Below are 144,179 nucleotides of genomic sequence, written 5' to 3'. Positions count from 1 at the left end.
AATAAACTCAAAATGGATAAAAGACCTAAATGTAAGACAGGAAGCCATCAAAATCCTCGAGGAGAAAGATGGCAAAAACCTCTTTGATCTTGGCCGCAGCAACTTCTTACTCCACACGTCTCCAGAGGCAAGGGAAACAAAAGCAAAAATGAATTATGGGGACCTCATCAAACAAAAAGCTTCTGCACAGTGAAGGAAACAATCAGCAAAACTAAAAGGCAACCTATGGAATAGGAGAAGATATTTGCAAATGACATATCAGATAAAGGGTTAGTATTCAAAATCTATAAAGAACTTATCAAACTCAACACCCAAAAAACAAACAATCTGATGAAGAAATGGGCAAAAGACATGAATAGACACTTCTCCAAAGAAGACATCCAGATGGCCAACCGACACGTGAAAAAATGCTCAACATCACTCATCATCAGGGAAAGACAAATCAAAACCACAATGAGATACCTATGAGGTATGGCTAACATTAACGACTCAGGCAACAACGGATGTTGGCGAGGATGTGGAGAAAGAGGATCTCTTTTGCATTGTTGGGAATGCAAGCTGGTGCAGCCACTCTGGAAAACAGTATTAAGGTTCCTCAAAAAATGAAAAACAGAACTACCCTATGACCCAGCAATTGCACTACTAAGCATTTATCCAAGGGATACAGGTGTTTCAAAGGGACACATGCACCACAATGTTTATAGCAGCACTATCAACAATAGCCAAAGTATGGAAAGAGCCCAAATGTCCATCAATGGATGAATGGATAAAGAAGATGTGGTATATATATACAATGGGATATTATTCAGCAATCAAAAATGAAATCTTGCCATATGCAACTATATGGGTGGAACTAGAGGGTATTATGCTAAGTGATATTAGTCAATAAAAAAATATATATATATGCCTACTATATATATACTTACCATATATATATGTACGTATATTTACATATATATATATATATATATATATATATATATATATACTCATTCAATCCTTATAACCACCATAAAACGTTGGTACAGTTGTCAGCAGCTCCACTTTACAGATGAGGAAACTGAGGGGCAGAGAGGTTAGGAAACTTGCCCAAAGTCATAAGCTAGCAAGTAATTGGTCTAGGATCTAAACCTGAGCTGGATCCCCGCATTGTCCAGCCAGTGGGTGGGCGTGGCCTGGCCACAGACAGCATTCAGTGGCCGTAACCTGGCCTGCGGGGATCTGCTCCCCTGCCTTCACACTGATCAGACAGCCTTTCCATCAGGCCCTTTCTGCAGAAATTAACCAGCCCCTTCTGAGGTCCAGGGCCTCTGAAGAGCTCTGAGTGCTTGAGATCCCATATTAAGGGAAAATTGGAAAACAATAAAAAATAACCTTCAAATTACTCTGTTTCATGGCCAACCCAAACATCTCTTGATAATTTGCATATTTTTCCTTTTTTTCTATGAAAAAACTTTTACATAGTTGTGCTCACACTGTCATACAATTTTGAATTCTGCTTTTTTCTTTCAAAATTTCAGCCTAAACATTCCTATATTCCAAACACCTCATGAATATCGTTATAATTTTTATTTCAGAATAATCTTAGATTTGAACAAGAATTACAAAAATAGGGGGTGCCTGGGTGGCTCAGTTAGTTGAGCGTCCGACTTCAACTCAGGTCATAATCTCATGGTTCATGGGTTCAAGCCCCACGTCGGGCTCTGTGCTGACAGCTCAGAGCCTGGAGCCTGCTTCGGATTCTGTGTCTCCCTCTCTCTCTGCCCCTCCCATTTGCGGTCTGTCTCCCTCTCCCAAAAATAAACAAACATTAAAAAAAATTTTTTTTAAAGAATTACAAAAATAGTACATCAAGTCCCCAGAAACCCTTCACCTGGCTTCCCCTAATGTTAACACTCTTTTATCAAAATGAAGAAATTAACATTAACGCTATTAATTAAACTCTGGATCTTATTTGGGTTTTACCAGTTTTTCACTACTCTTTTCTTTCTAAAATTTTATTATTTCTTTTCCTGTCTTCATTTTATTTATTTATTTACTTACTTATTTGATTTTTTAAATTTACATCCAAATTAGCATACAGTGCAACAATGATTTCAGGAGTAGATTCCTTAATGCCCCTTACCCGTTTAGCCCATCCCCCCCCCCCCACAACCCCTCCAGTAACCCTCTGTTCTCCATATTTAAGGGTCTCTTCTGTTTTGTCCCTCTCCCTGTTTTTATATTATTTTTGCTTCCCTTCCCTTGTGTTCATCTGTTCTGTGTCTTAAAGTCCTCATATGAGTGAAGTCATATGATATTTGTCTTTCTCTGACTAATTTCACTTAGCATAATACCCTCCAGTTCCATCCATGTAGTTGCAAATGGCAAGATTTCATTCTTTCTGATTGCTGAGTGATACTCCATTGTATATGTATCCCACATCTTCTTTATCCATTCATCCATCAATGGACATTTGGGCTCTTTCCATACTTTGGGCATTGTCGATAGTGCTGCTATAAACATTGGGGTGCATGTGTCCCTTTGAAACAGCACACCTGTATCCCTTGTAGTGCAATTGCTGGGTCGTAGGGTAGTTCTATTTTTAATTTTTTGAGGAACCTCCATACTGTTTTCCAGAGTGGCTGCACCAGCTTTCATTCCCATGAAAATTTTTTAATGTTTATTTATTTTTGAGAGAGGGAGAGAGAGACAAGTGGGGGAGGGGCAAAGAAAGAGGGAGAGAGAGGATCCGAAGCAGGCTCTGCGTTGACAGCAGAGAGTCCGATGCGGGGCTCGAACTCATGAACTGAAAGATCATGACCTGAGCCCAAGCCAGATGCTCAACCTGGGTCACCCCGGCACCCCACTAATGTCTCTTTTCTGTTCCAAGATCCAATCCAGGATAGCATGGCACAGTTAGGTGAATATCATTTTTAGCGCCTGCATGGTATTTCTCTAGTAAATATTGTAACAACAAGGTTTTTTGTTTTAAATACCTATTGGCTGTTGTACATGTATTTGCACTGTTTCTAGTTTTACAAGTAAGAAAACTGATTTCATAAGAAATGAAAATAAGAAAGCTTCTTCAAAAACAAACGCCGGTTCACACCTAGATTTTGGCACCAAATGAAAGAAACAAAGTGATATTTAATAGTAGCACTGATGATCAGTAGTGCGTGTTAACTGCCCCGGGGGCCCCCCACCTCCTCCACACACACCCTGGTGTTCAGATAAGGAAAAAGTTGACGGGACTTGGTCCCCTGTGCTGGCTGGAGGCGGGCTCAGGTCTTCCTGCCCCTAAATCCTGACTGGAGTGGCTGGCGGTTCTCCAACTGAAACTCTCTATGTAAGTGCTAGTGTGGCTCTTACTCAGAATTGTTGAAGGGAGTCCAGTAAACTAGAGAAGAAAGCTTTCAGAGAGGGAAAAACTCTGGCTTTGTCCATGACACTTCTGGTTTCAGATGCATTGATATATTATTATCAGACCAAGATCAGTTAACATGTGGGTGGGGATTCAGCTTCCTCTTCTGTAAAACAGGGGTAGTGCCTCCCTGGGTCGCAGGCTTGACAGTCGTAGGAGGTCGTGTATGGGAGGACTTCACATAGCACCTAGCGAGTGCCCAGCAGATGGGAGCCTAGTGGGTGTTCTAGGGAGGCCGCTCTGTCATTAGTGACGTCCTTGCAGCCAGAGAGCCAGCCCAGCGGGCGCTTCTGCTGCAGACCTTGCAGCAGCTGCTGAAGGGCCTTTGGGGGCGGGCGAGGGCATGGGGGGGAGTGTCACTCCTCGCCCCCTACCACTCCCGTCACAGACTCACCTCAAGCATCCCCTTCGGTGGGTCTGCTCTCTACCGGCTCACGTAATGGTCCTAACAACCGTGACAAGGTGAGTGCTCTTAACATAGATGCAGAAAGTACGAGACTCTCGAGATTTGAACCCAGGAAATCCAAGATCTCAACCGCTACACCTCGCTGGCCCCTCTCCTGCCCCTAGAGGCCTTCCAGGTCCTCTCCTGTCTCAATGAGCGCCCTGCCCCTGAACTCCTTAGCACTAATGGCCAGGTCCGGTGCTCCACCTGACAGACAGATGGAGGAAGTGCTTGGGGCAGGCAAATCAGGTGCACCACAGAAGACAAAGAGAAATGAAGGCAGGAAAGAAGGTGGGGATGCGGGGGGTGCTGGATGGCTCAGTTGGTTAAGCATCTTGACTTCAGCTCAGGTCATGATCTCAAGGTTTGTGGGTTCGAGTCGCTTATTGGGCTCTGCACTGACAGCTCAGAGCCTGCTTGGGGTTCTCTCTCTTTCCCTCTCTCTCTGCCCTTCCCCTGCTCTCTCCCTCAAAATAAATAAACTTTTAAAAAGGTAGGGATAAGGGGAGGGAGAAGAAAAGTGGACGATTTTGGAAATAATTTGATTAGAAAAATTTTTATTTTGGGGAGGGAGAAAGACAGGCGTGAGCGGAGGAGGGGCAGAGAGAGAGAGAGGCAGACAGAATCAGAAGCAGGCTCCAGGCTCTGAGTTGTCAGCACAGAGCCCGAGGTGGGGCCCGAGCGCACAGACTGCGAGATCATGACCTGAGCCAAAGTCGGATGCTTAACCAGCTGAGCCACCCAGGTGCCCAATAATTGATTTTTATATTAGAAATTGATCAAAGCACTTCACCTCTGTGATCCTCCTCCCAAAAACCCATAGCCCCTATTTATTTTTTATTTTGTTTAGATTTTATTTTATTTAAATGTTTACTTGAGAGAGGGAGAGCAAGCAGGGGAGGGGCAGAGAGAGAGGGGGACAGAGGATCCAAAGCGGGCTCTGTGCTGACAACAGAGAGCCTGATCTGGGGCTTGAACTCGTGAACCCAGAGATCAGCGAGATCATGACCTGAGCCAAAGTCAAACGCTTAACAGACTGAGCCACCCAGGCGCCCCGAAGATTCGAGTAAGTAATCTCTACACCTAATATGGGGCTGGAGCCCACAGCCCTGAGATCGAGTCGCGTGCTCTACTGACTGACCAACCAGGCGCTCCAGCCCTATTTAATTAGACAAATATTAGACAAACCCCAGCTGAAGGACATTCTACAAACTACCCAGCAGGTCCTCCTCAAAACCGTCAAGGACGTCAAAAACAAACAAAATCTAAGAAACTGTCACAGCCCAGAGGATCCTACGGAGACATGACTACCAAATGTAGTGTTGTGTCCTGGAAGGGACCCTGGGACAGAAAAGGAATTAGGAAATCTGTATGAGGTACGGACCTTAGTTAATAATGTATCAATATTGGTTCATTACTAAGGGTGTTTCCTTGGCTCAGTTGGTAGAGCATGTGACTATCTTGAGGATGTGAGTTCAAGCCCCATGCTGGGCATGGAACCTACTTAAAAATTTGAGGGGGTGGGGGTGCCTGGGTGACTCAATCAGTTAAGCATACGACTCCGGCTCAAGTCATGACCTTGCGGTTCGTGTGTGTGAACCCCGCGTCAGGCTCTGCGTTGAGCCTCCTTGGGATTCTGTCTGTCCCCTTCTCTCTCTGCCCCTCCCCTGCTTGCTCTCTCTTTCTCTCCCTCAAAAATAAACAAATAGATAAACAATAAAAAAAATTTTTTTTTAGGGACATCTGGGTGGCTCAGTTGGTTGAGCGTCCGACTCTTGATTTCGGCTCAGGTCGTGGTCTTAGTTTGAGCCCCACATTGGGCTCCGCGCTGACAGTGCAGAGCCTGCTTGGGATTGTCTCTCTCTCTTTCTCTCTCTGCCCCTCCCCTGCTCGTGCTCTCTCTCTCTCTCAAAATAAATAAATAAACTTAAAAAAAATTTAAAAAATTTTAAATACGATCTATATCTATATCTATGTTCATTACTTATAATACATGTACCAGGTTAATATAAGACACTAGTAATAGGGGAAACCGGGTGAAGGGGTACATAGAAACTCTTATCTGATACTTCTCCTATAAATCTAAAACTTCTAAAATAAAAAAAGATTATTTAAAACATTAATCCAAGTAGTTAGTCGTCAGGAGAAATCTCGTGTTACTTGGACATCTTATTATTTATGCTGGGGTAGGGCCCCATAATCTCTCGGCTGAGAGCCTCTAAAGACCCTGTCAGAGCAGGAACCCGTGCGGTACCGTGACTGGTGTCTCCCTGGCAAAATGGCTGAGGGCAGGTCCCAGAGACTTAGTGACACCCCCTGGAGGCCTCCGTCAGAGGCCTTTAATGTTCATTAAATAAATGCACGTGGGCCATGTAAGCCTGAACTGCCCGCCTCCAGGCAAGACAGATAAGAAGGGTGCAATTCACACCGACTTGTGAAATTCAAGTTCTGAACTGGAGCAGAGACCCAGAGGGACCAGGGGAGACCTCCTGGGGTTTAAACAAACAGACTCTGGCCGCTGACAATAGAAATGTAAACAGCCCCTAATGGGCTTGCTCACACGTTTTCACTCTCAGACGTATCCGCCCAAGCCCAAGTTCCCCTGACCCCAGGAGTCTAGGGAAACCAGTTCACATCAATTATCCAAACAATTTCAAATCAGAACTAGGTAGTTTGTCCCAATGAACTCAATTCAGAGCCCCAAGGCATGACCCCTGCCCCTGGGCTGGCAGCCTGCCCCAGGGACTCCTGGCCGTGAGGGTCCAGGACGTCCCTCCCAGGGTCTTCAGGCGGCGGGTAGAGCAGGTCCCAGTGCCTCTCCAAGCTCACTGGCCCCTCTTCCCAGCCCCCGTCAGCAGAAGGGATTATGGCAAGTATTAAAAGCCTGCCGGGGCGGGGCAGAGATCGCAGCGCCTGTGTCCGGGAGGCTGAGGCGGCTGGAGGACAAGGCATTGCTGTCCACTGGCCAGAAGGGGCCCCGAACCCCTCCGCTCACCCTGCCCGGGCCTCCCTAAGCCTCTGGCTGAAGGTCTACCTGATCCAGCCTCACAGAGCAGGGGTCTGTGGTCACCTGTGTGTGTGGCTGGGCCCTGGAATAGAGGGCCGTGGTGGAGGTGAGGGAAACATTTTGGGCTAAGCCAGGCAGGGGGACCCCAGAGAATTTTTGCATCTGGGCTGGGGATAGAGCGGGTGTGAGAACCACAGGCAAGATGGAGGCTGCCCAAGCATATGTCCAGGTTGGAAACTAGTCAGGGCCAGGATCGAGACCCTTCACCTAAGGAGCAAAGGCCCAACCTGCGCCCCCACCCTGGCTCCCTTCTCCTGAAGCTGCCCTTTCAGCTCCCGCCAAGTACACTACCTGACAGCTAGGACATCACAGTCACTCAGAGGTGTGGGCAAGACCCAGGACAAACCTCCCTTTGGGAGGGGATGTGCCCCCACAGCCATGTGCCCCGCTGGGCTCTACCCCAGTCCCACAAGCTGCACTGACTCCTGCAGACTAGCCCCTCCTTGCCTGTCCCAACTCCCTCCTCTCCTCCCCAGTGGTCAGACAGAGGCAGGAGCCCACTGGGATCCAGAGTAGACTGGGGCAGGCGTTGGGGTGGTGGTCACTGGGCCTGTGAGCACGAAGTAGCCTCCCTGCAGCGGACCCACCCTCCGCTGCCTGCCCCTTGGCTGCCCCTGCCACCCCTGGCCCCCCTGGGCACAATTGCTGAGGGGCATATAGATAGGAAAGGCACCTTAGCCCCCCGCTGGGGCTCTCGCTCAGAAATGAGCAGAATTTCAACTTCACAAACTTGTCATACCCACCCATCTGAGGATGAAAAAAGCTTGAGTTGTGTGCTCCAAAGTATCTCCAGATCGGCACCCTGTGAGGAGCAGCTCTCTTTACCTGGTGCATCGCCTCGGTACCCGAAGAGCCACCCGAAGTCACCCCAGGCACAGCTCAGCTGCGACGGCTGGCTGGGGGCTTCATCCAAGGGGATCGCTGCCCTCAGACTTGTCACAAGACGATGAGCCCCCAGGTGCCGTCTGGGCCCCTGAGAGCACATCGCTGCCGGCTGCTGCTGACACTCAACGTCCTTAAGCAAACAGAGGTCAAAGAGGACAATGGACATGGGGTACCTTCTGGCTGCTCACTCTAGCACCAGAGCACAGTTAACTGCAATCTGCTGAACCTTGCGAGGGGAGAGGCAGGGGCATGCGTGGTGGGCAGGCATGGCTGCTGGGCACGGAGGAAGCAGGTGTCCTTGGCTTGGGCGCCGGGTGCATAGAAGCGGGCAGGCAGGAGGGAGGGGTGTGTGGGGGTGAGGAAGGGGGAGGCAGAGTTCGTCTTTCCACTGCAGGATCAGACCACCTTGCTCTCTCTGCTTCCCATGTCTGCTCCCAGGCTGCTGCCACGCCCTGCCACGGCAGCCGTCACCTCCCTCCATCACTTATCGTGGCCTTTTTGATCTCCTCCACTGGACCGTGGTTCTGCTTGAGAGAAAGGGCTGAGTCTTCCTCGCCTTTTGCAAACCTAGTGCTCTCCGGCGCCTGAGATGGTGTGACTTCTGTCTTGGGCTCCTCCCATGTTGGGTGGACGTGTCTCATCCCCCGGCCCACAGCAGTGCCTGTCCCTCTTCCGCCTTGCCCCAGTCTGGTGCCCAGGGAAGCTTCTTCCTCACCATGTTCCTGCACTGCACCCGTGCCTGGCCGTCAGGTTCCCGCGGGAGGCCCCCTGCAGCCATCAGGCAGCCAGCAGCCCTCGGAGAGCTTCATTTTATGTCACTTGTCACTTGACACACACAGCCTTCTGTGTGTTAACAGAGCAGGAACACGACCTCACCTGTGTTTTGTTTTTTTTTTTTAGTTTATTTATTTAAGCAATCTCTACACCCAACAGGCGGCTCGAACTCACGACCCCAGGATCAAGAGTCGCATGCTCTACCGACTGAGTCAGCCAGGTGCCCCAAGAAATGCGACTGGTTTAAAAGGGCATCTCTGGGGCCCGGGTGGCTCTGTCGGTTAAGTGTCCTACTTCAGCTCAGGTCATGATCTCGCAGCTCGTGAGTTCTGTGCTGACACCTCTGAGCCCGGAGCCTGCTGCGGAGTCTGTGTCTCCCTCTCTCTGTGCCCCTTCCCCGTTCATGCTCTGTCTCTCAAAAAATGAATAAACGTTAAAAAAATTTTTTTGAAAAACTAATCTGAGGATCTTTTCTCTCTGGAACTGACTGCTCTCTTCTGATGCCCACAGCCCCTGTCCCAGCGCTGAGAACCCATAGAACTCTCTCTCTCCACTGCATTCCACAGTCCCGGATGTGGTGGCCCATCCATGGCCCCCTAGCAGCCCACATTCTGTGTCTCTGCCTGAGGGCTCCTTAAGCTACTAACTCTGCACGCGTGCAAGGCAGTGAAAGTTCTAAGGAGCTCATGGCCTCTGGAGGCACCCCTCAACCAATGACAGATGGCATCTGGTGGGTAAGTGAAACTCTGAGGCCTGTTCTACCCTCCCAGAGGCCCCAGCCAGGCTGAGCTGCAGGGACCCGCTGTAGCAGCTCGCCTGAGATGCCCCTTCTGTTGTCCGCCTTCTCTTCCCTGTCCTATTTCCGCACTTCCCTACCAGTGCTTCCTAGGACCACCCTCCCACATAAACGACTTGCACTGGAATCCTTGTGCCGAGTTTTGCTTCTGGGTGAACTCAAATCAAGACACACTCACTTTGTTTACATGAAGACCAGAGTCGGGGCACCTGGGTGGCTCAGTCGGTGAAGCGTCCGACTCTTGGTTCCAGTTCAGGTCATGATTTCATGGTTCTGTGAGTTTGAGCCCCATATCGGGCTCTGTGCTGATGGCGTGGAGCCTGGCTGGGATCCATTCTCTCTCTCTCTCTCTCTCTCTCTCTCTCTCTCTCTCCCATTCTCTCTCCGTCCCTCCCCTGCTCATGCTGTCTCAGTGTCTCTCAAAAATAAATACACATAAAAAAAAAAAAAGGCCAGAGTCTGCCACATTTCTTTCCATCCCTCGTACCTAGCACATAGGAAAACTGACAAGATGAACAAATCTGTGGTTCTTCTGGATTCTTCCTTGGACTCCACATCCGCATAGGAATCTGACCACATCCTCAACCTTCAGTCAACAGGGTCAAGCTCTCAGACTTAGAGTTCTTGGTCCTTGGTCGCAAGCGACAGAAATGGACTCCAGCCAACTAGAGAGGAGTTTAATCTAAGTGTGCGTGTATGGTGGGGGAGGTGGCTCTCAGAATTTTCTGGGGACTGGCGGACCACATTTGGGTTGGCGGGAGGCCAGGGAGCTTCACCTGGCTCAGGATCAATATTCGGAAATAGAAGGCCTGCCAGGTCAAACCTAGGTCGCAAGCCACGCACACCCCCCCCCCCTTTGAATGGAGTTGAATGGGGACCACCAAGAAATGCAGTGTTCATCGGCCTCTCCTCTGTTCATGCCTTGCCTCCTGCTCGCAGGGCGAAGCTTCGACTCTATGAGTCACTGCCATCCTCCTCACTCCGTGCCCTCTGCCAAACACTGGTCTTTCTCGGCCTGGTTTCCACTCCTCTTCCCGTCCCTCAGTCACTGCCTCAGTCTAGCCTGTGACCATCAACCCTCCCCCTTACCAGCCTCGCCTCCAGCGACAGCTGACCAGGTGCCCAGAGCTGGTGTTGCAGATGCTTTTCTTATCTCTGGCCTTGAGTATGGGACACTGCCCTTTCTGGAGCCCCTCGAGACTATTGGCCACCAACCTGCTGCCATCCCAGGCTAAACTCGCCACCAGATCCTCCTCAGGCCCTTGGCTCCCTCTTCCTCTTCGGTCTCCGCCACCCACTGGCTGGGCCTTCTTGACAAAGGGACTCAATGGCCTCTTCCATCATTTCATCCCATTTGAGTCTCTACTCAGATGCAAATACTTTGTGCCCGCAATGTTCTCCTCTGAGAGTTACTTTATGAAGTTCACCTCTTTCCTGGCAAGCCCTCTAGTCTGTTCCCCGTGCCCTCCATCCCCAGACAGTGGCTTGCTCTCATATTACATGAAATGAGTGAGGAAATGGCTATTTTTTTTAATGTTTATTTATTTGAGAGAGAGAGACAGAGAGACAGAGATCGAGCGCAAGCTGGGAGGAGCCGGGTGGGGGGGGGGGGGTTGGCGCGGGGACAGAGGATCTGAAGCAGGCTCTGTGCTGACAGCAGAGAGCCTGATGCAGGGCTCGAACTCACAAACGGTGAGATCATGACCTGAATCGAAGTCAGACACTCAACCGACTGACCCAGCCACCCAGGGGCCCCGGATTCCAGAGACGGTGGAGGAAATCAGCACGCGCATAAGCCCCAGCCCTCAGGGGGGCTTACTCCAGGAGGGGCTTACTTCAGGGAACATTCTCCATGAGGGAGACTGAAACATACTCACTGGAGATTTTTAAAATGCAAAAAGGTCATGCAGTAAATGCCAAACTGGGTGGGTGGTTTACAGGCCTGTGGGAATCCACGGGGGTGGGGGGCAGCAGGGAAGGCCTGGTGCACATGTTTGGGGGCAGAGGAGGGCCTGGGGAGGAGGGAGCAGAGCGTGAACCTGTTTGGAGGCGAGGATCATGCGGGAGACTCATTCCTCACGGGAAAGTCCCAGGGGAAGCTCCAACAGCGAAGTTGCTGGCCAGGCCGTGTGGGAAGGTCAGGGTTGCTGTAGCTGTGGGAGTCACCCCCACCTAGATGATATCTGAAGTTAGGAAAAGTGGAGACCTGAAGGGAAGGAAGAGCTGAGGGCTGAGTGCCAGGCTTTGCAGAAAGTCCAAGGGCAATTATGGGAGGGAGGTAGAGCTGAACCTGAGGGAGGCAGAAAACCCATGTTTATCTGTCAGCTGGGGACCCATGTGGCCTGCTTTGGGCTCTTCTAAGTTCTCCTTCCTCACCGACCTCTCCCATGACTGCAGGTCACAGGAGGTAGGCTCCCCGCCAGCCCCCTACTGCTCCCCAAATCCAAGGACATGGCTTCTGTCAGAGAGAGAGGGATGGGGGTCGAAAGCCTACCACACTGCCTTCTCCATCCCTAAGACAGCTCCAGGGGTTCTCAGGTGTAAATGCATTAGCCTCTTGCCCCCGCACCCCCCAAACCATCTCTGTGCAGCCTCTCCAAGTTCAGAGGAAGGTGTCTTAGCCGGAGCTAATCTCAGGGCCAGTCCGCCCTCGCTGGCTGTTCCACACAAGGAGCCTCCTGTATTTCCAGGTTCCATTTCCAAGCCCTCTCTCTACCGACACCTTGCAGGCCACACACAAGCTCGGTTCTCCCATCACACTCCTGTCTTCCCTCTGCTCTTCAAGGAGGGCTACACTTGCCACCTTTTCTTCCCATTCATTCTTGGCTCATCGCATTCTGGCCCCCCACCCCCATCTGCGCTGACGCTGCTGTCAAAGGTGATGTCATAATGGCTCCCCACAGAGGGGGGACGTCTTCCAGCTGTGTCTTGCCCCCAACCCCTCCCTCCTGCTGGACACTGTCCTCCACGCTCTTTCCTGTGTCCTACCTCTTCGGTCTTTCCTTCTCAGCTGCTTTTACGGATTCCTCTTCCCCTGCTGGACACTTCCCACATTCATTCATTCTTCAAGCAAGAAGCAGGGACCGATAAAGGGCCAGGTGCACAGTCCTCTCAGCTGCAGCCCTCTCCCTGAGATTCTGGTCTCCTCCCACACTTTTTAAAACTTCCTTTCAATGTTTATTTTCGAGAGAGAGACAGACAGACAGAGTGTGAGCAGGGGAGGGGCAGAGAGAGAGAGAGAGACAGAAACCAAAGCAGCTCCAGGCTCTGAGCTGTCAGCACAGAGCCAGATGCAGGGCTTGAACTCAGAATCTCAAGATCATGACCTGAGCCGAAGTCAGGCACTTAACTACTGAGCCACCCAGGCGCCCCTCCCCCCACACTTTCTATGGGCCATCTCAGTCCTCGTTCCTCCCACGGTGGGTCTGGGTGTCACTGCTTTCCTCTGTCCCAGCCCTTGAAGAGCCCCGGTCTCAGCGACTGAGTGGTGCGATCCCCCTCCTCCTGTCCCGCCCCTGCTTCTCCCGGATGCCCCCACTTCAGGGGCTGGCACAACCCCTCTGCCCACACAGCCCTGGGTGTGGCCAGACCCTGGGAGCTGTCCTCTACCTTCCCTCTCCTCTGCCAGATTTACTGCCTGAGGCCATGGCCTCAAGTTCAAAGTGAGAGACAGAACACCTTAATTTTCCCTCCAGCATTCTGCTTTTGCATGAGAGTTCTTTCTGAAACATAAATTTGATCTTGTCATCCCCTTGTTTCCAGGACCACCATGGGCTGTCCCCGCCCTGAGAGTACACTCCCAGCTTGTGGCAAGCTCTGTACGACCAGCCTGGGTCATCTCAGACCCCTCTCAGACCCCTCTCCACCTTGGCCAATCTGGGCGGCTTCTTCTTCTTCTTTTCTTCTTTTTAATGTACGTATTTATTTTTGAGAGAGAGAGAAAATGAACAGGGGGAGGCAGAAAACAAAGGGGATGGGGATCGGAAGCCTACTCTGGACTCCGCACTCGCAGCAGAGAGCCAGATGCAGGGGCTTGAACTCATGAACTGGGAGATCGTGACCTGAGCCAGTCACTTAACCAACTGAGCCACCTAGGTGCCCCCCCCCTTTTTTTAATTTTAAGTTTATTTATTTTGAGAGAGAGAGAGAATTGCAGAGGGGCAGAGAGAAAGGGGGAGAGAGAGAAAGAGAGACAGAGAGAGAGAGAGAGAGAGAGAATCCCAAACAGGCTCCACGCCGTCAGTGCTGAGGCGATGAGGGGCTCAAACTCACGAGCTGTGAGATCATGATCTGAGCTGAAATCAAGAGTCAGATGCTTAACCGACTGAGCCACCCAGGCGCCCCTGGCTCACTTCTTTTTAAGTACAGGAATGTCTGGTCCCACTGAGGGCCTTGGCTCAAGCGGTTCTCTTTCCCTGGAATGTTCCTTTTTGTCATATGATCTCAACTCCAATGTCAGCTCCTCAGAGATGCCCTCCTATTTTCCTCACAGAATTTATCTAATAAGTAATTTGCTGTGGTGCCCCCAACTGTAAGCTCAGGTTTATTTCACAAACTTGTATAGCACTTGCTAGGTTCCAGGTGCTGTTCTGGCACGGTGTTAACCCGTTTAGATCTTGTGACAACCACCTATGAGGAGGGACTCATCCCCATTTTATGGATGAGGAAACTGAAACCCTAAGAGCTCCGTGGCTTGATCAAAGTGACATAATCCGTGCAGGATGCTGCTAGACTGGGAATACAGACAGCACATCTCCAGGGGCCCTGCCGGGCCGCCACACCATGTCGTCTCTCAGAATAGCCATCTGTCTGTCATGTCCACCGTATTCCCTATGGCAGTGCCTGCTACCTAGTAGATACTCAGTAAATATTTGCTGCCTGGATGACCAGATATCTGCCGGGATCCAAAGGGGACTGGGGGTCACTGCGCCCCCATCTGCTTGCAGAACATGGTGTGAGGGCTCCTCTAGGATAGAATTCCCCCCACCTTTGTAGACTCAGCTCTTGCTGGCCATCCTGCTGCGTCCAGAGCGTGTCCGGGATAGGAAATGCCCTTCCCCCATTGTCTTCTTGGTTAACATCAAAACCTCAGTAACTTTCAAGCATCACCTCCTCCAGAAAGACTTCCCTGACTGCACACCCCTCCCCCGCCCCTTTGTGCAGAATTGGCCCCTCCCACCTTTGTGCCCTCACAGTATCCTGTACAGACCGTGCATATATCCTGCAGAGACCTGATGTCCATCATGGCACTCATCTTAGTTAACACCTGATGTGCATATAGTTATTATCAGACCTTTTTGCTGTTTCAAAGGGTCTATAAATTAGAGGCTAATTTATATGGTCACCTGACCCCCCCCCCTCCCACCACGCACACATAATGTGGTCTCATGCACACCCACAATGCGATCAACCTCAGTGCCAAGTACAGTGTCCTGAGCAGGCTGGTGCTCTTTCTGGGGAAGGAACAAATGAATGATCTTAGATCTGATGGTTAGAAATGACATCAATTTGAGTAGTAGCAGAAAAAGCAGCGATCAGAAGACATGGTTTATAGTTCCAATTTCGTTACTAAACTAGCTGCATGACCTTGGCCAAGCTGCTTAACATCTTTGGGTCTCAGACCGCCGGTTTTTAAAATGAGCGGGTTGGATTAAATGACCTCCAAGCTCCACGCCAGCTCTGAGATTCTGCGAATCAATGCTAATGTGCCCAACAGAGGGGGATCTAACAGAGCCTAAGGAAGAAGTCGGTGCAGCACCGAGTAAATGCACCGGGGAGTCCTGGATGAGAGAGAACTATGGCTGCAGATTCTGAAGTGTGCAGTCTCCTCCCTCTTCCAGTCCTACCAGGCACTTGTTGGTCTATGCACCTTGACAGTTTTGAGGTAGTCGTCTTTTTGTCCTTTTCTTTTCTCTTTAAACTGTAAGCCCCTTGAGGGCAAGGTCCCAGTTTTATATTTTAAATCTTGAGGACGCAGCAGGTAGTTAAAAACTGGCATGTGTTTTGTGGTTGATGATGCTGATGGTCACACAGAGATCCAATCAAATGTGAGACGGTGGGTGGCAGGTTTCATCAGAAGTACACTAGCGAATGAAGAGCCGCTATTGGAAATGAGGGGCATTGTTCTCCTATCAATAGCAGCCAGATCGCACGCCTGTGTATTAAGGAGCAACTTAAACGCATATGGAACGAAATATGGTCCCTTCAAGAGGAATAATGTGGATTCAGAGAAAGGAAGACATTGCAGATTCTATATTTATCTTCCAGCAAGCTGGATCTGAGAATTCGATTTGCCCACTTTTCTGAATTGGTTGACTGTAAAAATGTATAAAATATAGGAAATAGCAAATGAGCACTAAATACTGAAGTGAAACAGAAAATGCTTAAATATATTATAGACAATACTACCATTCATGCAAATAGTAACATTCATGCAGAACATAAGCTTTCACCAACAGAAACATATCCATTAAAAATAGATGTTGGGAGGTGCCTAGGTGGCTCAGTGGGTTAAGTGTCCGACTTTTGATTTCAGCTCAGGTCATGATCTCATGGTTCTGTGGGATTGAGCCCCATGTAGGTCTCTGCGCCGTGAACACAGAAAATCTTTCTCTCCCTCCCTCCCTCTCTGCCCTTTCCCAGCTTGTGTGCTCTCTCTCTCAAAATAAACATTAAAAAAACATAGATGTTGCTAAATCTTGTAATCAGTTTCAATAATAAAGGCTAAGAGTAAACATATAGTATCTCCCACATTCCTTATACCAACGAAATTATACAGGGATAGAAAGTTTACTAAGGATGTGCAGCTCACCAACAATAAGATAATTAGATCAATGGTAGAAGCAGATCTAGTAATTGTGACAAAATCAAAACACAAACTCCAAGCTGTGTGGCAAATCAGGTATAATTGCAAAAAAACACAACACGAAAATCTCACCTTCAATGTTGTCAATATTTTCTTGAGGTCCCCCAGAGAGTGTGAAAATAGATTTAGCCAGAAAGAGAAAGACAACTGAATACATTTCGGAGTTGAAATGTTTAGTAGGCATTTTGGAAAAAAAAGAGATTGTCATTTTAAAATTATACACTTCAGATATAATGAATGGTGTAATTAGACTGGAGATATTAAGTTTATGGTATCACATTGAAAGCTGTACTCCAATATGGACTCCAGAGACGACACCCAGAAACTGGAAGCCGTAGAGATAAGTAGAGTGGAAAGAGCAGGTCACAAGAGAAGCTGGAGTAAAGAGAGTGAGGAACTTGGCCTTAAATTCGCATCCTTGCTACCTGGCTGGGTTTGCAGTTGTAGGGCTTTGTCTGTCACCTCTATTCCAACCTAAGTGACAGATGCAGGAACAGTTCACCTGCAACAATTATCACACCAATCCTTTGCTCCAGAATCTATGTGCCTCTCTTACTCTGTCAAAACCAGACCTACCTGCAAAGGTTCCAAGCCCTCTGGTCTTCACACCCCTGTCTCTCAAAAGCATCACTGTACTACTGTATTCACGGAATCAATAAACACGGTCGAATAAATGCCAGCTGTGGCCAGCACTGTCCTGGGCACCGGGGATACAGCAATGAATGTGAACAAAATGAACAAATTTTCCTATCCCATGGGGCCTACATCCAGGTGGAATTCTCTATCCAGTTCCTATTCTTACATTATCTTCTGGCGATTGACCGTAATGACGATTGTTCTCCAAGCATGTCATGTCTTCATGGTATCTCCTCCATGACGTGAAGTCTTCAAGGGTAAAAGCCAAGCTTTCTAATCTTTCAAATCTTTTGTCTCCATATAAGCACTCAGTTTAGTGTTGGCCACACAGTACGTAGCAACAAAACAATTCCTTCATGTAGTAAAAAGAAGAAATAAACAGAAATAGGAGAACCAGCAATCTTGTCTAAATGTGTTGTCTTTCAGCTTTCGTAGAGCGTTCGTATGCATTAGTCCATTTGATTCCACAACAATCCCAGCAGGAAACAGGGCAGGAGTCATTATGTCAGTTTTATTAAAGTGAGAACAGGGATCCTGATAGGTGAGGGGCCTGGGCTAATAACACACAGTTGGTAAGAACCTCTCACAAAGCGGCCAAACAAGGGCCAGCTTTAGCCGAATCTGACAAAAGGCAGTGGACGCTCTTGAAGAAGATGGGCAAAGATCAGATCCACTAGAAGAATCCAGGAACAGGCCTAAGTGTTTAGGCAACTAGCCCTTTGGGGATGTGGCTGGAGGACTGAAAAGCTATCAATACCTGAGCCAGCAAATGAGCATAAGGTTGCAAACAGATCCAAAACCCCAGGGAGCCAGAAACAGCCCCAGACCAAGCACAGGTGTAGTGAGGCACAGGGCTCGGCTCAAGACCCACTTCCAGGAAAGGCAGGGAGTCCTCCCTTTTAGAAGCGAAAGTGAGGGTGGCCCTACCCCAACGTGAAGTAAGTCTGCTCAAAAGAGCAGGTGGATCCCAGATGCTGCTGCAGGTGCCCGAACAGCCAAAGTCAAACCCATATGTCAGGGGAGGCAGGTCTGCACAAAGGCAGGCTATATGTCTAGAAAAAATGGCAGCAAGGAGGCATTGGGCCAGGGAGGGCTGTTGTCCCATAGTCCTAAAGAATCAACGATGCTCCCTGAGGCTTACGAGAATCTCATGTGCCATTCATGTTCAATGATATGACAACTGACAGGGCATTTCTGGCTTCCTTTTTTTTTTTTCTCCTGATCAATTTCAATTTTTACTTCCAAACTCAAAAGAAAACTTCTAGGGGTGACTGGATGGCTCAGTGAGTTAAGTGACTCTTGGTTTAGGCTCAGGTCATGATCTTATGATTTGCGGGTTCAAGCCCATTTCAAGTTCAAGCTTGGGATTCTCCCTCTCTCCCTCTCTCTGCACTTCCCCAGCTCGCTCTCTCTCAAAATAAATAAACATTAAAAATAAACTTAAAAAAATTTTTTAACGTTTATTCATTTTTGAGAGACAGAGACAGAGCATGAGTGGGGGAAGGACAGAGAGAGAGAGGAAGACACAGAATCCAAAGCAGGCTCCAGGCTCTGAGCTGTCAGCACAGAGCCCGATGTGGGGCTCAAACTCACGAACTATAGGATAATGACCCAAGCCGAAGTCGGATGCTTAAACAACTGAGCCACCCAGGCATCCCTAAACAAAACTTTCTATCCCTTAAAACTCACAATCACCCAACACCTCGTGTTTATCCCTCCTAAGGTTGACACAGTAAGTATGTGATATTGATTTTGGAAGGTTTTTTGACAGACAAATGTGGCCAGGCTCTTGCCTTGACAGAACTTATCATCTAGTGTAAGGAGGTGGATGGAGGTGGTCAGGAAATGATTTTTTTAAGTTTATTTATTCATTTTGAGAGCGAGAGACAGAAAGCGAGGGTGCATGACCTGGGGAGGGGCAGAGAAAGAGGGAGAGAGAGAGAATCCCAAGCAGGCTCCATGCTGTCAGCACAAAGCCCGATGAGGGGCTCAAACCCACAAACCACGAGATCATGACCAGAGCCGAGACCATGAGCTGGATGCTCAACCGACTGAGCTACCCAGGTGCCCCATTCAGGAAATGATTAAGTAACAAAACTAGAGAGCATGGGATTAAGTGCTCCAAATGGATGGATAAGGGGAAGTGAGCAAGTAAGGTCTGCCGAGGACACAGTAGAAGACAACAGGCTGGGCTGGGAGAGAGGAATGCACACAGCAGGTGGAGAGTGGCAGAGTGATGGAGAGAAGGATGGAAAGAAAGAGACCTTAGGAGGGAGGTGATGATGAGAGAGGCGCAGGCAGAGTCCAGGAAGAGAGCAAAATGGAAATCAGAGACACAAGGGGTAGGGAGGAAAGAAAGGCTTAGCAGCTAGAAAGGGAAAGAGGAGAAGCTCTAAGTCACTACTTATACTCCATGTCAATTTGCCTAAATATTGAAACATCTTTACTTAAAACTTTCCTTAAAACTAGAGGTCAGAAACGGGCGCCTGGGCGCTTGAGTTGGTTAAGCTTCTGCCTTTGGTTTAGGCTCAGGTCATGATCTCACGATGGTTCATGAGTTTGAGCTGGGGTTGGGCTCCGTGCTGCCAGCATGGAGCCTGCTTGGGATTCTCTCTCTCCCTCTCCCTCCCTTGCTCATGCTCTCAAAATAAATAATAAACTTAAAAAAAAACAACAACAACAGAGGTGAGAAACATAGTAAATGCTCACAATTGGAGGTTATCATGTGCCAGACATTGAGCTTTAAGACATTATTCATTTGAGAGTTAGGCATTTTCCTACTTCATAGATGAAAAACGGGCTTTGAGGAGTTCATTAGGATCAGATAGCTGGTAGAGAGTATACCTTCAGTCTCAGATGTCAAAGCTTTTTAACCACTAGTTATGCTACCTCTTAGGGCATCTTCGAGGCAGATTTCTCTATGTTGGTTTAGACTTCTACTGCTTGAGACATCCCTATTTCCTTAACATCTAAGGAGTGCAGAGAAATTAGAAATAGATTAACTTACTTCATGAGACTACACAGTTCTCCTTTCACCTACTAAAGTCTCCCAAAAGAAGTGGGTGATCTGGATTTTGACTCTTAGCACTTGTTGGGTCTCAGCTTTGCTCAAGAAGGCAGAGATGTGTTAATATCTTATTAAGGTACCAGCTAATTTCAACCAGGGGTCCTCTTCTCCATGTCTCTAGAAGGCACCTTTCTTTCCTTCTCATCTACTACTCTCTGCATCTCCCTGCAGTTACAGTTGAAGCCATACAGTTCATAGCTCTACTGCCCTTCTTGGGGAATCACCCAAAGTCTACTCTTGACAATGTCCTTTTAGGGCAAGCAGCGAGCCTCAAAATTACACCTTTGCCAATTGGGATTTGGGAGGAATCACTAGGCACCTGACTATCTCTTATCTCACCCTGCACATCTTTCAAATATTAACAAAGAATGCTTGTGTATATCTGTTTAAACGCTATTTCTCCTCCCCCCCCCCCACCCCGGCCCCGCCATGCAATGCACACTAGTTAAATAGCTTTCAACTGGAAAAGAGCTGGTTGCAATCTGACAAACTTTTACTCGCAGTTCTGTTCAAATGAAGTATTACTGTTACTGCTCTTAGAGCCTTCTTAGGTTTCCTCCCAGCGTACCAACTGGGTTAAATCTGTAGGAGGTATCTTTTTGCTGAAAATGAGCAACTCACTCGGTGTTGACGGTTAATTACTTAAGGGGGTCGGAACCATAAGAAAAAGAGCAAAAACAAGTTGAGCTACTGCTAGAGACCTCCTTCTCCTTCTCTTTTCGCTGAAGTATCCCACGGGTTACAAGGACAGGTGGCAAGGTAATAAAGCCATTTATTTTGCAAATAGCAATGAGGCCTAACACTTAATCTAAGGATAGCAAGAGTCCTCCTCTTCTACTTAAAAACAAAGCAAGCTGCTGCCTTTTTCTATACCGATAGACAGCCAGTTGCCTCTGGGACCATGTCTGGTAGCACCAATGTGAAAGACTGCTGCTTTTAAGGTATATTTTACTGTAGTCTGAAAGACTTAAAAAGGCTTTGGACCTGATAAAGTTTTGGTGAAGATCTTCACATCCGTGCTCCTGAAAATCTAAGAAGTCTGAACAAAAACTGGTATCAGAATAAAGAATATTTCCCAGTGACTGGAATGCAAGAGGGTAAGGCCATATTAACAAATCTTTTTTTTTTTTTAAGTTTTAATTTTAATCCCAGTTAACATACAGTCTAAGTTTCAGGTGTACCGTACGGTGATTCTAGAATTCCACACACCACTCGGTGTTCATCACCCCAAGCGTGCTAACAAACCTTTCATTTTGTTGTGAGATGCTGCGGTCTGCTATCGCAGAGCGCTGGACTCCTGTTAGAGTAATTAGGCAAGCTGTTTAACCTTTCCAAACTTCAATCGTCTATCTTTAACAGGAGTATAATACTACCAGGCACGTTAGCTTGACTCCTAAGGATGCTGTGAAACAAAGTAGAGAATGTCTGTAAAACTCCCGACGTATGCATGCAGAAAAACACCGTGTGGTAATAAATAATAATACATTGGGTTTGCATAGTGCCTTTACCCAAGAGTTCAAATCTTAATAGAAATAGAAGCTATCATTATTTCAATTGTCTTTATCATCTTCCTAAAAGAGTTGAAGGCTGTTTATAGAAGTTATATGATTCACTCCATTCCTCCCCTGCCCTGCATCCCCGGATCCCAGGAATCAGAGGTTAAAGAGTGGGAACCCAAGGCAGGGAGAAAAAGATCTGTGTGACACCTCTCGGCAAGAGTGTAGTGCAGCCAACAGTGCCGACCCGGATGCGTAACGCCCAAGCCACGGTCCTTTATGGGATTTAGAATTTAAACGGGCCCCAAAGCACGAGATTGGCTGGGGAAATGCCCTGATCGCGGTTGGGCTGCTCGCATGGCGTTGCTCAGATACCTCTGGCCGGGCTCCGTCGACGTCCCCAGCCTGCTAGCCCGTCGGGCAGCTGTCGAGCTGCGGGAGCCTGTTCGTGGGCAGGGCCGGCGCGGCTCGGGCGGCCGCTGCCCCGTCGCTGACCCTCGCGCGAAGCTGCGCGCACGGAGAGGAGACATCTTCCCGGCCGGGCCTCCCGCGCCCGCCGCGGCCCGGGGCGGCGGGGTCGGCGCGGGGGCCGGGGCGACCCGCGCACCCCTCCGTGGGGGCGCCCCGACTCGCCGGGGGCGGGGTCACGTCCCACCCGGGGCGCCGGGGGGCACCGGCGCTGCGGAAACCTGAGCGTGGCCGAGGAGCGGGGGCTTCCAGGGCCACCTCCCCGGGCGCCTCGGGCCCGCAGTGGGCGCGCCGGCCGCCGCCGCCCCCGGGCCGTCGCGGAGACCACTCCCGCGCCTGGTACCTGTGGACGCCCTTGTCAAGCGCCTGGAGCTCCCCCGGGGGAGCCGAGCCCAGGACAGACATGCTACTCCCGTTTCCTGCCCCTTCGGAGCGGCGAGGAGTGGGTGAGGCGGGGCCGAGCCGCTGCACCGAGGAGACCCCGAGCCGGGGGCGAACGGGCCCCGCGGCGGGGGCGCTGGGGCCTGCCCGGGGATGGCGGGCAGGCCGTCCTCGGCCCACTGGCCGGCGGGCGAGGGGAGGGCAGCCAGCGCAAAGGCGCCCCTTCTCTGCGGCCCCTCGCCCTGGACAGGCCCGAACACGGCGCCGAGGTCGGACCGGCCGGGCCCAGCAGCCTGACCCCGGGAGACCCCCGCTTTGAGGCGGGCAACGGCTGCTCTGGCCCAGGCCGCCTGGCCTTCAGGTTGTGTGACTGTGACGGGCCGACTGGGGCAGAGGGCGGTTGAAAGGGAATGGGGCGCTTCTCCCTACTGCTTGGGGAGGGGGGTTGGTTGTGCTTTGTGGGGGGTCGGGGGGGGTCACCACCCTCCCGGGAGAGGTGGGGGAGGGCCGCCGGCGCAGCTGGCCGGCAAGGGGCGGGGTCACAGAGGCGAAGTCTGTGTGTTCGAGCGAGGGCGTGTGGGGGGGGAGGGCGCGCGCGGAGGAGGATCCTGGCCTGCGCGCAGGCGCGAGCAGCAGGTCGGGCCCGAGCCCAGGAAGAAGGCCCTCGGGGAGCGGGGGCGGTGGGCCGGCGGGAGGGCGGGCGGGCTGACGCGAAGGGGGGCGGGAGCCGCGTCGGCGTCGTCGGGCGCGGGCGATTCGAGGCCGACGCATCCGCGCGTGCGCGCGCCGCGGAGTGTCCGCGTTAGAGGGGAGTGACGCGTGCGCGTTCACGTGCGCCCCGGAGAGCGGTAAGAAACGAAGGGAGGCTTGGAGGGGGGTGGGGGTGGAGGCGAGCCGGAGGAGGGGTGGGGGGGCGGCGCCTGCGCAGTGCGCCGCGGAGCTGTGTGTATGTGAGAGTCTGACGGGTTCAAAATGGCGGCGGCTGCTTCAGCGGCTCCTCCTGTGTGAGGGAAACAACACCCCTCCCCGGCGGCAGCGGCGGCGGCGGCGGAGGCTGCGGCTCGCAGAGCACCTTCCCAGCGGCCGGGCCTGTCGCCGCTCCGTCTATCCTGGGCAGGGGGCGCTCCGGGAGGAGGGGCAACGCCAGGGGGCCCATCCCCCGGAGTCCCTCCTCTGCGACTGGGGAGTAGCCGGGGGCTCGTCCCGCAGCGCGGAGCCCCGGCTGAGGGGGAGACGCGAGGGGAGCCCGGGCCCCCAGCCCGGCGCGCCGCGCCGCTCCCGCCCTCTCCGCCCCCCGGGGCCGGGGCCCGCGTTCCGGGGGGCCGGGGCGGCGCGGGGAACCTCGGGCCGGCCGGTCTCAGCTGATCGGCCGCCGCTCCTGGGCTCCGGAGGCGGCCGGGCGGCTGCTTGCCTAGGGCACGGCGAAGAGGGCGCTCCCCGCGGCCGGGGCTGGCTCGGGGCTCGGGCTCGGGCTGCTGACCGCTGGCCCGGGGGAGGCGGGGGCGCCCCGGGCTCGGCGCCGAGGGGTCGCGCTCCCCTCTCCTGACGCCTCCGACTGCTGGTCTCCGAAGCCTGAAGAGGAGGTTTGATTCAGCAACTGTTTCCTCTTTTCCGGGTCGCCCTGACCCTCTCTGGATAGTGGGTCGATCCACGGAAAAAACCGAAGACGACGTTTGGGATTTAATTTTTCCTCTCAGTTTTTGGAATCTTTTACTTCTCACTTGGACAAGAACTCACGAGCAAAATCCCCGGTGAGATTCCCCCTCCGCGCCCCCCCCCCTGGAAGTTTGGTTCACCGTGGTATCTAAAGTCTTAATGTAAAGTTTCTATTTCTTTTTCCGATGGGTGAACCATTGAAACGCCTTTCCTTTCGGGGATCCCGGCGAGATTTGCCATTTTCCTGGCCGGCCCTGGCTGCTCTCAGTCCCGGGCGACACTCGCCCAGGGGGTGCAAACACGGTTTCTTTCCCTCCCGACTTGGGACAAGGGCTTCCTCTAGGAGGGCTCTGCCACCAACTGCTCTTGCAAACTGTGTCATTGGGTCCTCTGGTCTTCGAGCAGTTTTGAAAGGATGCTATTAACGTGGCTGTAATGTAGTTACAAAAAGGAGGAAAAAAATCTGCGTTCCCTATGGAAGCCATTATCCTTGAGAATATTTAGAAAAAAGAAAAACCTTTCTTGGTATTATATATCGACCGTGGTGCAAACCGATCGTAATTTTTGGAAAAGATGTATTTTACTTATTTCTCTGGATGGATTCGCTCATTTTATTACTTTATCCCAAAGGATCTAATGGAATTTTTGAACCTGATATGCAACTCTCTTGAATTTGTTTCGGAGTTGTACACATCTTGGTTGGGGTGGAGTGTTGGTTTGGGAATGAAAAGATCCAGGGAGTCTGGGAAGGAAGGCGACGATTGTGTACGGCTTTACTAGAGGGGTATGGGAAATTGTTTTGGAATCTTTCTTTAAATCCTGATTTCTTGTCCTCTTTTTATGTAGTCTCCCTCCCCCCCCCCCTTTAGTTTCTAATTACCATTGAGAGAGAACTAATTTGATTGGGATCTGGATTAGTTCAGTGCCTGCTTCACCTGGTCAGCTCTCTACAGATAAAAGTCTCCCCCCACCTCTTTTTTTTTTTTTTTTTTTTTTTTTTTTTTTGCTATCGCTGCCATCAAGGGGAGGCTTGCTGATTGTAGTCCTGTGGGGAGAAACAGTGGTGTGGCCCATCCACCAGGAACTGAAACCAGCATCACCTCCTTTTGCCTAGGCCTCGGACAGTTGTAACGTGATTAACGTTGGTCATGACATGGAACCACTTGCCCGAGAGCAGAGGGGTCTCAGACTGATGAAGAGGAACCAGATTTGTCAGCCTTTAACTTACACATATCTTAAATCTTCTTTCTCTGAAAGAAAGCTTGAGTTTGAGGATGAGTTCTCATCTCTGCTCATATCATTATTCTTTAGTGTTGCAATCTGGTTCCTAAGGAGGAAGAGGAAGGCAGCCCTGGAGTGGTTTCTTTACAGTAATTTCAACAGAAGAGTGAGAGATGGAACCCGAAGAAGAAAGGATTCGTTACAGCCAGAGATTGGTTAGTATTTTATCCTCTTTTTTTTTTTTTTTCCAATTTTGAAGCACAATAACTATTTTGTTTCTATTTGTGAACCTACTATCATTAAAACTTTTCAGGTGGCTTTCCTGTGTACCAGAGGAAAGAAGGTATATTCATTTGGTTTTTAGGCCAAGCAGTTAGAGCCTTAATACTACTCATCCTGTTTGGAAATGGACTTGTATATGTAGTCTTAATTTCTATACAAACTATTGTAAATCAAAGGATTTTGTGGATTACAGCGTGACAAGGATTACTAATTTTGCAATACTGATACGTAATCTGATTAAGTTAGATTCGAATGTAAATCTTAGGGGTGAAACTGAGGAAGGATAGTTCTATATCATTTTGTAGATTATGGTGTGTCAGGATTTGTGGCTTTGAGCTGGGGAGTAGAACTATGGATTTTTATTTTTATTTTTTAACGCACAAGTAATACTGATAGGTTTAGAGGGTTGGTGGGGACTGAGTGAAAATGTGGAATACCAAAAGTTCTGTGTTTTGTATTTTTGGGAGGGAAATATGAGATGCATCTTGTTGAAAGAAATTTTTACTTAGTAATGATTTGGAGGGAATTTCCTTGTGTGTGCATATGAATGCTTGCTGCTTTAAGACCTACTTTCAGGGTTTCCCTATTGGAGTTTAAGAATTTGATTTTGGTATTTCCTAGTGAAAGAGAACTTTATTAATATTCTCACCATATATTTCAGAAATTTGAATTTGTGTCTGTAGAGTAAGGTTTGGGGAAAAGCAAAGAATTGTCTGTACTGTGTGAATTTTGGTAAACTGAAAGACCTAGAAGATTACTGAAGGAATTTGTGGTGGTCTTCTTTAGGTCTGCATTTTAGACTGAATTTGGGGGGGGTGGGGAAGAGTGATTCTATAATCTATTTTCTGATGATCTCCACTCTTTTTGAGAAAAGGCTACTTTTTCTTTTTTTAAACGTGACTCTTACAAAGGTGTGGAGTGCATTGGCAAGTATATCTAGCAGGCGTATGTTCTGGCAAGTCTTACTTCAGAGATTTGCCTCTTGTCTCCCAATTCGTGTATTGAGAATACATTTCTTTAGCTTTTAGAAATAAACTACGTGTATCAGTAGTGAAATTTTGTGTGCTAAGGATTGGTTTTTGTTTTGACATTTCTTAAGCTTTGGGAACGTAGAAGAAAGGATGCTGCAAAATTCTCTTCCCAGGTGATTATTCCCAGCTCTATATGGGGAATTCATTTGTATCATGTCAGGCCTGTAAGAATTGTTGAGCTGTTACATAAATACCTGAGGGATCTTGGATCTTGGGATCCAGTCTTTCAAAGGAAGAGCCTTTTCTTCAGCTAGCAAAAGTTCTTCACATTTTTTAACATTTTTAAGATAGGGAGGTAGCAGTGAGGAGATCCAAGGAATCTTGACTTTTGTCCTGGCAAGTTTTTTGTTTTTTTTTTTTTTTAAATCATAAAGTGCTACCTGTTGCACACATTAACCCTTTCCTTATCTAGCATATTTTTTCTTTTGGTTCATGTGCTGTTGTAGCAGTGTTGTATAAGAGGGTACATCAGGTATTTTGGGGGCTCTTATTTAGAATTTTGGGTGATAATTCTGAAGTTTAGAGTGACTGATGTCTGTTTTCCTTTTTTTTTTTTTTTTAAGTTTTTTTAAATGTTCATGTATTTTAGAGAGAGCTCGCACACACACGGGAGGGGCAGAGAGAGAGGGAGACGCAGAATCCGAAGCAGGCTCCAGGCTCCAGGCTCCTCACTGTCCGCACAGAGCTCTGCGGCGCAAGGCTCAGACTCACTAACTGTGAGATCATGACCTGAGCTGAAGTCGGATGCTTAACCAGCTGAGCCACCCAGGCGTCCCATGTATTTTCCTTTCTAAGATTACATGACCAAATTATATCTGAAGTGTAAATCCCTTCTATACCATAATTTTTGATGTGAGAGCATGTTGGCAGCTTATTTGAGTGACAAGTTTGCCTACCAAACTTCATGTCTCTCCCTCTCTCTCTCTCTCTCTCTCTCTTTCTGGTGAGTGCTCCTGTTGATCCAACATTGATTAAGTTAGATCTTACTTGAGGAATTTTAAGACTATAAAGGCTGATTTTTATAGTAGTTAACTATTTTTTAACACCTTGTCCTTAGGCTAAAGTGTAGAACTTATTTTTGTTTTGCAGTTGTTGGTCATAGAGGATAAAGTTTGAAAGAGACAAATGACAGGTTTACTTATTTGGCTTAGTGATTCAAATTTGCATGGTCTCGTATAATATATATTTGTCAGATTGAATGGAATTATCTAGTACGTTGATTATAGTGTTTTTAAATGTTACTTCCATGTTGTTTTAGGGGACAAAACCTAAATAGGCATCCCTCTGTGATATACCTTCAAAGTAGCCTCTTGAGAGAGAGAACAGAATACCAGTATTAAAAGCCTGAGTCTAGACTCATTTTGGAATGACTTTTTTGTATTTTGGACCTTTTACCTATCTTTAAGAAAAAAAAGTTGTATTTTTATTAGTAAGAATACTGTTAATAGTAATGATCTAACAATAGATCATATCAGTGCTTTTTGCTGATGATATAGCTATTTCTCAAGTGCATAGGCTGAATTTGGCAAGTTTTGATTATGTTTGTATCCTCTTTGTCATTTTTTTTTTTTTTCAACGTTTATTTATTTTTGGGACAGAGAGAGAGAGAGAGAGCATGAACGGGGGAGGGGCAGAGAGAGAGGGAGACACAGAATCGGAAACAGGCTCCAGGCTCTGAGCCATCAGCCCAGAGCCTGACGCGGGGCTCGAACTCACGGACCGCGAGATCGTGACCTGGCTGAAGTCGGACGCTCAACCGACTGCGCCACCCAGGCGCCCCCTCTTTGTCATTTTTTAAAGTCAGAAACAGCTCGTTTAAAAAAAATGGCATGCCTTTTGCCAATCTGTTTACTATTACATGTGGAAGAGAAATTGTACCTTTGAAGATGGTGTGTATGTAGTACATTTGGGATATTTGCTCTACTTTACTTTCTGGAGCGAGAATGCTTGTTTTGCAGAGTAGGAAATGACAAGGGTGGGCGAACAATGTTTGATTATTCCTAAGCAAGACATTGTTTTGTTTTGTTTTTTAATGAGAAGATCAGTAGTTTTGTGTATAGATTCCTAGAACAAAGCCAGATAGATCTCTAAGGCAAATTGATCCACTTGAAAGGGTAGTCCAGTGAGAGGGATAGAAGCTTCAGTGTTGGCGATGGGTGGGTATTTGGTTGTCCTGAGGTAAAGAGGATTTATTTCTGTGTTTCTGGTAAATTTAGATGGAGAACCTTATTGAGAAATATTGACAAGTACTGAAGATGGAACTTTTTTTTTCCCATTTGATTTCACGAGCCAAAGTGTTGGAGCAGTTTTGGATGTTTGTTACTGTCCATGTGTATTTAAGTATTTATTTGTAGAGAATGTTCAGTATAATATCTTACAGTTTCTTAATCTAAAATGTTAAGTTAAATCCTTAGCAATTATAATGATCTTTCAGGTTTCTAAAATCATACCAATCCAGAGCAATCCTTATTATTGCATAGAAAATCAAGGGCAAAATAATGTGCATTTAAATGCTTAAGATTTCTATGCTATGTAGTATCACTTTAACATGGGACTTTTTCCACTTTTATTGGAAGAGATGGCCCTTGTTAAATATTTTAATACACTGGATTATGATATGTGCCTTCAACGTGTATAATATTTTGTACACATTGTTACATTTAGTATGGAAAAAATTCATTAGCTTCTGCCAAAGGCAATTGTAGAAACAAACGGACACCTAAATCATTGTAAAAGAAAGTGAAGACAGTATACTTCCTGGTAAAAGAAATTATGTAACCTGAATATTTTTCCTCCTGAATTCGCCTAAGTCTAGTGGTGTTATCTGAAGAAGGAGTTGTCGATTTACTTGAGAATTCAGTTTGCTTGTCAATCTTGATGATGACATTAAGAGATATTCTAAAGGATGTTCTTATACTATTGGATGTTCAGTACTGTTAATGTTCCCAACATACGGTTTTCTTCGAAACAGCTAAATCATTTATCTTTTGTAAGAAACTCGGGGCACTGGAGCCCTAGTGATATTCTCACCATTCTTTGGGTTACCCTTAAAAATTGTCTTCCCAGATTCAGCCGCAGTTACCAGATCATCCCTTTTGCAAACAGTCCTACTCTGAATGAGTGGTCTTTCTGACCACACTAAGGTCTATTCTGACCAAGAATGGACTAGGCAAAATAAAATCCTAGTTTTAAGCCATTTTTTTTTCCTAGCATGAAAGTATCATACTGTTAACAACTGGAAAAAAATTAAGACGATCTAAATTGTTGAATTTGCTTACTTATAATTATTTCATTAGACTTAACCTTCAACTGTGTTGGTGGAGGAGTACATTGTTCCGAGTGTTGCAGCCTCCTTACTGATGATGTAGGAAAAACTTGTTGCCCATTTTTTGGGTGATTCAAAATGCAAATAATGAGGGAGCTAATTCTTTATTCTTATGCATCAGTCTTCCACAGTAAGCTATATTTTAGGGACACATAATGAGGACTGTATTTAAGCCCTATCACTTTCTCTTGTTTTATTTTGCTGAGCACTAATCAGTACCATACTTGTTTGTTTGTGCATCTCTCTCCTTTGGAGTATATGCTCCTTGAGAGTTGAGACTTTCTTTTTGTTTATGGTATATACTGGATGCTTCAAATAGTGCCTTACACATAGAAAGTGCTCAATAAGTAGCCTCAAAAAAAAGAGAAAGTACTCCATCTACAACACAGAAAGGGCTCAATAAGTATTTGTTGATGTTGTTGAAAGCCCTGATAAATACTTTTCTTTGCTACCAATTTCTTGAGTGCTAGGAATAAGCCACTGGAATGGAGGAGAATTTGGTGACTGGGGATGAGCCAAATACCTGGGTATGTCTTGCAGTGTACATAGAACCAGAAGCTACTTTTGAGAGAGAGAATGAGTGGTAGAGGGATAGAGAGAATCCCAAGCAGGCTCCACGCTGAGCATGGACGTGAGGCTCAATCTCACAACCATGAGATCATGACCTAAGCTGATATCAAGAGTGAGATGCTTAATCAACTGAGCCACCCAGGCGCCTCGAACCAGAAGCTTTAAGCTATGACGATATATATACAGATATAATATATATACATATACGTATATATGTATATATATGTAATATCTGTATATATATTGTTATGCTTAGCACACATCCCAGATGAACATATTTACATATTTATAGTGTTTGGGCCATTACCAATGAAAAAATGTTAACTTTAAAAGCTCATTCTGAATTTTAAGTTCTCCTACCTCTAATCCTGTCCTAAATCTTCTATTTCAAGGTTTTAGCTGGCTTTTAGATAACCTTAAAGTTGCAAAGTTGCAAGTGATGGTGTTTGTGTTATTCTCAAGTTTTGGTTTTGATCATTAAGCCAAAGAATTGATATATTTACTGTATACCATACAGAGAGACATGGCATTATTTTATGTCCTGCAAAATTTTTCTTCTTGGGGGCGCCTGGGTGGGTCAGTCAGTTAAGCATCCAACTCTTGATTTTGGCTCAAGTCACGATCTCATGGATCATGAGATCAAGCCCCATGTCAGGCTCTGTGCATGGAGCCTGCTTGTGATTCTCTCTCTCCCTCTGCCCCTCCCCTGCTTGCTCGCTCTCTCTCTCAAAATAAATAAACGTTAAAAAAAGTCTTTTTTTTCTTCTTGGGAAGTGGACATCCTTGACTGTAGTTTTCATTAATTTGCTCTGTGTAATCTCATTTTTGGAATAATCCTATATTGTTGCTTTGTGCTTTTATGTCAACAAATGTTAGAATTCAGTAAGCATTTATGAGCCACATACTAGGCTGAGTTCTTTCATATACATTACCTTATTTAATTCTCAAAACTGCCTATAAGGTAGATGGTATAGTTTTAAACTTTTTTTTTTTTTTTTTAATGGAAATGGAACCTTTAGCCTGTGACTTGGCCAAGATCACAAAGTTGGTGAGGAATGGAACCAGACCTTGAACCCCATGTTTCTTGTGTCACACCTTGTCATCTTTCTAGCAGTGTTATCTCATACAGAAAACAAATGATAGCCACTCCTGTTGTAGAAAGTTGCAGACTAAGTACTTTCTCGTTTTTTGAAACTGCTTTTAAAATTTCTTCCCTCACAGATCCTAACATCCTAAATGAGATAGCTACAAATATTTGACAGTCAGTGTTTTATCATGTTTAGAAAAAGTTGGCACATTCTTTTTGTGAACTTTGAGCTTATTGCACTTGATCTATTAAAACAGCAGTATTTGTGCAGTTTGTGTGTATGTCAAGCCTTTTATTTATGCATGTCACTCATATCATTGTTTTCTGTTTTAAATTTTAGGTTCTTGGGGGTTTTCTCTATCTGTGAGTACTTGGTAAAAACTTAAACCATAAAGATAGAAGGCAGCAGATAGTGACCAAGCGAGTGGTTTTGGCAGATACAGTGGTGAAGGCCTCCTTCAGGTAGGTAGAGAGGAGGAGGGAAGAGGGTGGCCTTACAGGAGGTAAAGACAGCATAAGCTTTACTATGGAGTGGGACACTTCTTAGGCCTATCCTGAGGATGCTCATTAGATTCATAGGACTAAAGTAGATTTGTTTTGGGAGGCACTGTTCATAATGTTGGGAACATACTTTAAACAATTATGAAGGCCAGGTATGGACCATAGAGAGCCATTGGAAGTTGTGGTTTGTTTTTTTTTTTCAGTTTTTTTTTTTTTTTTTCCAACGTTTATTTATTTTTGGGACAGAGAGAGACAGAGCATGGACGGGGGAGGGGCAGAGAGAGAGGGAGACACCGAATCGGAAACAGGCTCCAGGCTCTGAGCCATCAGCCCAGAGCCTGATGCGGGGCTCGAACTCACGGGCCGCGAGATCGTGACCTGGTTGAAGTCGGACGCTTAACCGACTGCGCCACCCAGGCGCCCCAGTTGTGGTTTGTTTTTAATCAAATAGCAATTTGATCAAAGTGGTGTTTTAGGAGTAATATTTTTGCAGTTTCAGGTCTGGGATGTGTCCAAAAGAATATTGAAATAAGTTATCTCTTTTTTTTTTTTTTCAACGTTTATTTATTTTTGGGACAGAGAGAGACAGAGCATGAACGGGGGAGGGGCAGAGAGAGAGGGAGACACAGAATCGGAAACAGGCTCCAGGCTCTGAGCCATCAGCCCAGAGCCTGACGCGGGGCTCGAACTCATGGACCGCGAGATCGTGACCTGGCTGAAGTCGGACGCTTAACCGACTGCGCCACCCAGGTGCCCCGAAATAAGTTATCTCTTAAGGTGATAGGTATCTGAGCTCTAGGGCAGTGGTTCTCCAAGTGTGGTTCCCTCACCAGCAGCATCAGCATTATCTGGGTATCTGGGAACATGTTAGAAATGCAAATTTGGGGGACCCTGCTCTGTATTTACTGTATTAGAAACCCTGTGTTGGGGCCCAGCAATTTGTGCTTTAACAGGCCAGGTGATTCTGATACATGCAGAAGTTTGAGAACCACTGTTCTGGGGAATAGTTAATAGAAACAGAAAGGGAGGAAAAATGAAGGACTCACAAAACTTGGTGACTGATGGCTAGCAGCATGTTATGATGGAAAAAAGTGCTTGATTGGGGATCACAAGTGCTGAGTTTCAGTATCATCTTAATCACCAGCTGTTTCAACAAGAGAACTGACCTGTCATAGAGGGAATTGTACTTAGGGATTTCTGAGAATTTGGGAGGCGAATGAAGAATTAAGGTGGACCCTGGGATTAAGTCTGGGTTATTAGGAAGATCAGGAAGGAGTTTTAAATTTTTTAAATTTTTTTTTATGTTTATTCATTTTTGAAAGACAGAGAGAGACAGAGCACAAGCAGGGGTGGGGTGGTAAGAAAGGGGGACACAGAATCTAAAGCAGGCTCCAGGCTCTGAGCTGTCAGCACCAGGGCCCGACGTGGGGCTTGAACTCATGAACTGCGAGATCATGACCTGAGCCGAAGTCGGACGCTCAACCGACTGAGCCACCCAGGCGCCCCTTTAAATTTTTTTTAATGTGTATTTATTTTTGAGACAGAGAGAGACAGAGCATGAGTGGGGGAGGGTCAGAGAGAGAGGGAGACACAGAATCTGAAGCGGGCTCCAGGCTCTGAGCTGTCAGCACAGAGCCAGACATGGGGCTCGAACTCACAGACCGTGAGATCTTGACCTGAGCCGAAGTCGGAAGCTCAACCGACTGAGCCACCCAGGTGCCCCAAAGGAAGGAGTTTTGAAAGGGAGAGGAGAGAATATTGGGTAGATGTTTTAGAAAATTGGAACAGATTACTTAAAGCAAGGGTTCTCGACTGGGTGTGAGTTTGCCTCTTTGGGATAGTTGGCAATATCAGGAGACATTTTTTTTTAATGTTTATTTATTTTTGAGAGAGAGAGACAGAGTGTGGGCAGGGGAGGGTCAGAGAGAGAGGGGGACACAGAATCTGAAGCAGGCTCTAGGCTCCGAGGAGGTGTCAGCACAGAGCCTGACATGGGGCTTGAACCCATGAACTGTGAGATCATGACCTGAGCTGAAGTTGGATGCTTAACCAACTGAGCCACCCAGGTGCCCCTGGAGACATTTTTGATTGTCAGATTAGGGAAGTACTACTGGTATTCTAGTGAGTAGAGGCCAAGGATGCTGTTAAAATATCCTAAACGCACAGCTCAACCCCCCACAGAGGAGGATTATCTAGTCCAGAATGTCAACAGTGTGAGATTGAAAACCCTGATTTAAAGAGAAATATCCAGTAGATAGGTTCTATGTTTCCATCCTGATTTTCTGCTGTTAATCTTAAGAGTTTTAAGTCTAACACAGAACATTTCAAAAGCCTTCTCAAACTGCGTTTCCCTAGGGCTTTGCCCAAAGTAAGTATGAAGGGTTTTGTTGTCAATTGTCAAAAACTAAATGGTTATGGAAAATCCTCAACCCAGGTGCCAGTTTAATACTCCTTTTAATTTATCTTGAAATCAGCTTATTTGGATAACCAAAGTAAGTAAGTATGCACTGTCTTGAGATCAATAATTTACAACAAGAAATTTCCTTTTGATATTCTCTTTGAAGGATAGAAAAATGAGATAAAAGCTGTGGTATTGATGTGAGCAAATATTGAAATATAATGAATTGCCCTGTAGCTCAATACCCTATGACCATTCTTAAGAAACAACTTCATGAGCTGGTTGTGGCCCTCAGTGTGAATTCAGGGTAGCCCCAACCTTAATCTATCTCTTTATATCCATGGATCATGGAAGCTAGGAACTCTTTCCGGTCAGGGCGGTAATCTGGCCAACACACCCTTGTTTCTGACAGTGACTTCAAGAGACTGTAGATTCATAAATACAGTGATCACTGTGTAGTACTTTCATAGTTTCCAAAGTACTTCTCTGTTTCTTGTGTCTTTTGATCATCTTTATCTTCTGATCATCATAATCCAGGGGGAGGGGGTTGCCAGAACTTGAGGATGGTGCTACCATGTTGCACAATTCCCAAAGGTGCCATTCAGATATCTGAATCTATCTGAAAGGTGCCCTTGGAGTTGTGTGGTGAACAAACAAAAATGGTGAGCCTTTTTGAGTGGATAAGATAAAGGAAAAGTCACCCTGTGTATTTAAAACAAGGTAGGAAAAAGTCCGATCTGATGGATAATAGTACACATTAATTGAGTGCATACTGTGTGCTTGGTGCTGCACTTTACACATATAACTGACTTAATTCTCAGCAACCCTTTGAGATAGGTTCTGTGATTCCCATTTTCTGGTTTGGAAACTGAGGCAAGTACAATTAAGTAACTTGTCTGAGGTTAGGTTATCCAGCCAACAAGAGTAAGAGTCAGGATCCAAAGTGGGCAGTCTGGCTACCAAGCCTTCTAAACTGTACTGCCTCTTTTTCTACTTTGTTGAAGGACAGTTTGTATACGTTTTGTTGCTGAACTTTGGGTGTTCCCCAGGTAATCTTTTCTCATTCAGGAGATTCATTCGCATAAATGTTTGTTCAGTGCTTTCACTGTGCCAGCTACTTGGGCCTTACTTTTTAGAACTTCCAAATACTGTGCTTTCAAATAGTGCTGATTGCTTTGAAGAAATTAAGAAGTTGATGAAATACAGTTGAGCCTGGGACAACATGGGGGCTAGGGGCAGTGACCCTCTGCACAGTTGAAAATCCATGTGTAACTAGTGACTCCCCAAACACTTTAAGTCGTAATAGCCTATTTTGACTGGAAGCCTTCCTGCAACATAGTCAATTAACATAAGTTTTGTATGTTATATATATGTTGTATTCTCTTTTTAAGTGTTTGAGAGACAGTGTGCACACACATGCATGTGAATATGAGCAGGAGTGGGGGCAGAGAGAGAGAATCCCAAGCAGACTCCATGCTACCAGTGCAGACCCTGATGCAGGGCTCGATCCCACGAACTGTGAGCTCATGACCTAAGCTGAAATTAAGACGCTCAACCAGCTGAACCAACCACCCAGGCACCCCTGTTGTATTCTTATGATAAAGTAAGTTAGAGAAAATGTAAAGAAAATCATAAGGAAGAGAAAATACATCTACAATACTGTGCTATGTTGATCAGAAAAAATCTGCATGTAGGTGAACCCATGCAGTTCAAACCCATGTCGTTCAAGGGTCATCTGTACTTATTAGGGTAAGGATTGCTCCTTGAGATTAGATGATCACGAAAGGCTCCCTGAGAAGATGGCATTTTGTGACTGAGACCTGAAGGATGTGTGGAGTCATTCTTGTGAAGTTCAAGGGCTTAGGGGACCAAATCTGTGTCAAAAGAGCTCTGGGTAGAGGGACCAGCTAATGTAAAATCCTGTGGTATGAATGAGAAAATATTATAACTTTGTGTCAGACACCAAACAAAGACACTGGGATACAGTGATGAGCAAGACAGGCATGGTCCTTTTGTCATGAAGCTTACAGTCCGGTGGGGAAGTCAGTAATTAAATATTTCTGCTAGTAATGTCAATTATAGTTATGCAAAGGACTACAAAGGTAAATATAGGATGCAGTGAGAATATATAATAAGGTGACCTAATCTAAACTTCAGGAGTGGGAGGAGGCATCAGAGAACACTTTTCCTGAGAAAGCCTTTAAAACTGAGACCTGGGGGCTCCTGGATGGCTCAGTTGGGCATAAGCGCCCGACTTCAGTTCAGGTCATGATCTTGCGGTTCATGTGTTGGGCTCTCCACTGTCAGCATGGAACCGGCTTTGGATCCTTGGTCTCCCTCTTTCTCTGCCCCTACCTCCCCCCACCGCCCAAAAGTAAGTAAACTTAAAAAGTAAAACTGAGACCAGAAGGGTAAGAGGTAACCAGTCAAAAAGGAAGTCATTAGCATATGCAGAAACCCTGAGATTGGAAGGAATCTGATGTGTTTGAAGAAGAACCTACCAACCAAGCAAGACCAAAAAGGCTAGTGTAGTGCAAAGAAGTAGATGGAGGAGAGAGTTAAAATCTTGACAAGATAGTCAGGGGTCAGGTCAAGTAAGGCTTTATCTTGAAGATGGTGGGAAGGCAGAAGTTTATCAGAGGACTAATATGGGTGGACTGATAAACAGCTGCAGGATAGGGAAGGGATCAGGGAGGGAGGGAGAATGGATTTGATGACGCCAAGTAGGAGGCTACTACAGTGATTGAGGTAAGACGGCAATATAGTTGCGAATGTGGGCAGTGGAATTCGGGAGGTTATGGAATATTTAGAAAATAGAATCATAGGACTTTGGTTCCTTGGATACATGGGAGGGTGGGTTTAAGGGGGTACATGTAAACATGCCTCTCAAGGTTTTCTCATGTGAATGGCTTGTGGTGTAGTCCTTTTATCAAGATAGGGCACACTGAAGGAAGGGCAGGGCTGGAGATAGAAGGGAAGAACATGAGCTCAGTTTTGAGTAAGTTTGGATAGATTGAATGTGAGATACCTATGAGACATCTGGTAGAACTGTGGAGTAGGTAACTGGTTCTGGCCACAGGAAGGGTTTGTTGTGTCTCGTTGGCATAGGTATGGTCAATGAAGTTGGGTAGACGTGGAGTAAGCTTACAAAGGTATTGCGGGGGGTAGGGGTGTGCAGAAAAGTATGAGGAAAATCAAGAGAGACTGGTATCTTGGAAGACAGGAAACTGTGGTACTGTTTATCAAGCACCGTGTTAAGCATTAGTGTATTTTTACTCACTTAATGCTCATAACTATGAAGAAGGTGCTTTTATTTCAGTTTTATAGGTCAGGAAAATGACAGAAGAAGGGGCTGCATAAACAACATTTCATACTGAGAATGTAAAAAAACAGGAGGGCAGTGGTCAGGTGAGGTGGATGCTACCCAGAGGCTGAGATTTTCATTGGATTTGGCAACATAGAGGTTAATGGTGACTAAACAGGGGTTTCAGTGGCATTTGGGAGCAGAACACATCAGATAAATGTTACATTAAACATCATGAAAGAGGAGACATTTAGAGACATTGGCTGTGAAGAGAGAAGGGGAGCAGGTTGTAGCTACAAGTTAAAGTGTAGGATCCAGAGAAGGCTCTCTTAGGTTTTTGTGTGTTATATTTTAAGATGGAAGAGACCACTGCTTTTTTTTTTTTTAATGGTGTTATCAACTATTAATCCTTTGTCTTTTATCCTTCATGTTTAATCAGTAGCTAAGACCCGATGAATTACTAGTATTCATTGTTAGATAGTTCCCACTGCCATTTAAATTAAAAAAAAATTTTTTTTTTAAAATTTGTTTTAATGTTTATTTATTTTTGAGACAATGTGAGAGACAGAGTGCAAGCAGCAGAGGGACAGACAGAGGGAGACACAGAATCTGAGGCAGGCTCCAGGCTCCAGGCTCCAGGCTCCAGGCTCCAAGCTCCAAGCCATCAGCACAGAGCCCAACGCGGGGCCTGAACTCACGAACCGTGAGATCATGACCTGAGCCGAAGTCAGACGCTTAACCGACTGAGCCACTCAGGAACCCCTAAATTAAAAAAATTTTAATTTTATTTACTATTTATTTTTTAAGTAGACTTCACGCCCAATGTAGAGCTTGAATTCTGACTCTAAGGTTAAGAGTCAGATGCTCTACTGACTGAGCCAGCCAGCCAGCCAGGTGTCCCTCCGTCATTTCTTAATGTTTATGCTCCAAGGTTCTGATCGTGTTGTTCCTATTCTCTGTAGCTTTCCCATTCTGTAGTCACTGGTGGTATGGGAGGGACACTAGGCTTTGGTTCATGTGACCTGGCTTTGAATTTCAGCTTATTAAACTTACCTTTTTTTAACTTCATTTCTTTATCATTATTTTTATTTTTTATTAAGTAAACTCTACCCCCCATGTGAGGCTTGAACTCAGTGATCCTATGATCAAGAATTGTATGCTCTACGACTGAGCCAGCCAAGCACCCCTGGGAACTTTAATTTTTCATGTGTGGAATTAGTGAAAATAAAACTTACTTTTTGGAAATTGTTTATAAGTGCTTGGTTAACTTAAGCGTTTGCCATTGTAGGCACAAACTCCTTAGCCTGATATTCAGGCCCTAATTGACTATAGTCTTACTAGCTACTCTTAACTTATATATGTTCCAGCCAAACCAAGCTACCTTCTTGTTTTTTTCCCACACACTTGTGCTATTTTGTCTCCTTGTCTCTACCCTAGTTCTCATTTTTTTTTTTTTTAAGGTAAAGTTTATCCTTTTTCTCTTTCTTTCTGTCTTTCTTTCCTTCTTTCTAGAATCCTAAGCAGGCTCCATGCTCAGCATGGAACCCAATGCGGGACTCAGTCTCGACCCTGAAATCACGCCTGAGTTGAAATCAGGAATCAGATACTTAACCGATGGAGCCACCCAGGTGCCCCTTTAGTTCTCATCTTCTAAAGCTCATTTGTGATACTGCTTCCTTAGTCCTATGTGTAGAAGGAAACCTCTTTCTCGAATCCTCATAATTTTTTCCGTATCTCTCATGATGTCTAACTGTGTACAAGATAGACATTTTTTTATGTTTACTTACTTTTGAGAGAGAGACAGAGACAGCACAAGTTGGAGAGGGGCAGAGAGAGAGGGAGACATAGAATCTGAAGCAGGCTCTAGGTTCCGAGCTGTCAGCACAGAGCCCAACGCGGGGCTCGAACCCACAAACTGTGAGATGATGACCTGAGCTGAAGTTGGTTGCTCAACCAACTGAGCCACCCAGGCGCCCCCAAGGTAGAAAATTTAATTATGTCTATATTGTATGCTCCATGAGGACAGGGCATGGTTTCCCTGGCATATACATAGCATAGTACTGTTTACATCATTAAGACTCATATTGCTGGTTGGTTAACTTTTTATGAAGACAAAGCATAATGTAATAAAATTAATCTATTCCATTCTGTGGTTGAGTGCTCACAGTTATGAGGAGGGTGATGTTTAGAACAGAATCAAAGAGAAGGGAGACAAGGAACAAGAATTTGCCATGTCTGATTGCTTCACTTGTTATGGTCACTGGATAGAGAAAGAAGGAACACACTACTCATTTCTTAAGACCATCTGGTTACCCTTGCTCTTATACTGTGTTCACCAGGCTATTTTCATAATTAGTAAAGTTCCCCTGTTTGTTGATATTGGGAAATGGGTTTCCTAGATAATGGGCATGAGTATTCATAGTCATTGCCAGGCAGTGTGAAGAAGCTAATTGACAGTCTTTTTGTCTTGTAGAGTTGAGTAGTAGCCTACCAATATCCCTCCTTTGAACTTTGAAAGGAGACACAGTGTTCACTTTAACAGTAATAGTGTCTACAAACATTCTTACGCACAAAGGTTTGAACATGTTGTATAGAATGCCAAGGTACCATCCTTCAGACCCTTTTTGTAGGGAAGCATTTCTTTGACTAGATCTTCCTGTTATACATTCTCATAAAATATCTCTTATGCATAACCCTTATCAAAATTGCGACTTTATGTTTACTTGAATTATTGTTTGTTTCCCTTTCAGATTGCAAGCCTCATTAAAGGCTACTACCATACCTTTTCTCACTGTTTTATCCCCATACTTAGTACGGTGTCTGGTCCACAGTAGGTGCTTGATAGATTTTTTTTTTTTTTTTCTCTGAATGTGCATCTCTAAAATGCTCTCCCTCCCACCCCGTTCTGTCCTCCTGGTACGCTCCTAATTACCCTCCAAAGTCCCCAGATAGTCTTCTCTGGAGTTCTCCTCAGTTACATTCCTGAGGCACATTACATGCATTTCTGTTGTGGGACCAGTCACTTTGGGTTGTAATTATTTGACAGTGAGTCTCTTTTCATCCAGCTAGAGTAGACTTCTTTAAGGCAAGGATCATGTCTTATATAAGTGTTCAGAAAAATGTCTGTTGAATTGGACAGAATTGCACTTCCTAAAGATACATGAAATATTTATAACATAATAGCTGAACCCTAACAATGGAAAGAACCTTAGATTGGTAATCAGAAAGACTGTGGTAGTTATTCAGGCTTTATGTTATTCATCTGTGAGGTCTTTCTCAGTTCTAATTGTTTAAACTAGTTGTTTTCAAAGTGCTCCTGACCACATCATCTGGGAGCTTGTTACAAATACATTCTCAGGCACTACCCCAAACTTACTGAATCAGACGCTCTGGGTTCAATAAGCCCACCAGGTGATTCTGGTAGATGGTAAAGTTTGAGAACCAGTGGAATTATTTTAGTTTGTTTTCTGCGTGTTCAAAAAAAAAAAATTATAGTTACTGTAATTTAAGCTTCATAGCTTAAAGTTATTTAAAAGAAATTTTTTTTAATGCTTACGTATTTTTGAGAAAGCGACAGAACACGAATGGGGGAGGGGCAAAGGGAGAAGGAGACAGAATCTGAAGCAGGCTCCAGGCTCTGAGCTGTCAGCACAGAGCCGGATGCAGGGCTTAGACCCACAAACTCTGAGATCATGACCTAACCCGAAGTCAGACGCTCAACCAACTGAGCCACCCAGGTGCCCCTTAAAGTTATTTATTTATTTATTTATTTATTTTATTTATTTTTTTTTTTTTTAAATTTTTTTTTCAAACGTTTATTTATTTTTGGGACAGAGAGAGACAGAGCATGAACGGGGGAGGGGCAGAGAGAGAGGGAGACACAGAATGGGAAACAGGCTCCAGGCTCTGAGCCATCAGCCCAGAGCCCGACGCGGGGCTCGAACTCACGGACCGCGAGATCGTGACCTGGCTGAAGTCGGACGCTTAACCGACTGCGCCACCCAGGCGCCCCTAAAGTTATTTTTTTTTTTTTTTTAATTTTTTTCAACGTTTATTTATTTTTGGGACAGAGAGAGACAGAGCATGAACGGGGGAGGGGCAGAGAGAGAGGGAGACACAGAATTGGAAACAGGCTCCAGGCTCTGAGCCATCAGCCCAGAGCCTGACGCGGGGCTCGAACTCCCGGACCGGGAGATCGTGACCTGGCTGAAGTCGGACGCTTAACCGACTGCGCCACCCAGGCGCCCCTAAAGTTATTTTTTTAAAAATAAGTTTAAAAAAAAGTTTTAACTTTTCTCAGGGTGCCTGTGTGGCTCAGTCGGTTGAGCATCCAACTTTGGCTCAGGTCATGATCTCATAGCTGATGAGTTCGAGCCCCACGTCAGGCTCTGTGCTGACCACTCGGAGCCTGGAGCCTGCTTCGGATTCTGTGTCTGCCTCTCTATGCCCCTTCCCTGCTCATGATCTCTCTCTCTCTTTCTCTCTCAAAAATAAACATTAAAAATTTTTTAAAGAAAAAAAACAGGGGCGCCTGGGTGGCTCAGTCGGTTAAGCATCCGACTTCGGCTCAGGTCACGATCTCGCGGTCCGTGAGTTCGAGCCCCGCGTTGTGCTCTGTGCTGACTGCTCAGAGCCTGGAGCCTGTTTCGGATTCTGTGTCTCCCTCTCTCTCTGCCCCTCCCCCATTCATGCTCTGTCTCTCTCTGTCTCAAAAATAAATAAACATTAAAAAAAAATTAAAACAAAAAAACACTTTTCTTCATATGTTGAATTTTGGACATTTTTCTAAGCTACTGATCATAGCTGTATAGCCAGAGTGTCTTTGAATGAGAGGCAGTCCAGAAGTATTTGAAGACTGCTGCTTAATGCTGCTAGCAAAAGCGAAATGTGTGTGTGTGTGTGTGTGTGTATGTATTTATATCTTTATATATGCACCTAGCACACATGCACGGCTTTCTGTCAGTGGAAACTTCTCCATGATTGGTTAAAGGAAGGAAAGATAAAGTACAGGCCTTAATTAGGCAGACTTGAGTGAGTGGTATAGCAGAATAAGACATACCAAAAAGTAGAGGTTGCTTTTTTGCTGTAGCAGGTGTACATGCTCATTCACTTTCTATACCAAGGAGCTTATTTTATTTATTTTAATTCTAGTATAGTTAACAGTGTTAAATTAGTTTCAGGTGTACAATATAGTGATTACCAAGGTGCTTTCTTAGCAATAAACGTCTGCCTCAGTGTTACCTGCGACAGGTTGTTGTGGACTGAAAAGTGCTTATTGTTGGTATTCATTGACTTCCTGTAGAGGGAGTTGCACACTTTACTGATAGAAACCATGTAATAGTATATCTCAGATGTAAATTTTGTGCTTGGCATCATGCTAAGTGCTTCATATGTGGCCCACTTCCACCATTGTTTTGGCTGAATACCTTGAGTTTAAATTTATTCTCTGTTAAATAAAGGGAATTTTTTAGAAATGGAATTCCTAAAAAGAACTCCTTTTAAGATACTGTGTTGCTGCCTGGTTGCATGCTTTCAGGATTTAGTAAACAGTATCGTCCCGTTTTCTTTTTGTACCTTTAGTTATAAAACATTTCAGACTTTCTAAATTGAAGAAGCCTATTTAGTCTTTCCTTACATGGAAGTTGCTTTTTTTTTTTCTTTAATTATTATAATTGCCTTTCTCCACATCTTTTCCTACCTGTTAACTATTTTTTAGTGTGGTTATTAAAACTACAGGAATTATAGTTTCAGAAGTTTTGTTCTTTTTGGCTTTGTGCTCGTTTATTTAACAAACGTTGTCAGGCATACTGTTGGTGCTTAATGAATGTACTGCGTATATAGAAATGAATATCTTGTAACCTCTCCTCATAGTCTGATAAGAGCCATATAAACAAATAATTATGCTATACTGTGATAAATGAAATTTAGGAAGTACAAAGTATAGAGGCAAGAGAAAGGAGAGAATGAGAAGGAAACTACTAAGTTGGGTATTGGAACATTAAGTATGGTCCAAGCATGTCAGAGGGCAAGGAAGGAAATTCCAAGTAGAGGAAGCAGCATGTCCAGAGGCAAATGCGTATGAGACAGCGTTACAAGCTCAAAACAGCATTGCCAGTAGTTTAGAGTTACTGGAACATAAGGATGGGAGGGAATCTGAGATGCAAAAAGTCAATCCTGTAATGTTGTATGTACTTTATTCAATTGGAAATGGGAAGATGTTAGAGGAACTGTAAATGTGGAAGAGGCCTGATGATGCTTTTGTTTTAGAGAGATTGCCCTTGGAGGGTGTTGTGGAGGATAGGCTGGTAGCGGAAAAATTGCAGAGGCAAGGGAATGAAATAAGAATCTACTATTATAGTTAACTTTTATTGTTTTTTTAAGTTTATTTATTTATTTTAAGGGAGATAGCACAAACAGGTGAGGCGCAGAGAGGAGAGACAGAATCCCAAGCCAGCTCTGTGCCATAAACACAGAGCCCAATGCAGGGCTCGAACTCACGAGGTATCAAAAGTTTGACGCTTAACCAACTGAACCACCCAGGCGCCTTAAGAATCTATTATAATAGTTTAGAAAGAAATGATAACTAGAGGTTTGGTATCAAGAATGGAGATAGAGGCTAGACTGAGTCAAGGTATTTTGACACAGAGTTGATGGGACTTGGTGATCTCATTCGATGTTCTTGGAGAGGAGGGTGACTTCTGGGTTCTTGGCTTTAGTTGTTGGTTGATGGGTGGTGCCATTGACTGGGAGAGAATACCATGGTTTTATACAGAGGTAAAAATATAATTTTGATTTATTTATATTAATCTTTACATCTGTGGTAGTATTTAATTTACCAGTTTTGGAGAGTACTTTATGAACAACCCTACCAGAGATTCTTGGCTAACGTAATAAGGTGTCAGCATAGGTTTGGGTGACTTTTTATTGGATAAAACTTGTTCAGATTAATTATTATATGTATTATTCTCTAGGCCTTCTCCCTTACACTTGCCCAAGTGAAAGGCTAATTATACAACATTCATCCACTTGGCTTGTGAGCTCTTTCTCAATTTATCTCGCTCTGTTTGTATTGTTACCCCATGTTGTCTTCTATGTCATTTATGAAAATACTAGGAACTGTCCCTAGCATTATGTTATGGAGGACACATTTGGAGATACCTATTTTCTTCTTTACTTTATTTTTTTTTGTTATATATATATATATATATTTTTTTTTTTTTTACCAGTTCTTCATATGTGGTACAGAATTATTCTAGATTCTATATTTTAAAAATTCTGAGGGTGCCTGATTCAGTTGGTAGAGCATGTGACTTTTGATCTCTGGATTGTGAGTTTGAGCTCCACATTGGGTGTAGAGTTTAATTAAAAAAAAAAAAAAAAAAAAAGGGCGTTGTAAAAATTCCGTACAAAGCCTTACTAAAGGTTTTTATAATTCTAAATAAATAAATTATACTTCTTTTCTCCTTTTATGGAATCCATGTGGCCATTATAATAGCCCATTCAGGACAGCCTCTCTTGATACTTGTGCCATCTTTTTTTTTCTTTAAGTGTATTTATTTTGAGAGAGAGAACCAGTGAGGGAGGGCCAGAGGGAGGGTGGGACAGAAGATCTGAAATAAGCTCTGTGCTGACAACAGAGAGCCCAATGCCAGGTTCCAACTCACAAACTGCAGGATGATGACCTGAGCCGAAGTCAAGGCACTCAACCGACTATGCCACCCAGGTGCCCCATACTTGTGCCAACTTTGTACCAGCTGTGAGCCAAAGAACTCCACTGGGTAAAAGCAGAATAGGAATTTCTAAGCCATGGTCACGTGTGTGTGATGGTTTTAGGTGTGGGGAGATAGCACATCTCTATGACTCTCAGCCTTCCCCCCTGTAAGAACAGCCTTCTCTCATTTTTCATAGGTTGAGAGTTTTCTAATTACCTAGCTATTTGATGAAAGACTTTTAAGACCCATCTGAAAACAACTAGTGGCTAAAATTTCTCAATCTTGTTCTTTTATAATCATTTGAATGATTATGTGTACCTGCCTATATTAATAAAATTCATTGGCTTCTGCTAAAGCTCTAATGGGAGTAGAATCGCAAGCTGACACATGTCTGTTTGAATCAAAATGTGTCTGTTCATTTCACAAGCATCTGATAGGTTCATTGCCACGGGATTTTAAACCAGAAACACTGGCTTAGCTGTGAAATAGTCTCTATTCAGTTTCTGAAAAGAAGAAGTTCCTTTGGGTGTATAATGCTTTTTTATATGCTATTAAATTCTAAAAATAGTTTATTGGCTAGTTGTACTCTAGAATTGTAATTAAATATAGGGATAATACAAAGGACTTGAGAAAAGTTCAAATGGGATTTTCCCATGGGTAAAATTTTGTTTACCTTTTTCCATACTGATCAGTCTTTTGAATATAATAGTGATGACTTCTTTATTAGTGTTCTTGCTTTCTTCCCTCTACTTTGATAGAATCAATATTTTTAAGAGGATTTCCCCCCGCCCAGTGATAAAAGTTACAAATGCTGGTGGTGAAAAATACAAGAAGGTCACTCATAATCCCTGACTTAACCAGCATCACCATTTTAGCATATCTTCCAATTTTTTCCCATGCATAAAAGTATTTTATGTAGCTGAGATTATGCTTGATATAATTTTATATATCTTGCTTTCAAAATTTATTATGATCATTTCCATGTCACTAAACTTTTGTGAAAGTTACGCTGTGACCTTCTATAGTTCATTTGCTCATTTTTCTGTTATTGGGCACTAGGTTATATTCGCTTTTGGGGGCGTTAAAGATAACACAGTGAACTTAATTATATATTTGTTTTTCTGTGTTTGTAGTATATTCTTATCATTCCTAGAAGTGAAGTAGTTAAGGTTATGAACATTAAAAACTTATGGAAAAATTTAAACATGCATGGAGTAAAGAATAGTGTAATAAATAATAAATTCCTGTATATTTATCACCAACTGCAAAAATCATTAACATGAGGAACTCTTCTTTCACCCCAGTCCTCTACTCCCTCTCAATTATTTTGAATTAAATCCCAGATAGGTTCATTTACTTCATCTGTATATATTTAAGTTATATATAAGTTTTGTTTTTTTTTTAAGTTTATTACCTTGAGAGAGAGGGCCTGTGTGTGCAAGTGGGGGAGGGGCAAAAAGAGGGAGAGAGAACTGTAAGATCTCATGAACCGTGAGATCATGCCCTGAGCCGAAATTTCACAGTTGGACACTTAACCGACTCAGCCACCCAGGCGCCCCTATATCTAAGTTTTTAGTAAGTAAATAGTAAAAGTAAAATTTACTGTTTGTGAAGTATAATGCACATACAGAAAAGAGCATAAAATGTAGATTTATTATAGTTCAGTGAATGATCACAAAATGAATACCCTGGTAACTACCACTTGGTCAAGATTTGGAATTACCGGGGCGCCTGGGTGGCGCAGTCGGTTAAGCGTCCGACTTCAGCCAGGTCACGATCTCGCGGTCCGTGAGTTCGAGCCCCGCGTCAGGCTCTGGGCTGATGGCTCAGAGCCTGGAGCCTGTTTCCGATTCTGTGTCTCCCTCTCTCTCTGCCCCTCCCCCGTTCATGCTCTGTCTCTCTCTGTCCCAAAAAAATAAATAAACGTTGGAAAAAATAAAAAAATTAAAAAAAATAAAAAGATTTGGAATTACCACCACCTCAGCTTTCTCATGCCCCTCCCAGTCACTGGTTTGTTTTTCTTCACTAGTGGAAACTGCTGGCTCTATAATTTAGTTTTACTTCATTTTGAGCTTTTAAGAAATGGAATAATATAGTGTGTATTCTTTTGTGTCTGGCTTGTTTTGCCCAACATTGTGAGATTCATCCATGTTTCTCTGTAATACACAAAGACTTCAAAAGCATAGCTATATTGCCAGTATCTCAGTAAAACAATGAACGGTTTTCTTCTTTCTTTCTTTCTTTCTTTCTTTCTTTCTTTCTTTCTTTCAGATTTTAGTTTTAAGTAATTTATACATCCATTGTGGGGCTTGAACTCACCACTCCAAGACCAAGAGCTGTATGCTCTACCTACTGAGCCAGGCAGATGCCTCTGAAAAATTTCTTAATATCTTTATTGTTCAAATTTCCCTAATCATCTGACTTTTTTTTAATGGTTGGCTGTCTCATTTTTCTTTCTTTTTTTTTTTTAATTTTTTTAACATTTATTTATTTTTGAGACACAGAAAGATACAGAGCATGAGCAGGGGAGGGACAGAAAGAGACAGGGAGACACAGAATCTGAAACAGGTTCCATGCTGTGAGCTGTCAGCACAGAGCCCGAAGCAGGGCTTGAATCCACAAACTGTTGAGATCATGACCTAAGTTGAAGTCAGATGCTCAACCAACTGAGCCACCCAGGCGCCCTATCTCATTTTTCAAACAAGGCTAGCCACATGTTTTGTATGGTTGCTCTGTGTCTGAAGTCTCTCAATCTGTTGGTCACTTCTCCCCTTTTTTCTTTTTCTTTTCTTGTGGAAATATTTGGTTACTTGTCTTCTAGAATTTCCCACCTTCTGGATTTTGCTGATAGGATATCTGTGGCGTCATTTAAAATGTTTTAAATTTATTTTTATGTTTTTTAATGTTTATTTTGAGAGAGGGAGAGAGTGAGCTTGCGCACATGAGCAGGGGAGGGGTAGAGAGAGAGAGGGAAAGAGAGAATCCCAATCAGGCCCCACACTCAGTGTGGAGCCCAGTGTGGGGCTTGATGTCAGGACTGTGAGATCACGACCTGAGCCAATAGGAGAGTCTGACGCTTAACCGAATGAGCCACTCAGGCGCCCCTTGATGGACATTTACATTGTTTTCCATTTGGGGCTATTATGAATAAGGTTGTGGTAAATATTCTTATATAGGTTGATGCAGACTTGTTTTTACATGCAAAGGAGAAATTGCTAGGCCATGTGATAAATATATGTGTAACTTGAGAGATTGCTAAGCTCTTGAAATGCTATTCCATTTTATACCTCCCCCCACACAATGATATTTGAGATTCCATTTTATACCTCCTGCCCATAATGATACATGGGATTCCATTTTATACCTCCCCTCCCCCCCCCCACAATGATACATGAGATCTGCTGTTGCTCCATATTCCTGCCAGCATTTTGTTTTTGATATTGGCCATTCTAATGAGTACAAAGTAATATCTTATTACTTTAATTCGTATTTCTCTGATGACTAATGATGTTGAATGTTTTTCCATGTGCTTATTGGCCATTTGTGTATCTTCTTTGATAAAATGTCTGTTCAGATCTTTTGCCTCCCACCCCCTTTTTATTGGTTCGTCTTTTCATTTTTGATTTGTAGGTTCTTTATATATTTGGATACAAATTCTTTGTTAGATGTATGTGCTACAAATACTTTTTCCAGTCTGTGACTTGTCATTTTATTATTATTATTTTTAAGGTTATTTATTTATTTTGAGAGAAAGGAAGAGACAGTGCAGGGGAGGGGCATAAAGAGGGAGAAGGAGAGAATCCCAAGCAGGCTCTGCACTGTCAGCACAGAGCCCAAAGCAAGGCTCCAACCCATGAACTGTGAGATCATGACCTGAGCCGAAGTCAGATACTTAACCAACTGAGCCACCCAGGTGCCCCAGATTGTAACATATTTTATTTTATTTATTTTTTTTTTTTTAATTTTTTTTTCAACGTTTATTTATTTTTGGGACAGAGAGAGACAGAGCATGAACGGGCAAGGGGCAGAGAGAGAGGGAGACACAGAATCGGAAACAGGCTCCAGGCTCCAAGCCATCAGCCCAGAGCCTGACACGGGGCTCGAACTCACGGACCGCGAGATCGTGACCTGGCTGAAGTCGGACGCTTAACCGACTGCACCACCCAGGCGCCCCTGTAACATATTTTAAAGTGAGGGTTATAAAATTTTATTTTTCATTCCCCATATACCTAGGAAGAGTTAAAAATTATTGAGTTTGTCTTTGAATAGCAGACATTGATTCACGTCTTTCATTTGTGGAAAATAATAGATAGGTTTTTAAAAAGTAACTTGAAGAATTTACAACTGTTCTGTGGTTAGATTAAAAAATACTTTTTTTTTTTAAACTTACTTTTAAGAGAGAGAGAGAGAGAGAGGTGGAGGGGGGAGGAGCAGAGGATCCAAAGTGGGCTCTGCACTAACAGTAGAGAGCCTAATGTAGGTCTTAACTCATGAAATGTGAGATCATAGCCTGAGCTGAAGTCAGATGCTTAACCAACTGAGCCACCCAGGTGCCCCTTGTTTTTATAATGTTTATTTATTTATTTTGAGAGAGAGAGTGCACACTCGAGTCAAGGAGGAGCAGAGAGGGAGGGGGACAGAGAATCCCAAGCAGGTTCTGGCATGTCAGTGCAGAGCCTGATGCAGGGCTCAATCTCCGATCTCACGGTTCGTGAGATTGTGACCTGAGCCAAAATCAAGAGTTGGGTGTTCAACCAGCTGAGCCACCCAGATGCCTCATGAAGTGACATTTTAATTTTTTGTTAAAATATTTAAAAACTGGGGCGCCTGGGTGGCTCAGTCGGTTGAGCATCCGACTTCAGCTCAGGTCATGATCTCACCGGTTGTGAGTTCGAGCCCCGCATCGGGCTCTGTGCTGGCAGCTCAGAGCCTGGAGCCTGCTTCAGATTCGGATTCTGTGTCTCTCTCTCTGCCCCTCCCCTGCTCGTGATCTCTCTCTGTCTGTCTCTCAATAATAAATGCTAAGAAATTTGAAAAAATATATTTAAAAACTATTTCATTATTGGTTATAAATATATGAGGAAATGAAAAACTAGCAAAACTAATATTTATTTGGTACACTAATTTAAAGCATTAGAAACATTGAATGTTAAAGTGTTTTATTCTGGGGGGCACCTCGCTGGCTTAGTTGATGGAGCGTGTACCTTTTGATCTTGCAGTTGTGAGTATGGGCCCCATTTTGGGTATAGAGATTACTTAAAAAATAAAATATTAAAAAAAATTTTTTTAATGTTTGTTTTTTTTTTTTTTCAACGTTTTTTTTTTTTATTTTTATTTTTGGGACAGAGAGAGACAGAGCATGAACGGGGGAGGGGCAGAGAGAGAGGGAGACACAGAATCGGAAACAGGCTCCAGGCTCCGAGCCATCAGCCCAGAGCCCGACGCGGGGCTTGAACTCACGGACCGCGAGATCGTGACCTGGCTGAAGTCGGCCGCTTAACCGACTGCGCCACCCAGGCGCCCCTTAATGTTTGTTTTTGAGAGAGAGAGAGAGAGAGAGAGAGAGACAGCACGAGTGGGGGAGGGGCAGAGAGAGAGGGACGCACAGAATCCGAAGCAAGCTCCAGGCTCTGAGCTGACAGCACAGAGCCTGATGCGGGGCTTGAACTAATGAACCATGAGATCATGACCTGAGCCAAAGCCAGACACTTAACTAACTGAATCACCCAGACGCCCCCAAAAATAAAATCTTTAAAAAAAAAAAAAAAGTTTTTATTTCTTTGTTTAAAAACGTATTGAGTAGTTTAAATAGTGCTCGCCTGCTTCTTGTCATAACTTACAGTATGGAGCAAATATCTTTTGGGTGTTGTGGCTTCCATCCTTTGCACTTTCAGGGTCATGTAATATCTTTGAGAGTTCCTTTAAGAACTCTTCCTCTGGGACATCTTCATCCTTGTTGTCATAATCGCTTTCCTTATTTATGTTGAAAAGTTTGTACTAATTTTCTCTGATGTGTGTAACTCCCACTTATTTTCTTTCCAGGTTTTACTTCTAGCATTATCACTTTTCGTTTCTTTGCTTCATTTTCGTCTTGTTGGCCAGCTCCCTCTCTTGATTGTCCATTTGGTAAATGGGTTTATCACTGGTAGAGTAGGAGGCAATACAACGATATACTTTGCTGTTTGTGTGTGAACTGAATAACGTGTCCAATGACTCATCACTAACAGACTTTGAAAGAAGTGATGTGATTGGTTACTGATCATGATGTACATCTGTTGTTTACATGGTGAATTGTGGACTAAGGAACTCGCAGTAAAGTTTATATTTTATGCAACAACTCAGAGTTCGTATACCATGGTAATTAAAATTTGAAGTATGTTGTTGGGGGACTGATGTTATTTAATTAACTAAACTGTGGTAACTGAAATTTGTGCATATTGGGAGTATGCAAAACAAGTACTACCTGTGTAAAGAGCATGTACGAATGAATACAAATTTTTCTAATGTTAGATTAACTCCTTGCAGGCAGATTTATGTTAATTGTATTTGTTACTGAATTGTAGCTATGGTTTACAGGGAGGATCAGATGATGAGACTGGATGTATATAAAAGTCCTTTGTTAACCACAACACATAGAGAACAAATGTGTGTTATGGTAGGGCAACCAACATATACTGAATAGTTCTAATATACCAGGCAGTATTTTAGATATTTTACATGTATTAGATACGTTATTTGATTATTGTAGCATCCTCTGAAGTTTGGTGGTGTTTTATACTATCTCATTTTATAGATGAAGAAACTGAGGTACGGAGCTAATGTAAGTTTAGTAATTAGCATCAGATCCAGGATTCAAAGTTAGATATCTCTGGCTCCAAATCCATATGTATTTTACAACTCCCATTTTTCATGGTGGTTGTTGGGGATCCTCCCAGAGGCCATTTGATAGTGACTAAATTGAGAGTAAAACATGAGGAAAGGAGCATTTTAGCTATATTTTATTTTGTTTGTGGGGCTTTAGGTGATGAAATTCAAGTTAAGTATTTTGGCAAAAATACTGTACCACTGTGTATATATATTGCATTATATCATGAGACACCGTGTCAGGTTACCTCACTCCTGATGATGCTAGGTTTGACTCTGTTACAGTTATGATTGTCCGGTCTTTCCTGTAAAAATGTATTTTTTCCTTTGTAATTGGAAAGTAATTTGTGGTGTGGTACCTTGAGGTTCTTCAGCAATTTGACTGATCATCCATTTATTTTTATTTTATTTTTATTTTTATTTTATTTTATTTTATTTATTTTTTATTTTATATTTTTTTTACCGATCATCAATTTATTGTCTTTTCTCAGATATACTTTTATCTTTACAGGTAACCAAAAAAATTTTTTTTAAAGATTTTATTTTTAAATAATATCTGCACCCAACATAGGGCTAGAATTCATAACCCTGAGATAAAGAGTTGCATGCTCCACCAACTGAGCCAGGCAGGCACTCCAAAAATTATTAAAAATTTAAAAAATTAAATAACGTATTTTTTATTGTAGGAAAGAATTAGATGAGCTCGGGAAAAAAGATCCAAAGCACCATTGAACTTCTTTTTATTTTTTTTAATAACTTTGTAATTCCTAAATTATTTTGGAATCATGTGTTCTATGAAGTATGTCAAAGGCACTGTTACTGTATTTTAATTGTTTTTAAAAATTTTTTTTTTTCAACGTTTATTTTTGGGACAGAGAGAGACAGAGCATGAACGGGGGAGGGGCAGAGAGAGAGGGAGACACAGAATCAGAAACAGGCTCCAGGCTCTGAGCCATCAGCCCAGAGCCCGACGCGGGGCTCGAACTCACGGACCGCGAGATCATGACCTGGCTGAAGTCGGACGCTTAACCGACTGCGCCACCCAGGCGCCCCTGTATTTTAATTGTTAACACACAAATGCACATTTGACCTGCTAAACTTTTGGAGTTTTTTTCTTACTAAAAAAATTTTTTTTAAATGTTTATTATTTTTGAGAGAGAGCGCATGAGTCGGGGAGGGGCAGAGAGAGATGGAGACACAGAATCTGAAGCAGGCTCCAGTCTGAGCTGTCAGCACAGAGCCTGACATGGGGCTCAAACTCCCGAACCGCAAGATCATGACCTGAGCCAAAGTCAGACCCTCAACCGACTAAGCCACCCAGGTGCCCTGGCTTTCTTTTTAAATTTTTATCAGTAAGCAAAACATAGCACTCAGTTGCAGAAACTCACGAGAAGGTAGAATTTGAGCTCTGCTCGGTTGGTCTAGATGTAGTGGCAAAGAAAAAGAGAAGAGTTCTACTTATGGTTACTGGGTGGATTGTGGTGACAGGAATTCAGGAATCAGGATTAAGTAATGGCTTCTCTGGAAACGGTGAGTCTTGAACTGGTGAGGGAAGAGAGCCAAAGAAATAATAATCTTAGAAAGGAAGACCGGAAAAGCACAATATAGAACTTAGTTGTCTTGACATCGGACCGAATTTCCTGAGACCCAGTGAGAAGGTATCTTAACGTTGGGGGCAAGATCAAAGAGGGTGCGGTTGTCCCAACATGGTGGGGGAGGAAAGCTATAATTGTTAGCTTTTAAGTTTTGATGTTCTTTGTAAAGTAAGTCATGAGGTCATCATTTGTAAGGAAAGATGATAGAATGGGGAATAGAGTTTGGGAAAGGAACTTGAAACAGCATGTGTAGTATGAACTGATGCTACTAAATACAAAATGAGCAGTACCAAAACTGGAAGGAAAGTAACCATTTACATTTATTTATTTATTTACTTATTTGCTATAGAAAGCTCTTCAGTTTATTATTGGTTACAAACTATAATGCCATGTTTTCCCTATCACTTTAGTGGGTTTTATCTATTTATTCCTTAATCAGAGGATAAGTGTTTTATAAAAGTTCTCAAAGGTACTAGCTTTCTGGTCTCATTTGGGATCATGTTAATGATTGAAACTCCTTGATAACCTGGCTGAGGTCTAAGTTAATTTGTGGTGCTAACAGTAAAGATTTCCTGAGCCAGGTAAAAACAGCCAGAAACGTAATGCAAGATGGAAGTTGAAACAGAACTAAAATTTATGAAAGTGTCTGCCATGTGAGTCTACAGTATGTAATCAACTTAAAAACAATGCTATTATGAAAGATTTGGTGTATGAAAGTAGAAATAAGCCTTGTGTGTATTTCATCCAGGCTTAACCATATCTCTTGTGCCATCTTAGGAAAGGTCAGGTTAAAAGATAGGCCTTTCACTGGATTTCAGGAGTCATTGAACCTAGCTAAAACTTATTAAAGTAAGAAGGAAAGAGAATTTCAGGGATCAAGGGCTTACCCAGAGACTGAGTAATTCCATTACATTAGACATTCTTATAGTAAGACTTCTGGCTGAAATAGTGGTGATGTAAATCGACTTGATACATACATTTTGATTGATTAATGTAGAGTCTTTACTAGATCATGATACTTGGTGTAAGTACTTGTTGCTGTCACTGTCGTTAAAGAAAATGATGGGGTATTTTGGTAGGTAAACTCAAATCATAGATTTTTTTCCCTTTATTAGAAACAAATAATCCATGCCATAAAGTGCAATCCGCTGAAATTGTCTATTGTACTTCACCTAGAATAAACCAAAAGAGCTGAGGTATGGGCCTGTGGTAGGTACCTAACTCAGTACTACAGTTCTATTTAAATCTCTTAAAACTTTCAATAGGTTCAGGATGCCACAGCCCTGTTCAGCTTTTCAAAAAGCCAATCAAATACGGATGTTCCTACTGCTTCCTTTATTGAGGCAGACAGGTAAATAAGCAGATTTTCTTTTGGAGCTCTTTAAGGGCAAAAGCTAAAAAGTGTTTTCTCTTTATTCCTGAATTAACTCAATATTCCTTTAGCAGGACTATATATAACCAGTGTGTTAAGTTCCCTATGGTATGCTTTAGTGTCGTTTTGGAGTTCCTTCTGGGTCCCAACATTTGTGTGACCTTAAACAAGATACTTACTAACCTCTCTGAGTCTCCGTTTACTCATTTCTAAATGGGGGTGGGGGGCAATAATGATACCTTTTTACGGTTGTTTGAGGATTTAATGGGATAACGACTGTAGACTGCTTTGTGAACAATGAACTTTTAATAAATGGTATATATTATAATTTTCAAAACTAAGTTACATAATGAACTAGTTCTACATATTTCAAATCTGACTGGTTTTTAATTATGCAAATAAAATATGAATGCATTATTGCATAAAATTAAAGTTTTACAGATAAGGTTTTTTTTTAATGTTTATTTTTGAGAAAGAGGGAGTGTGCGTGCGCGCGTGCTCGAGTGGGGGAGGGGCACAGAGAGAGGGAGACACAGAATCCTAAGCAGGCTCCAGGATCTGAGCAGTCAGCACAGAACCTGATGCAGGGCTCGAACTCACAAACCGTGAGATCATGACCTGAGCTAAAGTCAGATACTTAACTGACAGGGGCCCCAAGTTTTACAGAGAAGGTTAAAGAGGCCCTTAACTCTCTAGCCCCAATCCCTTCCCCAGAAGTAACTATTTTATCACTTCATGTATCCTTCCATGTCTTTTTCTTTACACACAGTTTCTACTTCATAGGTCAAGAATTAAAAAGATAGTGATTTAGTAATTTTGAAAATATTTACAATTTCTGGTTATTAGAATATGTATTTTTATAGACTCAGTAACAAAATGATAGCAAAATTCAACAATTTGTTACATAGTGTCTGATCTTGAGCCAAATTGTAGAATTCTTTATAACCCTCGAAAGGTTTAGTCAAGGGGAAGAAGCCAGAAGAAATAAACATAGCTTAAGCCATTTAGCTCAAAAATATACATTTGCTTTTCCAGCCAATAAACATAGGTCAGAACTTATGAAATTTACTGTCTTTCAGCTTATCTTAAATTCCACAACTATGAGTCAAAGATATTGTTTGTTAGTCTGACAAGTAAAAAAGTTTTCCTTTTCTCAAAAATGGGAAAATGTTGCCACTTTCTTTGGGGGCAAGGAAAGCGTTTGGGGGAGGATAATAGGAAAGTGTAATTGAAGCTATTCTTTTCATATCACTGATCCTCAAGTATACTTAAATTATTTTTGTAGTGACCTGTGGCATTTTTGTTAGCAGTATGTACACATTGGGAAGTAGATTCCATCCCACTTAGGGAAGGAGATTGATCTTGAAGTGCTGTTACTCGTTCTCCTAAAGCCACTTGTTCGGACAGAATTTTCTTTTTAAGTAAGGGAAGGTCAAGAGGAAGAGGCTATAGTTAATTTGGGAGCAGGGATCTAAGAGTTGGGAGAATATGGATTTGACATGATCTCTCTTCTGTGGAGAATGAGAGGTAAGTTGGACAGAATTATGTGGAGAGGGGTTAGTGGACGAAGGAAAATACCAGTTTAGAGTGGTGTTATTTCTAATCACTTTGGGAGAGTGATGGTGGAGAGTGGAGCAAAAGACTCAGCTCCTCTTCTTTCACTCTCATCTTAGACTGAACCTGGCAATGAAGGTCAAAGAAAAGAACTCCCAGCCCAGTATGTGTGTGACGTGGTGTAGTAAAGTTCCTTTTGCCCAGAATAGAGATGTGATAACTTTTTTTGTTTGTAGGGTGTCATGCGGGATACCAGAGTAGGGATTGAAGTTAGTTTGTAAGTTATACCTTGATAAATAGTTGTTGTTTACCTGATTATCATATGAAAATATAGAACATTTCCAGCCTATGTTGCCTTGGGAGATTCATATACATATATTAATCACTTTATTGGTAGCTCATTTTCTTTTTTTTTTTTTTTTTTTAATTTTTTTTTTCAACGTTTATTTATTTTTGCGACAGAGAGAGACAGAGCATGAACGGGGGAGGGGCAGAGAGAGAGGGAGACACAGAATCAGAAACAGGCTCCAGGCTCTGAGCCATCAGCCCAGAGCCTGACACGGGGCTCGAACTCACGGACCACGAGATCGTGACCTGGCTGAAGTCGGACGCTTAACCGACTGCGCCACCCAGGCGCCCCGGTAGCTCATTTTCTAAGCTTTGCTTTTGTTGCTTTTTCCAAGAGTTAGATCCTCCTGTCCAGTGTAGTAAGCCACTAGTCACATGTGGCTGTTGAGCATATGAAATGTGACTCATCTAAATTGAGACGAGAGTATAAAATACACACTGAATTTTGAAGACTTAGTATGGGAAAAGAATGTAAATTATCCCCGTAATTTTTTCATAATGATAACATGTTGAAATGCTATTATGTATTACATATGAATAGATTTAATGATTTAAATAAAACATATTAAAATTAATATCACCTTTGGGCTGCCTGGGTGTCTCAGTCGGTTAAGCATCCAACTTCAGCTCGGGTCATGACCTCACAGTTTGTGAGTTTGAGCCCCGCTTTGGGCTCTGTGCTGACAGCTCAGTGCCTGGAGCCTGCTTCCGATTCTGTCCCCTCTCTTTCTGCCCCTGCCCTGCTCATACTCTGTCTCTGTCTCTCTCTCAAAAATAAATAAAGCATTAAAAAAACATTAAAAATTAATATCACCTTTAAAAAATACAGCTACTAGAAAAAATTGTACATGTAGCTGACATTATGTTTCTTTTGGGCTCTGCTGGTCTACAACAACCTGCATTAGGGATAAGTAATTTTTTTCTTGCTGTAAAATTTCATATGAGATGTTATGTGATTTTAGTTCCATAAAAATGCTTCAGGGGTCATTTAACTTGTATAGTCAGATATTTTTCCCCTTTGGGGGAAATTTTTTTTTTCAAGTTTTTATTTAAATTCCAGTTAGTAGTTAACATACAGTGTAGGGGTGCCTGGGTGGCTTAGTTGGTTGAGTGTCCAACTCTATCTGACTCTTGATTTTGGCTCAGGTCATGATCTCAGGGTCATGGGATTGAGACCCGCGTCAGACTCTGCACTAAACATGGAGCCTGCTTAAGATTCTCTCCCTCTGCCCCTCTCCCCACCTCCCCCATGGTGCTCTCTTTCTAAAATAAATAACACCAAACATACAGTGTAATACTGGTTTTAGGAGTAGAAGTTAGTGATTCAACACTTACATACAACAACACCCGGTAGTCATCACAAGTGCCCTTCTTAATACTCATCGTTCATTTAAACCATGCCTCTGCCTAGGAGGAGAATTTAAATTTAGTTTTATCTAAATCAGTGGGAATATAGGCTTACAGTGCCAAATTGTGTGTGTTTTGTGTTATGTGCATGCACGTATGTGTTATTTTCCAGGAATTCCTATTCTAGTGATCATGGTGCATCTTATACCCATGGGCCTTATACCCATCAGAAGGCCCGGGTCCTACCAGTCTTCCTACCTGATTAAGCCTGTCCTTGGAAGAGTGATGCTTTTCGGTCCCAGAAAAGAATCCTGGAACCAGGTATAGTCCTCAGCCCAGCTTGTAATAAGCCCTATTCCCGAGGAATATGGAACATTAATCTTAACATATTGTCAGACTTCATATTAGGCAGTCTCAAGCCAGTTTTCTATATTCATAAAATACATTTTCCCCCAAACATTTTTATTTTGAAAAAGTTCTAATACAGGAAAGTTAAAAGAGAAATACAATGAACATTTATATATCCTTCAGAGTCCCCAATTGTTTAAAAAAAAATCGCCATGTTTCTTTAGTTCTACATGTATTTTTTGGAGTGGAATTATTTGAAAGTAATTTGCATATCATGATGTTATCCCTAAATATTTCAGCACACCTCTCCTAGGAATAAGAAATGACCTTACCACTAATATATTGTCTTACTTAAAGAAAATTACAGTAATTCCACGGTATCCAATGTTAACTTTTCCCCAAATGTTCTGCATAGCCTTTTTTCTGACTTTTTTCAATTCTGGATTTAGTCCAGGTTTATGCATTGCGTTTAGTTATGACTCTTTAGTCTCTTTTCACCTAGAGTAGAGGTCAGCACCTGACAATCCATGTGCCAAGTTTTACTAGCCACCTGTTTTTGTACAGTTTACCAGACAAAAATAGCTTTTACATTTTTTTCTGTATCATTGAAAAAAAACTTACGGTAAAGTTCACCTAACATAAAAGTAACCATCAACCATTTTAAAATTTTTTTTTTTTTTCAACGTTTTTTATTTATTTTTGGGACAGAGAGAGACAGAGCATGAACGGGGGAGGGGCAGAGAGAGAGGGAGACACAGAATCGGAAACAGGCTCCAGGCTCTGAGCCATCAGCCCAGAGCCCGACGCGGGGCTCGAACTCACGGACCGCGAGATCGTGACCTGGCTGAAGTCGGCCGCTTAACCGACTGCGCCACCCAGGCGCCCAACCATCAACCATTTTAATGTGCACTATTCATTGGCATTTGGTATATTCAGTATGTTGTGTAACCATCATGTCTTTCTAGTTCCAAGACATTTTAAGCACCCAAAAAAGAAACCTTTTACCATTAAGCGGTCTCCCCATTTTCTTTCCCTGCAGCTTCTGCTAAGTACTAGTTGCCTTTCTGTCTCTGGATTAACCTATTTTGGATGTCTCATAGAGATGGAATCATAACATGTGACCTTTTATGTTTCACTTCTTCCACTTAGCATGTTTTTAAGGTTTGTTCACATTGTAGTGTGTATCAGTATTTCATTCCTTTTTATGACTGAATAATAATCCACTTTGATAAAGGTATATCACTTTTTGTTTATCCATTCATCTGTTGATGGACTTTGGCATTGTTTCTACCTTTTGGCTATTTTGAATAGTGCTGCCATGGGCATCTGTGTATAAGTATTTGTTTAGATACCTGTTTTTAGTTCTTTGGTTTTAACATTTTTAAATGGTTGGGAAAAAAAAAAGAATAGTATATCATGACATATGAAAACTATATGAAATTCAAATTTCAGTGTCCATAAATAAGACATGCTTATTCATTTGTGTGTTGTCTATGGCTGCTTTCATGCTTCAGTGGCAGAGTTGAGTAGTTGTGATAGAGACCATATGTCCCACAAAGCTTAAAATATTTTCTCTCTGGCCCTTTATAGTAAAAGTTTGATGACTCTGAACAGTCTATCTATCTTTTTGTTTTTGTGACATTGATTATTTTTAAGTTTGTTTATTTGTTTAGAAAGAGAGCACGTGGGGGAGGGGCAGAAAGAGGGAGAGAATCCCAAGCAAGTTCCACATGTTGTCGGCACAGAGCCCGACTTGGGGATCAATCCCACAAACCATTAGATCATGATCTGAGCTGAGATCAAGAGTCAGATGCCCAACTGACTGAGCCACCCAGCCACCCTGTGTGTGTGTGTGTTTAACTAATAAGACTTTATTTTTTTTAACATTTATTTATTTATTTTGAGAGAAAGAGCAAGCAGGGGAGAGACAGAGAGAGGGAGAGAGAGAATCCCAAGCAGGCTTCATGCTGAGCCCCAGGGCTCAATCTCACAACTGCGAGGTCACAACCTGCACCCATACCAAGAGTCAGATGCTAAACCAACTGAGCCATCCAGGCGCCCCTAATAAGACTTTATTTTTGAAGCAGTTTTAGATTGCAGAAAAATTGAGCAGGAAGTAGAATTCCCACATACCCCTTCTCTGCCCCCCAGTTTCTCCTGTTAACATCTTGCATTAATGTGGTACATTTGTTACGATGAACTGACATTGACACGGTTATTATCACCCAAAGCCCATAGTTTACATTAGAGTTCGCTCTTTGTGTTTATAATTCTTTGGGTTTTGACAAATGTATATGGTTATGTATTTGCCATAAAAGTATCATACAGGATAGTTTCACTGCCCTAAAATTCTATTATGCTCCATTTATTTATCCCTTCCTTTCTCTGTTTTCCTCTCCCCCTCACACCAGCAGCTAGAGATATTTTTATTCTCTCTGTAGTTTTGCCTTTCTAGCATGTCATATAGCTGGAATCCAAATACAGTATGTAGCCTTTCCAGGCTGGCCTCTTTCACTTAGTAATATGCATTTAAGGTTGCTCCATGTTTCTGTGTCTTGAGAATTCATTTCTTTTTATTGCTGAATAATATTTCATTGTATAGCTGTACCACCACAGTTTGTTTATCCATTTACATACCGAAGGACATCTTGGTTGCTTCCAAGTTTTGGCAGTTATGAATAAAACTCCTATAAATGTTTGCAGGTTTTTTATGGACATACATTTTTTAAAAACAGGCTATTTTTTAGAGCTGTTTTAGATTCGTAGTAAAATTAAGTGGAAGGTACAGAGTTCTCATATACCTCCTGCCCTGCTATGTGCACATAGCTTCCTCCTCTATCAGAATCACACACATCAAGTGTTATATTTATTAACACTTAATGAACCTACAATGACATTAGTCCCAACGCCTATAGTTTACATTAGGGTTCACTTTGGGTGTTATACACTGTATGGATTTTGGCAGATGTATAATGATATGTATCCACCATTACAGTATTACACAGAATAGTTTTCATTCTGATTCTTGAAAATCTGTGCCCTGCCTACTTATCCCTTCCTCTCCATATCCTCTGGCAACCACTTACCCTTTTACTGTTTATAGTTTTGCCTTTTCCAAAAATGTCATATAGATGGAATCATATGGTATGTATATAGCTTTCTCAGATTGGCTTCTTTCACTTAGTAATATGCATTTTAAGTTTCTTCCGTGCCTTTTCATGACATAATAGCTCATTTCTTTTTAGTGCTGAATAGTATTCCATTATTTGGATGTATCACAGCTTGTTTATCCATTTACTTACTGAAGAACATCTTGGTTGCTTCCACATTGTGTCAATTATAAGTAAAACTGCTATAAACATTTGTGTGCAGGTTTTTGTGTGGACATGAGTTTTCACTTCCTTTTGCAGATTTTTTTTTTCTGGTTGTGGCTTATCTTTTCATTCTCTTAACCGTGTCTCATGCAGAGCAGTTATTTTATTATTATTTTTTTAATGTTTATTATTTTTGAGAGAGACAGAGAGCAAGCAGGAGAGGGACAGAGAGAGAAGGGGGGAGACACAGAATCTAAAACAGGCTCTAGGCTCTGAGCTGTCAGCACAGAGCCTGATGTGGGGCTCGAACCCACGAGCTGTGAGATCATGACCTGAGCTGAAGTTGGGCGCTTAACCAAACTGATCCACCCAGGTGCCCTGGGATTGTGGTTTTGTTGTTGTAGCTAGAAACTTGTTGCCAAATCCGATGTACCTAAGCTTTATCTTCTAGAAGTTTTATAGTTGTGTGTTTTACCTTTTAGTCTCTGATCCATTTTGAGTTTTTGTGTAATGTTGTATAAGGTCAGTATTTGTATTTGGGGGAAGGATATGTATATCTAGTTGTTCCAGGAAAAGTTTCTGAAAAGATTTTTTTTCCACATTGAAATGTTAAATTGTCTTTGGCCCTTTGTCAAAGATCGGTTGACTATGCTTGTATGAGTGACATTATCATTTAAAATGAATTTGTCTGGGGGCTCCTGGGTGTCTCAGTTGGTTAAGCATCCGACTCTTGGTTTCAGCTCAGGTCATGATCTCTGGTTTCCTCTTGGAATCTGCTTGGGATTCTCTCTCTCCCTCTTTCTCTGCCCTTCCCCCACTCGCACTGTCTCCATAAACCTGGAAAAAAAATGTAAATGAATTTGTTTCTTCATTGTATAGTTTGTTTTCCTAAAATGTATTCCTTGTAAACTGGAACTTGGGTCTAGAGGATTAGATTCACATTAAACATTTTGGCAAGAATGCTTCCTAGGTGACAGAACACTTCAAATATTATCAAGTCGGGAGGTACCCAGTATTAGAGTGTCCCACTGGTAGTGATGGTTAAGATTGATTAAGGTAGGGTGCTTGGGTGGCTCAATTGGTAGAGTATGCGACTCTTGATTTTGTGGTCATGAATTGGAACCCCACCTTGGGTGTAGAGATTGCTTTAAAAAAATCTCCTTTCTACTCCTGAAACCACTGTTACACTATATGTTAACTAACCAGACTTTAAATAAAAATTTGAAGGAAAAAAAAAGATTGGTTAAGGTGGTAACTAACTGATCTTTCCATTATAAAGGTATATTTTTCCCTTTGCAATTAGTAAGTAATTTGTGTGGTCATACTTTAACCATATAACAAATGAATATTTGAATCTATATTTGTCAGGCATGTACTAGGTTCTGAAGAGACAACAGTAAAAAGAAAGATTTCTACTCTCACAGAATTTGCCTTTTTCCCCTCTAGGTTTCAAGACAGTAGTGGGATTGGGTCTATCCTTGGAGAGGGATGCATTTGCATCTTAGGGTATGTTGATAACAGAAAATTATATCATTGCAAAAGTATATGCCAGTAAGTACAGAGTTTCAGTATGAGATGATGTAAAAGTTCTGGAGATAGTGTGATGGTTACCTAACAATATGAATGGACTTAATGCCATTGAACTACATGCTCAAAAATAGTTAAAAAGATAAATCTTATGTTTTAGTATATGTGCTGCCGAAGCGAGCACAATAAATCTTATGTTTTATACATGTTACCACAATTTTTAAAAAGTATGTGCCATTATAATTTTCATCAAGCTTCCTATTGGTCTGTTTGGACTAGTTGGGAGAGAAACTTTCTGAAACAAAATTCTGTAGTATATTTCTGGTAAAGAGGAAGAGGCAGTGATTTTATATCTCACCCACTGCCTTCAGTAGAGTTTGTCTTTGTAGTTTCTCAGGGAAACCATTGAGACCTCTGGGTGTCCTGGATTGTTCCCAGGCTGTGGGTGGAGCTTCAGCTGTTGGTAGACTGGCTCTGCCTTTCACTATGTGCTATTTCCATTTGTTGCAGTTCACCAGATGCAGGCCTGCCTTTGTCAGGATACCAAGAGAGATCTGCAACTTGAACCATTGTCTGAATGCTGCAGTTTTGACCCAAGAATTCCTATAGAGTCAGGATAAGAGCAGTAACCGTAATGCCAGTGATTTTTGGAAAGTGATTTTTGGCCAGTTTGCTGTGAAGGAAGTATAAGGGCAAGAGCTCAAGAGCACCTTTATTTGTGGCTGATGGAGTTTGGATAACCTCTCTTGCCTTCCTTTTTCCCTGAATTGACTGTGGAAGAGAAGGTAGTAGGAAAGGCTTTAGCGATGGCCGTAGCGTGATGTGGTAAGGTGAACTGTGACTTTCTTCAGTCTATAGAAGTTTTATCCATCTGAAACCTTTAATTGCCTTCATGTTGGAGAATGTGTAACTTATCATAAATTCTCAGTTTTTAGTCTACAGATTGTAGGTTATTTGTATGGCCTTTGCTTTGGCAGCATTGGAAATTATGTTGTCGTACAGTGTTTTCACAGTTTTTGACCTGCAGTAGGAAATATATTCTGTTACCACCTAGTACTTTGCATACTAGATATATGTAACTAATAGAAGTTTCAGGAAGTGGAAGTGTACTACGTTTTCTGATCTTTTCCATTTCATTCTGTCATTTCATTTTTCAAAAATGCATATATGACTTAAATCGATTTTTATAACTCACGGTTTAAAGATGATTGGTGTGGGGGCGCCTGGGTGGCTCAGTCAGTTGAGTGTCCGACCTCAGCTCAGGTCATGATCTCAGAGCTCGTGAGTTCAAGCCCCGCGTCAGGCTCTGTGCTGCCAGCTCAGAGCCTGGAGCCTGCTTCGGATTCTGTGTCTCCCTCTTCTCTGCCCCTGATCCACTCGCACTCTGTCTCTGTCTCAAAAATAAATAAACATTAAAAAAAATTTTTTTAAATAAATAAAGATGATTGGTGTGGAACAGTGGTTCGCAAAGTGTGGTATATAGTCAGGATTCTTTTATAGGGGTCTGCAAAGTCCAGACTATTTTCATAGTAATGTTAAGATGTTACTTGTTTTTTTTTCTTTCTCATTCTCTAATAAGTGGAGGTTTTCCAGAGCTACATGATGTGTGATGGCATTACATGCAGGGCTAATGACATGTATATTTGTCTATTCTTGTATTTTCTATAATTTCCTAAAGTAGTAGGATATAAATGTGCCTTTTTTCAGATATTAAACTCCATTTTCAGTACTCATATTGTCCTTTTACTTTTGATTATACCTGCCTGCTATAATCTCTATAACCTCATTGTGGTCTAGTGAATCATTACTTTGAAATCCTAAAGTTTTCCTTCAGCCTATGTGGAAACGTAAGTACAGTTTGTTGTCTTGTTTTGCAGTTTTATATATTTAGAGAATTCCTGGGGCACCTGGATGGCTCAGTCTGTTAAGCACTGATTGAAGCTCAAGTCATGATCTCATGATTTGTGAGATCAAGCCCTGAGATCAGAGCCTGCTTGGGATTCTCTCTCTCCCTCTCTCTGCCCCCCTTTGCTTGCTCTCTTTCTCTCTTTCTCAAAATAACTAACATTAAAAAGTAAATGAAAGTTAAAAAAAGATAATTTCTCAGTTTTAATTGTGATCAGTAAGTATTGACATAAATATCCCATATAAACAAAAGCTGTTTGAGGTCCTCTAATTTTTAAGAATGTAAGGGGTTCCTGAGACCAAGAAGTTTGAGGGTTAAGAATGTAGACTTGGGGGGGGCAATGCCTGGGTGGCTCAGTAGGTTGGGCATCCCTCTTTGGCTCAGGTCATGATCTCATGGCCCATGAGTTCAAACTCCATATTGGGCTCTGTGCTAACAGCTCAGAGCCTGGAGCCTGCTTCAGATTCTGTGTCTCCCTCTCTGTCTGCCCCTTCCCTGCTCACACTCTGTCTCTCTCGCCTTCAAAAATAAACATTAGGAGAAAAAAATTTTTTAAATGTAGACCTGGAGGTGGGGGAGGTCACACTTTGTATGTGTGTGGTTTAAAAATACACACACACATACACACACATATATACATATGTGTATGTGTGTGTATATGTAAGATCTGTACTCTTAAGTTTTTAAGTATACAGTGTTCAGTGTAAGCACAGTGTTGTACAATAGATCTAGAGATTTTTCATCTTGTGTAATTGAAACTTTATACACATTGAGCAGCAACTCCCTCTTTTCCCTCTTCCCCCAGCCCCTGGTAGCCACCATTTTACTTTCTGCTTCTGTGAGTTTGACTAGAATATAGGCCTTTTTTGTAACTGTTGGACCTAGACTGAAATCAAGTTACCTAACCTTTTTGATTCTTAACTTTCTTTATAACTAAAATTGACATTTTATTATCTTTCTTCATAAGGCTGTTGTGAGGATTAAATGAGCTAGAAAAATGGCCTTGAAAATAAATGCTTAGGACATAGGAAGCATTCATACGTTATCTATTATTATTATTATTATTGAATATGTAGTAACATCTAGCCACATTGATATTTAGCTGTAGTTTTTTTTTTTTTTACATTTTATTTATTTTTGAGGGAGAGAGAGCACAAGTGGGGGAGAGGCAGAGAGAGAGGGAGACACAGAATCCAAAGCAGCCTCCAGGCTCTGAGCTGTCAGCACAGAGCCCAACGCGAGGCTCGACCTCACATACTGCGAGATCATGACCCGAGCCGAAGTCGGATACTTAACTGACTGAGCCACACACGCACCCCTTAAAATTTTTTTTAATGTTTATTTTCATTTTTGAGGGACAGAGAAAGAGACAGAGGGCAAACGGGAGGAGTAGAAAGACACACAGAAGCAGGCTCCAGGCTCCGAGCTATCAGCACAAAGCCTGACGCGGGCGTTGAACCCATAAACCAGGAGATCATGACCTGAAGTCAGATGCTCAACTGACTGAGCCACCCTGGCACCCCTTAGCTGTAGTCTTTCTTTCTTTTTTTAAAAAAAGGAAATAATTTATTTTAGTATTTTTATTATACCATTATATATCTTTTTTTTAATGTTTATTTTTTAATTTATATCCAGGTTAGTATATAGTGCAACAATGATTTCAGGAGTACATTCCTTAATGCCCCTTACCCATTTAGCCCATCTCCCCTCCCACAACCCCTCCAGTAACCCCCTGTTCTCCATGTTTAAGAGTCTCTTCTGTTTTGTCCCCCTCCCTGTTTTTATGTTATTTTTGCTTCCCTTCCCTTGTGTTCATCTGTTCTGTGTCTTGAAGTCCTCATAAGAGTGAAGTCATATGATGTTTGTCTTTCTCTGACTAATTTGCTTAGCATAATACACTCTGGTTCCATCCACGTGGCAGTCTTGCAAATGGCAAGATTTCATTCTTTTTGATTGCCAAGTAATACTCCGTTGTATGTATATACAACATCTTCTTTATCCATTCATCCATCGATGGACATTTGGACTTTTTCCATACTTTGGCTATTGTCGGTAGTGCTGCTATAAACATTGGGGTACATGTGCCCCTTCGAAACAGCACACCTGTATCCTTTGGATAAATACCTAATAGTGCAATTGCTGGGTCATATGGTAGTTCTATTTTTAATTTTTTGAGGAACCTTCATACTGTTTTCCAGAGTGGCTGCACCAGTTTACATTCCCACCAGCAGTCAAAATAGATCCTCTCTCTCTCCACATCCTCGCCAACATCTGTTGTTGCCTGAGGTGTTAATGTTAGCCATTCTGACAGGTGTGAGGTGGTATTTCATTGTGGTTTTGATTTGTATTTCCCTGATAATGAGTAATGTTGAGCATTTTTTTCATATGTCAGTTGGCCATCTGGATGTCTTCTTTGGAGAAGTGTCTATTCATGTCTTTTGCCCATTTCTTCACTGGATTATCTGTTTTTTGGGTGTTGAGTTTGATAAGTTTTGTATAGATTTTGGATACTAACCCTTCATCTGTCATTTGCAAATACCTTGTCCCATTCCGTCGGTTGCCTTTTAGTTTCGCTGATTGTTTCCTTCGCTGTGCAGAAGCTTTTTATTTTGATGAGGTCCCAGTAGTTCATTTTTGCTTTTGTTTCCCTTGCCTCCGGAGACATGTGGAGTAAGAAATTGCTGTGTCCAAGATCAGAGAGGTTTTTGCCTGCTTTCTCCTCAAAGGTTTTGATGGCTTCCTGTCTTACATTTAGGTCTTTTATTCATTTCGAGTTTATTTTTGTGTCTGGTGTAAGAAAATGGTCCAGATTCATTCTTCTGCATGTCGCCGTCCAGTTTTCCCAGCACCGCTTGCTGAAGAGACTGCCTTTATTCCATTGGACATTCTTTCCTGCTTTGTCAAAGATTAGTTGGCCATACGTTTGTGGGTCCATTTCTGGGTTCTCTATTCTGTTCCATGGATCTGAGTGTCCTTGTGCGAGTACCATACTGTCTTGATGATTACAGCTTGAAGTCCAGTAGCTGAATTATTTCTTAGCCACACTCACCTGTGTGAAGCTGGATTGACTAAACTTCTCATTCTCACTCTGCTCTTCCCTTTGCCTCTAGACTTTTCTTAATTAACTGAGTTTTGTTTCCCAAATTGTGAGCTTCTTGAAAATAGCAGCCCTCTTCTATTTCTTTCTGTTGTGTCTTAGTACTCAGCCTTCAGTAAGCACTCAAGACGTGTAAGTCCTAGTACAAAGACCATGGGACACACAGGCTCGGAATTCCCATTAGGGTGATGGTGGGAAAAGAGCTTTTCAGGTCCTTCTCCTGATTGTTTACTCTGTCTTAGGAACTTTCCTCCACTGCCGAACAGGCTTCCTAAGAAGTCTAATGAAGGATGAATTATAATTATTAAATAATATCGATTTCATTGGTTAATTCCATTCCTCTTGGCAGTATGAAGTTCAAACATAATTATCATATTTCTCACCTGGGTTTCTCTCATTACAGTCCAACAATACAAGAAAATTATAATAATAGATGCCAAATAATTCATATTAGGGTGATTTTTAAAAAATTTTTTTTAATGTTTATTTTTGAGAGAGAGAGACAGCGCACACGGGACAGGGGCAGAGAGAGCAGGAGACACAGAATCTGAAATAAGCTCCAGGCTCCGAGCTGTTAGCACAGAGCCTGATGTGGGGCTCAAACTCATGAACCATGAGATAATGACCCGAGCCGAAGTTGGACGCTTAATGGACTTAGCCATCCAGGTGCCCCTCAGATTAGGATGACTTAATTCTTATTGTCTAGTAGGTATAAATAAGGATTACTTTTTTTTTTTATAATGATTATTGCTAAAGCCCCTGATATTTGGAGCGACACAGGCAAAGATGTATGAATGTTGCTTAAGCCTTTTATTTTTGTTGATCATTCCTCTTCTCTCCAAGTCTACTTACAGCCTTCTGCTCTAGTCTTGACTGTCTTGATATCCAGAAACTTATTCTTAAGCACATTGCTACTCTTTTCTTCTGTTCACATTTGAGCATCCCTTCAAGCTCTCTGTACCCAGAAATCAAGAACAGAACCCACTCTGTTGTTTAGAGCAGAGGCTTCTCCCAAATTACACCTTCTAGAAATGACCATATTAAATTGCTGGCAGTGACGGGTGGAGAGAATGAAGTTGTTGGATTTCATAAAATTTTATCCCTAGGATTAGATATTTGGTGTGAGGAGATTTAGAGATGGTGGAATCAGAAGAGAGCTTCTGAAAGGGATGGACTTAGAAAGCTTATTAGAAGCATACTACTTGGGATGATAAGAAAATCTTATTTGATGTTTAATGCTATTTGAGAAGAGGCATATGAAGTATGATTTGTCTCTAGCCACATAGACCATTCGTTTTGGAAAAGATAGTTGGTTTCTCAGTCCAATGTTGATTCATGTTCAAAACCATAATTGCTAATATTTTTTGAGCATGTACTAGCTATTTTTTATTTCACTTAATCCTCCTACAGTCCTGTGCAATGACTTCTGTTAATTAAGCAGCTCATACATAGTGAGAGGCTCAACCATGAGCCTGATTTGAACCCTGGAAACCTGGTCCAAACCCTAGCACTACTCTATACGGCCTCTTTTTTTTTTTTTTTAATTTCTGAAAATGTTTATATACTTTTGAGAGAGAGAGAGAGAGAGTACAAACGGGGGGGCTGGGGAGCAGAGAAAGAAGGAGACAAAGAATCCGAAGCAGGCTCCAGGCTCTGAGCCATCAGCACAGAGCCTGACGTGGGGCTTGAACCCATGAACTGTGAGATTATGACCTGACCCAAAGTTGGGCACTTAAACAACTGAGTCACCCAGGTGCCCCAGCCTCTTGCTTTTTTTTTTTTTTTTTAAGTTTGTTTATTTTTGAGAGAAAGAGTGCATGAGAGTGTGCTAGCAGGGGAGGGGCAGAGAGAGGGAGAGAAAGAATCCCAAGCAGGCTCTGTGCTGTCAGCATAGAACCTGATGCCGGTCTTGATCCCACAATGTGAGATCATGACCTGAGCCAAAACCAAGAGTCAGATGCTCAACCAACTGAGACACCCAGGCACCCATAGCCTCTTTTTATGTATAGGGCACTTCACAGTTTATAGAATAGTTGTACATTTGTTCTCATATAAACTTCACAAGAATCCTGTGCATCAGGTGAAATTTTTGACATTTTCACCTGATGAAAAGGCATCTTAGGGAATTTGAAGCTCAGTGTGGTGGTACTTATACCCAGGCCCACACCCGCTTCTTAGTTCAGTTTCTTTGTTCTCACTATGAATTGCTAAAGATAGTAAATAATAGAGTCATATCTGAAGGTGAATTTGTTAAGAATTTTAACTTGGCTGAGGGTGATTGGTAGTGTTCTAGATGTGATACTTAAGTCTAGAGAAATTTAGCAAAGACGTGATTGTTAACTGGCACTATTGGCTTCCCTTGGTAGCTTGAGTATAACTGCCTTGTTAAATATTTTGTTGTTGTTGGACTTTTTAATGATGGGGTCAGTTTACCACTCTTTATTAATGTTCCTAGGTAGATTCAGGAGTGGAGACATAGTTTTCTCTGCTTTAACTTCAGTTGGCACAGATGGGTGACTGAAAGCTTAGAAGGAAAGAAGTCTTGCCAGGATTATAATGTAGTCATGACAGTGGGATAGGGGAGGAGTAAATGATTTATGGGGGACAGTTTAAAAAATCAGCTCTTTTGCCAATTCCTTCTAGAGCTTCTACTTCTAGATATGAAATTTGATGATCTTTTTTTTTAAGTTTATCTTTGAAAGAGAGAGAAAGTGTGAGTGGGGGAAGGGTAGAGAGAGGAGGAGAGAGGATCCCAAGCAGGCTCCATGCTTTCAGCACAGAGCCTGATGAGGGGTTCTAACTCACGAACACTGAGATCATGGCCTATGACGAAATCAAGAGTTGGACACTCAACCCCCTGAGCCACTCAGTTGCTCATCGTGATCCCGTTAAATCTCGAGATTGACCTTTGTCTGTGAATCAAAACCTTGATCATCGCTCCACAAAGGGACATAGAGGAAAGCATCCTGATGAGAGCAATGTAGCAAGGCTGGAAATAGGTGCATTTATATAATCTGGCTTCCAGTGACTTTTTGCTGTCTCGCTAAACTCACTGAAAGATTCAGAAGATGTATGTGTGGCACATTTCATTGCTTGTGTTATTTACTGAGCAAATGTCTAGAGTTAGTGTTTTTTCAGAACAAGCTGTCCTTTAAGGTCTGCAGCACCTTTTTCAATGACAGGCAGAAAGATCACTTACTTCCCCTTTAGATTTAAGATTTAACTTTGAGGGGTGTTTTCTTTTTCTATAAATTGTTGTTGCCTGACAGACATACTAACCTTTACCTTTTAGGAGCTGCTGTGGCATGACTTGCACCACATATTATACTAATGTCTTTCTGTTGCACCAGTTACATCAGTTACAGAAGATGTGAAAAAACTAGGCATTATCTCTGTTTCTGTGTTCTGGGTGTCTGTTGCTATAGAAACACATCAGGCAGTAAACAGATGTGTTCAGGGAGTATTTGAATCTCAGTGGATATTATTGGCTAATGAAAATAAAGTTAAAAAATTGGTCGAGTTGAGGGAGAAATTGAGTATTTCTGAGTTCATTATTGTTTCCATTTTTGGTAGGTGATATTTTTTTGTAGCATGTGGGTAATTTAAAGATTATTTCCTACTAACTGGGTCTTCTAAAATTCCCTTGTTTTTTGTTCTAGGAGGTAAATAATTGGAAGAAGCAAACTTTTTACATTTTGGGGGGAGGATTATGGTTTCACTTAGACTAATTTTTAAATGTCAGATAGTGGAAGTGATAAGTTTAAAAATTGTTCTGGGGCTACAAAAAGGAGGTGAAGGTTTGAAAGAGTGGGACAGAAGGTAGAGTGAGGAATTACACATCTTTACGAGGCTACTTGTGGATAAGGTAATTGTACATTTGCATGTTGCTAGAAAGTGTAATATTGCTGATACTTCTTTTGCCAGTATCCAAGGAAAAGAGTGTATGTATATTAGAAGAAAGCCTTTGAGGGAATAAAAATATGCTTTTGGTGTAATATTTGAACTCAGATTATTTTTCTTCAGGATGTTCTTCAGATGCCTTACCTTCATCCTGAGTTTCAGAGGATGATTTTGCTACACTTGTAGCCACACTTTTTTCCTTTGCAGAATTGTGGCAGTATCATGGTTAAATCTGCAGCAAGCACACTGAACAGTTGATTATATTAAATGGTATGTAGAAAAGCAGGCAGTGTTGGTGGAAGGGATCCAACACTTTAACTCATTTCTCAGCCAGTTGGTTTTGTGGAGGGCATATTTGTGGTCAGGGTAAGTGTATGCTGACTCTTTCAGAGAATTTTAGGATCATTCTGTATATGTAGTAGGTATTTGACACTAGTTTTGAGAGAACTTTCAAGAGAAAATTCACTTTGTGTTGTATATTCCTCTTCCCTTTGAGCATTCTGCCTTCTCAGCTGCCTGTTTGGTTTTTTTTTTCCCCCCTGGTAAACCAAGAGAGACTTAGCTGCAAATAAGCTTCTTGCCAAATTCTATAGATAATGTCTTCCTTTTATGGATTACTCTTTTTGTTGGAATTAACTGTGATCTACTAAAGTCTTTCATATATAGAAAGTGTTCTGTGTGCCGTTGATCTCTGCAGAAGTTGATCTAAGTTAGCTCAGAAAATACTTGGAGGCTGACCTAGCTGAATTTCAACAAAAGAAATGCAAGCTTTTTCAGCCATGCCAGTTGATCAGTACTCATTCTTTGAAATGTACTAAAGCAGTTATGTTAAAATGTGTTCTTCCTTGGGGCGCCTGGGTGGCGCAGTCGGTTAAGCGTCCGACTTCAGCCAGGTCGCGATCTCGCGGTCCGTGAGTTCGAGCCCCGCGTCGGGCTCTGGGCTGATGGCTCAGAGCCTGGAGCCTGTTTCCGATTCTGTGTCTCCCTCTCTCTCTGCCCCTCGCCCGTTCATGCTCTGTCTCTCTCTGTCCCAAAAATAAATAAACGTTGAAAAAAAAAATTTTTAAATGTGTTCTTCCTTAATCCTTATGCTCAAGCCTCTTAATATTTTGGGGGCAATAAGTGTTACATAGATCAAAAGATAAAAACTTGGGCCCTGTGTTCAGTCACTGTAAGGCAGTGATTCCTACAACTTTTGTACTACCTTAGGATGTTCCCATTAATATCCCCCATTAAGTGAGGTGTAATGAAATTTTCACATGTTCTAAATAAAGATTATAACCTTTTATTTATTTTTTATTTTTTTAATGTTTTTATTTATTTTTGAGACAGAGAGAGACAGAGCATGAGCAGGGGAGGGGCAGAAAGAGGGAGACACAGAATCTGAAGCAGGCTCCAGGCTCCAAGCTCCAAGCTGTCAGCACAGAGTCCGACGCAGGGCTCAAACTCACAGACCATGAGATCATGACCTGAGCTGAAGTCGGACGCTTAACTGACTGAGCTACCCAGGTGCCCCATAACGTTTTATTTTTGAAAAATGCTCACGGTCTATCTATAGGTTATTAATGAGATACTGAGAAATCCAGTAGTATGAGAGGGAAGCCCATAAAAGTCTGAAGAGGTCACTGCCATAGAGGAGCAACATAGAGTCTATTTATATCCATTGTCCTTGGAACTTCATAGGTATTTAGTAAAGCTGTACTCAATGAATAAACATTTCCTCTTATATTAGTTCTTATGTGGAGCCTTAACCAACCCTTCTATGCTAGTTCTTCCTCCTGAGCTTTAATAACATTTGTATCTATCTGTTTGACTACAAACCATGGTGAAATGTAATACTGTAATTCATTTACATGTCTGTCTCCCTCTACTGGCCAACAGCTTCTTGAGGACTAGAACTGTGCCTTTTTCTTTGTATGCAGGGCATCTGGCTATTACTTCATATTCAGTGTGTGTTTTATGAGTGAATAACTATTCAAACAATAAATTTTTATAGCACACACACACATGCACATGGGAGGGGTATAGACCACAATCTGTATGTACAGTGTGTGACCTTGGGGTAATGTTGAGTTTTCAAAAGCATGGAATAAAGATAATGAGAACAACACTTTAAAGTTCAATTGATTTTGGGGATGTGTATGTTGTTCATATGTTTGTGGGGGTGTTGGGGAGAGAATGAGAGCCTGAGCATGTTTCTTCTTTTTGAAGTGTATATCAATGCATACTAAGGCTATCAAGTGGTGATTTGGTATATGTTGCAAAGATTCAGATTTATTTAGTCCATATAAATTTATAAAAATATGCCCTCAAACTTTTTTTTTAATAGCAGTATCATGATGTGAGACATGAAAATCTAGTTACTACTGTACTTCCTATATCATCACAAGCACAGGCTCTGTGATTAAAATTTTTCTCTCAGGTAGTGGGATAAGATAGGTCAGAATTGTAGAGAAAATAATGGGTCCTGTCCCTGTGCTGCCATTTTGTACCGGAAAAAAAGAATGTTCGAGAAAATAGGAGATGAAATTAATCTTGGTAAAAAATATTGGCAATTTCATCTTTATAGAAAGTGTGTAATGTCACTTTGAGTACAAATTTAGAGAGTGAGAACAAGTTTAATAGTATACACAATACATGTGCTAAGTTCAAAGCACTCTATGATATAAAATGGTCTCTGGTTAAGAATAGTATTATTTTTCAGCGAGAATAGCTAAATGACCAGTAACATAATTTGTCAAGTAAAAACTAGAATTAGAAATCAGGAATCATTGGGGCAACTGCCTGGCTCATTCGGTAGAGCATGTGAATCTTTTTTTTTTTTTTTTTTAAGTTATTTATTTTGAGAGAAAGTGTGAGCAGGAGAGGGGCAGAGAGAGATGAAAGAGAGAGACTCACTCCCAAGCAGGCTCTACACTGAGAGCGCAGAGGGGCTTGAACTCACTAATTGTGAGACTGTGACCTGAGCTGAAATTGAGAGTTGGGCGCTTAACCTTCTGAGCCACCCAGGAGCCCTGCCTGTGAGTCTTAAATCTCAGGGCTGTAGATTCAAGCCCCACGTTGGGTGTAGAGATTGGTTAAAAATAAAAAATCTTAGAAAGAAGGGAAGGTAGGTAAACAGTGGCAGAGCTAGAAAAGTAGCATCCCTTAGCAAATACCAGAAATCTCCTACCCTGGGGAAGAATCTTTGCTAACCTCCTATCTACAAAGCACAGTGTTCTAATTTAAAGAAAATCTCCTTTGTTGCCATCACCTCTCACCACTTCTCCTTTCTCTGCCAGAGCCATTTCAGCTGTATGGAGTCTCCTTCCTTTGCTAGTTTCTTCCATCTGCCTCAAGCTACTGGTCTGGCTGAAGTTTCATTCCAAACCAGTGTCAGCATAGAGCAGTAGTTAAGACCATTGGCCTAGAAACAAAGTATCAGGGTTCAGATACCATCCACACCAATTTTACTAGCTTTGTAACTTGGGGAAGTTACTTCTGTCCTTCGTTTTCTTTGTAAAGTGGAGAGGATAATAATCTTACAGGGATGTTGTTTGCCTTATGGCAGTAGCCTTTCTGGGTGTCATTAATAAGAACTGCCTTTTTGTGGGGCGCCTAGGTGGCTCAGTTGGTTAAGTGTCCGACTTTGACTCAGGTCATGATTTCATGGTTTGTAAGTTCGAGCCCCATGTTGGGCTCTATGCTGACAGCTCAGAGCCTGGAGCCTGCTCTGGATTCTGTGTCTCCCTCTCTCTCTGCCTCTCTCCCACGTGTGCTCACTCTCTCTCAAAAATAAAATATAAAAAAAATAAAAAATAAATAAAAACTGCCTTTTCATACTTTATACAGCTTATTCCTTCTCTGATTTCTTTTGTGCCCTTTGGGGATGAGAATTGCCTAAGCTCTCCAGAAAGAACTACTAACATCTGGTTGATTGAGATATGTGAAAGTTTGTTTAATATGGGAGAGGGAGTTGTGGGAAGATGGGAAGAAGATGTGGAAGTCCCTAGGAGAGCTACCCTGCCAACCGCCAGCAGGTCTCCCTGGTCAGGGCAGAGGGAGCCGGATCTGAAAAAATATTCTTTGAATAAGGACAGACAGACCCGGGGGACTGGTATGCAGCAGATTTTCCACATTGTATAATACAGGAGCAAGACTGAGGTCTCAGCTGGAACCAGATTGCAGAGGACTTTATTTTAGAACACAAAGGGACCTTAACACCAAGGGAAAATTAGATCTAAAGAAGTTAAATGATTTACTTAAGATTGCAGAGCAAAGTAGTAGTAGTAGAATGACACTATGTAAGTTCTCCCTTTAGACACTTCCGCTTTCTTGTTTTTCTGTTACCCAAAAAAGTTAATGTAGGTCAGTTTTACGTGTCTTTTTCATTTGTAAAATAATGCCATCCTATTTCCTGACCCTCACAGGGTGATTATCTTAGGTAAGAAAACTACTAGAGGGGTGCCTTAGTGGCTCAGTCGATTAAGTGACCTGCTGACTCTGGGTTTTGGCTCAGGTTATGATCCCATGTTTCATGAGTTCAGGCCCTGCGTCGGTCTCTGTGCTGAGGAGAGCCTGGTTGGGATTTTCTCTCTCTCCCTCTGTCTCTGCCCCTGCCCCTGCCCCACTCTTTTTCTTTTTCAAAATAAATACTGCAAAAAAAAGAAAAGAAGAAAAACTATTTGATACAAAAATTGATATGATATATAATTGTACATTGGTTCTCAGAGGGTGGTTTTTGGTATATTACATGATTCTTTAAAATTGTGGTAAAATAGGGGCGCCTGGGTGGCGCAGTCGGTTAAGCGTCCGACTTCAGCCAGGTCACGATCTCGCGGTCCGTGAGTTCGAGCCCCGCGTGGGGCTCTGGGCTGATGGCTCGGAGCCTGGAGCCTGTTTCCGATTCTGTGTCTCCCTCTCTCTCTGCCCCTCCCCCGTTCATGCTCTGTCTCTCTCTGTCCTAAAAAAAAATAAATAAAATTGTGGTAAAATATATATAACATAAAATTTGCCGCTTTAACTATTAAAAAAAATTTATGTCTATTTTTGAGAGAGTGAGCAAGTGAGTGGGGGAGGGACAGAGAGAGAGGGAGACACAGAATCCAAAGCGGGCTCCAGGCTCTGAGCTGTCAGCACAGAGCTTGACTCGGGGCATAAGCCCAGGAACTGGGAGATTATGACATGAGCCAATGTTGGAGGCTGATCCGACTGAGCCACCCAGGCACCCCTAACTACTTTTTAAATGTTTGTTTATTTTTATGTCTCTCTCAAAAAATAAGTAAACATTAAAAAATTTTTTTAGGGGCGCCTGGGTGGCGCAGTCGGTTAAGCGTCCAACTTCAGCCAGGTCACGATCTCGCGGTCCGTGAGTTCGAGCCCCGCGTCGGGCTCTGGGCTGATGGCTCAGAGCCTGGAGCCTGTTTCCGATTCTGTGTCTCCCTCTCTCTCTGCCCCTCCCCCGTTCATGCTCTGTCTCTCTCTGTCCCAAAAATAAATAAAAAACGTTGAAAAAAAAAATTAAAAAAAAAAATTTTTTTTTTAAATAAATGTTTATTTTTAAAAGAGAGTGCAAATGGGGGAGGGGCAGAGAGACAGGGGGACAGAGGATCTGAAGTGGGCTCTGTGCTGACAGCAGAGGGCCTGGTGCAGGCCTTGAACTCACGAACCGTGAGATCATAACCTGAGCTACCCAGACGCCCTGCCCCCATTTTAACTATTTTTAAGTGTACAGTTCAGTGGCATTAATTACATTCACAGTTTTGTGCAACTATCATCAGTATTTATTTCCAAAACTTTGTCATTACCCCAAATAGAAACTCTAACCATACAGCAGTAACTCCCCATTCTTCCTCTCCCCCCAGCCCTTGATAACTTCTAATCTGCTTTCTGTCTTTGTGAATTTGCCTGTTCTAGGTACCTCATATAAGTGGGATCCTACAATATTTATCCTTTTGAATCAGGTCTATTTCGCAGAGCATAATGTCTTCAAGATTCATTCAAGGTGCAACAGTGTATCAGAACTTCATTCCTCTTATTGCTGAGTAATATTCCATTGTATCTATATACCACATTCCATTTGTTTATCTGTCAGTGGACATTTGGGATTGTTTGTGCCTTCTGACTATTATGAATAGTGCTGTTATGAATATTAGTGTAAAAATATCTGTTTGAGTCCCTGCTTTCAGTCTTTTGGGTATGTACCTAAAAGTGGAATTACCGGATCATATGGTAATTCTGCATTTAATTTTTTGAGCAACTGCCCCACTGTTTTCCACACAGGCTTCACCATATTATGTTCCTATCAGCAATGCATAAGGGTTCCAGTTTCTCTGTTTCCTTGCTAACACTTGTCATCTTGAGTGGTTTTTTTTTGGTTTTTTTTTTTTTTTTTTTTTTTTTTTGAGAATAACACATCCTAATGGTGAAACTTCATTGTGGTTTTGATTTGCATTTCCCTGACGACTAGTGATGCTGAGCATCTTTTCGTGTGCATATTGGTCATTTGTGTATCTTCTTTGGAGAAATGTTTAAGTCCTTTCCCAATTTTTTTTTAATGTTTATTTTTCAGAGAGAGAGAGAGAGAGAGACAGACAGACAGAGGAAGGGGGAGGGAGGAGCAGGGGAGGGACAGAGAGAGAAGGAGACAAGAATCTGAAGCAGGCTCCAGGCTCTGAGCTGTCAGCATAGAACCAAGCTCAGGGCTTGAACCCGTGAACTGCAAAACCATGTCCTGAGCTGAAGTTAGATGCTTAGCTGACTGAGCCACCAGGCACCCCAGTCCTTTGCCCATTTTTAAATTGAGTTATTTTGTTGTTGAGTTGTAAGAATTCTTTATATATTCTAGATATTAATTCCTTATCAGATATAGGATTTGCAAATATTTTCTCCCATTCTGTAGTTTGTCTTTTTGCTCTGTTGATAGTATCCTTTGCACAAAAGTTTCTTTTTTTAAAGATTTTATTTTAAAGTAATCTCAGCACCCTGTATGGGGCTCGAATTTACAGCCCTGAGATCAAGAGTTTCATGTTCTACCAGCTGAGCCGGCCAGGTGCCCCTGCACAAAAGTTTTTAATTTTGATGAAGTCTAGTATGTCTGGTTTTTTCCTTTACTTTTGGTGTCATGTCCAAGAAATCCAATGTTGTGAAGATGTTCCCTGCATTTTTTTCTAAAAATGTTACAGTTTTAACTCTTTTTTTGTTTTGTTTTTATTTATTATTACTTTTTTAACGCTTTATTTATTTTTAAAAGACAGCATGAGTGGGGTTGGGCAGAGAGGCAGAGGGAGACAGAGGATACAAAGTTGGCTCTGCACTGACAGCAGCAAGCCCAATGCAGGACTCGAACTCACTAACCCCGAGATCATGACCTGAGCCAAAGTCAGATGCTCACCTGACTGAGCCACCCAGGTGCCCCTATATAGTTTTAACTCTTATGGTTAGGTTTTTGATCCATTTTGAGTTAATTTTTGTATATGGTGTTAGATAAGGGCCCAGCTTTATTATTTTTTTAATGTTTATTTTTGAGAAAGAAAGAGAGACAGACAGAGCATGAGTGGGAGAAGGGCAGAGAGTGAGGGAGACACAGAATCCAAAGCCGGCTCCAGACTCTGAGCTGTCAGCACAGAGCTCAGCGCAGGGCTCAAACCTCCCTGCGAGATCATGGACTGCCAGATCATGACCTGAGCAGAAGTCAGACGCTTAACCATCTCAACCACCCAGGAGCCCACCCCTCCCTGCATCATTTGTTGAAAATGTATTTAATCTGCTAGTTGCTACCATATTGGACAGCACAGATGTAGATGATCATACCATTTTTGTCCTCTACCCTGTTAACGTGGTGAATTATATCTGTAGATGGGAGTGGAAATTCTTAGAACTAACAAACTGTTTTTGCATTCCTGGAACATCATGGTAGTTCATTAAATACTTAACTTTTTTTTAGTCACTTGTCTATGCTCCCTTTCATATAAAATCAACCTAAATGGCTATGACAATTATTTAGAAAACAAATTGTGCTTTATCAGAAACGTTATTAAGCAGTGTGTCTTGAATGGGTCTACATCAAACCTTATTCTCATATTATCAAACTACATTGCTTTATTTAAACATATACATGTATTACCCCTTTCTTAACCTTTTTTCTCTTACCGATTGCCAGTCATTTTTTATTGCAATACAATTTCTGTGCTATACAAGTCACCCTTTTAAAGTGTACAATTCAGTGGTTTTTAATATATTCACAAAGTTGTGCAGACATTACCACTATCTAATTCCAGAACATTTTCATTACCTCAAACCCAAAAGTCATTAGCAGTTAGTCCCCATCTCTTTTCCCTCCAGCCCCTGGCAGTCACTAATCTACTTTGTCTCTATAGATTTACTTATTCTGGACCTTTCATATGAATGTTATCATATAATATGCAGTCTTTTGTGACCGGCTTTTTTCACTGAGCATTGTTTTTAAAGCTTGTTATGTGTTGTAGCGTGTATCAGTATTTCACTCCCTTTTATTGCCAAACAATATTCCATTGTGTGAATATACTATATTTATCCGTTCTCCAGTTGATGGACCTTTGAATTGTTTCTGCCTTTTGGCTATAATGAATAATGTTGTTATGAATGTTTGTGGGCATATGTTTTCATTCTCTTGGGTAGGTACCTAGGAATGGAATTGCTGGGTCATATGGTAACTCTGTTTAACCATTTGAAGAACTGCCAGACTTTTTCCAAGGGGGTCGTGCTAGTCTGCATTTCCGCCAACTGTGTATGAGGGTTTTACTTTATTCACATTCTCACCAGCGCTTTAGTTATCCAACTGGTAGGTACAAGGTAGTATCTCATTGTAGCTTTGATTTACATTGTCTTAATGACTAATAATGAACTCATGACTAATGATACTTCATGTGCTTACTGGCCAGTTATATATATTTGAGAGATAATTATTCAAACCCTTTTCCTGTTTTTTAATTTTTGTCTTTTTATTATTAAGTTGTAAGAGTTCTTTATATATTCTAGATATCCATCTAGGTACAGATATGTATTCAGGATACTTAGGAGATACATGATTTGCAAATATATTCTCCTATTCTGTAATTTGATTTTATTTTTCTTGATAGTGTTTTTTTGAAGCACAAAAAGTATTAATTTTGAGGAAGTTCAGTTAGTTTTGTTGTTCAGTAATTTTGATGTTATATCCAAGAAGCTGTTGCCTAATCCAAATTCATGAATATTTACACATTTTCTGAAGACTTAGTTTTAGCCATTACATTTTAAGTCTTTGATCCATTTTTTTAAGTTCTTTAACTTCCCCTTCCTTCCTTTTTTCTTTTTCTTTTTTCTTTTCTTTTTCTTTCTCTTTCTCTCTTTCTCTTTCTTTCTCTCCTTCCTTCATTCCTTTCCTTCCTTTCCTTCCTTCCTTCTTCCCTTCCCTTCCTTATTCTCTTCCTTTCCTTCTTCCCTTCTCTTCATTTTCCTTCCTTCCTTCCTTCCTTCCTTCCTTCCTTCCTTCCTTCCTTCCTTCCTTCTTCCCTCCCCCTCCCCCTCCCCCTCCCCCTCCCCCTTCCATAGGCTTCATGCCCAGCATGGAGCCCAGTGCAGGGCTTGAGCTCACCACTGTGAGATCAAGACCTGAGCCAAGAGAGTGAGACATTTAATTCACTGAACCACCCAGGTACCCCCTTGTATGTCTTTTTCGTGCCTAATCGCCTTGGCTAGAACCTCTAATGCAGTGTTGAATAGAAGTGGAGAGCAGACATCCATGTCTTGTTGCTGATCTTAGGGAGAAAGTTCTCAGTCTTTTACCGTTAAGTGTGATATTAGCTGTGGGGTTTTGGTAGATGCCCTTTATTAGCTGAAGGAAGTTACCTTCTGTTCCTAATTTGCTGAATGTCTTTTATCATGAAAGGGTGCTGAATTTTGTCAAAGAGGATCACATCATTTTTGTCCTTCTTTTTTTTTTTTTTTTTCAACGTTTATTTATTTTTGGGACAGAGAGCGACAGAGCATGAACGGGGGAGGGACAGAGAGAGAGGGAGACACAGAATCGGAAACAGGCTCCAGGCTCTGAGCCATCAGCCCAGAGCCTGACGCGGGGCTCAAACTCACGGACCGCGAGATCGTGACCTGGCTGAAGTCGGACGCTTAACCGACTGCGCCACCCAGGCGCCCCTGTCCTTCTTTCTATTACATTACTTTTGTAATAAAAATATTAAAGAAGTTAGGTATTGAAAGAAAGATGGTATGGGGAACATGAAAACCTTTCACTAAAAGTTAACAAATACGAACTGTTGTCTTCCACTGTTTCTTTTTTATGCACACTTTTTTTTTATTTTAAAAAAAAATTTTTTTTTCAACGTTTATTTATTTTTGGGACAGAGAGAGACAGAGCATGAACGGGGGAGGGGCAGAGAGAGAGGGAGACACAGAATCGGAAACAGGCTCCAGGCTCCGAGCCATCAGCCCAGAGCCTGACGCGGGACTCGAACTCACGGACCGCGAGATCGTGACCTGGCTGAAATCGGCCGCTTAACCGACTGCGCCACCCAGGCGCCCCTATGCACGCTTTTTAATTTAATGTTTATTTAAAAAAAATTTTTTTTATGTTTATTTATTTCTGAGACAGAGACAGAGCATGAGCGGGGGAGGGGCAGAGAGAGAGAGAGACACAGAATCCGAAGCAGACTCCGGCTCTGAGCTGTCAACACAGAGCCCGATGCGGGGCTCAAACTCACAAACTGTGAGATCATGACCTGAGCTGAAGTCGGTCGCTCAACCGACTGAGCCACCCAGGCGCCCCTTTAATGTTTATTTTTGAAGGGGAGAGAGAGACAGAGAGACAGAGCATGAGCAGGGAAGGGGCAGAGAGAGAGGGAGGCACAATACAGAATCCAAAGTAGGCTCCAGGCTCTGAGCTGTCAGCACAGAGCCTGTCTAGGGGCTCAAATTCGCATAATTTCATGTGCTGATTTTTTTTTTTTTTTTTTTTTGAGAGAAAGACAGAATCTTAGGCTCCACACTCAGTGGGGAGCCCACTGCAGGGCTTGATCCCATGACTGAAATCATGACCTGAGCCAAAATCAAGAATTGGATGTTTAACTGACTGAGGCACCTGGGCACCCCACATGTACTGATTTTTAAACTTAGCATTTTATAAGCACTTTTCAGTGTTATTTGTTGTAATAAATGTGTTAATGGTCACATATTCACTAGAGTATATGTTAGCCTTGGATGGCTTAGCTGTTTTCCTACAGGACAAGTCTGGTTTTATCTGACCTTTAAAAATGATTTCTCTTTCTCACCTCGTTCCACTTCCCAGATATCTAAGAGAGGCAGATGGTTGCTGGCATTAGGGAATTCTCTGCTGTTTTACTTTTTTAAAATTTTTACTCTCTGTAAAAATTCTCTGCTGTTTTACTCTCTGCTGTCTTACTCTGCTCTGCTGTTTTACTTTTTTTTTTATTAAAAAAATTTTTTTTCTTAACGTTTATTTATTATTGAGAGATAGAGAGAGATAGAGCACTGGGAGGGGCAGAGAGAGGAGGAGACGCAGAATCCGAAGCAGGCTCCAGGCTCCGAGCTGTCGGCAGAGAGCCCGATGCGAGGCTCAAACTCACAAACCGCCAGATCATGACCTGAGCCGAAGTCGGATGCTCAACCGACTGAGCCACCCAGGTGCCCTGCTGTTTTACTTTTTAAGTGTGTTGCATAAAGACATCTTAAGACAGTGCCCTTTCCATCATTCTTTTTTTTACTACATGTTTAGAAAAGAGAATGCTGAAAGTTTCTATATAATGATTGATACCTGTTTGCATCTAGTCTTGCCTCATTATCTTTTTTTCACCTAATCATCTAGGGAAATGATTGTGTAATATTTATATCCATTGAGCTTGACTTAACCTGTCGGTAATTGAGTTAATCTAAATATTCCATTTATGTAGCCATTTATTATCATTTAATGTAGTTAATTACAACTTGACTGAGAGTGGTGAGTGTTAGGGCGTCTAGGTGGCTCAGTTGGTTGAGCATCTGACTTCAGTTCGGGTCATGGTCTCACAGTTCCTGAATCGAGCCCCATGTCAGGCTCTGCACTGTTAGCTTCGGAGCCTCTGTCTCCCTCCCTGTCTCTGCCCCTCCTTTGCTCGTGAGTTCACACGTGCGCTCTTTCTCTCTCTCTGTCTCAAAAATAAGAGTGGTGAATATTTTTAAGGCAGTTTTAAAATTCTTTTTATTATTTGAATCCTGGAAAACATGAGTTTGCTATATAGTTTGGTCATCTAAATAGAATAAACAATGATTGGTTATTATGACTACAGCTCACTATTGACCCTGGGAAGTACAAATTGCTTTTGAGTGAAAATGTGGTTGGAATAGATTTCAGTGTTCAGTTTGTACCTGCTATTTATTGTGACACCGAGTTCAGTGAGGGCTGGCATCTATGGGAGGCCAGTAACTTCCTCTGGGTTGCCTAAATTGCCTTCATGAAAAGCACCTAGAATAAAAAAAAGCACAGCATGCTGGTAAACCATTTTGAATTATTTGGTAATGTTGGTGGGCTGGAGGGGATTGGTGGTTGCTTTCCTTAGCATTAAAGTGGCCTTGCCTTTTGGGTTTCACCTGTAGCAAATTGTGTTATTGCCTACTGATTTCCAGGCTTATTACAAGGACTGACTATGTTTTTATAGCACTAAGAAATTTGCTATAGATGTTTACTTTCACCAGGATTTACATTAAGACAAGGAATAGACAGAAAAACAGCAAACACCATTCTTGGCAGTATTAAAACTGATACAAATAATTTTTGCATTATTGCTGACTTCCCATTTACAACACTCAAAAAGAAAACAAGAGGGGCGCCTGGGTGGCGCAGTCGGTTAGGCGTCCGACTTCAGCCAGGTCACGATCTCGCGGTCCGTGAGTTCGAGCCCCGCGTCAGGCTCTGGGCTGATGGCTCAGAGCCTGGAGCCTGTTTCCGATTCTGTGTCTCCCTCTCTCTCTGCCCCTCCCCCGTTCATGCTCTGTCTCTCTCTGTCCCCCAAAAAATAAATAAAACGTTGAAAAAAAAAATTTAAAAAAATAAATAAAAAATAAATAAAAAAAGAAAACAAGAATCCAAATTCATTTTTCTCTTTTACGTGGCTTGGCTAGAGCAGATTTCCCTATATCCTTATATTCTCTATATTGAAAGTGTAAATGAAAGGAGTCTTCTTGTATATTGGAAGGAAGAAGCATATAAAAATAAAGGAAGGATGGGGGAACTTCTGGCTACCATGTTAGAAATTTTGGGATAATCAGGGTGATTATGTCCTCCTTACTGAAGAAGAATCAGTAATGGTAGACCCAGGAAAGGTTGAAATTTGAAAATATGACTGGAATTTTTTTTTTACAAGTATATTAGAACTTACAGTGCAAATTAGTGCTTTCTAAATTTTGCAGGGGAGAAGGGGAAACTACATTAATTCTGATTGTATTGTCTTTGTTCTATGATACTTGGAATTCATATTTTGGACTTCTCTTCAAAGACACATAAATGAAGTACAGTAAGGAGGGGAGCTGAGGAGGGGCACCTGGGTGGCTCAGTCAGTTAAGCATCCCACTTTGGCTCAGGTCATGATCTCACAGCTTGAGTCCCGCCCCCGCATAAGGCTCTCTGCTGACAGCCTGGAGCCTGCTTCAGGTTCTGTGTCTCCCTCTCTCTCTGTGCCCCTCCCCTGCTTGCACTCTCTCTCAAAAATAAATAAACATTAAAAAAAAAAAAAAAGTGGAGGGGAACTGAAGATATCTTATATGGAAGTAAACTCATGCAGTTCCTGTGCCCAAGAAGCTACTATTGATAGCCAGTATTGATGACACTTGGCTAGGGGCTGTGCTGCCATCATGGGCAACTTCGCCAAGGCCACTTTTTTTTTTTTTTTAATGTTTATTTTCGAGAGAGAGCATGTGTGAGCGGGAAAGGGGCAGAGAGAGAGGGGGACAGAGGATCCTAAGCAGGCTCTGGGCTGACAGCAGCAAGCCCGATGTAGGGCGCCAACTCAGGAACCACAAGATCATGACCTGAGCTGAAGTTGGATGCTTAACCAACTGAGCCACCCAGGCACCCAGCCAAGGCCACTTTTGATGCCATTTCCAAGATAAGACCTACAGCTGTCTCAACCCTGACTTCTGGAAAGAGACTGTGTTCACCAAGTCTCCCTATCAGGAATTCACTGACATCTTGTAAAAGATACCCACACCAGTCTCCGTGCAGAGGACCCAGGCTTCAGCTGTGGCCACCACATAGTTTCATAGAAGAAAAATAAAGTTGATGAGTTTGAGCCCAGCGTCAGGCTCTCTGCTGTCAGAGCAGAGCCCACTTCTGATCTGTCTGGCTCTCTCTCTGCCTCTCCCCTGCTTGCATTCTCTCAGAAATAAAAAATGTTAAAACAAAAAATTTAAGGGGCACCTGGGTAGCTCAGTCAGTTAAGCATCCAGCTTCGGCTCAGGTCATGATCTCACAGTTCATGTGGGTTTGTGCCCCATGTCAGGCTCTGTGCTGTCAACTCAGTGCCTGGAGCCTGCTTTGGATTCTGTGTCTCCCTCTCTCTCTGTCCCTCCCCTGCTCAAGTTCTGTCTCTCTCTCTCAAAAGTAAATAATACACATTTAAAAAAAATTTTTTTTTAATTTAAAAAGGTGGGAGAGCACCTGGGTGGTTTGGTCAGTCAGTTAAGTATCTGACTCTTGATTTCTGCTCAGGTCTCAGGGTTTGTGGATTTGAACCCCAAGCCCCTGGCATTGGACTCTGCATTGACAGCAGGGAGCCTGCTTGGGATTTTCTCTCTGCCCCTCCCCTGCACTCCCGTGAGTGTGTGTTTTCCTTGCCCCCCCCTTCTTTCTCAAAATAAATAAACTTTAAAAGTTTTAAAAAAAAACACAAAACTTGTGTCAGAAACTGTCAGTGAAGGGTCACCTGAGTGGCTCAGTCGGTTAAGTGTCTGACTTTTGGTTGCGGCTCAGGTCATGGTCTCACAGCTCGTGAATCGGGCTCTGTGCTGACATTGTGGAGCCCACTTGGGATTCTCTGTCTCCCCACCCCACCCCACCCCATCCCCGCCCCTTCCCAGGTTGCTCTATCTGTCTCAAAAGAAATAAAAACAAAAAAAGAAATGTCGGTGAAAATAACCCCCTCTATCAAGGTACCTAAAAATATTTTGAGCAGTGATGGTATTATTGAAATAAGTGAAGCTTACCAAAATTAGGTCTTCTTTTGGCCTTTGAGCTGGGACTTATGGCAGCAAAGGTGGTAGGTAAAAGTATTATAAAGTTTTTGCCAAATATGGAAAAGATACCAGGTATCCCTCAGTATTTCTACCATACTATTGGTATGCTGAATCTAGCTCTGCTCCAGTGTGTAACAGTCATTCTTACTTTCTTTAATTTTATTTCTTATGACTCATTTCTGCCCCGTCACTGACCCTCATTCCCCAGGAGACCTTCCCCTAATATCTAACTTTAAATTCCAAGTTTGGTTGTTCTTAGTACCTCCTAGGGTAGGGCTACTTTATTAACCTTTGCCCTTACCACTTCCATACCAGTTGTCCCATGTGTATGTATGCAAGAAATTTCAGCAAAATTGGACACTAGCTAAATATACTAGAATGTGTTGCAGCATAAGCAACGTTATCAGTTTTTTAAAAATAGAGCTTATGAGCTATAATTCATATACTGTAAAACTCACCAGTTTAAGTGTATATAATTCATTGGGTTTTTAGTATAGTCACAAGAGTTGTACAAATATCACCACTTGCTAATTCCAGAATATTTTCATGACTCTTGAAAGAAACCCATACCATTAATAGTCACTTCCTACTGCTCTCCCCAGCCCCTGGCAACTATTAATCTACTTTCTATCTGTATGGGTTTGCCTATTCTGGACATTTCATGTAAATAAAATTCTATAATCTGTGATGATGTGCTCTGTTGTGCTTGACTTCTTTCACTTAGCATAATATTTTCAGTATTCTTCCATGCTGTAGCTACATACCAGTATTTCATTCATTTTTATGGCCAAATATTATTCCATTGTGTAAATATACCACATTTTTTAATCCATTCATCAATCCGTTGACATCTGGGTTAATGCTGCTATGAACACCTGTGTACAAGTTTTTGTGTGGACATAGGATTTTAATTCTTTTGGATATGTACCTAGGAGTAGAATTACTGCGTCACAAGATGACTCCATATTTAATTTTTTGAGGAACTGCTAAACTGTTTTCCATGGCTGCACCGTTTTACATTCCCACCAGCCGTGTATGAGGGTTCTAGTTTCTCTAGATTCTCACCATCATTTGTTATTGTCCACCTTTTGATAGTAGCCATCCTAGTGGGTGTGAAGTGGTATCTCATGGTGGTTTTGATTTTCATTTCCCCTAATGACTAATGATATTGAGTATCTTTTCCTGTGTTCTTTGGCCATTTATATGTTTTCTTTTTCTAATTTATTTATTTAATTAATCCCTATACCCACCATGGGCCTTGAACTCATGACACCGAGATCAAGAGTTGCATGCTCTTCCAGCTGAGTCACCCAGGCACCCTTGTATATTTTCTTTGGGGAGATATCCTTAAAGCTAAATATTGATGGTCTGCTATTTGGAATACTAAACTGTTTAGATTAACTTCTTTTATCTGATGTAAAGGAGTTTTTGTTTCATTAATTCAAATGTTTTAGCCTATTCTTGAAGATTGTTTTAGAAAACTAATGTAGATACAGCTTTCCCCTATGAAAACATTGTATTTTGTATCCTGACCTAAAATATCTACATACAGGGGCGTCTGGGTGGCCCAGTTGGTTGGGCGGCCGACTTCGGCTCAGGTCATGATCTCGCAGTCCGTGAGTTCGAGCCCCACATCGGGCTCTGTGCTGACAGCTCAGAGCCTGGAGCCTGTTTCGGATTCTGTGTCTCCCTCTCTCTGACCCTCCCTCATTCGTGCTCTGTCTCTCTCTCTATCTCAAAGATAAATAAACGTTAAAAAAAAATTAAAAAATATATATACATATTGTCTCCAGTCTTTATTGGACTGTGAACACAATTTGGTCATATTTCTTTTTTTTTTTTTAATGTTTATTTATTCTTGAGAGGCAGAGACAGAGTGTGAGTGGGGGAGAGGCAGAGAGAGAAGGAGACACAGAATCTGAAGCAGGATCCAGGCTCTGAGCTGTCAGCACAGAGCCCGATGTGGGGCTTGAACTCACGAACCATGAGATCATGACCTGAGCCAAAGTCGGACACTTAACTGACTGAGCCACCCAGGCGCCCCGGTCATATTTCTATTGTAAATTTATATCTCTAGGTCCAAAGAGTTAGCAGAGGTAGAATTCACAAGTAGGGAACCAGTGGCCCATCAAAATTTTGTTATATTCTGTACATTCTGAGGACATTACCTGACCTTTAGTTGAGAGAAAGGTTTATAAGGCAAGGAAAATTGATGTTTCAGGTGTTATACCTGAAGTTGAAAGTACATAAAGTTGAAGTGTACATATGTTTGTGAGTACTTTTAGATAAGCATGAAAAAGTACATGATTTGATCCTTCTGTCCCTCTCTCCCCCAGCGTGGTACCATGCGACGACGCTATGAAGATGATGGCATTTCAGATGATGAAATTGAAGGGAAAAGAACTTTTGACTTGGAAGAGAAGCTCCACACCAACAAATATAATGCAAATTTTGTTACTTTTATGGAAGGAAAAGGTCAGTATCATTTTGGTTCCAGGGACCTGCAGTCCCTTGGTGTAGGAAGTTGTAGACTCTGGGAACCATGGGCTCAGTATCTGTGCAGCTAAAATATTGCCTATTGATGCTGTGATGCTGTTTATTTTATCTTATTACACAATGCCATTCTTACACATGCACGTGCCCACACACACACACACACACACACACACACACACACACCCTCATTTCCCTAGTTCTCCCACCTTGGGAGTCATTCTCTGTGACACAAGAAGAAAAGTGTTTTATTAGGGCCAGGAACATTGTTGGAATTTTTCCCTGAAGCCCTCTTCCTTCTCCAATCCCTTGTTTTAGGTTTAATTTAGAATAGTACACTAAAAACTTTTTTTTTTTAATGTTTATTTATTTTTAAGAGAGAACACATGCCGGAGGGGCAGAGAGAAGGGGGAGAGAGAGAATGCCAAGCAGGCTCTGCCCTGTCAGTGCAGAGCCTGATGCAGGGTTCAATCCCAAGAACTGTGAGATCATGACCTGAGCTGAAGTCGGACACTTGACTGACTGAGCCACCTAGGCACCCCAGTAAAAACTCTTCTATGCACGTACCTCTCCCCACAACCACAACAGAGGTGGGATTCCATGTGTACTATGCAGCTTTGCTCCTTGGCAAACTGACAAGGATGTCATGGTATATACTCTAGTGGACAGTAGTAAATTTTTTGGCTGTGAAGAGACAGGGTGATGATAATTTCTGCTTAGGGTTTATGAGATGACTCATTAATAGTACTACCCTCTATTGGTTAAATTCTGAATTTACTGTGGAAATACAGACTTAGAAAACACCTTGAACCCTGCCTCTCAGTGTGAGTTTCCTATATCCTGAGGGATGCTTTTTTTTTCCTCCCCTAATATTTATTTATTTTTGAGAGAGAGAGAGAGACAGAGCACGAGCAGGGGAGAGGCAGAGAGAGAGGGAGACACAGAATCCGAAGCAGGCTCCAGGATCTGAGCTGTCAGCACAGAGCCCGATGTGGGGCTCGAACTCACAAACTGTGAGATCATGCATGACCTGAGCTGGAGTCAGAGGCTGAACCAGCTGAGCCACCCGGGTGCCCCAATGAAGGATGCTTCTTTTGCGTGTATTGTCTCACAGAGCAAAACTATTTACACAGAAACAGCAAACACCATCTCCACCTTAATACTTAGGATCTATTTTATGGTCTTTTTATCTTTTTCCGGCTATACCTCTTGCCTTTCTAACAGTTGTTTTCTTATGGTGACAGATTTTAATGTAGAGTATATTCAGCGGGGTGGCTTAAGAGACCCTCTGATTTTCAAGAATTCGGATGGACTTGGAATAAAGTAAGTGTTCTCGGCCTGATTGGATATAGTTGTGAAATGGCCATATTACACCAGGGCTATAGACAATGCAGTATTGATAACCCAAAGCAGTAGATAATTAAAAATAATCCCCCATATAGTTTTAAAACCATGTATTTTTCTTCTTTTGTTACAAAAACAACTCATGGTTGTTAATAATTAAATGAAAAAATATAGGTGAGCTAAAAAGAAAATAAATCTCTTAAAAATCTATTACCCTGGGATAATAATCACTTGTTAACATTTTGTTATATATTCTTTTTTATTATGTATATGTGAATATATAATCATATTTAAAATATGTCATTAAATCTAAATATGAATATGAATATTTATGTGTCTTAACTTAGGAGTTTTTAGTACGTTAATGAAGAACTCACACTGATTAGAGAAGGTGTGCTTCCATTTATACTTACAAGTGTTTGTTTCATAGGATGCCAGATCCAGACTTCACTGTGAATGATGTCAAAATGTGTGTGGGTAAGTAGTAATATGTGTGGCCGTTGCGCCTATGAGGCAAAGATTTAAGATTGGGATTGATTTCTAAATTTCTGACTGAGATTTAAGGCTTGGGAACGTTGAAGTACACATTTGATTGAAGTATATGCCTCTTGATAAAAACTACCATTTCATTGGCCACTGAGAATTTTCACAGAAAGAGTTACAAAAGTTGCTTCATTTAGTACACACCGGGCACAGAACTTTAAAACTTCTCCTTCCCTACCTACCATTTTATCACTGTGTGCCCCTCCTTCTCTCCGTGAAAAGTCTGTTCCAGGTCATCTCACCCAGGAAAGTGACATTTTATATCTTCGAGACAAGAAGGAAGATTCATTCATATCTGTGATTCTCTTCCATTCTCCAAAAGCAGTAGAGAAATTTCCAGGAAATTTTCACCAGTGCTACATTTGGTAACTTGACCAAGGTTTAAAACTTTGCAAACTATGGGGCGCCTGGGTGGCGCAGTCGGTTGAGTGTCCGACTTCAACCAGGTCACGATCTCGCGGTCCGTGAGTTCGAGCCCCGCATCGGGCTCTGGGCTGATGGCTCAGAGCCTGGAGCCTGTTTCCGATTCTGTGTCTCCCTCTCTCTCTGCCCCTCCCCCGTTCATGCTCTGTCTCTCTCTGTCCCAAAAATAAATAAACGTTGAAAAAAAAATTTAAAAAAAAAAAAAAAAAAAAAAAAAAAAAAACTTTGCAAACTGAAGCATGTGACTCTTGATCTCAGGGTTGTAGATTCAAGCCCCACTTTCGGAGGAGAGATTACTTAAATAAATATATATATAATAAAAACATATAGAATGTATATTTATATATTTTTATTATATATGTATATATGTATACATATATAATAGTAATAATAAACAAAAGCATTGTAAGCCGAGAAAGAGATATGTTAACATTTCTTTCAGTGACTGGTTGAGTTTTTAGTCTGATTTATATTCTGTTCAAAATTTAGGGGAAAAAAACAAATTGGATCAACCTAATTAAAGAAGAAAGCTTCCTGGTGTCAGTAAAGGTTCAGGTCAAATTTCTGCAGACCATTTGGTTTTCAGGGTAGCCCTGAGACTCACCAGGATCCTTTGGAATTCAGAATGGTTACAGTCTTATACACGTTAAAGCAGTAAAGTGGATTAAAACCTTTTGGACATGTTTCCAACAGGACATGAAGCAAAAAGTTTTTTCTGATGCTTTCCTCTCAACATTATAGCTTTTGTTAAGTTTTGTTCTCTATGTTAAAGTTCCAGTGCAATGTCTTGCTTTGGAAATTGACACTGCAGTACTATCTCCTAGCCACCGGAGGGCCCTTTTTAGACAGCTGGATAACTCTTCTGTTTATCCAAGAGGTGAAAGTCACAGATAGCCCAGGTGAAGGAAAGTTCTTGAATTCCCTGGTTTTTTCACTCCTTCACTATTTCTGTGTTAGAGTCCAGCTGTCTGCCTGTCACTGGGTATTTCCTAATATCTAGTGCAATCTCTGGAGTATAGTAGGCACTCAGTAAATCTGTTGAGTGATTAAAATGCTTTCCCACTCTTCACAATGCAGGGCTCTCTCAGAGGACCTCAGAAAATCTTCTTGAGTACCTATAGGTCCATCACTGGACTTCTTTTCCTAACAGACCTCCAGGACAGTAATAAGTTTATTGTTGTTGTTGTTTATTTACATCCAAGTTAGCATATAGTACAACAATGATTTCAGGAGTAGATTCCTTAATGACCTGTACCCATTTTAGCCCATCCCCCCTCCCACAACCCCTCCAGCAACCCTCTGTTTGTTCTCTATATTTAAGAGTCTCATGTTTTGTCCCCCTCCCTGTTTTTATATTATTTTTGCTTCCCTTCCCTTATGTTCATCTGTTTTGTATCTTAAATTCCACATGAGTGAAGCCATATATTTGTCTTTCTCTGACTAATTTGCTTAGCATAATACACTCTGGTTCCATCCACGTGGCAGTCTTGCAAATGGCAAGATTTCATTCTTTTTGATTGCCAAGTAATACTCCGTTGTATGTATATACAACATCTTCTTTATCCATTCATCCATCGATGGACATTTGGACTTTTTCCATACTTTGGCTATTGTCAGTAGTGCTGCTGTAAACATTGGGGTGCATGTGCCCCTTCAAAACAGCACACCTGTATCCTTTGGATAGACACCTGCTAGTGTAATTGCTGGGTTGTAAGGTATTTCTATTTTTGATGTTTTGAGGAACCCCCGTACTGTTTCCAGAGTGGCTGCACCAGTTTGCATTCCCAACAGTGCATTCTTTCTCTGCATCCTCGGCAACAGCTTTGATCTACATTTTTGAAGGAAAGCATTCACTTTTATTTTTTTATTTTTATTTTTTCAAATGTTTTTATTTTTGAGAGAGAAAGAGATAGAGAATGAGCTGGGGGGAGGCAGAGAGCGAGGGAGACACAGAATCCAAAGCAGGCTCCAGGCTCTGAGCTGTCAGCACAGAGCCCGATGTGGGGCTCCAACTCACAAACCATGAGATCTTGACCTGAGCCGAAGTCAGACACTCAACCAACTGAGCCACCCAGGCACATCTGTTTTTTAAACAATTGTGCTAAAATACAAGTAACGTAAAATTTACCATTATAATAATTTTTAAAGTATATATTTCAGTGGCATTAAATTTATTCACAGTGTGCAACCATCACCAGTTTCTAGTTCAGAACGTTTTCATCACCTGTATCTTTAGATATTTACCTAGGAGTGAAGTTGTTGGGTCACATGGTCATTCTGTGTTTAATTTATTGAGGAACCACCAAACTGTTTTCCACAGCAGCTGCACCACTTTACATTATTCCCAGCAAAGTCTTGAGGGTTCCAGTTTTTCTGCATCCTTGCCAGCACTTGTTATTTTCCTTTTTTTTTTTTTTAATTTGTGGCTATCATAGTGGGTGTGAAATGGTATTACAAGACAATTTTGATTTATCATTAGCATTTTCTTCCAAAATATAAAGGGTAGGTTTGCTTTATTGCCTTATATTATGAGTTATATCTTATGTGTATTCTGCCATGTCTCCTTTATTATGGCCATATTCTAGTCCTCCTGACTATTATCTCATATCTCTGACTAGACTGTAAACGTTTTAGAGGCAGGGGACCAGGTCTTGATACTAGTTGTTATATCCACGAAGTCCAGGTATATAGTAGATGTTTGCTAGTTTCTTACAAATTGGACAATATTCTTTTTTTTTTTTTAATTTTTTTTAACGTTTATTTATTTTTGAGACAGAGACAGAACATGAACGGGGGAGGGTCAGAGAGAGAGGGAGACACAGAATCCGAAGCAGGCTCCAGTCTCTGAGCTGTCAGCACAGAGCCCGACGCTGGGCTCAAACCCACAAACCGTGAGATCATGACCTGAGCCGAAGTCAGTTGCTTAACTGACAGAGCCACCCAGGCGCCCCTGAACAATATTCTTTTTTTTTTTTTTTTTTTTTTTAATTTTTTTAACGTTTATTTATTTTTGAGACAGAGACAGAGCATGAACGGGGGAGGGTCAGAGAGAGAGGGAGACACAGAATCGGAAGCAGGCTCCAGGCTCTGAGCCATCAGCCCAGAGCCCGACGCGGGGCTCGAACTCGCAGACCGTGAGATCGTGACCTGAGCCGAAGTCGGACGCTCAACCGACTGAGCCACCCAGGCGCCCCTGAACAATATTCTTAATATCAGCAGCTTTTTATTCTCTTTCCTTTTCTTGACCACTATTATTTTAACTTTTTTAGCTGTCTTGCCTCTCCATATTGTCTCTTATGCTGCTGCTTCTGCTTGGAATTCTCTGTTGAATCTTTCTTGTTGAAATTCTATTTATTTTTCAAGGCCTAACTCAAAAGTCTCTTCTTCACCTTCTTTTCCTAAAAGGCTTCTCTGGTCAGTCCAATGTTACAAAAATAATAAAAATAATAATAATTTTCCTTTTATTTTTACTACTGTTTAATTGACACCTACTTTGTGTTAAATATTTTCCTTCACAGCGGCCTCCAAGGTAATATTATTCCCAAGTTAAAGAAGAAGATATTAAGGTTCAGAGAAGTTAAATAGCTTTCCCAACTATTATTAGAGCTGAAATTTAAACTTAGGTATCTTTGGCTTTAATTAGGCTATTGTTTTTCCTCCCTACTAATTTATGCATTTTCCTTTTTGTTGTAGTTGTTATAGTTGGTTGAGAATCTGATACAGGTCTTTGTGTCCCTCATGGTGGCTTTATCAGTCAGTAAATATTTGTGAAATGAATGAAAAGGGAGGTTTATATTAGAAATGCTTAACAAGTTTTGGAAATAACCCTTTTAAACAGAAGAATGGACAGCTTCAGAATGAATCTAGTACTCACTCTATCACTGTATAGTGGATCAAAGTATAGGATAGATAAGATCCTTAAAACTGCATCAAAGCAGTGTAGTTCAGTGGGTAAGAACATTAACTCTGGAGTTGGTGTAGAGTTCTGGGATTCTTGTCCTGCCTTGTCCTGCAAGTTACCTAACACCTATTTTCTCATCTATGAAATGGTGATTAGTACTTACCATTTAGAATTGTTAGGGTTGAGTAAGATATTGAATATAGGATTTGTTACCTGACCATATAGAAATATGCCATAGGGAATCGCTTTTTTATATTAACCTGTTGTTTTTCCCATTCTCTGTGGTTTGATTTTCTGTTGATTTATCCACCTTGAGTGACAGCTCTCTCCTTGCTTATTACTGAATACCCTGAATAAAGAAAGGATACTTTGTTTCCTTCTACTTGTATTTTATATTCTTAATATATTTGAGGATAATAGCGGCTCAGTAGAGATGATTGATACATCTTTCGTGGCAGGGAGTCGTCGCATGGTGGATGTCATGGACGTGAACACACAGAAAGGCATTGAAATGACCATGGCTCAGTGGACACGCTACTATGAGACCCCAGAGGAGGAGCGAGAAAAACTCTATAATGTCATCAGCCTAGAGTTCAGCCACACCAGGCTGGAGAATATGGTGCAGAGGCCCTCCACGGTTAGTCTGATCATTTTTTCCACATTGTCATTGTCACCAAGAGAGTTGTTTATATACTGGGAGAATTTATAACTTTTTTTTTATGTTTATTTATTAGAGTCAGTGGGGGGCGGGGCAGAGAGAGAGACGGAGAGGATCCCAAGCAGGCTCCGTGCTGTGAGCACACAGCTTGACTCTAGGCTTGATACATGAACCAAGAGATCATGACCTGAGCTGAAATCAAGAGTCGGAAGCTTAACCAACTGAGTCACTCAGGTGCCCCCTAATCATTCTTTTAAAATCAAGATCTCAGCCTGGGTGGCTGTCATTTAAGCTTCTTACTCTTGATTTTGGCTCAGGTCATGATCTCACTGTTTGTGAGATTGAACCCCACATCACGCTACACACTGACAGCACAGAGCCAGCTTGGGATTCTCTCCCTCTCTCTGCCCCTTTCCTGCTCTCTCTGATCCTCCCCCTGCTGTCTATCCCACACCCCAAAATAAAAAATAAACATTTAAAAATAAATAAAGTCAAGATCTCAGTGTTTTATTCTATCTCCATTTAATCATCCTAATTGCATCAAAATTATGATAATTGCTTCTAAAACTGTTATTTTATATATACACCTACATTCAGCTTACCAGTAAGATGCATTGTTATTATCACTAAGACATTGATATGTACAGACCAGCAGGAAAATGTTCTTAGTATTTTACTATTATTACCTGAAGAGACAATGTAATTTTTTGTCATTGCTTCTTGTTACTGGAGATGGCTACAGCTAAGTACAGAATTTCTTATTAAGGGGCGCCTGGGTGGCTCCGTCGGTGAAGCATCCGACTTCGGCTCAGGTCATGATCTCACGGTTCATGAGTTTGAGCTTCACATTGGGCTCTGTGCTGACAGCTTGGAGCCTGGAAACTGCTTCGGATTCTGTGTCTCCTTTTCTCTCTGCCCCTCCCCCATTCACACTCTGTCTCTCAAAAATAAAGATTAAAAAAAATTTTTTTTAATTTCTTAAGAAAACTTTTATCTCCTTAGAATGATAAAAATCCTTTTACATTATAATTTGTTTGGTCATGTGGAAATATAGGAAGACAGTTAGAATTTAGTCTTGTTATTAGCCAAACATGGTGCACTTAATAAATAAAGAATATAGGGCACCTGGCTGGCTCAGTTGGTAAAGTATGCAACTCTTGATCTTGGGGTCATGAGTTCAAGCCCCACATTGACCATATAGAGCCTACTTTAAAGAAAAAGTTTTTTTAATGTACAATTCAGTGCATTAAAATAATAAGAGAGGGATGTAAGAATCACAATAACATTGTTTATAAATTGTTTTTAATATTGCTTATAAATTAACACTGTTAATATTTTTAGAATTTCAACTTAAAAATAAAGTGATTATAGCTATAAAAGTCAAACATTCATACTTTTCTGTTCTTAAAATTTAGAACTATGTCATTCACACATGAAGCCTTTTTTGTAACATTCTTAATTTATTCACTTTTGTTCCTAGCTTTAATGATAAAAATCCATCATTATATAACAAAAATAATAGACCTAAATGGAGGAGTGGAACTATGGAAGGGCTCAGAAAAGGAAATTTTCTGGAGGACACAGAATAATGCACCAGTATTTTTTAGGGACCTAAAACATGACTGGAAAGATTGAGCTATTACCAAGGTCACTTCCTGAAAGCGGGAAAGCTTTTGATGACTTGCTATGTAAGCAATAATATGCTTATTCTGCTGGGGTATTATTTATTTATTTACTGGAGTATTTTTCCCCACAGTGTATCCTTCCATTTATTTAGGTATTTTCTAACATATCTCAGTAATGCTTTTTTATTTTTATTTTTTATTATTCTTTTTTTTTAATATTTATTTATTTTTGAGAGACAAATTGTGAGCAGAGGAGGGGCAGAGATTGAGAGGGAGACACAATCCAAAGGCTTCAGGCTCTGAACTGTCAGCACAGAGCCTAACATGGGGCTCAAACCCACAAACCGCGAAATCATAACCTGAGCCAAAGGTGGATGCTTAACCAACTGAGCCACCTAGTCGCCCCAATAATGCTTTTTTAAAAACCAACTTTATTGAGGTATAATTGACATAAAATATACTCATTTTAAGTATACATTTCAATGAGTTTGAACAAATATACTTATTCTTGTAATCTTTCACATAAACCACATAATCTCTTATTCTCTGTGACATTCACACCTTCAGAGTTAGCGTATTATTGGTTCAAGTGCCCACCACGTGCTGAGCACTATGCTAGGTGCTAGAGGACCTGTGGAAGATAAGGTCATTGTCATTCTCACAGTGCTTAAAGTCTCACGGGGAAGAAAGACCAGAGGATAGACATTTCTATGAGCCACACTAATGGTAAGTGCTTCATAAGTGAATAAATACAGAGTGTGGTGGGGGCAAGAAGGAGGACCCCCCCTAACCTAAACTGGATGAGAATTAGGGGAAACTCTTTGGAGGAAGTGATATCTAAGCTTGACATGAAAGAAATGAGGCAAAGGGAATGAAAACCAGAATTCCAGGCAGAAGAAGTAGTATGTGTAAAAGTAGGTGCAGTGGAAGAGGAAGGTGGGCAACCTTTAGGTGCCTCTTGGGGTGTTAGCATAAAATGGGATTTTCTGGTAAGGAGAGAGATTGTTTTCTGCTGTCATTCCAGCAGTACCTGAGAGGTAGCTGGAAAGTAACATACACAGTGTGCAGATTTGTTTGGTGGTGGGAAAATCCGTTCATGTAAGGCTGTGAGCTTTTTTTGTGAAGCATATGACTAGATTAGGTCCTGGGTATTGGACTTCTTACCAGTTTGGCCCTAGTATTGATGCAGAACAGGTAGAAACTGGTGATTACCCCTTCTGGAGACTTGCTCTCACATGGATCGGGCCATTTAGTAAAAGGCCTAACCAGAGCCTAAAGATTAACCGAAGGAAAAAAGTATGAGTCCCATATCACAAGACGATACCTAATAATACCAAAAAATGAGAGGCCAGAATGAGTGACTCAGTGCTGCAGGTGAGAAATTCTGGCCAAAGAAATTCAGCTTTCTCTGAATGAAAATTGAGAAAAAAATACCCATGTGTTCTTAACCCTTCTTTTCCCCATCCAGACATAAGAGCTTATACTGTCTTGAGCAAGTATTGTTATTCATTATTCTGTTAAAGTGTTAGCAAAGGAGAGGACCATGAGATAGAAGGTGCTGACCACTACATTAAGAGAACAGAAAGTAGATTTTGTTTGAGGGAAAGGAAGGAAGTTGGAGTTCATTCAGTGTTTGAGACCCAGTGGATGCTTGGTTAAAACTATTGGCTCCCTGAGCAGAAATCTTTGAAGTGCAGCCACAAGTTAACTTCATGGTTGCTCTCAACTTGCATGTCATTGGTGATCCCTTCCAGCCTTGCTCCCACGGTTTCCTAGACACCTGCCTCATATCATTATGCACAGATTGTATGCATTTGTCCAGATCTATATTGTCAGGGAAATAAATTATTAAATACAGGTATTGTTGTAAAGTTTACTGTATATGTATGTTTTATAGCCTTAAGTTAGATTATTTGTAGTGTCAATACTGTACTGGACTCATGTTTTGGCTCACATTTTATCTACCTGAGACTGTTTCTTGGAGGTCAGTGGTTGGGTAATGCACACATTTGAAGGTAGAGGACATGTTATAGTTCAGTGTAAAGTGCAGATATGTTCATATTGCTTTCACTTCTTTCAGCACATATAATTTAAAATAGATTACCAAATATAAAAGATCTGTATGCTGAAAACTATAGAAAAAGATCTGTATGCTGAAAACTATAGAAAACTTACAAAGGAAATTGAATAAGACACAAAGAAATGGAAAAACATTCCATGCTCGTGGATTGGAAGAACAAATATTGTTAAAATGTCAATACTACCCAAAGCACTCTACATATTCAGTGCAATCCCAATCAAAATTGCACCAGCATTCTTCTCAAAGCTAGAACAAACAATCCTAAAATTTGTGTGGAACCACAAAAGACCCCGGATAGCCAAAGTTATGTTGAAAAAGAAAACCAAAGTGGGAGGCATCACAATCCTGGACTTTAGCCTCTACTACAAGGCTGTAATCATCAAGACAGTATGGTACTGGCACAAGAACACATAGACCAATGGGATAGAATAGAGAACCCGGAATTGGACCCACAGACATATGGCCAACTAGTCTTTGACAAAGCAGGAAAGAGCATCCAGTGGAAAAAAGACAGTCTCTTTAGCAAATGGTGCTGGGAGAACTGGACAGCAATATGCAGAAGAATGAAACTGGACCAGTTGCTTACACCATACACAAAAATAAACTCAAAATGGATGAAAGACCTAAATGTAAGACAGGAAACCATCAAAACCCCAGGGGAGAAAACAGGCAACAACCTCTTTGACCTCAGCTGCAGCAGTTTCTTGCTTGACACGTCTCCAAAGGCAAGGGAAATAAAAGCAAAACAAACTGTTGGGACCTCATCAAGCTAAAAAGCTTCTGCACTACAAATGAAGCAATCAACAAAAGTAAAAGGTAACCAATGGAATGGGAGAAGATATTTGCAAATGACATATCGGATAAAGGGTTAGTATCCAAAATCTGTAAAGAATGTACCAAACTCAACACCCAAAAAACAAGTAGTCCCGTGAAGAAATGGGCAGAAGACATGAATAGACACTTTCCCTAAGAAGACATCCAAATGGCCAACAGATGCATGAAAAGATGCTCAACATCACTCATCATTAGGGAAATGCAAATCAAAACCACATTGAGATACCACCTCACACCGGTCAGAGTGACTAACATTAACAACTCAGGAAACAACAGATGTTGGCAAGGATGTGGAGAAACAGGAACCCTCTTGCACTGTTGGTGGGAATGCAAACTGGTACAGCCGCCCTGGAAAACCGTGTGGAGATTCCTCAAAATACTAAGAATAGAACTACCCTACGACCCAACAATAGTGCTACTTGGAAGTTATCCAAAAGATACAGGAGTCCTGATTCATAGGGGCACATGTACCCCAATGTTTACAGAAGTGTTTTCAACAATAGCCAAATTATGGAAAGAGCCCAAATGTACATCAACTGATGAATGGATAAAGAAGATGTGGTTTATACGTACAATGGAATACTATTTGGCAATGAGAAAGAATGAAATCCTGCCATTTGCAACAACGTGGATGGAACTGGAGGGTATTATGCTAAGTGAAATAAGCCAGTCAAAGAAAGACAAATATCGTATGTTTTCACTCATATGTGGAACTTGAGAAACTTAACAGAAGACCTTGGAGGAAGGGAAGGGGAAGAAATAGTTTTAAACAGAGAGGGAGGCAAACCATAAAAGACTCTTAAATACAGAGAACAAACCGTGGGTTGATAGGGAGTGTGGGAGGGGGGAAATGGGTGATGAATATTGAAGAGGGCACTTGTTGGTATGAGCACTGGGCGTTGTATGTAAGTGATGAATCACAGGATTCTACGATTCTACCCCCGAAACCAAGAGCACACTGTGTATACACTATGTGTTAGCTAACTTGACAATAAATTATATATGTTTTAAAAAATACAGAATTATACATTTAGCCACATGTATTTTTAATGACCTAGTATTATGTTCATGTAGTTAGTGATCATAAAAACCAAGTGATGAAAGATGGAAAATAAAGGTGAAATGAAAATGAAATAAAAAATAGATTACTAAATTCTGCTAACATTATCTCAAGAAATTTTAACATGTATTTACATGTAATCCTCACAATATCCCTTGGAGTTAATTATCCTCATTTTAGAAATGAGTTCCAGGGACTTGCATGTGATCTTGAGAAAACATGACAGACCTGGAACTTCTGATTCCTAACCTAGTAGATTCTACATTGTTCATGTAGGGCTACAAATCCCTGTTGGATTTGTTTCTTTTTCTCCTCCTCCTCCTCCTCCTTTTAAAACTTTGGATGTCTTAGCTGCTCTAACAGTTCACTGTGTTACATCTCTGGTAAGTTTAGAAGTACCATCCAGACAGCACCTTTGATTGAATTAGAAAAATACAGTTGATTATACCAGTATTGACACAGAGGGGATACTACTGTGTTATTTAATGACTTCATTTTCATTAGTGCTATCTTTGTGGTGTTGACGGGTCCATTAGCCTTTATTCTCATTGAAAAATTATTTCTAGAAGGTTTGCCTGTCGACCCTAAGATTCACCAACAGATTGTTTTATTTTGTTTATAATTAAATTATAGTCTTTCAGTGTGTATTTTGAGAAATTCTGTTTTTCTGGACTTTAAAGTTCTCTTTAATCCCAGTCCTTCCATTGAATCCTAAATGTTTCCTTCTCCTTTTTAAAGGTGGATTTCATTGACTGGGTAGACAACATGTGGCCGAGGCATTTGAAGGAAAGTCAGACTGAATCAACAAATGCCATCTTGGAGATGCAGTACCCCAAAGTGCAGAAGTAAGTGGCTTTCCCTGCATTTCCTCAGGTGCATCACCGGGAAACCAGAGTGATGGCAAGGAATGGTTCCTCCCTTTGGAGCCTTGGTCTGTGTCCTAAATGATCAAAAAGATGAATTCTTTAAACAGATTTTACAGTTTCAGAGGGAAGAGTATATATAACGGTGTCATAACCCACAATTACATAGTTTAAAGAAAATGTGTCGTTCTGGTAACATGATGACGCAGTTGTGCTCCTCTTACTGACTGGGAATTGATTATGTGGAAGGTGGGGTGCACAAGGGGAGAGTGTGGTATTGTGGTGGGGCATGCTCTCTTTTTCTCATCGGTGCACTAATGGCTGCTGTTTTTTTTTGGGTCAGGTACTGTCTGATGAGTGTTCGAGGCTGCTATACTGACTTCCATGTGGACTTTGGTGGTACCTCTGTTTGGTATCACATCCATCAAGGGGGAAAGGTACGGTCATAGTTGGGATGGGGATTGGAATCTGAAGCTGGTTATATGTCTCTGCTTCAGTTCATGCATGCCTAATATACCTAGAAATGAATCTGCTAGGAAATTGTCCCCTATTCTAGAGAGAAACGTTGATTACATTGACCCTTTTGGCTTGACTTCAGTAGGAATTCGTATTCTTCTAGTCTGCTGTCATAATACCAATATTGGCATAGTACTTAGTAAACCTCAGCAGCCTTATTTTTAGATTCCCAAGGCAGAATTCTCCACTTGAAGACAAGAAAGTGGTTTTAGGAAGACAAGACAATTTCTCTACGTGGAAGTGTAATAAAGTAGTAGATGGCAACACAAATTTTGTATAGATTCAGGATGAAATCAGCAAATTAGAATCCAAACCACCTTTCCCTATTTTGAAGGCATTGATCTGAAATGTGGCCAGAGGAAGCCTTTAAGTCCTCCCTAAGGATGTGAATAGATTTTGAAAGATTATTCTCATTCGTAAAGAACTGTATTCCAGCTTGTCAGATTGTTTCTGAATGCTGTGTGAGAATGGAAATCTGGGATTAATGTTGGAGGTTTGTAGTATTACGCTCTTATTATTACCCTTTTTTCCCTTGCTAGAAGTAGATGCGTTTGTGAGAGAAGTAGAACTGGAATGAAAACACATAATGCTTTTAAAATGTGAGGTCCTAATTTAGAACAACTATACCTCCAAATCCAAAGTCATTTTGTTTGCTTTGGATCCATTTCAATGGTATCTCAAGTTTTGTCCTTTTGGTCTTGGTTCCTACCCTAGAACAAAGTAAGCTAGGCCTGTCTCTAGAAGATATTGTACCTACTGTATTTCTTAGGACTGTAGAGGCCAGACAGCCAGGGGCAAGTAAGGGACCTCCTAGGTAACAAACTGAATGTCCCTCTTCTCCCTGAGTCCTGGATGGGTTCTGGGTTCTACAGTCAAACTCCAGGGAAGCCCTAAAGCCATTTCATCAAGTGAAGGACAGAAAATATCTGCTTCCTTGGGGCCTCTAGAATTTCCCAAATGGTCAGGTTCTGTAGGCTAGGAGGACTGCTTGCTGCTCTTCTGCCTGTTGGCTTTAACTTTGTACCTGTTTATCAGTTGAGGGAGACGACTGGGTCATGTCAATGGCTGTTAACAGACTGAAGTTTTTTAACTCACAGGTCTTCTGGCTCATCCCCCCTACAGCCCACAACCTGGAGCTGTACGAGAATTGGCTGCTGTCAGGGAAACAGGGAGACATCTTTCTGGGTGACCGGGTATCAGATTGTCAGCGCATTGAGCTCAAGCAGGGCTATACCTTCGTCATTCCCTCAGGTAAGCAAGATGGGAAAAAATTAGTTGTTTACTCTAGCCACTAGAATTAATGGATTACCACCAAGAGTGGTTGTGATGCTGGGGTGGACAGAAAACAATAGTGTCCTTTCCTGTCATTATGGATTAGATGGTAAGAATGTGGATTTTTGAAAAAGGCACTGATTTTCCACTAAAATCAGAATTGTCAGTGGTGGCTTCTCACAGAAGGTCTACATTTGGACTGCACATTAGGTCTAGGTAATCAGAATCTCTAAGGATAAGACCTGGTCAGCGGGCAGTATCTAACGTCTGGGTGAAAGAGACCTACTTTCTAAGGGATGTCTATGAAGGCTGGAGTGTAGTAGCATCAGTGATAATTTTTAGGAGGTCACTAGTTACAAAATAAGTATTTACAGCACAGATTTTGAAGTCACAGACCTGTATTAGAATTCTGACACTTGTAAAAAAAAAAAAGAAGAAGAAGAAGAAGAATTCTGACACTTGTTTACCTAATACCTTTTTGGTCAAATATTTAAACCTCTGTCACATTTTGTTTTGAGGAGTAAATGGAAATACATGTCAGCTCTTGTACTGCACCTTCACAGTAGGTGCTCCTGTAAATAGAAGCAGCATTTGTTAAGCTTACTGTATGCTAAACACTTTACGTGCATTTTCTGATTTAATACTTACTAGTAACCATATAAAGTTTAATTTTTATAGAGGATATTGAGGCTGCAAGAGATTAAATAACTTGACCAACCACTAAGTAACAATCAGAGTAAAAAGTAGGATCTAGGAGTATTATACTAGTTCTCTGAGAGAGCCATGTTGTAATGTGTGCTTACAGTCACTACCCTCCATTCCCTTTCTTCTAGGCTGGATTCATGCTGTGTATACTCCTACGGACACATTAGTCTTTGGAGGCAATTTTTTGCATAGTTTCAATATCCCCATGCAATTAAAAATATACAACATTGAAGATCGGACACGGGTAAGTAATTGTATTATGTAACAGTTGGATGTGAAGAGATTAACTCCATTTAAGCCAGATGTTAGATTCACTGGTAGTTTATCTCAAAATTTCAAAATTTTTCTTTGAGTTAAAGTGCAGTGTTAACATTTCAGGGACACTGAGAAAAAAGTTTTAACAAGATCTACCTGCTTATTTTGGGGAACTCTAATTCTTTGAGGTTCTTGATATCTTGGATTTTTATAAGGCTAGAGATAGACATTTGGTAATCTTTTGAGCCATGTTTTTAATATGTATGCTCGTAGAATAACCCAGTGTAATGGGATTCATCAAGTCAAAAGTCACAACTTTGAGTGCATGTATGTATCTTTATTCTGATTACTGTCTAACATGTGAAATGTTGTACTTTTCTTTTTTAATGTTTATTTATTTTGAGAGAGAATAAGGGAGGGGCAGAGAGAGAATCTCAAGCAGGCTCTGCCCTGTTAGTACAGAGCCCGACTCCAGGCTCAATTTCAAGAATTGTGAGATCATGACATGAGCCGAAATCAAGAGTTGGACACTTAACCGACTGAGCCACCCAGGTGCCTCTGTACTTAATAAATAAATGTGCATACAGCTTTTCTCAGCTGGGGTTCCATGAGAGAATTAAGTCTTTTAGAAAATGATATGTGTGTCTTATTCTCTTGGTTTTCTTTCCCTAGGATGTTACATAGCTGATACCATTCTAGATATATAGGAGAAAAAGTTCATTACATGTAGTGGGTACCCTAGCAAGAGTTGCAAACTTTTTCTGAAAAGGATCAGAGAGTGAAATACTTAAACGAATGAGCATGGCTCAAATAAAATAGAATTTTATTTATGGACACTGAAATTTGAATTTCATATAGTTTTCCCATATCCCAAAATGCTCTAATTTTAGGGGTTTTTTTCAGCCATTTAAAAATGTAAAAACATTCTTAGCTCACAGAAAAACAGGCAGCAGACCAAATCCACTAGCTGCTGTTTGTTGGCCAACCCATGTCTTGGGGAAACAGGGCTTAATTCTTTAGCAGAACCCAAGTTGGTGAGGGCTGAATTATATATGATGAAAGCATAGATGTTGTAGACATTAAACAGCCGTTAGAGTATAGAGCCTTTAGAAGGCATGATGTTCTCACCTTGTTCTCAAGTAGTTCAACATAATAGTAATAACAACAACAACAACCATGTTGGGACACCTGGGTAACTCAGTTGGTTAAGCGTCTGACTCTTAATATGGGCTCAGGTCATGATCTCAGAGTTCGTGAAATCGAGCCCCCTCCTCAGGCTCTGCGCTGAGCATGGCGCTTGCTTGGGATTCTTTCTGTCCTCTCTCTGCTCCTCCCCTGCTCGTGCATGCTCTCTCTCTCAAAATAAATAAATTAAGTTTAATAATAATAATTACAGCCACGTATGTGAATAGAGATTAGCAAATGTGGGGAAATGTTAATAGCTGGTGAATCTTGAAGAATGCTGTAAGCATTCTTAAACTTTTTGGCAGATTAAAAAAAATAATAAGATAAAACAGAGGGGGAGGCAAACCATAAGAGATTCTTAAATACAGAGAACAAACTGAGTGTTGCTGGAGGGGTGGTGGGTGGGGGGCATTAAAGAAGGCACTTTTCTGAGCACTGGGTGTCCTATGTAAGAGATGAATCACTGGGCTCTACTCCTAAAGCCAAAACTATAGTGTATGTTAACTAACTTGAATATTAAAAAAAAAAAAGAAAAGAAAGAAAGAAAGAGAAAGAACTTTTTTAGCAGATTTGAAAGTTTGCAAAGTTAAATTTAAAAAAAATCACAATTTGGGACGCCTAGGTGGCTCAGTCGCCTAAGCATCCGTTGATTTTGGCTGAGGTCATGACCTCACAGTAGTGAGACTGAGCCCCACATTGGGCTCTGAGTTAAGTGTGGAGCCTGCTTAAGATTCTATCTCTCCTTCTTTCTCTGTCCCTCCTCTACTTGCTCTCTCCCTAAAAATAAATAAATAAATAATCACAATTAGTGAAGACATTACAATTTTTGGAAGGAATAGTCATTGACCTGTTTACTGCAAACATGATCAGTTAGCTATTTTGGTGCCTATTTTGAAATATTTATTTTGGTTAGGAGCTATTACACACAACAGTGGTATTGTTCGTGTTCTAGGGATTGCCCTACTTGAGTTAAGAAGATACAGTGCTTTTAAAATAAATTTTATAAAAGTAAATTTCTGCTTATTAAGAGTAATGAGGGGTTCCTGGGTGGCTCAGTCAGTTGAGCATCCAACTTCAGCTCAGGTCATGATCTCACAGAACATGGGTTTGAGCCCCATGTTGGGCTGTCAGCATAGAGCCTGGAGCCTGCCTCGGATTCTGGGTCTCCCTCTCTCTCTGACCCTCCCTGCTCTCACTCAGTCTGTTTCTCTCTCTCTGAAAATAAACAAACATTTAAAAAAAAAAGTAAACTACAAAAAATAATTAGTAAGTTTGAAATTATAATAATAGTAAAAAGTTAAAGTTAAAATGTTTCAAAATTATGTAATTTCACAGAATACTCTTATTTAACTCCAAATTATTCTGAGGTAATACCACTTATCTACTGTAAGAATCTGAAAATTAGTTTTTAGAAAGTACTCCCCTTTTTTGGCTAAAAATTACTGTATTATACCCATGATTTAATTGCTTAGTTGCTCAGTTTGAGGGAAGAAAGGGAGAATATGTATATATTCAGTGGCATAGGTGAAATGAGGTACCTTACCTTCACATGGAGTTTCTTACAGACTGTTAAACTTGTAATAACTGATCTTGATTTACCTATCTAATTTTCTAAGACTTTGTTTTTTGTTTATGAAAAAAATGTCAAATTTCAGTCTAACCACCATATTATTCCATTTTTCCCAAGTATAGCTTAATTCTTTCATTCTCAATAAGGAACTCCTCTGTGTTTCTACAAAATTTCATTGAGTCCCTGCATATGTATGTACAAAGCAATTATTTTTTTATTGCTTTCTACACCAGCCTTTTATGTGCCAATACCAGCTGGTATCCAGTTAATATATTACCTTACAAAAATGCAGTGTGTTGTAAATTTAAGACAATGTTTTTGGTTTCTTTTGCCATGCCAGTGTGGAAATACCATACTATTTACACGAGTGCTGAGGGGCACCTGGGTGGCTCAGTTGGTTAAGCATCCAACTTTGGCTTAGGTCATGATCTCATGGTTTGTGAGTTCAAGCCCCACATTGGTTTCTCTGGTGTCAGCACAGAGCCTGCTTCAGATTCTCTGTCCCCACTGTCTATCTGCTCCTCCCCTGCTCATTCTCTCCCTCTCTCTCTCTCTCTCTCTCTCTCTCTCTCTCTCTGTCTCTCCCTCCCTCCCTCTCTCTCTCTCTCTCTCTGTCTCTCCCTCCCTCCCTCTCTCCTTCTCTCCCTCTCTCCCTCTCTCTCCTCTCTAAATAAATAAACTTTAAATAAACTTGAATGCTGATAATTGTTCCACTGGTAGCACTGAAAAGCTCAATTCTGTAAGGTGGATTTTTTAAAAACTCTCTCCCTGCCCCACAAAAAATTTTAGCCCAGTCTTAGAAACTGATATACTCTGTAGTATCTGGCAACATAGATAAAATATGAGGCAAGTTGGGTATGTGATATCTTGGCTGTTATTAATGCAGTCTGATGAGTTCCAAGTAAAAAATCAAAAGTTTAATGATCTACTATAAATTACCTTTTTTTTTTTTTTTTACTGTCAGTATTAGCTTTCAACAGAGTCCCAGAGGGCTGTAGAATTTTGGGTTGTCCTGAACTTTTAATAAAGACCCTTCCAGAAAAGTGTTAATACCTGTAAAAGGTGAGCAGAGAGGTCCGTGTATTATATTTAACTTGGGGGCATCTAGTGCCTGTTAATTCTTGTGGTCCCCCTCCCACACCTTACCAAAAGTAAATTAGTTTGACCTTCTTTTAAGCTCTTACTTATTTTTCAGTAGGCTTTAGGCCCAATGTGGGGCCTGAGCTCACGACCCTGAGATCAAGAGTTGTGTGCTCTACTGACTGAGCGAGCCAGGCACCCCCAATTTGACTTTTAAATAAAGGAGGAAAACCTCTTCTAGTTGTTAAAACTGTAGTTGCTTAAGAGACCTCGATTCAGGGGCACCTGAGTGGCTCAGTTGGTTAAGCATTCGACTCTTGATCTCAGCTCAGGTCTTGATCTCAGGGTTGTGAGTTCAGGCCCTCCATGTTGGGCTCTGCGTTGGGCGTGAAGCCTACTTAGAGAGAGAGAGAGAGATTCAGAGCCTGGCTCCTCTGAATTGGAAACCTAATGAAAGGTACATACCTCTCCTGCCTTGCAATGAGGAAAGTAATCTCCTCATTCCACAGTTCTGCTCCATGACCTAGTGAAGGATTTTAAAAGTGGCCTGGCATCCAGATTTCCTTGATTCAGGAATACTGCCTGACGCGGAGCTTTGAAAAGGAGATGAGAACGTACTCAGGAGTTGAATATTCAAAACAATCTTAGAAGTATCGTATGGCTTATCCTTTTGAAAGATGTCCTCTCTAAAAGATGATGGCAAAATATATATAGGTTAGTCCCCATTGTTGATCTTCCTTACTGGTTAATCCATGCTGATTTGCCTTTTCTTTGACTATGCTAGATCTAAAGGGCAGTTCTTTTTATTATTATTCAGCTGGAATAATTTCATGCTACTTCTGGAGGACATGGAAAAAAAAAAACTAAAGACAATGGCTGATTAGGCCATGTGGAACAGTAATCTAATTTGTGGACTTGCCCTTTTGGCAGACTACAAAGTACTGTACAGACAAGCTGAGAGTTGATGGTGGGAAAAATACTGTCTTGTGTCTTAGACTAGACAAAGCTTGAGAATGAGTCTCTAATTATACTTTTCTATAACTTCAACTCATGTCCTGTTTTCCATTAGATTCTTTGTTTCCTGGTCTTCTGATTGAGGTTAAAACTGTAGTGAAGGCAAGACTGCTTGGCACGCCTTTATGTCCTAAGAACCCTGAAACCATTTTCTCAAGTATATTGTGTCTTACTCTAACACTTTACTCCCTGTCCCACAACTTTTTTTTTTTTTTTAAGAGAGTGAGTGTGAGAGCCAGGGAGAAGGGACATTGGAGAGAGAGAAAGGGAGGGAGGGAGGGAGGGAGAGAGAGAGAGAGAGAGAGAGAGAATGAATCTCAAGCAGGCTCCACGCCCAATGCAGAGCCCGACATGGGGCTTGATCTCACAAGCCTGGGAACATAACCTCAGCCAAAACCAAGAATTGGCTGCTCAACCCAGGCGCCCCCACAACTTCTTTTGATGCTTTCCCAAGACACCTTCTTGGTGGTTCTGAGATACCTTTTAATTTCTAGTGATTGTTTCCCAAGACCAACATTTTTCAGGTTGTCAGATCCACTTAGATTCTTGTTCCAGTTGCCACCCTACGTTTCAGGTTGACGAGAGAGCATTTTTCCTGGGTTAATCTTTGCAGTGATTCAGTTTGTCTTACTCTCTTTCCTTGAAAATTGTTATCAGCTTGCTTTTTCTCATTGTTTTGTTCCCATGCAGGTTCCAAATAAGTTCCGCTATCCATTCTACTATGAGATGTGTTGGTACGTGTTGGAGCGCTATGTATACTGCATAACCAACCGCTCCCACCTAACTAAGGAATTTCAAAAAGAGTCCCTCAGTATGGGTAAGTGTTCTGCCTACGTGAACTTACCTGCTTGGGTCTACAAAATTCATTCGTTGAAGCTGAATGTTGTTTACAGCTGATCTCTTACCCAGATGTGAATTATTAGGCAAAATGAAATATCTGGATCTCCTCTTTGTCTGAGTTGTTAGTACCTTAGCTCCTTAAGAAAGATGATCACTTTTCTGCTGTGTTTTATTGTATAAAGAGTGGTCTTTGGCAAAGTAAAAACTAAGAACACGCCATCATACTAACTCTTACTGTATTCCAGGCACTTTACTAAGCAGTGTATATACATTAAATTCTAATCATTACTGATGAGGGTAGGTATTACTATCTCATTTTACAGATGGTGGCATTTAAGTTTCAAGGAGATTAAAAAACTTGATCTGTGATCTTATAGTTAATAAGTGGGAAATAATAATAACGGTTAATAAGTGGGGAAGGTACAGTTTGAATCAGATTGGTAAGACTCTACAATCTATATCCTTAACTTCAATGCTTTAATGTTTCCCCAACTTCTATCAAGAGAAATATTTTATTGGATGGCAAGATACTTTGTTTTTCTCCTGACTCTCACTGAGATTGGCAGCTTCAAAACTGAGAACAGTGGATGTGATTAGACAAGAGTACTTTCGTTTTCTTTCTTGATTTTTTTAAATGTTTGTTTATTTACTTTGAGAGAGAGGGAGAGAGAAAATCCCAAGCAGGGTTTTTGCTGTCAGCATGGAGCCTGACATGGGGCTTGATCCCAGGAACCATGAGATCATAGCCTGAGCGGAAATCAAGAGCCAGACACTTAACCAACTGAGCCACCCAGATGCCCCAGGATACTTTCAGTTGTACATTTTTAGGCTGTTCTATACCCTAAGGTGCAGAGGAGCCAACACTGTAATATCTTGTGGTCATATGTTTCATGGAATCTTCAATCTAAACCAGATATTTTTGGGGCGCCTGGGTGGCTCAGTCAGTTGAGTGTCCGACTTCAGCTCAGGTCATGATCTCGCAGTTTGTGAGTTCGAGCCCCGCATCGGGCTCTGTGCTCATGAGCCTGGAGCCTGCTTCGGATTCTGTCTCCCTTTCTGTCCCCCCACTCGTGTGCACACTCTCTCTCTCTCTCTCTCTCTCTCTCTCTCTCTCTCTCTCTCTCAAAAATAAATAAACATTAAGAAAAAAAACTAAACCAGATATATTTTTCCTTTGAGGGTTGTTTATATTCTTGTTTGAAAATAAAAAATGGTCGAGTACATGAAAGCAGGATACAGAATTGTGTATGTAGCATAATCCCAGTGCAACTATAGTCGTGCACATATGTGTCAAAAAAGATGGAAAGAAAATACACATCAGTTGTTGAGTTATCTAAGGGCAGAGGGATAAGGGATGACTTCTTTGCACCATCCTATATTTTCTAAATTATGATTATTTTTATTATTTTAATGTTTGTTTATTTTTGAGAGAGAGAGCATATGCACAAGAGAATCTGAAGCAGGCTGCAGGCTCTGAGCTCACAGTGCAGAGCCCGATGCGGGGCTCGAACCCATGATCCGTGAAATCGTGACCTGAGCTGAAGTCAGACCTTAACTGACTGAGCCACCCAGGCGCCCCTGTTTTCTAAATTGTTACTAGTAAACATACATTACTTTTTTTCCCTTTGGATTGGCTAATTAATTTTTATAGGGTATTTTTTATGTTTATTTTTGAGAGAGAATGTGCACAGGTGCATGCGCACATGAGTGGGGAAGGGGCGGGGGGTGGGGGGCAGAGGATACAAAGCAGGCTCCCTGCTCACAGCAGAGAGCCCAATATGGGGCTTAAACTCACAAACCATGAGATCATGACCCGAGCCAAAGTCAGACACTTAACCAACTGAGCCACCCAAGTGCCCCACCCATATAGTTTTCTTAAAAAAAGGTGGGGGGGGTGGCACCTGGGTGGCTCAGTGGGTTAAGCGTCCGACTTCAGCTCAGGTCATGATCTCGCGGTCTGTGAGTTCGAGCCCCACATTGGGCTCTGTGCTGACAGCTCAGAGCTTGGAGCCTGTTTCAGATTCTGTGTCTCCCTCTTTCTCTCTCCTCCACCGCTCATGCTCTGTCTCTCTCTCCTCAAAAATAAACGTTAAAAAAAAATTTTTTTTTAAGTTATTTATTTTTGAGAGAGAGCATGTGCGAGTTGGGGAGAGGTGGAGAGAGAGAAAATCCCAAGCAGGCTCCGCACTGCCAGCACAGAGGCTAAGGTGGGGCTCAAACCCATGAACCACAGGACCATGACCTGAGCAGAAGTTAGATGCTCAACTGACTGAGCCACCTGGGTGCCCCCCCTTTTTTAACTTTTTATTCAAATTCCAGTTACTTAACATGCATGGACGATATAGTGATTCAACTCTTCCATATAGCACCCGGTGCTCATCTCAAAAAACACACTGCTTGGGGCGCCTGGGTGGCGCAGTCGGTTAAGCGTCCGACTTCAGCCAGGTCACGATCTCGCGGTCCGTGAGTTCGAGCCCCGCGTCGGGCTCTGGGCGGATGGCTCGGAGCCTGGAGCCTGTTTCCGATTCTGTGTCTCCCTCTCTCTCTGCCCCTCCCCCGTTCATGCTCTGTCTCTCTCTGTCCCAAAAATAAATAAAAAAACGTTGAAAAAAAAAAAAATTTAAAAAAAGCACACTGCTTAATCCCCATCACCTTTTTTAACTCATCCCCTCACCCACCTCCCCTTTAGTAACTAGCTATCAGTTTGTTCTCTGTAGTTAGGGTCTGTTTCTTGTATTACTTTCATAACAAAGAACCAATTCACATTTAACAATATTTCTTTCACTAAAACTTTTGACTGTCAAAAATCTTCCCTTTAAAAAATACTCAGCGTGTGGGGTGCCCAGGTGGCTCAGTCGGTTAAGCATCCGACTTCAGCTCAGGTCATGATCTCACGGTTTGTGAGTTTGAGCCCTGCATCGGACTCTGTGCTGACAGCTCAGAGTCTGGAGCCTGCTTCGGATTCTGTGTCTCCCTCTCTCTCTACCCCTTGCCCCCCCCCCCTCCAAAGTAAATAAACATTAAAAAATTAAAAAGAAATACTCACTTTGTTAGCCATATTGACAGGATTCAATTCCAAAGTTTAATTTTATGGCAAAACTTTCAATAAAACTGCTTTTTAGGGGCACCTGGGTGACTCAGTCAGCTAAGCCTCCAACTCTTGATTTCATCTCAGGTCATGATCTCACAGATTTGTGAGTTCGAGCCCAGCATTGGGCTCGGCATTGACAGTTGAGAACCTGTTTGGGATTCTGTCTCTCTCTCCCTCCCTCTCTCTCTCTTTCTCTCTCTCTCTCTGCCCTTACTTACCCCACTCACATGTGCATGTGTGCGCACTCTCTCTCTCAAAATAAACTTGATTAAAAAAAACTGTAAGTATATGCTTCATAATATCTGCCTTTTTGAAGAAAAGTTAATGAAATCATAATCCCAAATTTCAGTTTGGACTTGAAACTAATTTACAGCCATTTTCAGCTGACTTTTTATAACCTCAGGGCCCCTTCCATGCTACCTGTTCCTCTTGTTGATCACACAGTCAAGTGGCATGTTCTTACTATATTTTTTTTCTTGCTGGCAGATTTGGAGTTAAATGGGTTGGAATCTGGAAATGGGGATGAGGAAGCAGTGGATCGAGAACCAAGGCGCCTGAGCAGTAGGCGCTCTGTCCTCACTAGCCCCGTAGCCAATGGGGTCAACCTGGACTATGACGGACTGGGCAAAACCTGCCGAAGTCTTCCAAGTCTGAAGAAAAGTTTGTCGGGGGACTCATCCTCTGACTCTAGCCGGGGCTCCCACAATGGCCAAGTGTGGGATCCCCAGTGTAGCCCCCGAAAGGACAGGCAGGTGCATCTGACCCATTTTGAGCTTGAAGGCCTTCGCTGTCTTGTAGATAAGTTGGAGTCTCTGCCACTGCACAAGAAATGCGTCCCCACAGGGATAGAAGATGAAGATGCTCTTATTGCCGACGTAAAGGTAAGGTCGGTTATGTCGCATGACAGCCCCTGGTCTGGCTGGGGGCAGGCAGTCGCTCAGTTCTGAGAGAGAAAGTACAGGAATTCTGGATAATCTGCGGCTCATTCAGAAAGACATTCATGTGTACCTGTGTGTGCTGCATGGTGCTTCAGTTCTCAGGGCGAGGCTAAGTCCCTGTTGTGAAAACACTGACTTCTGTATGTTCAGTTAGGACTTAAATTTAGTCTTAAAAACAGAGATTTCAGACTGATTGTAAAAATAAAGAAGAGCCTAATCTAAGAAAGTATTTGTATTAGGAAATATTACTTAATCAAGTTACCCTCAGATAAAGAGGCCTGTTTCAGAACAAAAGTGGCCAATAGCAATCTCCAGCAGCCTCCGCCCAAGCAGACGAGAGAGAAGCTTTGCTGTGCTGGGTGGTGCTGATAGGCTTTGCATATTTAGTTTCATACTTACCTACTATTAAGACCAAAAAAAAAAAAAAATACATTGGGACAGCTTCTGAGAAAGTGTCATTGTAAACATAATCTGTCCTGGGGCGCCTGGGTGGCGCAGTCGGTTAAGCGTCCGACTTCAGCCAGGTCACGATCTCGCGGTCCGTGAGTTCGAGCCCCGCGTGGGGCTCTGGGCTGATGGCTCGGAGCCTGGAGCCTGTTTCCGATTCTGTGTCTCCCTCTCTCTCTGCCCCTCCCCCATTCATGCTCTGTCTCTCTCTGTCCCCAAAATAAATAAACGTTGAAAAAAAAAAAAATTAAAAAAAAAAACAAAAAAAAACATAATCTGTCCTGGGGCACCTGGCTGGCTCAGTCTCTGGAGTGTGCAACTCTTGATCTCAGAGTTGTGAGTTTGAGCCCCATGTTGGGTATAGAGATTTAAAAAAAAACCAAAAGACATAATCTATCCTATTGCTATATCCAGTTTCTTCATGTTATATATTTTTCTTTTTCAAGAGGTCTCCCAGTATCAGTATTTTCAGAGCCTAGCCCACCCCTCATGCATTGATCTCAAAGAAATTAGCTTATTTTTAAGGAATCCAGATTTCAGCTGTCTGAATTGGAGGAAGTTCTCTTAAGTCTTTCCTCACAAGTTACCATTAACATGAACACCAAAAAGTATAAACCTGGAAATATCAATTTTCTTTTTAAAATCATCATTTGGAACTACATCTTGGGTGCAAGGCCTGGGAATGTGTAGTAGAAAGCTAGTTCACAATTAGTAATTAAGTATTTATTTTTAAACCCTGTCAGATTATCTTAAGCCACAGAAGAATTTATATTGAATAATTTTATGTGACCCTAAGGGAATATAGGCTGAATATCTGAGTATGTCTTTTCCATTCCTGATTCCTGATTCATGTTTTTCCTTGGCCACTGCTACGGTCTGAAGTGCTTCTGCAAGCACCTCAGGAAGAATTCCAAAGTCTGGGATAGGACCTGAACTGTTTTTTTTTCTCTTTTGTTTTTCTTTTTACAATAGACTTTTACATTGTATCTTATTGTTTATGTATCAGTGAAAGGGTGAAAAAATAAAGAGGCTTAAAAAAGTGGTAGCCTGGTTAGATTGGTCCTCTCCAATGGTGATAGAAGCGGGACAGTTGATTTTTTTTTTTTTAATGTTTATTTATTTTTGAGAGAGACAGAGACAGAATGCGAGTGCATTAGGGACAGACAGAGAGGGAGACACAGAATCTGAAGCAGGCTCCGGGCTCCGAGCTGTCAGCACAGAGCCCAACACGGGGCTCGAACTCACGAGCTGTGAGATCATGATCTGAGCCAAAGTTGGACGCTCAGCCAACGGAGCCACCCAGGTGCCCCAACAGTTAATTTTTCAGTTTGGTTTTACAAGGTTTGTTCTAGAAGAGACAGGTGGCATCATCGTGGCTTGTATTTAGGGGAGGAAATGACAAAGTTCTAGATAAATGTGGTCCTATTTCTATAATGATTAATGTGCAGCAAAACAAACTTAGTCATACTTTTCCAGACTCACAAACTAGATTCCAAACTCACTTTCCACCCTTGAGTGAGCAAAGGACATATACATTTTTTTCTTTTCCATTATGATAGGACATATCTATTAATACTTCCTGAGAGTTTGAATGTAACATCTTTTTTTTTCCTCAGAAGTTTTTTTTATGTGGCTATTCCATAGATACATTTAGGAAACATTAAATTAACTTGCCTGTAGGATCCCTGAAAAGAAAGATTTCTAAGTTTATAGCTCACAGTCTTTTGGCCTGGGTGTCTGTATTTCTGAATCGTGAAAAAGAATAGTTATCTTCTCAGTCCTATGGGATTTGACTCCATTGACTCCAGTTATAGGAAGCCTTATTGTAATCCCCTAGTCAGCTGTACAAGGTCAAGTGTCATAATAGAAATACACAAACTCCCATAACTGTTAAATAAAGATACTTGAGGCAGAGTGGCAGGGGAAAATGTAGAAAATTTTGGGTCAAATACTAAGCAGAGTAAAAGTATGCAGCGGGAAGGGGGGAAATGAGTTAAAAAGAGGTATCTAAAGAGGGCTCTTAGCATTATGAAAAGTGTCTAGAGAGAGCTTCCTTGTGTTTGTCAGGAATCGTGAAAAACATGGCTGCCACCCCGGGCTCAGTCAGAGTGGCACAGAGACCAGAGCCTGAGGAAGGAGTGGTCAGCAGGATGACTAGGAGACTGACAGTGTTTGAATTCTTCCTGCAGGGGCTTGTCTGCACCTTGTTTTGCTTGCCCGATACCATAGTTAAAATGCAGCTGATAGCAGAAGACAACAGACTTAGATACCAGCTATGCAGGTAGTTTAACTTAAGATCAAATGGATTCATTATTCCTGAATTTGACCATTTATATTTAATCTGAGCTTCAGATAATAGTGAATATAGAGCTTGAATACTTTGAGAATCTGAACATCACCCAAAAGAAAAGAAGCTGTGCATTGGGTAGGTGCCACCACCGCACAGCTGGAGACTGCAGTGCTAGAGAGCTTGGTGCTTGTAGCATAGAAGCCTACACTGCAGTGGAGGACAGCAGCAAGCCGAGTTTACTCTTCCTGCAGAGAGAGGGATTGTTTCTTGTTGCAGCCTGTGTGGCTCTTAGGAAGAACTAGCAGAAGAGATGAGAGCTCTACAGTTATATATCCCCGGAAGAAAAGTCCATTTTAGTGTTGGGGGGGTGGGGGAAGGGCTTTGAAGATTCTAAAATATTAAATTCTGCATTGTTAAAGAAAGATCGGGGCACTTGAGTGGCTCAGGTCATGATCTCAGGGTTCGTGGGTTCGAGCACCGCGTCAGGCCCTGTGCTGACAGCTCGGAATCTGGAGCCTGCTTCAGATTCTGTGTCTCCCTCCCTCTCTCTCTGCTCCTCCCCCAGGCATGTTCGTTCATTTCTTCTCTCTCTCTCTCTTTCTCAAAAATAAACATTAAAAATTAAAAAACAGAGAGAGAAAGAAAGAATATAGAATATAAAGTTGGGAGGGGATTAGATAAAAAAAAAAGGGGGGGGGGCATTAAAAACTGTTGACCTGGGGCACCTGGGTGGCTCAGTCTGTTGAGCATGTTGAGTGTCCAAGTTGTGATTTTGGCTCAGGTCATGTTCTCACAGTCTGAGGGATCAAGCCCCAAGTCACACTCCTTGCTGAGCATTGAGCTGGCCTGGGATTGATTCATATTCATTCATATTCTCTCTCTCTCTCTCTCTCCCTCCCTCCCTCCCTCTCTCCCCCTCTCCCCCTCTCCCTCTCCCCCTCCCTCCCTCCCTCCCTCCCTCTCTCCTTCCCTCCCTCCCTCCCTCCTTCCCTCCCTCCCTCCCTCTCTCCCTCTCTCTCCCTCTTCCTCCCTCTCTCCCCTCCTCTCCCCTCCCCTCCCTCTCTCCCTCTCTCCCTCTCTCTCCCTCTTTCCCTCTGTTCCTGAGCCCCTCCCCCACTCCTTGCATTCTCTCTCTCTCTCTCTCTCTCTCTCTCTCTCTCTCTCTGGAAAAAAAAAAAAAAAAGACAGGACTTAGAGCAGTGTCAGTAATACAGTCCCATTAAAGTGAGAGAAAATCTCTGTGCATTGCAGCGGTGCTGGAGAAAGGGACATGCCAACTGCTGACAGTGGGTCACAGAAAGGTGGTAGGAGTCAGCCTGAAGACTGAGTTTTTAATCAGAATTTATTGTTTTGTATTTATTTTGGTCATAAAGGAGCTCTAAATATATATACATACATAAAAAGTTTTTAATATATCAATGTATTTGGCTGCCCAACTCAGTGAAACAAATTCAGTGTTGTATACATATTTACTTTCCTGTTTTCTCTAAGATATTTTGATAAGCTGGGCAAACATGTGACTTGTGGTCAAGATACTAGATCTATGAAAGCTTGTTTTCTCCTCTGTAAAATAACATCTACCTCAATGGGGCTGTTGTGAAATTTAATGATAATGTTAGTAAATATTTAATAAACTATATCACTATTACAGAAAAAAATCAGATGTCACAAATCTGTGAATAATGCCTGCCTACTCTGTGCCAGAACCGGGCTGAGTGTTAGGGTAAATATGCACACATGCTGTGGATGAGGCCCTCGAGGGTCTTGCAAGTCAGTGGTGGAGCAGGCATTTCAATAGGCTGAGAAAGTAAGTGCATCCTAGGTTTACAGGTACCATGCATGCCATTAGAGTGCTGCCTGAACACTGAGAAGCTGGGTGTGGATTCTGTCCTGAGGGAAGGAAGTGCCAGTCTTCTTAACTCAGAAGTTAAGGGGGCACCTGGCTGGCTCAGTAGGTAGAGCGTGTGGCTCTTGATCTTGGGATTGTGAGTTTGAGCCCCACGTTGGTTGTAGAGAGATTGCTTATGAACAAACAAACAAACAAACAAACAGACTTCTAATAGGGGCTCCTGGGTGGCTGAGTGGATTGAGCGTCTGACTCTTGATTTCGGCTCAGGTCCTGATCCCCGGGTCATGGGATGGAGCCCTGAGTCTGGTTCCATGATGAGTGTGAAGCCTGCTTGGGATTCTCTCTCCCTCTCCCTTTGCCCCTTTCTCCCACTCATTCTCTCTTTAAAAAAAAAAAAAAGTTAATAAACTTTCCTGTTAGATGATAAAACAGTATATAAATGACTCTCAGTTTATGAATTCTAGAATTGTTCTTTGTGGTGCAATAGGCTACTACTGCTGCTCTGAACTAAGATCCTAACATTTTATTTTGTAACCATGATCTAAAAATTTACACTCGGCTCTCTCTCAGGAGTATGATGGAACCAAAAGCACAGTCATGGTTTCAGGTAGATACAGACACTAATGACAAATTTGCTTCATCTGACACTTTGGGGGTGACTCTGGCACTAGTTAAAGAGAAGAACTGGTAGAGGATCCACTATAATTAGATCTTAATCCATTAAACTAGATTAGAGGGGGGAAAGGCAACCTGTATCAATAAAACTTCATTTGAAATCTAATCGACACATTCTAAGTGGAAAGTTTTATATTTATTTACTCATCAGTTTATTTTTTAAATGTAAACTCTATACCCAACATGGGGCTTGAACTCATGACCCCAAGATCAAGAGTCACATACTCCACCGACTGAGCCAGCCAGGTGCCCCCTAAGAAAAAAGTTTTGAATAATTTAATAGCTACAAGGCATATAAGGTTAGGTTAAAATGCGTAATAATTTTTCAAAGTGTTATTATATTATTGTGTTATGTAATGTCATGTTCTTACCATCTCTGATCTTTGGTGCCTGTCTTTTATTCTGAATTAATGGGGGGGGGGGGGCGGGGGGGCTGGCCTCATTTAGTAAGCGATTTGGAAGCCCCGTCTGGTTTTTGTCCTTTCCTGGTGGCCTCTCAGGTTTTACTTGCTGCAGCGTGGTAACATGTTTCTCTTTAGTATTCCATTCTTTATCACCCCTCCAGGTTAGATAGGACTGAGATAAGAACCAGGATTTTCTAAGAAGACCTCTCACACTATTAAGGAGAGCGTTTCAGACCTAATAGTCTGATTGCACTTGGTCTTTCAGTCTTTTTTTTTTTTTTAACGTTTTATTTATTTTTGAGACAGAGAGAGACAGAGCATGAACGGGGGAGGGGCAGAGAGAGGGGGAGACACAGAATGGAAGCAGGCTCCAGGCTCTGAGCCATCAGCCCAGAGCCCGACGCGGGGCTCGAACTCACGGACCGCGAGATCGTGACCTGAGCTGAAGTCGGACGCTCAACCGACTGAGCCACCCAGGCGCCCCAAGGTCTTTCAGTCTTAAGATAAAGGGCAAACGAGAGGTTTAGGATTAGAATGGCCATAGAAACTTTTTCAGGGAGAGCTCAACCAAAAAGCACAAAACTCCCACCTTTCTTGGTAAACTACCGTCAAAATTGAAATATTTAGCCCCTCCCTGGCATCAAAGCCCAAGCCCCAGAAAGCATATTAAGCCACCGACTACATCAGAAACTCACTGACACAACTGTCCTGGAAATAAAAAGGTTTCCAGTGGTAAGAGCTAGGTTCTTAGTGGCCTGAGATGTTTATTTCAAAGCAGCTCCTGTAATTTCTGAAAAAAAGCCAAGTTATATTTATGAGAGTCTGAAAATTACATAAATCTAGATCCAAGATACAGTACACTGTAGTGAGAGATTGCTTGTTCAGTCCGAGCTTCACCCTGACCGTGAATCAGTGTGTGGAGAGTGTGTGGCACGCATCACTCGAGTAGCTGCCACAAATGGCATCGGGATGTCTGACGGGATACAAGGCTGGCCGCATCATCCAGGGAACATCAAGAAGGTGGCAGGCAAAACAAACGACTAGGATAGGAAATGGGCAGGAGTGCTGGTGTCCTGGGGGGAGGGGTAATCTGAGGGGCAGAGTCCCAGCAGACTGGTGGATGTGGAATTGGCAGACACAGATTCAGTGGCTCCTTGCGCTGGTACCAAGGCAGGAGATAAAGCACCTTGGCACCTTGACCTCAGGTTGTACCTCAGCTGGCTTTACTTGGTCAAGATGGAACTGCGGGAAGAGCTGCCTAGACGTTTCGGTTATGGTGGTAGAGTGCCCAGTCGTAACCAGAGGCAGGCATCTGTTGTCGAAGTAGTTGATATTAAACAGACATATGTATTGAATATCTCAGTATTGGTTGAAATGTGTCATTCCTGAAGGTTTTTCTGGAAACATGTATGCTCATTCTGGATTCTGGGCTGGGAGAGCAGCAGTGAGGGCAGGTGAAGCAGCGGGTGTGTGGGGAAAGAAGGGAAGTTGGAGGAACTCAGCTTGGGTGCCTGGCTCTTGCACAGGCTGAACTTCGGGTGACTCGCTGTTTACCTGAAAAGCAGGAGAGAGAACTGGGGGGAGTGGTCAGTGGGCAAGAGTGCTGGCTGTAACAATAAGAGGTGACCCTGAGGGGCAGGGTGTGGACGAAGACAAGGACACTCACGGGCCCAGATGCAGAACGGGTTAAAGCCTTCCCTTTTGCTGGCGCCTTCCGAAGTCGGCCAGAGGGAGCCCTCCGGGGCCGGCCTTGGGTTCTCCTATTGCAGTGGTGGTGGGAGGGAGCAGGCGGGGGCGCGGCCCGGCTCGCCTCCCGGGCAGCCTTTCCTCCAATCACCAGGCCGAGAGCGCCGGCTGAGCACACCCCCTCCCGACTCTGCAGCAGGACGGCTGGGCCCTCTGCCTGGCTCGCTCACTCGAGCTCAGCTCCCCCTCCTGCCATCTTCCGTTGCAAAGCATTTCTGGGAGCTGCATGTGGGTGACGCAGCAGCATTGTTCGCAGGCACAGGAAGCCGCGGCTGAGCTGAAGGGCTCGAGAAGGAGCTCAGAGCACGACACGCTGCTCCCTCTGGGTAGCCTCAAGGGTTATAGCTGGACTGCCCCGCCTGATGTACTTTGGGAGATTCCAGAATTTTCAAGTAAATCAGGATTTTCCTAGAGGCAGAAAACCTAAACTCCTTCAGCACAACTTCCAATACAGAAAACAAAACAAAGACGCTGGGGAAACTTCAACCAAGAGCTTCAGCAGCTCCAGAGCGACGAGAAACGCAAGGTCAGGCGGGTGGGCGGCAAACCCTTTCTGGCTCGGGGTGTGTGTAACTGTAGGGACTTTGTCTCAGCAGAAGAGGCGGAAGAACAGCCTACCAGGGGACTCCAGGACAATGCTCAGGTTACTTGGTGTTGCTCTAGCCGTCATTGCACTTGTTCCCTCTCCTGGTGGGATGTGCTCTTGAATTGGGTCTCTTGGCTTTGGGGAATCCTTTTTCCTTCTCTTCCCAGACGCCCGCTGTTCTCTTCCCCTTCCTGTGATGTGTGGGGTGTGGGCTTGTGTTTGAATGTTCTCCCGAATGCCAGGAGCCTAGATAGGCGTCAGCCTTTCCGCACTCCACCCCCGCTCCCGGTCCCAAACCCCCTCTGGTGAAGGGTGGTGGCTGCTTTATATGGTTTCTTGGAGGGCCTCAGCTGGAGTCTGCCTTTTTTGATGAAGCAGGGCGAGTTTGGTTGTCTGGCCCCAACAAAATAAGGCTTGGAAGGAAATCTGCATTTCCCTCCACACCCACACAGACCCCGGTAACAGAGTCGTATATGTGTGAACAGCTGCCCCCCACCCCCCACGCAGACACAGTTTCTCCACCTACCTTTCCTTATCCCCCACAAAAAATCTTGCAGGTAGATTTAGACTTCTTTTGGTGAACGGTTAGGTTCCTTTTGCTACTCTTAAACAATTGTGGATCTTTCTGTGAGGTCTGTTTTGCTGAAAGTGGAAAGTCCCTGTTTGTGGACAGCTCAGTGCTCTCCGGGGCGGCAGAGGAAATGGGCAGAGTCCTGCTCCTCAGCAGTAGACATGGGGGAGGGGAACTGTGCACTCCCTCGCACACGTTTTGAATGGACCTGAATTTTTCACCCTAGGGAGATTAGGAGTCCAAACCGGAGCCCAGTCCCAGAGCCTTAGTCCCACGTGGCACCGCACCCCGCCTCTTCACCCCCACGCTGTGCGGTGCTAAACAGGAGACTTCAGAATAGGATGTCATAGCAACTTGAAGTAAATAAAACGTCTGCAAATGAAATCAGTTTGGGGGAGGGTGAGAGGCAGCTGGAGACTTGGCAAAGGGGTTCTTCGTAGAGGAGCTTCCTGGGTGTTTGAAAGGGTCTTTCTGAGTCCCAACTCGAATTTGGAGCATGATCCTTGGTAGAGAAGTGCCGCATGCTTCAAAAAGTCCTGGTCTCTAGGCACAGAACCCACAAGATTATGGAAATGATTATTAAAGATGGCCTAGGCATGCTTATTGTCCAGGATCAAAGTTGAGTGTTCACTGAAACACTGAAACAGTTAATACCCTGTACACAGTAGGGCAACCTGAAAGGAATCTTGTAACTTATCTTCTGGATTTGTGTTCTTTTGCTGTTGTCCTTGCTGTAGGGCGCATGAGGTCAGAGGAAGAGGGATTTCGTTTTCTGCTCTAAGGTTCAGGATTCAGAAATTTCTGTTGAAAACATAAAGGCTTGCTTCCAAATAACACTCAACCAGTATGATTCACTTAAGTGGTAGTTTCTTACTGTAGCAGTGTCCTCAAGTCATTCAAACTAGATTGGCTAAAGCCATCAAAACTGTTGCCCCTAAATTGTTCCTGTTCCATTCCAGAATAAAGCCAAATGATTGAGTGTGTGTGTGTGTGTGTGAGAGAGAGAGAGAGATTAATCGATTGGTTAATTTGAAGTTGAGATTTCTGTAATCAGACTTAGAAGAACAGAGCTCTGGGTTGAATCAAGACATTAAGATTGTTGTTCTGTTCATATTATTAATTAAGTGTTAGCCAGTCTTTTTTGCCACTTTGCTGAGATCTGCAAAATGAAAGCAGTACTTCTTGATAATTATCACTGGTGTTGAAAAGTAAGGGGGCAATATAAAGTTTTACTGCCATGTATAGAACTGTGTGCCAAGTAACACTTGTCGCCCCGTAGCTAGTTACTTCAGCATACGTATTAACAGTACAGTGAGTATGCAGGTACGGGGTTGGGAGCAAAGGTAAATTCAAAGTCTTGATAGTACTACAGTAGTTTGAGTTTTCTCTTTCATCTTCAATTTATTTGTTTGGCAGTGAGTCTCTAAATGAAGGGAAAACACAGCTGCCAGCCTGCCCTTCCCATGTCGCTTGTGGGGACTGAGGCTAAGTCTGGATGCTGTTGGGAGTGGTTGGCTCTTTGTTCACTGTGTCCTGCTTTTCTTCCCCCCTCTTCTATCCTATTCTGCCCTTAGATTTTGCTGGAGGAGCTTGCCAACAGCGATCCCAAGTTAGCCCTCACTGGAGTCCCTATAGTACAGTGGCCAAAAAGGGATAAGGTAAGAAACTATTGTTCTTATCTTCAGGCTGCTGAAGCATTTTGCTAGCCGACCGTCACCATTCCGGGAAGAAAAAGAACAACTAGAGGCAGACAGCTTTTGGTGCATTAATATGAACTGACAGAAAATCATTACTCAGTTCTGTTTTAACTCTTAGGTCAGGGTAATTGGCTATCTTTAGAGGTGACTCTGTTAACGGAACTATCAAACCAGAAACCTGCCTCCAGGTTTGGATGCAAAAGTGTGCATTTGTTCACCAGAATGGATCAGTTCCTAGCCTTCTGGCCCAGTGATTCGGTCATTTTCAGATATTTTTTAAAACTAGTTAAAATAATTACATACATATTCAAATGGCTGGAGTATTTCTATGATGGCCTGAGTGTACACTCAAGAGTCCCCTTCATTTGGATTTTTCAGTATCAAAAAGAGAAGGAAAGGAATCACCTGTAAGTTAATAAGTTGTCAGGTATGAATTTTCATGCCTCTTCAGTTAGGTCCTGTGTAATTTTTCCCATATTGTCCTTTGTCAAGGTTATTTATCAAATAAATGTAAGGGCTAGCATTCTGATCCTGCCCATGGGTCTGGCAAATACATAGGCCCTTCTTTGGTGTTCCCCGGTTGAAATTTGCAGAGCCATCACATTCCAGGAGTGTTTAGGTGAATAGCTGTGAAAGATGTCTTAAAGAACCACTTCTTACTACCGGGGTGGAGGAGTCCCACTTGGCCTGGGCTTGACCACATGAGACTGCCTCAGAACAGTTTAGGCATCTCTGGCTGTTCAGTGTTTTGTGTCAGGAACATGTTTGAGGCACCGCGGAAAAAACTGAAAGACCCAGTCCTTGTTCTTGAAAAGATCACCAGCTGGACAAATACAAGCACTAAAATTATAAACATATACCTGAGGGATGTATTTTACTGGAGTGTCTGTTATGTACCAGACTCAGAGTAATAAAGAAATGAGCAAGATTCATCTCGCCCTCAAGTAGTTTATCATCTTCTGAGTAGTAATACCCAGGATAGGGAAATATTGGAGGGTCCCTGGAATGACATTTGGTACATAGAAAGCCTCAGGGAGGGGTGAATCTCACAGCTCAGCAGAGTGAGAGGGACGTGACTGAAGTAGCCTGAAGGGACTGGCAAACCTTGTCTTTGAAGGTAATACGTAGGTGATAAGTAGAGTAAAATCAATAAATGTTTTAGGTTTCGCAGGCCACGCGGTCTCTGTCGGCAACTTCTCCACTCTGTCACTGCAAGTGAAAGCAGCCATAGACCAGACAGAAAACAAATGAACATCATGGTACTCCAGTCAAATTTCATGTACAAACAGGCAGTGGGCAGATTTGCCCACGGGCCATAGTTTGCCAAGCCTTGTGATCTTCTACCCCCTCCAGCCCTTAAAGCTACTTGATACATTTGACCTCACCGCTTTCTCTTTCTAGCTTAAATTCCCCACCCGGCCAAAGGTGCGGGTTCCTACCATCCCCATCACAAAGCCTCACACTATGAAACCAGCTCCTCGGTTAACACCTGTGAGGCCAGCTGCTGCCTCCCCCATAGTGTCAGGAGCCCGGCGGAGACGAGTGCGCTGTCGAAAATGCAAAGCCTGTGTGCAAGGAGAGTGTGGTGTCTGCCACTACTGCAGGGACATGAAGAAGTTCGGGGGGCCTGGTCGCATGAAGCAGTCGTGTGTCCTTCGGCAGTGCTTGGCAGTAAGTGGTCTGCTGGATACAGAGCTTGGGGGAGGGGTGGTGGTGCCAAAAGGACTGAAATGCAGGTAGTAGAGGGTGGTAGAGCCTTCAGAGATGGAGAGGAGAAGTTACTCTCTCTCTCTGGCTTGCTTTGTTTTGCCCCATTTCTCTCTGAGTTCAGAAGGAAGATACCTCACACTAAAAATGATCCCGTTTAACCTTTCAGCCTTGCTCGCCCAGTTTTCAAATGAGGGAGCAGTGTTTCAAGGGCAAATCACTGCTTCTTGTCCCCTCTTTAACTGGATTAGAAAGGAAGGACCTGGGAGGCCTGGGATAGACTGGTGAAAATAAACTGGTCTCTGTCAGTCTCTAGTTCTCAGCTGGTTCACTCTCCCTATCCTCTTTCTCATCTAGTTTTCCTACCAGAAACCTCTCTTCTCCACCTGGTTTCCTTGGTCCCTAAGTGTTCCCAGGAGAATTAGAGGAAGCAAATCACTCGTCTTCAGTTAAAGGGAAGCTAAACCGATAAGGATCTAAGTCTGCTCTTTTCTTGGTTTCTGTCTTTGTCCTCTTGTAGCCCAGACTGCCTCACTCAGTCACATGTTCCCTCTGTGGAGAGGTGGATCAAAATGAGGAGACACAGGACTTCGAGAAGAAACTTATGGAATGCTGTATCTGCAACGAGATTGTTCATCCTGGCTGCCTCCAGGTGAGGAGAGGCCAAAGGGGCCCCTAAGGTCTCAGGTACTGAGTGGAGCAGAGGAGGGTGGGAATCCCCGATCTGGACCATCAGCAATGGGCTATGTAGTGGTCTAACATCTGTCCTTGATTCATGGTCTACACTGTGTGTCAGCCACTGGCTCGACCCTGAGGACAGTCTCGGACACAGAATAATAGTCCCGTTCCCTGCCCTCATGGAGCTTGCGGTCTGGCCTCCATAGAGTGTGTTTGGAGTCCCCAGGCCATCATGGAACTGCCTGGTCTATTTGGGAATGCCTTGTGCCTTTAAGCATCTCTCCTGTGTACTTGACTGTATCTCTGGATGTCAGTTCCTGAAAGATGGTTAGAGTAATAGTATCAGCTAACGTTTAATGAGTGTATCAGGCTTGGTTCACACTTGAGGGCCTTTAAGAAAAAATGATAGAGGTTGTGCCTGGGTGGCTCAATCAGTTAAGCATCTGACTCTTGGTTTTGGCTCAGGTCATGATGTCACAGATTGGGAGTTCAAGTAAAAAAAAAAGAGAAAATGATAGAGGGGCACCTAAGGTGGCTCAGTCGGCTCAGGCTATGATCCCAGGGTCGTGGGATCAAGCCCCGAGTCCAGCTCTGCACAGAACGTGGAGCCTGCTTAAGATTCTTTCCCTCTCTCTCTCTCCCTCTCTCCCTCTCTCCCTCTCTCCCTCTCTCCCTCTCTCCCTCTCTCCCTCTCTCTCTCCCCGCCCCCCCCCCTCTCTGCCACTCTTCACCTGCTCATGTGTGTGCTCGCTCGCTCTCTCTAAAAAAAATCTTAAAAGGAAAGAAAAAGTGATAGGGAAGCTGATACAGTCTTTAGGAGGTAGCATCAAATCTTTAAGCATGGGCCCTGGGCCTAAGTATGCGCCAGAGCTCCTTAAGTGATACTAATATGTGGCTGGGGTGGACAACCATTGTTTTATATGCATTCTCTTGTTTACATCTTTTAAGATAGCCCTGTGAAGTTGGATCTACCCTGTTTCTTCATTCTTTAAAGGGCATTGGTGCTGGTACTTTGTCGATTTTTCCAAAGGTGTCAGCTATATCATGACTGCCACCTGGCTGACAATGATTGTAAGATACGGTTAATTGTGAGAAGCAGCTCAATTTTAGAGATATTCAAATGTGAAAAAAAATATGCATCTTAAGATCAGTAAAATTAAGGTATCCTCTCCATGCTGATAAACGAAGCATTTACTATATGTCAAGCTTTTATCTAAACACGTTATTTAACAAGTAATTCATTTAATCCTCACCACACCCTTATAGGAGTATTTATGTACACTGTACAGTTGAGAACAGAGTCACAGAGACTAGGCTACAGTCTCTGAACCCAAGGAATCATAATTACTATGCCCCGCTATCAAGATGAGGTCTGGCACCATTCCGAATAGTGTGGTCAGTTCCTTTAGCAGAGAGGCATGAGATGCTCAAGAAATAAATGTGTCGGGAAAGATACATATAGAAGTCTGCAGACCCCAGATTGACGCAGACTCTTGGGAATCTCCTCGTGGAATCTAACTTTGATCAAGTAACCAAGAGTGAAGGTGACCAGTCTCCTAGTGGCTAGGAGTGGGGCTGAATGACTCTTGGTTTTTCTCCCCGATGGGCCAATGTGTTTACAAATGGGTAAAACTTCCAGGTTCTTCCCAACCATGTGGCTGTTATTGTTTGATAAAGGAGCCTTAAGAAACAGGCTTTTTTTTTTTTTTTTTTTTTTTTTTGAATGAGACAGATTTTTAACATCCCTGTCTTCCTCTAGATGGATGGAGAGGGGTTGCTTAATGAGGAATTGCCAAATTGCTGGGAGTGTCCAAAGTGCTACCAGGAGGACAACTCAGAGAAAGCCCAGGTAAGGAAGCTTTATCCAGACTGCACCGGAGAAGAAAAGAAACGTCCAGCTTAGAGGATGGCTAGAGTCTGTTTGCCTTTGCGTCTTTGTTCACATGGTTTTTCTGACCATGGAGGTGATTTTGTATTTTGTTTGATAACTTTTTTTCCCCCCTCTTCGGTTAATTATTTGGTTTTCTTTTGTTTGAGTTTTTGTGTTACTGAATATTGTTCCACTTGGGGTCTGCAAATTGCCGAGGTCCTCTTACACTCTGAGACCCTAGAAAAAGAGGCAGCATAGCTAGGCTGTGTGAGGAGGGCAGTGAGGCGAGCACGGTTGCTCCTGAGGAATAACACTAGAGGGAAGGCAGTGACCTGAGGCAGCTAGTAAATACAGTGGTGTGCCGGAGTTTCCAGTTAAGCGGGCTCACATTTTTGTCCTCTTCACCTTTATGGCCCTACAGAAAACCCTACCCTTGTGCCCTACACAGGCAGCCCCTCCCTGCAAGGGGACCCGTGCCATGACCTTGGCCCTGAGTAGCTGACATTGCTGGCCTGATGGGTAATACCAAAGGGCCAAGAGGACTCTGGTTGATCAGGCCAGGAGGAATAAGACCTGTTGAGGGCACAGACAGAGGAGGCAGCTGGCCTAGTGGCAGCCATCCAGGCACAGTGGTCTCCTCCAGGCGCATTGCACAGGAGTAGGGACAAGTTTCCTGGTCTGTCTGTTTCTTCCCACTTGGGTACTGAGGTGACTGAATTTTCATTCTATATATGTTTGAAGGGCAGGGATTTCTAGAGTGGACTAGTGCTGAAGTTCTCCTTATCCCAAGTTCTTAAACTAGGGGTTCTTAAACATTTTCTCTTCATTGACGACAGCGGAGGCAGTAGTGGTGGTGTTTGCCTCCCTGCCACAGCAGGTAGGGGGACAGATGCCTCATTTTATCTTTTTTAAGTTTATTTATTTTGAGAGAGAGGGAGAGAGCACATGTGTGCACACAAGTTGGAGAGGGGCAGGGGGTGGGGGGGAGGGAGAGAATCCCAAGCAGACTCCGTGCTGTGAACACAGAGCCTGACGCAGGGCCCGAACCCATGAACCATGAGATCATGACCTGAACCGAAACCAAGAGTCAGATGCTTAACTGACTGAGCCACCCAGGTGCCCCAGGTGGCTGTATGTTAGTATTGCCTTCTTGCATTGCAAAAGCCAGCACCCACAAGGTAGTCATTCTCTTCCAACCACAGTGCCCTATGAATGTAGAGGAAAGGGAGCAGGCTTGTTGCTGAGGGACAGAAACCATCTCCTTGAGGAAAATGTGAACCACTGCTCACTGATCCCTAGTGGAACACTGGTTCAGCCTCATCACGGCGGAGTCATGGTGGCCCCAGAAGGAGACAAGTGGCGTAGGATGAGGTCGTGGACCTTTATGGAATGTCAGCTTCACTGAACCAAAATTCCTCTTTTTCATCCAGAGTAGATTCCTTTGGAGCAGGGTGGTTCCTCAGAGGTTCTCATTCTCTGCTTTATATTCCATGCAGTTGGTCTCTAAGGATAGGGTAGGGTGCTGAGTGGAAGAAGCAGCCTGGTGGAGTCCAGCTCAGACACCAGTGGAGCTAAAAGTGGTGTTTACTTCTGTCAGATTCTGCGTTCTAGTTTAAATGGTATATGTAGGCTGCTTTTCTTCTACCACAGGCATCTCTCTTCTATCAAAAGCATCTCCTGGGTGAAGGAGTTAAATTAGAGATAGAACTAAAAACGGTCAGATTGCATAGGGGTAAAGTTGTGGCCTCTTTAAAGGGTATCTTTATCCAGGGAATTATAATCCAGAAATTGGGGCAAGAGATGAATAAGGTGGGCTATGGAATCGTGCAGCCCAAATTTGGATCTCACTCCTCTATACTTGAACACAAACCTTTTTGTCACAGGTAGATTTCCCAAGTGACCTATTTTAAGGGTTTTGTTCTGTAATCAGCTTTCTCGGCACAGACTTGAGCTCGGTTGCTGATCGAGGCAGATTGCAGACTAGACTCTGAGGAGGTGACCACCCTGTAGCATGCAGGTACCCCTTTCCCCATAGAAGAGCGGTGATCTGTCTTCTCCCTAGTCTCCTGAGAGCAGTAGTGAGGCTCACCCCGTAAATGTAGAGGGTTTTGGAGAAAGCACTGATGTGGCTCTTTGGGGGCCTGTTTTGCAGAAGCGGAAAATGGAAGAGAGTGATGAAGAATCCGTGCAAGCCAAAGTCCTGCGGCCCCTGCGGAGCTGCGATGAGCCCCTCACGCCCCCGCCTCACTCACCCACTTCTATGCTACAGCTCATCCATGACCCGGTTTCCCCTCGGGGTATGGTGACTCGGTCATCCCCTGGGGCTGGCCCCAGCGACCACCACAGTGCCAGCCGGGATGAGCGCTTCAAACGGCGGCAGTTGCTGCGGCTGCAGGCCACAGAGCGCACCATGGTACGGGAAAAGGAGAACAATCCCAGCGGCAAAAAGGAGCTGTCTGAAGTTGAGAAAGCCAAGATCCGGGGATCGTACCTCACTGTCACGCTACAGAGGCCCACCAAAGAGCTCCACGGGACATCCATTGTGCCCAAGCTGCAGGCCATCACGGCCTCCTCTGCCAACCTTCGCCATTCCCCCCGCGTGCTAGTACAGCACTGCCCAGCCCGAACCCCCCAGCGTGGGGATGAGGAGGGGCTGGGGGGAGAGGAGGAGGAAGAGGAGGAGGAGGAGGAGGAAGATGACAGTGCAGAGGAGGGGGGTGCAGCCAGGCTGAATGGCCGGGGCAGTTGGGCTCAGGATGGAGACGAAAGCTGGATGCAGCGGGAGGTCTGGATGTCTGTCTTCCGCTACCTCAGCCGCAGAGAACTTTGTGAATGTATGCGAGTGTGCAAGACGTGGTATAAATGGTGAGCAGGGATACAGGGATCAGGAATAGGGGTATGGGAGCAGGTGGCAGGTTTTCCATAAGAGAACTGCATGCGTCCTGGCATCTGGAGGCTTGCTGGGTCTTAAAGGATTGAATCCACTCTGTCTGTTCCCTAGACAGTGGGTCCTGTTATAGATGTGGCCAGTCGTGCCTATAGGTGTGGCCCTTCAGGGAAATGTGGCCCTTTGCTTCCTCTCCCTGCTCCGACCTTTCCCATCTCTCTTTTTACTGAACATATGAAACTGATCTGGGGGATGGATTTATATAGTTTGTGCTAAAACCTCAGTCCACAGAGCTGCGACAGTTTTCCCCCTCAAGTAAGCTGCACTCATCACACATCACACATCTGTTGAGAGCCTGTGATGATGTGATGGTCACTGTTATTGGTGACACAGATGACTGCTTTTAAGCCCCTGCCTCAATTACCTCTCCATCTAATGAAAGGGGTGGACATGCTTTTCAAAAAATTTGAATGTTTCCACAGTTTTCCAGTTGTTTGTTCTTATCCCAACAAGACCTACCATTTCTTCTCAAAAGGGTGATGCTTGGACCACTGGCATTACCTGGGGTCATGTTAGAAACGCAGATTCTCAGGGTCCGTTTCAGTATGGCCTGAGTCAGAGCTTTGGGGGTGGAGCCAAGCAAACTGTTTTTAACACTTTTTCCAGGGGCTTCTGATACACTGCTCTATCATAAGCAGCTTGTTTCTGCCATAGAAGTCTTATGTGCCACTGGTGAAATATTTTCAGTCTTTAAATAAAGACCTCATTCTTTACAAACACTAGTTTTATTTCCCAAATCTGAATTAATATGTGATCTACCCAAATTCTCCTAATATTTTCTCTTTGTAGAGCTAGTGGGCCTGCCTGGCTCTATTCCTCGGTTTCCAGGCTGAGCCACATAAGACTGCCATTATGTGCTGTCTCCCCTTCCCCTGCCAACCAGACTCTGAGCCGGGCTGGGAGGCAGGGGCTGTAAAATATTAAACAGAAGCCTGCATGTTGCAGTGCTATTTGTGGCTTGTGGACTGTAGATTGCAGTGGAAAGGCAGGCCTTTCGCTTTCAGTTCTGGCCTGGACTGGACCAGAAAATATAAAGATAGCCCTGAGGCAGAAACGCAAGATGGGAAGAAGACTCTCCAGGCCCGATAATAAAGAGCCTCTTTCTGCCTGATACAGTAGTGGGCTCTTTCTAGGGCTTAAAGGAGGACTGACTGTAGATATGCTGAGGAACGCCTGCATCTCAGGCAGCTGGGTATGACTGACAAAGGAGAGAATGAAGGCAAGCCTAAGGCTTCAGGCAGCAGGAAGTCAATTTTTTAAATAATTCCTTATGTACACTTTGGTGGGAGCCATACCATTTTAATGCACATGAGAGAGTATAGTATACTGTTTGTCGTGTGTTCCTAACCACTGCGCTGTATTCCCAGCCCTTCCACAGTAAATCGGTGAACTGGTCAAGTTGCCTATTACTTAACCTGTAGGGCTGCCATAGAGGACAGGCCCTTTTGTCTGAGGATTAAAAAAACAAAGACAAACAAAAAAACCCCAGCAGGGCATGATCCTTGTCTGCTTATAGAAGAACCTGGGGAGGGTGACACTCCAGGTGCTCTGTGTTTTCTAGAAGCCTGCAGTACCCTTTGATGGGAGCTCCTCTGACAAGGAGTATCACGTTATTGACGGCTAGTGTTCTCTCCTTCTGTCACAGGTGCTGCGACAAGAGACTTTGGACAAAAATTGACTTGAGTAGGTGTAAGGCTATTGTACCCCAGGCCCTCAGTGGCATCATCAAGAGGCAACCAGTTAGCCTGGACCTCAGTTGGACCAACATCTCCAAAAAACAACTGACGTGGCTCGTCAATAGACTGCCAGGTGAGCAGGCAGGGAAAGCTGAGTTACAGGCAGTGCTTAAAACTGCTTTAGGGCAATTTAGGGCAACAGTCCCATTCCATTGTTGTCTTTCTGCTTAACAAGGGATTCACCCAGGGCCACCTTAACTGCCAGTCCCCAGGCGGCACCCCAGACTAGCTGGACTAGCCAATCATTGCCCCGGACAATGAAGAGAATGGGTCTTCTCAACACAACCACTGAAGAGATTTGAGTAAGATGTTGCCACGATCAGCCCCTTAGAATGCTTTGTTCCCCTCAGCATTTTGAGGTCTTGGGAAGACAGTGTCTCGCATACTACATTGCTCCTGTAGGAACTAAGTAATTGGTTTTACCACCAAAGCTAGAAAATGTCATATAGGAGACCATAGGAATTTTTGAACTGGATTTCTAGACTGAGAATCCATTTTACCGTGGTCACATCAGCTCGTCGTTGAGGCTTTGGATGTGCTGATAGAGTATACGATTGCATGTCTGTTTCTTCCCGCTGCAGGACTGAAAGACCTCCTCCTAGCAGGCTGTTCCTGGTCTGCAGTCTCTGCCCTCAGCACCTCCAGCTGCCCCCTTCTCAGGACCCTTGATCTTCGGTGGGCAGTGGGAATCAAGGACCCTCAAATTCGGGACTTGCTGACTCCACCGGCTGATAAACCAGGTGTGCTCTGGGCCTGACTTCTCTGTGGTCACCTGAGGGTAGCTTTGTCTTTCGACAGACTTTGTCCTCAGAAACTAAAAAAGTGTTACAAATGATGCTGTGGATGAGTGCAAATGGAGAACAGAGCAATGGACTCAAGGTTAGCTATTTACAGCCAGTTACCTGCCTGCAGATAAAGGAGGGGCTACTCCGTCTCAGGGGTATTGGAGTTTGGGGCCCAGAGAGTATAATCCTGAGGAAGGCCGGGAAGGCTTCATGGTTGAGGTGGAACATTAAAAGCTGTTTGCATTATGGTCTAAAAAAGTGTGGGAGTGTGGAAAGGGGTGGAGCATTCCACACATACCCTTTTGCTCTATAAGTGAGGCATAATCTAGCAGCTGGGAAGAAGGAAAATGTGTCTGGTTTCCTAGAAACTGCCCCCACACACTGCTCACTACAGGCAGGGCTGGGTGTGGGCAGTTCGCTCAACCGCTTCAAGAAGGCCTGGCCAGGAAGGAGCTGAAGCTGCCTGAGGCTTTGGAGCTGGACCAGAGTTAAGAGTTTTGACCTAGGTTCTTTTCTGTGCAGGTCAGGACAATCGCAGCAAGCTCCGGAACATGACTGACTTCCGGCTGGCAGGCCTTGACATCACGGACGCCACGCTTCGCCTCATCATTCGCCACATGCCCCTCCTTTCTCGACTCGACCTCAGTCACTGCAGCCACCTGACAGATCAGTCCTCCAATCTGCTCACCGCTGTCGGGTCTTCCACTCGCTACTCCCTCACAGAGCTCAACATGGCAGGTATGCTGCTGTGATGTTTCATGACAGACGGTACCCCGTGCCTCCCGGAGGGCCCAGCCCTCCCTGGAACTTGACCAGTAAAACAATGAACTTGGGTCTGTTGACTGAACTGTGTTAACTCGTTTCCTCACACCTGAACAAGGACTCTGATTTCTCGCTGTTTTAACTGATGGGGGTGGAGGCCCAAGTAGTTGTCAGGTGCCTAAGGTCATGGCCAGCTGCCAGCCACAGCCTGGTCAGCTTTCCAGTGCAGGGAGTGAGGCATCAGGGGGCACTTCCCGTCTCTGAGCCAGGTAGTTACAAGACACAGAGGGCTTTTGCTGAGCATTTGAAAGGAAAGAGCTGGGGAATCGAGCGGCAGGGGCAGGTGCCTGTGGCAGTATGTACCCAGCATTGTCCTCGTTGTCACTTTCCCCACAGGTTGCAATAAATTGACAGACCAGACCCTGATCTACCTACGGCGCATCGCCAATGTCACCTTGATTGACCTTCGAGGATGTAAGCAGATCACTCGAAAAGCCTGCGAGCACTTCATCTCAGACTTGTCCATCAACAGTCTCTACTGCCTGTCTGACGAGAAGCTGATACAGAAGATCAGCTAAAACACACACAGCCCAGACTGAACAGGAAACCGATCTTCCCCTGACTCCCCAGCCAGGAGAGCCTCTCTCCCCGACCCTGCACGGGCTCTGAGGCCAGCGTCACACTCCCTCTCTGCTCTCCTGTCCCTTGAGCCCTTTCCCTACAGGCTGGGCAGAGAGGGTGGTAGACACCAGGCTTACCTGCCTGCTCCTCTCCCTCCTAAGGAGAAAGGAGTAGCAAGCAAATTGATCCGAATCCGAGGGGAAAGCACAGGCTCTGTGCTGTCAAGGTGCCTGCTCGCTTGCTCGCCTGCCCGCCCGCCCGCTCACTCACCGGCCAGGAGGCCAGGCTCTCAGTTTGGGGTGTCTGTGCAACCATCATCTGTGCTGGGCCCTGGGGCCCTTCTCCCCATCCACGGTCCCCAGCCGTGCCTGGTTCTGAGCAAATTTCCAGGGAAGAAAGCGGCCCTGTCTCCATGGCCAGGTTCTCCTCGTGGTGTCCAGTGCGTGTCTCTCCTCTACCACACTCTCCCCGCGTATGCAGGAGGGGCCAGCAGCAGCCCCGGGAAGGCTAGACCCGTGCCGATCATACTGGTGCTGTTGAGGTGTCTAAAACCTCTCATCCGTGTCCACGCTCTCCCCCTCCCTGTAGCTTGATCCTGTCCGATGCTCGTGGTGGTTCACGTAATGAGGTTACCCCACCCCAGACTTGCCCGCTAGTCTCTACGAGGTCCTTGTTGCACTTATCGGGGTTGAAGCTCTTCAGAGGAGCCGGAACTGTGTACCCCAGGGACACCCCCATTTTATTGCTTCCTAGGCAGATTCTGAGACAGGCACCATCTCCTTGTTCCCCTCCCTCGTTAGCCTCCCACTGCCCTTTCCACATGTTCCTCCTTCCTGCCTGGACAGGACTTTCCCAGGATGCGTGTCCTCAGAGGGAGCAGCCGATATCCCCCGGCTGGGGAGAGCAGAGAGCTGGGCTCCGTCCCACCTGCCTCCCAGCAGGCTCTGGGTCTCCAGTGGGTGTAGCCCCCAGAGCCCAGGCCTGTGTTTAGCCCCAGTGGCTCACTGATCTGGCACCTTGTGGGGGGGAGGGGGGTCCTGCTTTGAAGCCAGTCACCTGCCCTCTGCCTGCAGCCGTGGAAGGGGGTGTGCATGTGCCTCTGTGTGTGTGGCTGAGTGTATTACACGTGTGTGTGGAGGGAGGGAGGGAGGGGAGCATGGTGTCTCCCACCCCACCGCCCTGTGTTGAGCCCCATCAGCTGCCCCCTTTTACTTTGCATTGAACGGCCTGTCCAAAGATCCTCTCTCTAGGGCAGCAGAGAGCTTTTTGCACTTTAAAAAAAAAAAAAAAGGAAAGAAAGGTCGGAATTTCTTTTGGGTCAATATTTAAGTGTGTGAGGAGATGCTCAATAGCAGCAGCCTGTGGCAAGAGCTTATAAAGGACGGATGCGGATTTGCACTCTGCTCCCCACCTGTGAGGATAGCGATAGCACAACCTTGCCCCGCCTTCTCGTCCTCCGGCCCCTCCCTTCCTGGCCCCTTTCCTGCAGCCCAGCCTCAGGCTCCCCTCCTCCCAAAACCCTCCAGGGGGAGGAAACCCTACAGGGGAGGGGGAGGGGACGGAGCCCAGGCCCCGGGGGTCTGAAACGTGAGCCACCTTGAGGAGAGACGCCAACTGCACACTCGCCACTTCCAAAGCAATAGAGGCAGAGGGGCCCCCTCTTTGCCACCTAGCCCAGCTTCGACCCTGGCATTGACTGGCCTCCTGAGAGAAAACTGGGTCCTGGTAAGGGGTGGCATTGTGTCTGTTTCTTCCAATCTGCTGATTCTCTTGGCTGCTCCTTAAAAGCAGCAGTCTGCTCCCACGACCCTCTGCCCCTTCCATCGGTCTCCAGGCCCCAGTAACCTGGGGCTGAAACTTTGAGGAAATGCCAGTGACTTATTCCAGAGTGCCTCAGTTAGGGGAACTTCTCTGTAAAGAACCCTGGGTATTGAGCAAAAACCTTATTAATATTATTGTTAATGACCTATAATTGGAAGCTTCCTGCCTTTTTTTGGTTGCTCCTGTGGAAAGTACTGAAAAGATTGTTTTGTTTTGTTGTCTTTTTATAAAAGGGGAGGTGGAGAGACCCCCTCAGAGCAGGGATTGTGCCGGGAGAGTGCCTCTGACTTTGGGACATTTCATCCACAGAAATTTCCAAGCTGATGGTTTGGGTTTTTTGGGGTTTTGGTTTTAATTTTTGTTTGTTTTTGGTTTGGAAAAACAAGCATTTTTACCGTGCACGTAAATTGGTCAGCAGGAAAGGGAGCCCAGGAGGGCAGCAGTTGGACCTATGCCCTTGCCGGGTTTCCTTTATCTCTGGGACTGGAAGGGGGGGAAACGGTTTTTAGAGGTGAGGGTTGGTCCGTGTGGAGGACAGAAATGTCTCTGGGGACAGAGGATCCCGGGAGTCCCATCGCATTTCCTGCAATCTGCTCTGAGATGTGGCCTTGCCAGGAGAGCCTGCCCTCCTCAGACCGCAGGGCCAGACACCCCGCCTCCATCTTTCCGAGCACCGGGGCGAAAAACCACAAAGGAAAGGAAGAAAATTTATATATATATAATATAAAATCACTTGGTGATTAAAAAAATAACTGCTCCATAAATAAAACTCCTAAAGTCACTATGTTTAAAGGGTTTGGTTGTGTTTTTTTGTTTTTCGGAGAAATATTGTAAATATATATTTTTTGTTGCTGATTTAGAGTCAATCTCCAATGTTGTGCTAAAAAATTTAAATTAAATGTAAGCATTAAGGGGGCAAGTCCTGCTATCTCATTTGACACATGGGGGTTATTTTGGGCCAGGGAAGGAGGGAACCTAGTTGGACTTTTGTTTTCTAAACGTTCTCCACTATTGGTTTTAGAAAGAGCAAGGACCTCTTTCCTCTGACACGTGGGAATGGGAGATATTTGTGTAATAAAATTTTTAAAAGACAAAAAAAGAAATAGACTCCGATGGGAAATATTTTGATTTGGGTTTTGGGGGTTGTTTTTTTTTTGTTTGTTTTGTTTTTTTTGGGGGGGGGTTTGTTTTGTTTTTTTAATAAAAAGGTTTTAAAAACAAAAACAAAAACAAAACCTTTTCTGCCTTGGTGTGTGTGTGCATGAAAGAGAAGGTCGTGCAGGCTCTGGTGCTGGAGGCCAAGGTTGCCTGCTTCATTCCTCTGAGCAGAAGCAGCAGAACTGCTATGCGCCTGTAGTACTTGCCTTTTTTTTTTTTTTCTTTTATGACAGAAAGCATTACTTGCTTCTAGAAACACCATGATACTTGACTTCATCAAGGTGAACTTTTTGATGGATGTGAAAATGATCCCCTGCAGTCCCCCTGCCTCTCCCATGGTGCTGTCCTGAGAAGGCCTGGGGATTTCTAATCTTGCCATCTCTGGAGATTCGAGGCCAACCTCCATCCACTGAAGCTGCAGAACAGGCCCTTCGACACTGCCTGCTCAAGGTCACCGAGCAAGGTCTGGGCCAGACAGGCTCCAGTCAGCATTTGTGCCACTGCATCCTGCTCCTTCTCATCACTTGGCTTGTTGAGTACGAGCTCGCAGCCTTTAGCCAGCGTGCCAGGTGCTGCCAGCCGACTGCCTCCTCGCCCCGATTGTGGCATCTCAGGAGAGCTGAACCCCCGTCTGGGAAGTCCTTCCTCCCACCACTATCTTCAAGGGAGTGGGGAGTCCCTGCCCATCCTATTCCCAAGCTGACAGTTAATGACCATCTACAATTCTGCACATTCTAGGAAAGGACAGGGTCTTGGACAAGGAGCTGATTTCATGTTGGTTTCCTGAGGACGGATATGGATGTGGCCATGTTTGGATGTTGCCAGAGCAGGGGGAGGAACGGTGTCAGTTTTGCGTCCTAGCCATCTCAGAAACCCATCTGCCTCTCGCTTATCTCATCTCTGCCACCCTACTCAAAGCCACCATTGTCTGGAACCTTAACCACAGCATGAGCCTCCCAGCCTCCACTCCAACCCCTGTCCTCCATGTTGCAGCCAGAACATTTTCCTTAAAAGACCAATTTGACTACTTTGATTAAAACCCATTTAGTGTGTTTCTCAGGATAAAGGCCTCAGTTTCCTCACTCAACATTTGCCCTTCCTTCTCCTCTCCACCCATACCTAACTATTCAGTCCCACCCTCCTTGGGCCTTTGCTGTTCCCTCTGCTGGTGCACCTGCCTCAGTTTATCTACTACTTCCTCTGGGAAGCCACCGTCCCTCCTGTTCAAGACTGGGTCATGTGCTCCCACAGTACCCTACTAGCTTTGGGGATGCAGAGGTCATCTCCCCAGCTAGCCGGGAAGCTCCACGAGGACAGAGAGGACTCTGTGTTGCTCACATCATCCACGGTGGCTGGTGCGGAGCTTGGCACCTAATAGGTGACGTTCCCAACAGCTCGGATCGGATCCCCAGAGGCCCATCCCTCCCCAGTGCAGTCCATCTGTTGCCATGTTCTCAAACTTCACATTTTCCATTACCTCATACATCTTTACCCTTCTTTCACGTGCTAATGCTACTAGCCTCTTCGGGGGGGGAGGGGGGGGGTGGCTCTATCCAATATAGCCTGCATTCATCTATGAATTAATCTTCCTCAGATGCACACAAAAAACTTATGTAATCCTCCAGGGTCATATCTAAACTCAGTAAACTCATCCTGCTACTGGCATCTGTAAAATGGGAAGCACCATGGTTGGCACACGGTGCTTCTAAGAGACCTTGAACGACAACTTGTGTTTAAAACGTTCTACCCTCTGGGCGCCTGGATGGCTCAGTCAGTTAAGCTTCCAACTCTTGGTTTTCCCTCAGGTCACGATCTCGTGGTTCCTGGGGTGGAGCCCCACATCAGGGTCTGTGCTGACAGCATGGAACCTGCTGAGGATTCTGTCTCCCTCTCTCTCTGCCCCTCCCCTGCTCGCTCGTTCTCTGTCCCAAAAGAATAAACGTTAAAAAAAAAAAAAAAAAAAAGATGTGCTACCCTCACTGCAACTATGAAAATCTTCCTTCAAACATCTCTTCCTCCAGAAGCCCTTCCCATTTCCCCTCCAATCAAAAAGGATTAACCTGGACATTCTGTGCCTTTGGCAGACCACAAGAGTGTAGTGAAAACAGCTGGCACCTAGTGGGCCTTACTATGTGTTGGCCACTGTTCTAAGCACTTACATGTAGTTACTCCTATAATCCTCACAGCAAGCATACCATTATTATCGTCATTTTATTTTATTTTTTTAATTTATTTGAGAGAAGAGAGGGCATGCGTGTGTGCACGTGCGCACACTCGAGGCGGGCGGGGGGGGGGGGGTGGTTAGCGCAGAGAGAGAGAATCCCAAGCAGGCTCGGCAGTGTCAGCGCAGAGCCCCACGTGGGGCTCAGTCTCAGGAACCGTGAGGTCATGAGCTGAGCTGAAATCAAGAGTCGGACGCTTAAACAACTGAGCCGGGTACCCAGGCACCCCTATCCTCATTTTAAAGGTGAGCAACTGGGTAATAGATATTGAACAACTTAGCTGAAGTGTCTTGGCTAATAAAACCAACCTTAAGACTAGCCCCTGAGTCAGTCCTATCCACCTAGTTCCCTAGCCTCTCTGTGTACACATGATGCCATTTCATTCTCACACCCCAGCCCAGGGGACAGGTGTCCTCATTCTATACATGACAGAGCCAAAACTCAGAGAGGTGAAGTGAGGGCCCTGGGGTCAGCAGCAGAGCTGGGATGTATGTGAACACTGGGCCAGGAACTACTGCCTTTGCTGCAGCTCTCCCGTGCCCCTCTGAGCAACCACCCCTCTCCCGTGGCTCCTCGAACTCCTTGGGTGAGGGGGGGCGGGGGTTAGCCTTAAGTAGCTCAACACACCCTCATCTGTACCAGGAATGGTGGGATAAGGGCATTTACTGAGCGTAATGAAAGGTGGGTGTATGGGAGGGGGAGGCAGGACTGACTTCATGGGTAAGTGACCTACACTGTTACAGGGCCCTGTACTCAGGACCCCCACACTCGGTTCCTCAGTTTAATGTTCTGCCATTGCCATCTTGAATTATTTTTTAAAATGTTTATTTTTGAGAGAGAGAGAGAGAGAGAGAGAGAGAGGATCTGAAGCAGGCTCCTCGCTCACAGCGCAGGGCTCGAACTCACAAACCATGAGATCATGACCCAAGCTGAAGTTGGACACTTAACAGACTGAGCCACCCAGGCGTCCCTTTTTTTTTTAAAACCTTGAAATCTTTTGTTTTCTTTCGTTTATTTTTGAGAGAGAGAGAGAGAGAGAGAGAGAGAGAGCATGAACAGGGGAGGAGCAGAGAGAGAGGGAGACACAGAATCCGAAGCAGACTTCAGGCTCTAGGCTGTCAGCACAGAGCCCGACATGGGGCTCCAACCCATGACCCGTGAGATCACGACCTGAGCCGAAGTTGGACGCTTAACTGACTGAGTGTCCTTTTTCTTTCTTCCTTCCTTTCCTTCCTTTCTTCTTTCTTTCTTTCTCTTTCTCCCTCCCTTTTTCCTTCCTTCCTTCTTTCTTCCTTCCTTCCTTCCTTCCTTTCTTTCTATCTTGAAATCTTAATAATTTTTAAACAAGGGGCCCCGCATTTCATTTGCACTATAGGTACATGTATATAGCTAGTCAGGGGGCGGAGGAGGAACAATCCTAGCTCTCCTCCTCCCTCCCAGGCCAGTTCTGTGCTAAGTGCCACTTGCGAGGCAACAGAGTAGGCCTGGCAGTTGCTGGCTGGGGAGACCCGTCCTACCTCCACCTTTCCAGGTACCCAGGC

General features: G+C 43.2%; 1 protein-coding gene across 3 annotated transcripts; it reads left to right on the top strand.

The window, feature by feature from the left end:
- The first annotated feature begins 23,894 nt into the window (after positions 1-23,894).
- On the top strand, positions 23,895-140,044 carry KDM2A (lysine demethylase 2A). Of its 3 annotated transcripts, none has more exons than XM_086676792.1 (21): positions 23,895-24,034; positions 25,251-25,375; positions 90,113-90,251; positions 91,514-91,592; positions 92,044-92,090; positions 96,939-97,117; positions 103,476-103,582; positions 103,944-104,037; positions 105,214-105,367; positions 106,222-106,337; positions 111,888-112,014; positions 115,615-116,009; positions 126,209-126,292; positions 127,733-128,002; positions 128,559-128,690; positions 130,476-130,565; positions 132,739-133,451; positions 135,179-135,342; positions 135,851-136,009; positions 136,577-136,792; positions 137,213-140,044. In XM_086676792.1, exons 2-21 carry the CDS (start codon positions 25,334-25,336, stop codon positions 137,392-137,394), a joined length of 3,489 nt encoding a protein of 1,162 aa, XP_086532918.1. In that variant the 5' UTR covers positions 23,895-24,034; positions 25,251-25,333; the 3' UTR covers positions 137,395-140,044. The 3 variants fall into 3 exon arrangements, with proteins under 3 accessions (XP_086532918.1, XP_086532921.1, XP_025771290.2); XM_086676795.1 differs by lacking the exon at positions 23,895-24,034 and adding an exon at positions 31,796-31,917 and having other exon boundaries at positions 25,252-25,375; XM_025915505.2 differs by lacking the exons at positions 23,895-24,034; positions 25,251-25,375 and adding an exon at positions 58,632-58,771.
- Positions 140,045-144,179: the final 4,135 nt, after the last annotated feature.

Source organism: Puma concolor, chromosome D1, assembly GCF_028749965.1.
Source record: "Puma concolor isolate L17-30 chromosome D1, mPumCon1.1.hap2, whole genome shotgun sequence".
Classification (NCBI taxonomy): Eukaryota; Metazoa; Chordata; class Mammalia; order Carnivora; family Felidae; genus Puma; species Puma concolor.
The sequence above is the reverse complement of the archived record's forward strand: the minus strand, read 5'-3'. Positions and strand labels throughout refer to the sequence as shown.

What these genes read in the sequence shown, in the direction of transcription:
- KDM2A (XM_025915505.2), top strand. Translation starts at nt 58,643, where the DNA reads ATGGTGCATCTTATACCCATGGGCCTTATACCCATCAGAAGGCCCGGG. An exon ending in AGTGGCCAAAAAGGGATAAG is followed by an intron (nt 126,293 to 127,732) that starts GTAAGAAACTAT and finishes TTCTCTTTCTAG; the next exon opens with CTTAAATTCCCCACCCGGCC. An exon ending in TGCAAGACGTGGTATAAATG is followed by an intron (nt 133,452 to 135,178) that starts GTGAGCAGGGAT and finishes CTTCTGTCACAG; the next exon opens with GTGCTGCGACAAGAGACTTT.